At 33.8% G+C, this 144,179-nt stretch overlaps 10 protein-coding genes, 1 non-coding gene and 1 pseudogene across 19 annotated transcripts; 5 read left to right on the top strand and 7 right to left on the bottom strand.

Annotated features, from left to right (window-relative positions):
* The first annotated feature begins 34,192 nt into the window (after nt 1-34,192).
* Nucleotides 34,193-37,929, top strand: GLK2 (GOLDEN2-like 2). Of its 2 annotated transcripts, none has more exons than XM_088803822.1 (6): nt 34,193-35,022; nt 35,326-35,502; nt 36,140-36,487; nt 36,658-36,714; nt 36,856-36,975; nt 37,464-37,929. In XM_088803822.1, the coding sequence occupies exons 1-6, from the start codon at nt 34,558-34,560 to the stop codon at nt 37,611-37,613; spliced, it is 1,317 nt and encodes a 438-aa protein (XP_088659948.1). In that variant the 5' UTR covers nt 34,193-34,557; the 3' UTR covers nt 37,614-37,929. The 2 variants fall into 2 exon arrangements, with proteins under 2 accessions (XP_088659948.1, XP_007043688.3); XM_007043626.3 differs by having other exon boundaries at nt 34,198-35,022; nt 35,362-35,502.
* Nucleotides 37,930-43,153: 5,224 nt separating this feature from the next.
* On the top strand, nt 43,154-44,145 carry LOC18608768 (uncharacterized). The gene has a single exon (XM_007043625.3). It carries the CDS (start codon nt 43,176-43,178, stop codon nt 43,905-43,907), a length of 732 nt encoding a protein of 243 aa, XP_007043687.3. The 5' UTR covers nt 43,154-43,175; the 3' UTR covers nt 43,908-44,145.
* A 17,794-nt stretch (nt 44,146-61,939) lies between these two features.
* LOC18608766 (26S proteasome non-ATPase regulatory subunit 2 homolog A) lies at nt 61,940-72,773 on the top strand. 2 transcript variants are annotated; one of them, XM_088803642.1, is made up of 26 exons: nt 61,940-62,152; nt 62,277-62,377; nt 62,643-62,763; nt 63,208-63,267; nt 63,415-63,482; nt 63,786-63,828; nt 63,973-64,038; nt 64,151-64,189; nt 64,285-64,367; nt 64,634-64,748; nt 64,879-64,953; nt 65,228-65,386; nt 65,630-65,737; nt 65,816-65,920; nt 66,055-66,195; nt 66,278-66,382; nt 66,614-66,835; nt 67,007-67,120; nt 67,197-67,412; nt 67,728-67,787; nt 67,871-67,984; nt 68,069-68,154; nt 68,875-68,983; nt 69,084-69,262; nt 69,350-69,460; nt 72,365-72,773. In XM_088803642.1, the coding sequence occupies exons 1-25, from the start codon at nt 62,060-62,062 to the stop codon at nt 69,423-69,425; spliced, it is 2,658 nt and encodes an 885-aa protein (XP_088659768.1). In that variant the 5' UTR covers nt 61,940-62,059; the 3' UTR covers nt 69,426-69,460; nt 72,365-72,773. The 2 variants fall into 2 exon arrangements, with proteins under 2 accessions (XP_088659768.1, XP_017971421.1); XM_018115932.2 differs by lacking the exon at nt 72,365-72,773 and having other exon boundaries at nt 69,350-69,828.
* A 3,324-nt stretch (nt 72,774-76,097) lies between these two features.
* On the bottom strand, nt 76,098-79,258 carry LOC18608763 (cytochrome P450 CYP72A219-like). Its single transcript, XM_007043614.3, has 5 exons — nt 78,840-79,258; nt 77,984-78,204; nt 77,630-77,874; nt 76,737-77,118; nt 76,098-76,657 (listed from the first exon to the last, which is right to left on the bottom strand). Exons 1-5 carry the CDS (start codon nt 79,099-79,101, stop codon nt 76,235-76,237), a joined length of 1,533 nt encoding a protein of 510 aa, XP_007043676.3. The 5' UTR covers nt 79,102-79,258; the 3' UTR covers nt 76,098-76,234.
* An 8,917-nt stretch (nt 79,259-88,175) lies between these two features.
* Nucleotides 88,176-88,268, bottom strand: LOC148764040 (small nucleolar RNA snoR8a). Its single transcript, XR_016024952.1, has one exon. It is a non-coding gene; the product is annotated as a small nucleolar RNA snoR8a (small nucleolar RNA).
* Nucleotides 88,269-90,907: 2,639 nt separating this feature from the next.
* LOC18608762 (WD repeat and SOF domain-containing protein 1) lies at nt 90,908-96,711 on the top strand. The gene is made up of 16 exons (XM_007043613.3): nt 90,908-91,256; nt 91,344-91,455; nt 91,566-91,593; nt 92,425-92,523; nt 92,664-92,733; nt 92,902-92,936; nt 93,047-93,121; nt 93,216-93,311; nt 94,250-94,313; nt 94,621-94,674; nt 94,885-94,970; nt 95,057-95,117; nt 95,206-95,270; nt 95,370-95,475; nt 95,823-95,911; nt 96,225-96,711. Exons 1-16 carry the CDS (start codon nt 91,101-91,103, stop codon nt 96,385-96,387), a joined length of 1,359 nt encoding a protein of 452 aa, XP_007043675.3. The 5' UTR covers nt 90,908-91,100; the 3' UTR covers nt 96,388-96,711.
* A 690-nt stretch (nt 96,712-97,401) lies between these two features.
* CBP20 (CAP-binding protein 20) lies at nt 97,402-100,296 on the bottom strand. Its single transcript, XM_007043612.3, has 8 exons — nt 100,264-100,296; nt 99,944-100,167; nt 99,718-99,856; nt 99,492-99,525; nt 99,133-99,243; nt 98,290-98,343; nt 98,095-98,201; nt 97,402-97,796 (listed from the first exon to the last, which is right to left on the bottom strand). Exons 1-8 carry the CDS (start codon nt 100,279-100,281, stop codon nt 97,722-97,724), a joined length of 762 nt encoding a protein of 253 aa, XP_007043674.3. The 5' UTR covers nt 100,282-100,296; the 3' UTR covers nt 97,402-97,721.
* A 211-nt stretch (nt 100,297-100,507) lies between these two features.
* Nucleotides 100,508-103,788, top strand: LOC18608760 (protein NUCLEAR FUSION DEFECTIVE 6, mitochondrial-like). Of its 5 annotated transcripts, none has more exons than XM_018115927.2 (4): nt 100,509-100,798; nt 100,903-101,024; nt 101,414-101,462; nt 102,498-102,899. In XM_018115927.2, exons 1-3 carry the CDS (start codon nt 100,647-100,649, stop codon nt 101,419-101,421), a joined length of 282 nt encoding a protein of 93 aa, XP_017971416.1. In that variant the 5' UTR covers nt 100,509-100,646; the 3' UTR covers nt 101,422-101,462; nt 102,498-102,899. The 5 variants fall into 5 exon arrangements, with proteins under 5 accessions (XP_017971417.1, XP_017971415.1, XP_017971416.1 ...); XM_007043609.3 differs by lacking the exon at nt 102,498-102,899 and adding an exon at nt 101,674-101,895 and having other exon boundaries at nt 100,510-100,798; XM_018115928.2 differs by lacking the exons at nt 101,414-101,462; nt 102,498-102,899 and adding an exon at nt 103,563-103,788 and having other exon boundaries at nt 100,508-100,798.
* A 293-nt stretch (nt 103,789-104,081) lies between these two features.
* LOC18608759 (Nucleic acid-binding, OB-fold-like protein) lies at nt 104,082-105,403 on the bottom strand. Its single transcript, XM_007043608.3, has 2 exons — nt 104,901-105,403; nt 104,082-104,508 (listed from the first exon to the last, which is right to left on the bottom strand). The coding sequence occupies exons 1-2, from the start codon at nt 105,160-105,162 to the stop codon at nt 104,306-104,308; spliced, it is 465 nt and encodes a 154-aa protein (XP_007043670.1). The 5' UTR covers nt 105,163-105,403; the 3' UTR covers nt 104,082-104,305.
* Nucleotides 105,404-106,461: 1,058 nt separating this feature from the next.
* LOC18608758 (Reticulon family protein) lies at nt 106,462-108,747 on the bottom strand. The gene is made up of 7 exons (XM_007043605.3): nt 107,983-108,747; nt 107,737-107,890; nt 107,431-107,641; nt 107,214-107,283; nt 107,062-107,127; nt 106,860-106,982; nt 106,462-106,754 (listed from the first exon to the last, which is right to left on the bottom strand). Exons 1-7 carry the CDS (start codon nt 108,545-108,547, stop codon nt 106,615-106,617), a joined length of 1,329 nt encoding a protein of 442 aa, XP_007043667.3. The 5' UTR covers nt 108,548-108,747; the 3' UTR covers nt 106,462-106,614.
* Nucleotides 108,748-109,937: 1,190 nt separating this feature from the next.
* LOC18608757 (putative aminotransferase TAT2) lies at nt 109,938-117,916 on the bottom strand (annotated as a pseudogene).
* A 12,432-nt stretch (nt 117,917-130,348) lies between these two features.
* LOC18608756 (tyrosine aminotransferase-like) lies at nt 130,349-134,736 on the bottom strand. Of its 3 annotated transcripts, XM_018114497.2 has the most exons (7): nt 134,319-134,734; nt 132,692-133,031; nt 132,227-132,445; nt 131,512-131,571; nt 131,045-131,200; nt 130,861-130,954; nt 130,349-130,726 (listed from the first exon to the last, which is right to left on the bottom strand). In XM_018114497.2, exons 1-7 carry the CDS (start codon nt 134,585-134,587, stop codon nt 130,608-130,610), a joined length of 1,257 nt encoding a protein of 418 aa, XP_017969986.2. In that variant the 5' UTR covers nt 134,588-134,734; the 3' UTR covers nt 130,349-130,607. The 3 variants fall into 3 exon arrangements, with proteins under 3 accessions (XP_017969986.2, XP_017969988.2, XP_017969987.2); XM_018114499.2 differs by lacking the exon at nt 131,045-131,200 and having other exon boundaries at nt 134,319-134,736; XM_018114498.2 differs by lacking the exon at nt 131,512-131,571 and having other exon boundaries at nt 134,319-134,735.
* Nucleotides 134,737-144,179: the final 9,443 nt, after the last annotated feature.

Raw genomic sequence — 144,179 nt, 5'->3', positions numbered from 1 at the left:
ACAATGTTGTAAAATAAATTAGAATCATTACCTTAACCCAACCAATCCAAACATCATCATCACAAGTAACACATTTCTTGACATCATCCTAACCGAATCCAGAAGCGGAATACGATATCATCTCAGCAATTTCTCTATATTGTGTCTTCAACAACCTCATTCTAGAGTTAATATGGGGGATAGCCTTTATGTTGCAATTTGGGATCCTTTCTTTCATCCATTGCTCAAGTTGTTGCAAGCAACCAGGCTTGAATGTTCCATTATCTCTACCCCAACTTCATTTATTCACAAGATCAATGCAGTAGTCAATTAAGACTCCATCTTCAGTAGGTGTCCACTGATGGGTGGATCTTTTGCTTGTCCTTCCTAATCCTTGAGATGATGCAACTTCCATCTACAAGTATAAAACATAATATAGAAATGGCATAATAACAAATATATAGTATACAATAGTTAATTAAAAATTAAAGAAGAAACATAACTTATCTAATTAAGAACAAATACAAATATGTCTCAATCAACACATATTTGAGTTATTATAAATAAAGCATACAACATTTGTTGAACCAAATAAAAAATTAAGTTTCATTTCTAGAAGCTATCCAATCATTCCACATTTCTTGTGCCAAGTTATTTCTCCAAGTAGTCCATGCATTTGATGTCTCAATGTATTGGATCGTATCTGCATTTTCCATCGCTTCTGATTCCACATACTCTTCATCTATTTCATCGTCAAGTGGATCATGTGTCAATTCTCTCCTAATGTGATTGTGTAACAATGCACAAGCAGAGATAATTCTACATTTTGTTTTCACTGGGTACCAAGACTTCTCTCTAAGTATTGCCCATCTCATCTTAAGGAATCCAAAACATCTCTCAATAACATTCTTAGCACTAGAGTGTTTGTAATTAAACAGTTCTTTTTTTGAACGAGGAGTGCGATTTTGTCTCCATTCATTCAAATGATAACGTTGACCTCTATATGGAGTTAAAAACCCCTCTCCATTTGTATACCCAGCATCACATAAGTAGAAAAAACCTATGATAAAAAATTTATTTTTTGTCCATCACTCTAAAATAGTTAATAATTAAATGTATATTTTCCTCATACCTTTTGGGACTTTCAATCCATTTCTTCTAGATATTGCATCTTGAAGAACCCTAGAGTCTGAAGCAGAACCCTCCCATCCAAGTAAGATATATATGAATTGCATATCTTGTGAACATACCCCTAACACATTTGTAGCAATTTCATTCTTTCTTGTTCTATATCTAGGCTTATCAATTTCCAAGGCATTGACTTTAATGTAAGTTTCATCTAAAGCACCTAAACAATTCTATTGTTTCCAATAGAATAATGACAAAAATTATCCTTTAGTTGCATTTTTAATAGATTCTTATACTCAAGCTATAAATGTTTAAGAAATTTTAGTTTACCTTAAACCATTTCCATCTGAAGTCAGTTGAATTCTTGGGGTATAGGCTCTGGCTTCTTTAGCAGTATTGATTGCAATCTTAAAACAAAATTCAAAACTAAACCAAAATGCCTACTCACTGTCTCACCACTTCTAACAAATTCTCTCTTTATGATCCTATTATTTGCATGATGAGAAATGATGTACAAAAAGATAGCCACCATTTCCTCAACATTCATGTTTTTTGTTGGTGTAAACCTACCAATGCATTGAAGCATATTACATAGTTTATAAAATGCAGCTCTATCCATTCTAATATTTTCAATGCATGTTAAATCAGAATCAAACATCATTCTCCTAAAATTCAATTGCCTAATAATATATCTCCTATAAGTATTAGTTTTGGATCTTTTACGCTTTCTAGTATACATTAAAATATGATAACATCCTTGAACTAAAGTATTAGCTAAAAGTATCATGCTGAACAGCTCAATGGCTAATATAATAGCAGACACGATCGTTGCAATTTGCTCTTGAGAAAACTCTTCCATTGTGTGAACTAACAATATAAAAAAATAATTAAAATAATGAAATATAAACATTATATAAAAACAGCATATAGTAAGCACAAAGTTAACTTTTCATGTCCACCTTACAAATATTCAATTTATTCAATTTATATAAAACATTATATAAATACATTTTCATTATTTTTAAGTTAACTTTTGGCACTCTTTTCTTGCACCCTAAAAGCTAAAAAAAAAATTGCAATGGTTTTCTACTGTCAAGACCAATTTTACCCTAAAAAAAATCAAAAAAATGGGAGGTCAAATCTTAAAAAAAAGGCAAAAAAAGAGTAAAAATTCAAATTCATGGTTAAAATGAGGTTTTTTGGGGTCAAAACAGCAGCAAATCGCCTTTTTGAAGTTGAGTAGGGGAAGAGATTCCTATATAAACCAACGAGGCATTCTTAAAGATAAGATGTTTTCACTATGTACAGAAACATGTGACACATCATGAAAAGGAACATGTGACACGTCATGTACAGAAACATATGACACGCTATGTACAAAAACATGTGACACATCATGTACAAAAACATATGACACGTCATGTGTAAAAACATGTGACACGTCATGTTGAAAAAAAATATCGTTGTTACACGCCATGTATAAAAACATGTTACACGTCATAGTTAAAAAATGTTGTTACACGCAATGTTGAAAAAAAAATATTGTTGTTACACACCATGTTGAAAAAATATTATTGTTACACGACATATTCAAAAACATTTTGTTACAATGTTAATACTAAGTACGAGTTCTGCTCAAAGCCAGGATCCATGGATTTGGCAATGTTAGGTACGAGTTCTGCTGCTTTCAGCATTTCTAATTGGATAGAACTTGAAAACTATTTGATTACCCATATTTTGTTAAGGGAATAAAAACCAAAAATTGCAACACCAAAAATTGCAACCAAACACGCAGCATTTTATTTCATCACAATTACCTGTGCCTTTTGTTGAAAATTAGCCCAGAAATCCAACCTCTCTTGTCGATCAAGTGCCAAATTGTTTCAACGATAAACACTAAAATACAAATAAGAAGAAAACCCAAATTAACACAAAAAAGTTAGATTAAAGAATACAAGAAGATAAAAAAAGGAGAAAGAAAAAAAAAGAATGGGAGATTTTAACCCACAATTTCAGATGATAAAGAAGCAGAGCTAGAAGAAGGATGAGCGACTTTAGCAAAATGGAGAAGAAGCAGCAGAAACCCCAAAAACGACGATTTTGCTTCAGCTTTTTGAGTAATTTTTTTAAAAGATGATGGATAAAAATGTCCTTAAAGACATTGCAGAGTGCAATATAAGGTGATTGCATTGGTTTTGGATTGCAATCACATTACATCCATTAGCTACAATGTGATTGCATTACAATCTTACATTGCAGTGGTCTGTTACAAAACAAATACTGTAATGTAATTTAATTAAACACATTGCAGAGAATGTGACTTTACATCCCTTATACCAAATGCAACCTTAGTGTTTTTGAGTCTCCTCCTTCTAGTATTATTTCTCTTTTATTAGCTGATGTTTTAAGAGTTGCTTGGCTTAAAATGATATAATAAGTTATTCTTTTTCCACTATACATAAAAAAAAGGCAATAAATATAATTAATTATTTAGAATTTTTTTAATTTTAAATCAAATCAAATCAAATTCATTAACAGAAGACACATGACATTTACTTGAGGAAATAACGTAACGAACCTCACATAAAAATAAAAAAATATATTTTAAAAAAAAGGAAATAAAGTGCTTGCAACTATCAATAAAAAAAAGAAAAAGGCAATCCTAATCTATGCTGCCTCGAGGTGGAGTTCTTCACATCCGTTATTCCTGGAATGTGACTCCCTTAATGTGGTGAATTGGATCCTCAATCCGACCGACGTACCTCGGAGAAAAGGACCCCACGTTAGGTATGTCTCCAAGCTTCTTTCTAAGGTCCAAGACTGGCACATCAAGCGCATACCCAAGTTTGCCAATGATGCTGCGACACGCTGGCTAAGGATGGGGTTCAAACGGAGCAAAGCCTTATGTGGATGCAGCCGGAGGTGATTCTGTCAAACTCCAACTCTGACACTCTTGTTTACGCACAGGTTGATAACAATCGGAATGCTGGTACTTCAAAGTATTTATGAGTTGATTAACGTACGGGATTATGTGCTTATTGTGATGAGTTGCTTTGTTGTATATATCATTGCGCTTTTGATCTGAAGGATTTTTGATAGGATTGCTGATGAGTACACAGGTCCGGCATTTTTGATATTGTAGGTACAGAGGTGTTTTTTGGTTTGATAAGGTACCCTGCTCTATGTGTTTTGTAACAGGGTAATCTATCATGCTTATAGGCAAGGTTTTTATTTTTCTAGCCTGAACTGTACAGATCTATAATTTCATCAATATAGTTACATGCCTTTAAAAAAAAATTAGGACAGGGATATAGAGGAAAATGCCAAGAATTTTTATTTTTTATTTTTTACCCTGGATGTTAAAGTTATTTTAACAGTTAGTAAAGAATTTTCGCTGCGGCCTCCAACATAAGGAGAGCACCTACTCTAGTCTAGGTGGGTACCCATCTCTTTCCACGAATTCACAGAGACAAAATCTTGGAAAAGGAAAGCAAAACAAATTAATGAAGACGGCGAACGTAGACCGACCGCAACTTGCAAATATCTTGCAGTTGTGGCTGTCCATTTTCTCTATATTCAAATGCAAGGTACGCCAGTTCAATACAGCACCTAATTAAGCATTATTAGTCCTTTTGGTCGGATACCTTGTAGTTTTTAAGGCTGTCATATACGTATCCAGTTATGCTTTTGGGATCATATCTGCATTAGGGGCTCTAGAAAACTTGATGCCTTTTAACTTAGCCATTAGTAATACCGAGCCAAGTTAACTCTAGTTATGCTTTCGGGATCATTTCTTTGTTTTATTTTTAGTGTTGCGTCTTGTTAACTTAGTGATTACTATGAACTTTGTAACCTTTTGATTTCTTATTAATAAAAATTCTTTTCGATCTAGCAATATATATATATATATATATAACAGATATGATTATGAGAAATTGAGTTAATTAGTAAATTATGGAAGAACAGAAATGAAAAGTAGTTAATAGAATAACAAAATTCTCTTTGCTTTTGTCTAACAAAAGATAAGTAATATTTTTGTTTAAAAATTTAAACAAATCTAATTAATCATGAGTTATTCAGACTCGATTTGATAAATATTTACATTCAAATTTTTTATTGTGAAGCTGAAATCGGGATTGACTTGGAGCTAATAGAGTAACAAGTCACACCAAATTCAAAACTTATAATACTCAACTCTAGTGGTTTACACTCTTTTAACTTTTTTAAATATTTTTAATATTGGTATTCATATAAATATATTTTAAAATTTATTTAAATTTTTATTTTCAAATCTAGCTCGGATGAAATTTCAAACCTCTTACATAAATTAATAAGAATAGAACTTGATTATTTTTGGAACCAAACTCGAACACAAAAGATGTAAAACTCAACTGAATTCGAGTCTCAAGTGTTTTTTATGGAAGTGAGCTCGAGCCGGACGCCATTTGAGCTCGATTCCATTGCACTCCACGCTTACTTGTCTTAATTTACATAGAAAGAGACAAACCTGGAAGGCTGCAATTCCGACAAGAGATTAGCATTACTTTCTCGGGGAAAACAATATATAAAAAAAAAATGGAAGCATCAATATTGTTTCCGACATTTTGGCACGGCGGTGACTCAACTGACTCTGAGTCAGTCATTATCGTAATTGTAAAAAACGAAATTCACCGGAGGCTAAAGGGAGTGTCCAAATGAAGCCTCAGAGTCCCAAATTGTCATTTTCAATCCTCGTTTCCCATTTTTGTCTGCTTTTTGTTATTCTTTATGATATTATTCATATTTTGAAGAGAGTAAAATTTGAATATCTGTCATAGATATCTAAAGTACAAATCAAATCTCATTCCACTTTTACTTCTGTTTTCCCCGTATGGTATGAAAATGAAACTAAAAGAAATATCTAAAAACTTGAATACCAAATTAATTCTTTCAACCATACATAGATGACTATGTATAAATGGATATATATTATCTTAATTTGAATATCTGTTGACCTGATCACCGGACTGTCCCTGTGAAGGTCCTGCTCTTGTACCATTGCTTGAGACTAATTAGTAATAAACCATTTGATTGAAAAAAAAAAAAAAAGGCTTTTACGTTTCATAACCACATTTCTTATCTAATTTATAATTCAATATTGAATTAAAATATTTTTATTCCTTCCACTTTTTTTACATTTCATGTATCTAAACTAGGTCTGGCAAGATGTGGAGGTATTTTCAGAATTTCTGATGCTACTTTTGTTGTTATGTTTTTTGACCTTATTGGTGTGTTGGAATTTAATTATTTTGAAGTCTATCTTTAAAGTGGTTTTGGAATTACTTTGTTATTCTGTGTGGTTTGAAAGAAATCTTTAATTATTGAATTTAATGATTGGTATTTTTTTTGGGTGCTAAATAGTTGTAAAAAATTTTGGAAGTTATGGGAATTATTTGAACAAATTGATATGTTGCGTTTTTAGAATATTTTTAGAGAAGCGAAAAACTCTGTTGGCTCTTTATACCAATGTGGTTTACTCTATATGTGGTTGTTTTAATATATACTGCTTATAACATGACTAATATTACATTCAATTTTTTGTATCATTTGTTATATTTATATATATATATATATATATATATATATATTCGGTTTAAAAAAAAATTATATTAACCAAACTTATCTTAAACTTAGAATGTTTATCTAAACACCGTCACATCGCACATGCTAACAATTTACAAGTTAAAACTCTAAAATATATTAATTAATTATACAGTAATGGGATCAACCAACACTTAAGGTACAGTACTATATGTTAAAGTAAAGTACAGCGTCACTGTTCTTGTAACAGTGCATCTGGGAGACAAATTAACTATTTATTCCTCATTCAAGATATAATTTTTGTATATAATATATAATCTACCACAAATTTTGTAATGTAATTTTTTATTCTTCCATAAATGAAATTATTAAGTAAAGGTTATTAATTGCAATTATGTATGTCACTTTATATACTTATTATAGTTTCTTTTCTTTAATTTAAGTTATACTTTGTGTAATGTAAATTAATATTATTTTGAATTCTAACAGAATAATTTATAAATTAATATTATAAAATTTCAATTTTATATATATATATATATATAATTGAGAAATTAATTGTCTTAATTTTGCATATAATTGTCTTTCAATTATAATAGTCTTTTATTAGAATAAAATTATTATAATTGTCTTTTATTTGAAGAAAATTAACTTTATCCTTCATTACATTTATATTTTATAATATAATTATTAATCAAAATAAATAACAAATAAAAACTCATATACAATGCAGGTAATAATCAATCTTAGTAATAATGCTATTAGGTAATTTTTAAATTGCACTCTATAAAAACTAAAATTTAATTTTATGTAATAAATTTTACTTAAATGTTAATAAAATATTTATTACTTATACATATTTACTTAATTTTTAATAAAATATTAAAAATATTAAAACTACTATGTATTTTACCGTGACAAATTAGAATTAATTCAGGCGTTTCCTGAACTTAAATTTTTCCTGACCTAACATTTTGGCTTGGGATGAGCATTGACACTGTTGGCTTTTAAGTGAAGCAATCTTTATCAATCATAGAACATGATACGTGTACATATGCAGGAACAAAAAAATTAATTGCTGGCTTATCTATAGTACGTGGTGGGCTTGACCTAAATGGAATGACACGTTCGAATTCGTACGTTTGCTCAACTCTTTGAAATTTTTACTTGGAACTTTAAATTATACTCATAAATCATGTGCTTATAATTGTGTATTGAGGCTTATATCAAATCATCAATAAGACTTTATTTGGTTAATATTTTTATTTTTTACTTATTCTTATTTGTCTTTTAATTTTTGATTTTTTTCCTTTTTTGTTAAAAATATAAAAAGTAAAAAGTAAAAATATCGATCAAATGAAATCTAAGTATTAATTTAAGAGATTTTAAATACAAATATATGAAGATCACTTCACTTAATAAATTAATTTTTTGAGTTGAGATTCAGACAAATATATATCATAAATGATATTAGACTCAAAATATGTAGCATTTTGTTTAAGGGATTGATTAATACTTTATAATATCAGGTAAACCTTAATTTGCTACGTCCCATTAAATATTTAGCAATTTTAAGTGATGTATCCATTCTTTATTTAATTTCTTTTTTTTTTTTGAATATTCCTCTCATTGCTCTACTTCAGCCGCCCATGCCATCTTAGAACTCTAGTTTTACGAGTACAAGTTGTGTATCATGCTCCTAGAGGGAATTGTGAATGTCATATAGGTTGTATATTGGAGTGAAATTAGATATTTAAGTGTTTACGTCAATATCAACTTGTGAAATACTCTTTGTAGGATAAAATCGTGAACCTTAATGAGCCAAAGCGGGTAATACCTTGTAAATTGGTGTGGACTCTAATAGTTAGTGTTGTGACATGCGGGTCCGAGAATCTGACCGCCAGACACGAGTGAAAACTCTAAAACTAGGAGTCACCCACCAATCTTTTTACTAGGTGCAATTGGCCACTTATTGACTCGATTCTAATCAACGAAGCTTTAAATTAATTTTAATTCCATCGAAGAGAACCTTAAACTGGTCTATCATTTTTTAGATCTAGGCTCGAGAGTACGGTTATACCCGGAGAAAGATTAGCATCTCCGGGACGTCCGTTCCATGAACGGTACCATTTTTTAGATTATCCGATTAGGCTTTAATTTTTTTAAGTTCACTATATTTCCTTAGCTATTATTCACTTATTTTATCCCCAATCTTATTAAATTATTTTATTTGATTCTAAAATGAAATGCAAATGTGAGGTAAGATGAAATGCATGGCGTGAGAAAAACAATATCGAACAAATAACCTTTTATAGAGGATATCCTCCGAGATCCGCCCATCATGTTGGTGAGATTCGGGTTATTCTCTCACCTAGGAAATTATCTTAGAAATTTGCCTTCGCAAATTCAACGAATAATTTCCATCATCGGGATCATCATACGTTTTTCTTTTAAAAGTAATGTTTTCATGCATGATGAACCTAATACGAGCGAAAGCTTTTTATTAAAGATGTTTCTCAAGCCCTCCCATCATACTGGTGGGACTCGGGGACATCTTTTCATCTAAGAAACTTTTCGAGAAATATTCGTCTTTGCAAGATCCTCGGAAGATCCCATCATCGGGGCTTAACTCGTAAATAAAAATATTTATATGCAATGATATGCACGATGCAATATATATGCTATGCTAATGCAATTAACTATTCTTATCATTATTATTATTTAATCATTATTTTATTTTTTATTATCATATCTTTTATTTATTTTCCTTTTATATTTTATATTTTTTATTCTAAGTTTTTTTCTTTGATATTTCCTATCTTATTTCTTTTATATAATGTTTATTAATCAATACCTTGTACCACTAGATACTTAATGCATAATTATTTATTGTCTTGGATTTTCTTTATTAATAGTTTTTATTATTTGTCTATTTTATGTCATGGATATTACCTTTTCACAAATTTATTATATACATATTTGAATTATCATTATTATTATTATTTTTTCTTCTTCTTTTTTTTATTTATTATTTATTTATTATTTTTTTTGAATGATTTTGTGTTGTTAAATTTTTACTTATAAAAATTTCGAGATCTCGAAATCGAAGCCCTCCCATCATGCTGGTGGAGCCTTAATTCGGATTCCGAACCTAAGAAAAATTGACCCGGAATTACGACTTCTAGCGTCCCGACCAATCATCCCATCATCAATATTAAATTAAACAACTTTGTTGATAATTCTTTATCTTATCCTAATTTCATTCTCTCTTCATCTATATCCCTCTCCATTTTATATAAAGCCCCCTTTTTTTAATATTTTCATATTTTTGTTTCATTACATTTTAATTCTAATTCTTCCTAATTTATTCTCATTCCTATGGTTTCTATATACATTGACATAACTATGTATCTTATGAATATATTCCACATTTCATCCTTTCCCACACTTATATTTTTTCTAAACAATATTCTAAATCCAAATATGTGCATATATTATTAATCTAAATATATCCATTTCTACCATTCAATGTTTACTTTTCCTATACTTACTACTTAAATAAATCTATTAATCTTTTTAATAATTAAATGTTTATTTATTTCTCTATATATTTTATGCTTGGACCTATTTTTATAGTTAAATAACTATTTCACCAGATTTTATTATTATTTATTATATAATCAAATATATATACTCTTATATTTTTTTATCTACTCTCATTTTTTATCATCATTCATTCATTCATTCATCATTCATTTTTTTTTGTATCATTAAACATCCTATTTTATCCTCATCTATTTTTTTTTTAATTTTTATTTTCTAATAATTTTTTTTTTAATTTCCATTGCCAAGCACAACCACAAAATCAAAATAAAAAATAGGTGTATACCTTCAGCGGGTTAACAGTAGCCCAACAAGATCGGCTTAGCCCAACTAGTTTGCCTCTCAAAGCCCACCGTCTGCTCCCTGGTCAGCAGCCCCCAAATGCCCAAAACGGCATCATTTCACTCTAACCCTAACTATAAAATCCTTCTTTTCTTTCATCTCTCCCCATTTTCCCTTTTTTGTTTCTCTCTCTACCCGTCAGATTCTTTCTTCTTTCTCTAAAAATCTCACCTTTCTCTATGCCCATCGGCGGTAGGATCCAAAGTTCTTCCTAACCAGCGGCAATCCAAGCTTTACTATTCCTAACCCCGCGACGCCGATCTCTCTCTCTCAAAGACCCTTCACCGGCAGCCACCACCCAAACAACCAAATCTCCTTTTCATCGACGTCTCCCAAACCGAATCTCCCTCCTTTCGCTGGCTATCCAGACCCCTCACCAGCAACCACCACCCAGACAACCAGATCTCCTTTTCGCCGGCGTCGCCCAGATCTGGCTTTGCTCCCTTCGTCGGCAACATTAAAAAAAACTCCCTAAACTGCCCTTTTCTAACCGGTGACAAGCGACCCGTAACTCTCCTCTTTCTCAGCCCCTTCCTTCCGCCAGCGGCTAACCCAAAGCTTTTACTCCTCAATGGGTTGCACTACCCAAACCAAAAAAATCCTCCCCAAAAATCAAAATCCACCCCTAAAAGAACCAAAAAAAAACCTCACTGTTTCTCCTTCTCCATTATATATCTTTTTGTTGATTTGTACTATTTTTTTGTATTTTTTTTTACTGTGGATTTGTGGTTGATTCTGGTTGTTAGAAAGGTAGAGAAAATTTGGTTGTGGTATTCGGCTGCTAGAAGTTAGGATTTTTTATTTTTTTTTATTATGGTTTTTTTGGCTGTTAAGGATTCCTAGGGTTTTTGCTGTGAGGGATTTTTTTGGATTTGTTTTTTGGTTGCCGCTCCCCCTTCCCGGGTTGCTACAGTGCCCCCTTTATACTAAGTTGAAGGGGGCACGCTCCACTACTCTGCCAGACATGAATTTTTCGCATCTGGCAGGGTGAGGGTGGTGCTTGGCAAGAAAGATGGTGCTTGGTAGGGTGCGTCCGCACCCTGCCAGACGTACTACTTTTTTTTTAATTTTATATTATAATTATTTTATGATTCCTAATTAATTAAAATTTTATTATTTATTATATTTTTTTTAGTGTCTACAGTTGCCCCTCTTTACGCATTTCGAAAATCCGAAATAGTGCAAAAACGTAGACACTGTTTTTAACTAAATTCTTTAATTCTCTTACCAAGGTTCTTCTTTTTTTTTTGTTTGTTTTTTTTTTAAATGAGATTCCTTAAAGCTGAGGCAATAAAATTTTAAAAATGAACTCCTCAAAATTGTGGCTATGAAACTTTAAAAATGAAACTCCTCAAAAATGAGGCAACGAAACTTTAAAAATGAAACTCCCCAAAGCTGAGGCAACATAACTTTAAAAATGAAACTCCTCAAAACTAAGGCAACGAAACTTTAAAAATGAAACTCCCCAAAGCTGAGGCAACATAACTTTAAAAATATGACTCCTCAAAGCTGAGGCAACGAGACGTTTAAAAATGAACTTTTCAAAGCTGAGGCAACGAAATTTCTAAAAATGAACTCCTCAAAGTTGAGGCAACGGGACTTTTAAAATGTGACTCCTTAAAGCTAAGGCAACAAAACTTTTAAAAATGAACTCCTCAAAGCGGAGGCAATGAAACTTTTTAAAAATGAACTCCTCAAAGCTGAGGCACTGGAACTTTTAAAATTAACTCCTCAAAGCTGAGACAACGAAACTTTTAAAAATGAATTCCTCAAAACTGAGATAACAAAACCTTTTTTCTTTTTTGAAATGGTGAAAAATAATCAATTCCTCATCTGAGGTTCTACGACTTTAAAGATGAATTTTCCTCTTTTTCAGTTGTTTTAAAACTTTGAACATGGCAATTTAAATATCCTAATCATCTTCATCAGTTTTTTATTTTTAGTGTTTTAGAGCCTTCTCTTTGATCAATGGGGGATGAATCGATCACGCTTCCGATCTCTCGTCTTCCCCAATTCATTGCTCACAACTGTTTTCTTCCTTTATCATATACATGGTCCAATCATTCTTCACATTTTTACTATTCTCCATTATGTTGCTATTTCAATTTCTTTCTCTCTTTTCTTAGTCTTTTCTCTTTGTTTTTTATATTACCAGACTCCATTTCCTTCCCCGTCAATTATGATCCTTTTTCAAAATATTGCAAACATTTCTTTACTTTATCATGCTCTTTATTAAATATCATTCCAATTTTATGACAAATGCAATGCAATGTACCCATATCTCCTCTCTTGGCAGAATGGAAATGATGACAATGTTGGGAGCAGAAAGGCTATTTTTCATTAGAAAAAAAAAATTTCTACAATCAGGCATAATAACAAGGAATAAGGGAAAACCAATAAATACAAAAGGGATACAGTTCTTTCTTAATGACTGTTCCAATAGATATTGATATTAGTCTCGAAATTTTATCCCGAAACAGGCACAATTGTCAGGTCCCTTGTCTTTTGTCTGAACATCTCAGATCATGATTTTCACCCCTTCTGTGTTAAGCCCTTATAGTACTTGGACCTCCTTCTTGTCTAAACCGCCCTTTTAGGTTTTCGCCATAAACACATCTCCCAGATTCAAGCCGCCTTTTCAGGTTTTCAACTTGAATTTTTTTTTTAATTTTGTTTTTTTTAATTTATTTTTTTCTCTTTTTTTTTCTTCTTTTTTTTTATGCAAAATATTTCTTGACAACATCAGCATTCACTGGGTTGGAAAACTCACTTCCGTCCATCTCTGCCAAAATTAATGCTCCTTCTGAAAAAGCTTTCCTCACCACAAATGGTCCTTCCCAATTCGACGTCTATTTCCAGTGAGGATCCTGCTGGTTCGGGAGAATTATTTTCAATACTAACCCTCCCTCTTGGAACTGACGAAGATGTACCTTCTTGCCATATGCCCTCATCATTCTCTTTTGATATAACTGCCCATGGCAAAGTGCCGTCAACCTTTTTTCTTCTATGAGATTCAATTGCTCATAACGAGCGTTAACCCATTCGGCTTCTTCCAACTGTACTTCTTTAAGGACCCTTAGGGAAAGGATTTCTACTTCAATTGGTAAAACTGCTTCCATCCCATATACCAAAGAGAACGACGTAGCTCCCGTGGAAGTTTCGACGGTTGTGCCATAAGCATGCAAAGCAAAGGGTAACTTCTCATGCCAATCTTTGTATACATCTGTCATCTTCTCAATTATCCTTTTGATGTTCTTGTTGGCTGCTTCTACCGCTCCATTCATTTTCTAGCGATAAGGCACTAAATTGTGATGCTTGATCTTGAACTTGGCACAAACCTCTTTCATCATTGAACCATTGCGGTTACTAGCGTTATCTGTGATGATCCTTTCCGGGAGACCATAGCGACATATTATTTCTTTTTGGATGAACTTACATACCACTTTATGGGTCACATTGGCATAAGATGCTGCTTTTACCCACTTAGTGAAGTAGTCAATCGCCACCAGAATAAACCGATGCCCATTTGATGCCTTCGGGGTTATTAACCCAATCACATCCATGCCCCACATTGAGAATGGCCATGGTGATGTCAGTACATTCAGTGAATTTGCAATAGTGTGGATTCTGTCTACGTATATCTGACATTTGTGACACTTTCGAGCGAAATCTATACAATCCGTTTCCAATGTGAGCCAATAATACCCTGCTCTCATGACTTGTCTTGCCAACATATGCCCACTTGCATGTGCCCCACAAATTCCTTTGTGAACTTCCTCAACTATTCTCCGAGGTTCGGCTAAATCCACACATCTCAAAAGCACTTGATCCCTACTTCTCTTGTATAAGATGTCCCCATCCAAGAAGAAATTCATTGCCAATCTTCTAATGCTTTTCTTATCATTTTCTGAGCTTTGTTCCGGATACTACTGAAACTTGAGATAATGCACAATATCATGGTACCACGGTTTCCCATCAACTTCTTCCTCTACACTGGAGCAATGTGCAGGACACTCTCGAAGATTAATCATGATGGGTTGAATCTTGACATCGGTACCAACGTTGAACATTGCTACCAGTATGGCTAATGCATTAGTCATTTGATTCTCCTCTCGGGGTAAATGGGTGAAGCAAATCTTATCAAAATTTTCAATTAACTTTGAAACATATTTTTGATACCAGATTAACTTTGAGTCACGTGTCTCTCATTCTCCTCGTAACTGATAAATGACCAAAGCAGAATCCCCATACACTTCCAAAACGTGAATTTTCCTCTCGATTGCTGCCTGAAGACCCATGACATAAGCTTCATATTCAGCCACATTATTGGTGCAATAGAAGTTGAGTTTGGCTATGACGGGATAATGATCTCCTTCTGGTGACACTAACACGACTCATGTGCCATGCCCTAAGGCGTTCGAAGCTCTATCGCAAAACATCTTCCAATTCTCTTTCTCCTCTGATGCCTCCTCATTTGTTTGACAAACCGACATCAGGTCCTCATTTGAGAACTCAAACTCCATTAGTTCATAACCCTCCTCCACCCTTTTTGCCAGAAAATATGCGATTACACTTCCTTTGATAGCTTTTTGGGACACATATATAATATCATATTCAGACAACAACACTTGCCATCTTGCCACTCTACCTGATAATGATGGTTTCTCAAAGATGTATTTAATAGGATCCAACTTCGCAATGATCCAAGTGGTATGATATAGCATGTACTGCCTGAGTCGATGCGCCATCCATGCTAAAGCACAACACATCTTTTTAAACGAGAAATACTTGGACTCGTACTCAGTGAACTTTTTACTCAAGTAGTAAACTGCCCTTTCTTTCTTACTAGTTTCATCATGCTATCCCAACACGCATCTCATGGATCCTTCATTTACTGTCAGGTACAAAAGGAGGGGTTTCCCGGCCACAGGTGGTACTAACACTGGCGGACTCAACAGATATTCTTTAACCTTGTCAAAAGCAACTTGGCACTCCTCGTTCCATGCTCCAGGATTATGTTTGCGAAGGAGCTTGAAGATTGGGTCACATTTGAGTGTGAGTTGTGATATGAACCGGGCTATATAATTCAACCTTCTCAAGAATCCTCTAACTTCTTTTTACGTTTTGAGAGGTCAATCACGGATTGCTTGAACCTTATCCAGGTCAACTTCTATTCCTCTTTCACTGATGACGAAACCAACTTTCCTGAAGTGACTCCAAAAGTGCATTTTACTAGATATAATCTGAGCTGAAACTTCCGTAACCTCTTAAATAACCTTTCAAGATTGGTCGCATGGCCCTCTGTTTTGCGAGTTTTTACAATCATATCATCCATATACACCTCAACCTCTCTGTGCATCATATCATGGAAAAGAGTCACCATGGCTCGTTGATAAGTTGACTTAGCATTCTTCAAACCAAATGGCATTACCTTATAACAAAAGGTCCCCCACATAGTTATGAAGGTAGTTTTTTCTCTGTCCTCTAGTGCCATCTTAATTTGGTTATACCCTGAAAAATCATCCATAAAGGAAAACATGGAATGGTAGACAGTATTGTCAACGAGGGTGTCGAAGTGGGGCAAAAGAAAATTATCTTTTGGGCTAGCTCTATTCAAATCTCGATAGTCCACACACATTCTTACTTTCCCATCTTTCTTAGGCACTGGGACAATATTTACAACCCATTCGGGGTACTTAGCTACTTCCAAGAATCCTGCATCGAACTGCTTTTTCACCTCTTCCTTAATTTTCAATAGCATTTCAGGCTTCATCCTTCTCAACTTTTGCTTAATTGGTTTACATTCAGGTTTCAAAGGCAGTTTATGGGCTACAATATCTGTATTGAGTCCTAGCATATCTTGATAGGACCATGCAAACACATCTTCATATTCCTTAAGTAACTTTATTAGTTTTTCTTTTTCCATTGGCACCAACGTCGTACCAATTCTAACTTCTTTCTTATTATCTTCATTTCCCAAATTAATCGTTTCAAGTGTCTCTTGATGTGGGACAATTTGTCTCCCCTCCTGTTCTACTAGTCTTAACAAGTTCGGAGATAAATCATAATCCTCCACGTTTTTTGTATCGTCAAGTTCACTAACACTTGTACCTTTTTCAAAATTAACCTCAAAACCACTGTCACTATCATCTTCGCATTCATTATTTGGAATCTTGGAAGGTAAAGGGAATTGAAAGATGTAGAGCTATTATATAGATAAATAATTAAAATAAAGGGATGAGATGACAAGAACGGAAATGGTGAATCATGAGGGGAGATATGAGAAATGCACTACGCATGTCAATTTATTAGAATGATAAATGATAAAAAGCTCGATACATAAAATTTCCAATGCTCTTGGGCATAAGCACGGATGTTTAGTTTGCATTACTTTGAAATTGAATCACAAGTGACTGGTAAACTCATGGTGGTCCAACTGTTCAACTTCAGCTCAGGTGGTCCGAGGTATGTAGTAGGGATCCCCTTCATATTTCTTAGCTGTTTTTCGCCTTCCTCCATTACACATATTGATAAATCAGAAAAGGCTTCCTCTAATACTGACACTAATTCTCGGCTCTCAACGGTGAGTGATTCAGGAAAGATGCAACCTCTGGATCGAAATGTCTCGAAGAGATGAGGATATATCATTTTATGGTTTTCTAACTAGTGCCCCTTAAAACGAGCCAACCTTTCCCTTCTTCTTTCGGCTATTATTTCTTCTCTTTCCTTCTTAGTCAGCTTATATCCCAAGCCAAACCTTTCTTCATTTTTGGTAGCACGTATTGGCCTTTTAATGCCTTGTAGCTCTTTTCCCAATCCTACCCCCGCTCGGTATCCTTTCCCTACTATTTGACTGACAGCCATCTTGATGGTTTTGGAAAGCCTCGAAATGGGTGGTGTGGTTCTTTCTCCAACATATGTGGTATTAACAAACTCAAAGGATCGAAAGGAACATTCAGGCACTTCTTCCGTCGCTTTCACGTAAAGAGTATCCGCTGGCTTGCTTATGAGTAAGTCTTATTCCCCGTTAACACATACAATCTTCCCATCCATAATGAACTTGACCTTTTGGTGAAGCGATGAAGGTATGGCCCCAACCAAATGGATCCAAGGTCTTCCCAACAAATAATTGTATGAAGGAGCGATATCCATAATTTGAAATTCAGTGGTAAAGGTACACGAGTCGATTTCTATCGGTATCTCAATGTCCCCTACTACTTCTCTCCTCGTCCCATCAAAGGCTTTCACAATCATCTAACTCTTTCTCATGTAAGACATGTCGATGGGTAAGCGGGCCAAGGTCCTCATGGGCATCACATTCAAGGACGATCCGTTATCAAACAGCACTTTTACGACGGTATAACCTTTACACTTGGTAGTGATATGCAAGACTTTGTAGTTTTTCCTACCTCCAGAAGGGATTTCTTCATCGTTAAAGGATATTATGTTACCCACTGAAATGTTCCCAATGATGTAGTCTAAATTTTCAACTGAAATATCGTGATCCACATATGTTTGGTTCAAAATCCTCATCATAGAGTTCTTATGTGGTTCTGAGCTGATAAGCAACCTGTTCAATTGCTTGATCACATTGTACTCACTGTGTTTGATGAACTTGAGGAGCTCTGCAGCTTCTTTTTTCGTCACTGATCCCTTTGAGCCATCTGTCGATTCTTGATATTGCACTTTTTCTTCTCTCGAATTTTGCTATTTTTCTTTTCCCTTTTCTTTCCTGAGATTCTTCAATGCCTCCGGTTTATAGCAACGTCCGCTACGGGTAATCCCCCCAACACCAGTTATATTTGCAGCATTATCTTGAAATTCGACCATCCATTTCCCCGCATTTGAAACTTGTACATTGCAATTGTAGTTCCACGGAACAGCTTTGTCATCTTTGTAGGAGAAAGGTTTAAGGACTTCAATGGTCATTTTGGCATGGGTTCTGTCTTCCACAAACTCTCCTCAGGGTTCATAAAAAATGGTTAAAGGTTTTATCTTCATTGGGTGAGTGGAATCTTTGGCCATCATGTTTACTACTGGCCCTAAGGCTTCCATGTAGAATTCAATCCTTGATTCGTCCATCATCCCTTGCACTTCCTTTCAGAAAGAACTACAATCTTGAATTAAATGCCCCACACATCTTTTGTGATTTAAGCAGTATAATCCTTAGATATTTCTCGAGTCATTCACATCAGGACATTTCGGCCAAACCTCGAGCATATCGGCCTTTACCAAGGCTTCAAACACTTTCTTCATAGGAGTTTCCACTTCCCGAATGTTGCTTTTAACATACACCTCCCCTTCGATTGCATTTACCCCTGCCCTAGCATGATTTGGCAGTGGGTTGTTGTTAACATTATATTTCGACTTCTTTCCAAAATTCAGGATTCCTGCCTTGATCAACCCTTGCACCTTATGTTTGAATGTTGTACAATTCTTGATCGAGTGACCTTCGATTCCATAATGATAATCACAATGGGCGGAAGCGTCATACCATCTCGAGAATGGAGGTTTTAATGGCTCTATGTATAAAGGTGCCACTAGATGGTTTGCAATTAACTGAGTGAAGAGTTCAGCATATGGGATTGGGATTGGGTCAAATTGCACTTTTTCTTGCTTGTTTCGCCAACCTCTTGATTCACCGATAGTATGGTTGTTTGAAGGTGTTATCTGTTGTGTGGTTGAAGCTGTAACGGGTGTGAAAGTAGGTGGGTGGATATTTGTGGGGTAAGGTGTCCATTGGATAGGAGCATATGGGTACAGGTTAGAAAAGGCATTTGGCATTGGTGGATATAGGTATGGGCTTTGTGAACCATTATTCACAACTGGGTAATAGGGGTATAGTGGATATGGCTAGTAAGGATTGTAGCTTCCTCCTTGGGGTTGTCCCGAAGTGATGGCTTGGGCTTATCCTTCCTTCTTCTTAAAAGTTTCCTCTTTTTTCATGTGTGTCGTATCACCTCATTCTATCTTCCCTTGCATAATGGTAGTCTCTATCATCTCTCCTGAAATCACCATATCAGCGAAGTTCTTTGTGGCACTACCGACCAATCGTTCATAGTAAGGGGCTCGTAAGGTGTTAACGAACATCACGGTAGTCTCTTTCTCAATCAATGGTGGTTGAACTTGAGAAGCCATATTCCTCCATCTTTGAGCATATTCTTTGAAGCTTTCAGTAGGTTTCTTCTCCATATTTTGTAAAGAAAGGCGATCCAGAGCCATATTTGTAACATGCTTATATTGAGCTACAAACACCCGAGCAAGGTCTTTCCATGTGTGGATTCGATTACGGTCCAATTTGATGTACCACTTTGCTACAACACCAATGAGGCTATCTTGGAAGCAATGTATCAAGAGCTTGTCATCATGGGCATATGCAGCCATCCTTCTGCAATACATGGTGATGTGTGTGACCGGGCACTTGGTTCCATCATACTTTTCAAAGTCTGAAACTTTGAATTTTTGGGGTATAACCACATCTGGAACAAGACAGAGTTCGATTACATCCATAGAATAATACATTCCCATTCCTTCTATCACGATTAGTCTCTCCTCCAAAATGTCAAATTTCTGGTGGGTATTAGGATTGTCTTTCGATTCAACGGATCCACACTTGAGCTTCCCTTGTTCCTTTGGATCGTCCAGATCAGGTACAAAGATGGGATCTGAAGGACTTGTCCCTCCAATTGGCCTTTGTTGGGCATAAGTCGGTGGTGGCCCTGTAGGCATTGGCATCCCAAATAACGGATATTGTCCTATCGATGGCATGGGGATAGACGCATTCTTTATTGATGGTGGTGTAAATCCTGGTGGATATACAGGGTTTGTATTGGCTTCTGTCTATTGAACATCTTCTGGTGCACCAGAACTCCCCGCCACTCTCTTCCCTTTATCTGTCGACATCAACTCCAAAATCTTTGACAACTGACCCAAAATCTCTTCTTGCTTCCTCTCGATCTTGTCCAGTCTCTCCGAGTGTTCGTCCCCCATGATCTTAGAGCGAGCTTTTGTGTTGTATCTGTGTAGGGTTCGTTTCTTTGGAATTTTGTTCTTCTATGGGCCAAATGGATAAGTTAGAATTTTATGTTAATGAGTGCATTGGCATTTGTTATTATTTATATGAATCATGTAACTATGATGCAAGTGAAATGTATTTGAAGAGAAGAAGAAAAATAGGAAAAATATTGGCCATCCAACATTTACCATAAGAAATTCCACATCCATAGAACTGAAATATCCGATTACATCATTGTCTAAAACCATTACATAACTACTAAAAGGAAAAACCAACTTTGTCATATTGGTCTTTAACCATCCTGAGGTGATCGATCAACCGCTCACTCAATTCATCCCTCGAAAGAATCTCTTGCCTGAGTTCTTTGGTCTTGTCTGTCATTACTCGCGCTCTAAATGCCACTTCTCTCATCTGTCTCAGTATCCATCGCATTTCAGCTTCTTTCCTTTGAAGGCTTTATGTGCACGAATCATTTCTTTCCCTCATTTGAAAATACTCTTGCCTTACTGCTTCATACTGTGCCTTGTAGCCCTCCATGGCAGTTTCCATCAAGCCGCAGTCATTTCTCAACTCTTGGATAGTTTGTTCTTGTCTTCGTACCTCGTGCTGCAAAGCATTGTTGACACTTTAGAGTTCTTGCATTTTGGCTATCAGAGAAGAATTTGCCATGTTCACTTCCTCAAACTTGTTTTGCCACTCATCCCGCTTTTCCAAAGCCATCCGTACTTTTCTTGTCATCTCTTTCTTCACTTTCTAGCTCATCCTCATGTCTCCGCTTCATATTTATCATCTCCTTTTCAAGTCTCTTTCTTGTTAACTTGCTCTCTAGCAGGACATCTTGAGGTTCTGGGTTTATGGGATGTTTTGATGGATTTCTCGAGGGGCATATGACATTTTTCACCCTTTGGTCGTGCCAAGTATCATATCCTATGGTGACTTCATCGGTAAACCTCCCTTAATCCACTCGGCATGTTTTCTTCCAGTCTTGTGCAATTTTCTCAAATTTTTCTTAGCATTTTCGACTCTCCGTATATAAACTCTAACTGGTTGAGCTGGTGAGTCATGGGCACGAATTACTCAGATCTGAACTGTCTCTGTACCATTATCGGTGCATAGCTAATGGCTCCCCATGGTCCCATCAACGGCACCCACGGCATGTCCCTGCATTTATACATCACTTGCATTTGCGACATCCATGGAGCTCTCCAAGTCACTTCAACGCTCATTAACCTCCGGAGCCTCGTGACCCACTCTTTTTTCCTCTTGCAGTCGAGCCATTCACTTTCGTAGAACTCAAGGATAGGGCAACTCGTAGACAGATAAAGCTTTCGAAATTTGTTTTCTTTACATTCAAAATGGCTTTTGATCCATATGGTTAAGAGTTTGGCATATCTTATGAATCGTCCCTCGCCTTTGTGCCGACAGAAATTCAAGGATCTGAAGATTTCAGCTAAGATGGATGGGGCCGGGTTAATGTTCCTTGTCACCTGATCGAAGAAGTTTATGACTGATACCTCCACATGACCTAGAACCTCCGGGAAGACCACTAAGCCATAGATTGCCATTGCGAAAGCTAGGAGACCTTGTTCATCCTCCATGTGTTTTTTTAATATATCCGTTCAAAAAACTCCACGGAAGGCATTATGTGTCTCCTTTCTTCTTCAGGTGCTGATCCACTTCTACCGTAGTCATTCCTAGCAACTTGGCCAACTTCTGTCAGTGTCTCGTCTTCTGAGCCCTCCAATAGATCTTGTCAGGCTGCATGTGATCTATTCGGAGTAGAAAGGAGTACTCTTCTATGGTAGGGGTCATGTCCACCTTGTTAAAGACAAAGCAACGGTATGAAGGATCCCAAAATTGGACGAAGGCTCGGAGCATCTGGTCGTCGACAGGTACATATAGGAGCCATGCAATGTGTCCATACTTGCTCTGAAAATTGTCTCAGTGAGCACGCCCCTATTGTTCCCAAATTCTTATCATCTTTGTGAAGTCATTCTGTTGAAGGTCCAGGTGAACTCTCTCGGGTAAAGTTGGGATATGTCCTTGGGTCAAACAATCTCCTTTTTTTTGTTGAATTTGCCCCATCTGTAACTCTATCTCATAGTCATTTCTGTATATGTTGAGTGGACTTGCTGATGACGATGCCATGGATGTAACCGGAATCTCTTAGGTTGGATGTTGTGTAGCCAATATTTCTCCTATATGCAATTACGATGCATGCAAATGAACATGTAACATGCACATGACAAGCAAAATAAATTTAAGTTAGTATGGTAAAAAGAAAGAATGGAGTGTTAAAAATAATGAGAGAATAATAAGCAATATCATGGGTATTACTGTCTACTCCACGATACTTTATTATCTCGTGGAAAAATTTAAAATAAAGGGAGTGGAAGAAATTCCTTCATGTGTACCTATTTATAGGGTATACTCTCACGGGTATGGCCCTACCTAGGGTTAAGCTGCTCTTGGTATTCTATATGCTGAGTGGGGTTTATAAACAGAGCTAAGGTTCCCAAATCGTTCCTCACTGTCATCCACACGGACTAGTAAGGCACCTCGGTCCTCACCCATTACAAGCTTCAAACGGACTAGGTTCGATTTGAGTGGGAGTCTTCACTAGCCCGTGCGGAGGTTATCACCTCACGAGAGTGCAGCTACTAAACTCCCTCCTAAAAAGGACATAACTCGAGTAGAGGGTTTATGCATGAATGCAAAATGTGCTGTGTGTGTGAAGGAAAACATCTAGTTTGGAGTAACATTCTCACACCCCTCTATCCTAAATCCCCACAATTATTAAAAGCAATTAAGTAACAAATGCGAAATAAACAAATGCACTAATCAAAATATGCAGAACAAATCATCAACACTAAGGAAACATCGAATTATTTAAAGCATTGGATAACCTATTATTATTTAATGGTTCGACTCTCGGTAGTCCCCAGTGGAGTCGCCAGTTGTCGTAACGTGCAGGTCCCAGAACCCGATCGCTAGACGCGAGTGAAAACTCTAAAACTAGGAGTCGCCACCAATCTTTTTACTAGGTGCGATTGGCCACCTATTGACTCGATTCTAATCGACGAAACTTTAAATTAATTTGAAGTCCACCGAAGAGAACCTTAAACTGGTCTACGATTTTCTAGATCTAGGCTCGGGAGTACGATTACGCCCGGGGAAGGATTAGCATCCCCGAGACGCCCGTTTCATGAACGGTACCATTTTTTAGATTATCCGATTAGGCTTTAATTTTTTTAAGTTCACTATATTTCTTTAGCTATTATTCACTTATTTTATCCCCAATCTTATTAAATTATTTTATTTGATTCTAAAATGAAATGCAAATGTGAAGTAAGATGAAATGCATGGCGTGAGATAAAAAAAATGTCGAACAAATGACCTTTTATAGAGGATATCCTCCGGGATTCGCCCATCATGCTGGTGGGATTCGAGGTATTCTCTCACCTAGGAAATTATCCGAGAAATTCGCCTTCGTAAATTCAACGAATAATTCCCATCATCTGGATCATCATACGTTTTGCTTTTAAAAGTAATGTTTTCATGCATGATGAACCTAATACGAGTGAAAACTTTTTATTAAATATGTTTCTCGAGCCCTCCCATCATACTGGTGGGACTCGGGGATATCTTTTCATCTAGGGAACTTTTCGAGAAATAATCGCCTTTGCAAGATCCTCGGAAGATCCCATCATCGAGGCTTAACTCGTAAACAAAAATATTTATATGCAATGATATGCACGATGCAATATATATGTTATGCTAATGCAATTAACTATTCTTATCATTATTATTATTTAATCATTATTTTATTTTTTATTATCATATCTTTTATTTATTTTCCTTTTATATTTTACATTTTTTATTCTAAGTTTTTTTCTTTGATATTTCCTATCTTATTTCTTTTATATAATGTTTATTAATCAATACCTTGTACCACTAGATACTTAATGCATAATTATTTATTGTCTTGGATTTTCTTTATTAATAGTTTTTATTATTTGTCTATTTTATGTCATGGATATTACCTTTTCATAAATTTGTTATATACATATTTGAATTATCATTATTATTATTTTTTCTTCTTTTTTTTATTTATTATTTTTTTTGAATGATTTTGTGTTGTTAAATTTTTACTTATAAAAATTTTGAGATCTCGAAATCGAAGCCCTCCTATCATGCTGATAAAGCCTTAATTCGGATTTCGAACCTAGGAAAAATTGGCCCGGGATTACGACTTCTAGCGTCCCGACCAATCATCCCATCATCAATATTAAATTAAACAACTTTGTTGATAATTCTTTATCTTATCCTAATTTCATTCTCTCTTCATCTATATCCCTCTCCATTTTATATAAAGCCCCATTTTTTTAATATTTTCATATTTTTGTTTCATTACATTTTAATTCTAATTCTTTCTAATTTATTCTCATTCCTATGGTTTCTATATACATTGACATAACTATGTATCTTATGAATATATTCCACATTTCATCCTTCCCCACACTTATATTTTTTCTAAACAATATTCTAAATCCAAATATGTGCATATATTATTAATCTAAATAAATCTATTTCTACCATTCAATGTTTACTTTTCCTATACTTACTACTTAAATAAATCTATTAATCTTTTTAATAATTAAATGTTTATTTATTTCTCTATATATTTTATGCTTGGACCTATTTTTATAGTTAAATAACTATTTCACCAGATTTTATTATTATTTATTATATTATCAAATATATATACTCTTATATTTTTTTTATCTACTCTCATTTTTTATCATCATTCATTCATTCATTCATCATTCATTTTTTTTGTATCATTAAACATCTTATTTTATCCTCATCTATTTTTTTTAATTTTTATTTTCTAATAATTTTTTTTTTTAATTTCCATTGCCAAGCACAACCACAAAATCAAAACAAAAAATAGGTGTATACCTTCAGTGGGTTAACAGTAGCCCAACATGATCGGCCTGGCCCAACTGGTCTGCCTCTCAAAATCCACCGTTTGGTCCCTGGTCCAGCAGCCCTCAAATGCCCAAAACGGCGTGGTTTCACTCTAACCCTAACTATAAAATCCTTCTTTTCTTTCATCTCTCCCCATTTTCCCTTTTTTGTTTCTCTCTCTACTCGTCAGATTCTTTCCTCTCTCTTTAAAAATCTCACCTTTCTCTATGCCCATCGGCGGTAGGACCCAAAGTTCCTCCTAACCAGTGGCAATCCAAGCTTCACTATTCCTAACCCTACGACGTCGATCTTTCTCTCTCAAAGACCCCTCACCGGCAACCACCACCCAAACAACTAGATCTTTTTTTTGCCGATGTCGCCCAGACCGGATCTCCCTCCTTTCGTCGACTATCCAGACCCCTCACCCGGCAGCCACCACCCAGACAACCAGATCTCCTTTTCGCCGACGTCACCCAGATCTGGCTTTGCTCCCTTCGTCGGCGGCACTAAAAAAAACTCACTAAACGGCCCTCTTCTAACCAGCGACAAGCAACCAGTAACTCTCCTCTCTCTCAGCCCCTTCCTTCCGCCAGTGGCTAACCCAAAGCTTTTACTCCTCAACCGGCTGCCCTACCCAAACCAAAAAAATCCTCCCCAAAAATCAAAATCCACCCCTAAAAGAACAAAAAAACCTCATTGTTTCTCCATCTCCATTATATATATTTTTGTTGATTTTTACTATTTTTTGTATTTCTTTTTACTGTGGATTTGTGGTTAATTCTGGCTGTTAGAAGGGTAGAGAAAATTTGATTGTGGTATTCGGCTGCTAGAAGTTAGGATTTTTTATTTTTTTCGATTGTGGTTTTTTTGGCTGCTAAGGATTCCTAGGGGTTTTGCTGTGAGGGATTTTTCTGGATTTGTTTTTGGGTTGCCACTCCCCCCTCTCGAGTTGCTACAGTGCCCCCTTTATACTGGGTTGAAGGGGGCACGCTCCACTACTCTGCCAGACGTGAATTTTTCGCGTCTGGCAAGGTGAGGGTGGCGCCTGGCAAGAAAGATGGTGCCTGGCAGGGTGCGTTCACACCCTACCAAATGTACTACTTTTTTTTTTAATTTTATATTATAATTATTTTATGATTCTTAATTAATTCAAATTTTATTATTTATTATATTTTTTTTAGTGTCTACAGTTAGTAACCAAGCCGACTTTGAGATAGTAGCAATATGCCACTAATGACAGCGAACCTTGGGGAGAATGTCACGAGATACTAACAATGTGTCACTGAGGATAGTGAACTTTGAGAAAAATATCATGGTCTCAAAAAAGAATCGTGAATCTCACATTGGTTGTGTAGTCGAATGAGACTACGTATTTAAATATTCACATCAATTTTAACTTGTGAATTTCCTTTTGTGAGATAAAACCATAAAACACAATGAGTCAAAGTGGATAATATTTTACAAATTTATGTAGACCGAAACACAGTGTTTGTGTAGCCACAAAGGTGGGGTCTATGTTAGCATAAATTGACATTGCTCCGAAAATTAACAACTGATTGGAAGACTCTACCAATTGAATCATGCCATCCATGCCATTCCATGTAAGGGTAAGAACAGTGTTGTCTTGTATGTCCTAGAATTCACTAAATCTTTGCAAAAGAAGAGAAAGTAAAATCAATGGTTCAATTCATTCCCGAAAAGTAGAAGAAGAGTCCCCAAAAAAAGGAGATGCCAAAAGCAACTTGTTCAATGATTTGTGTTAAGAATGAAAATATGTAGGGTATGTGTTAATTTGAGGTAGTCATATTTCTGAATTTGATTATAAAATTTAATATTTATAATGTTAATTAGCAATGTTATAATAAAATTCAAACTCATTTATTTAATTAAAAATGACATGAACACTCCCTGCAAAAAAAACCCGACCTAAATTTAATAATTTTTTATGTAAATTAAATTAATAAATTTAAAATAAAATTAATATTTAGACAAGTTATAATTAACATAAGTAATTTATCAAATACAACTATTATACATATTAAAAATAATATAAATAAATAATAAATTATTATTATTTATAATTAAACTCGAATAACGGATATCTTGAAATTATTACTCACTAGGATGGTACCCATAGCTATGCTACGAAAAAGATCATAGAAAATATTAATTATGTTAGAATTGATTTTAATTTGGTACTTTTAAAAAAGTTTGTAGAGAAAGCAATATTATATTAGTCAACTATATGAATGTCTGGTTTTTACTGATAGAGAAAAAAATAAACTAGTATTAATTGAAAATAATTATTTGCTCTAGTTTCAATTATCGAAAACTTGCATCTACATATATAATTATAAAACAGTAGAATATTAAGAAATGATAGATTATATAATATGTACTATTGGTAGATTAAGATAAACAGTTATACAATATAAAGCAACAGTATAATATAAAGATCCTATCAATATAAAATAGTTACTAATTTATAATAATATATCTTTTATATATAAAATGAATGGCTAAAAATTATCAAATTTAGTTTATTTATTTGTTCAATGATGACTATGTGCTATGTATATTAAGAAATGAATAAACCTTATTGACTTTTTTATTTTGTTCAATGAATTGGATGAATATTTATTGAAATTTAAACATTCATGTATAAAAGAGATGTCTAAATATTATGGATTCAGGTTCATGCAAAATAAGAGGATATAAACAAAAAATAATATTAAATTGCAATTGATAAATATTAAATGAATCTATATTCTAAATATTAAAAATAAAAAATTATTGTTTTCAAGTATTTTTTTACTGAAATAAATAAAAATAAAAAAACCCTTCAAATGTAAAAAAACAACACAACTTTGACATAAGGTGTAAAAAAAATTAATTCAATTGAGAATGATAACCAATTGACCCAATTAGTTATTTTATTTAAAATAAAATTTATCCAAAAAAGACGATAATCCTATCAAAGATTATTAAATGTAAAATAAACTATTAAGAAATGATAAAGTATATAACCTATACTATTAATAGATTAAAATAAATAGTTGTAGAATATAAGGCAACAGTATAATGTAAAGATCCTATCAATATAAAATAGTTAGTAATTTCTAGTGTTATATATTTTTTATATATAATAAAAGTTATCAAATTCAATTGATTTATTTATTCAATGATGACTGTGTGTCATGTATATTGAAAAATGAGTAGACCTTTTTGACTTTTTTATTTTATTCAATGAATTGGATGGATGTTTATTAGAATTTAAACATTCATGTACAAAAAAAATGTCTATATACTATAGATTCACGTTGATGCAGAATAAGAGAAAATAGAAGAAAAATAATATTAAATTGTAATTGATAAATACTAAATGAATATATCTTATAAGCATTAAAAGTTAAAAATTATTGAAAAAAGAAAAAAAAAACCCTTCAAATGTCAAAAGCAACGTAGTTTTGACATAAGGTGTAAAAAAAATAATTTAATTCAGAATGACAAATGTCAATTAATTGACTCAATAAATTATCCTACTTTTATATAATGAATTGGATGGATATTTATTGAAATTTAAACATTTAAGTATAGAAAAGATATCTATATATTATAGATTTAGGTTCATACAGAATAAAAAAATATAGACAAAAAATAATATTAAATTGTAATTGATAAATATTAAATGAATCTATCTTCTAAGCATTAAAAGTTAAAAATTATTGTTTTTAAGTATTTTTTATTAAAATAAATAAAAGTAAAAAAATAAAAAAAACCCTTCAAATGTCAAAAACAACTTATTTTTGACATAAGGTGTAAAAAAAATTAACTCAATAGAAAACGAAAGGTCAAAAAAATAAAAATAAGTTCTAATTGAATGATACTTGTCATTCAATTGAAGATTCAATTGAAAAAAATTAAAAGAAATTGAAACATCTTACTTTTATATATATTATAGATATCTTACCGGAATACCTTTATGAAGTACTTTAATCTGATCAAATAATATTAAATACTTACTTACATGCTAAGTGTTGCGGTCCCTAATCTGTCCACTTCCTTTTTACCGATTCAAAAATTTTGGATGCAATATATATGTTGAAGGCAAGAAAAAAGGCGGTGGGGATAGAGATGGAACTACCATTATAGGAAAGGACAAGGGGGACCAGGCCAGGCAGATAGGGACCTCAAAATGATTCCCTTAATCAAGACCGTCCAATTGGTGGGTTCCTTCGACAGTTTCAACCTTTCTCCTGTGGAGTGGAACTTGTATTTTCACATTAATTTGCCTTAAATTTGCAAAACTATATCTATCGTGTGTCACTGTTATTTTGTACTGGATTGCTCTTTTCCCCATTGTAAGTACAAAGTCGTTTATATGAGTGAAAAATGTTGCTGGCCGCCGGACAGTCAAAAGTCTAATTAAGGTGACTGCCTCAATCCTCATATAATGGTTTTCATTCATCCACGTTACTCTGGGTATATTATTCAACTTGAAGCTGACAAAATCCCATTCTAGCTCACTGTTTCTTCTGATTCTTCACCTTTCCCCGAAATCTGACTCTGAGTTGTTTCCTATTGATGGGTCGGCTTTGTAATTTGGTAGGGTACATGACCATTGGAACCGGTTCTCGACGTCGGACTGCTCAATTGCAATCCATAGTTGACTAGTAGGTCAAGTCGAACATCCATAGGGCCAGTAATTCAAACTCGTTAAATTTCTATCCCTCCATAAATTGATTTTGGCTGAATACAAACAAGTGAATGAAATTCAGCTGGATGTTTTGCACCCTCCTGATGATTATGAAGACCTCTAAGTGATTAAAGTGTATTGAAATTTTCAATCAAAAACGGATGTAGTACCGAAACCAATACAAAAGTAAATCAGAAATAAGAGATACTATATATTTAACGTGGTTTAGTTCTCTTATTTGTATCTAGAAACGAAAGAGAAAACTATAATGTTAAAGATTTGAAATAATACAGAACAAAAATTAAATCCAAGTTTTGAAACAAACTCAGTTTTCAGACTCCTTAATGTTTAAACTTATGAAATATCATCTATCTCATGTAACCGATGCTTTCTCATTCTTCATATCCTTACATTCTGTGAAACCTCATAGAAAATTCATCTCTCACGTCAAGATTATATCTTTCTCATAATTCTAAAAGTTAAAACTCACTCCATATTTAGGGAGTCCTATTACCTTTTTTTGGATCGATTTTATTGATGATAGTCAATTTCAAACTAAGAGTCCAACACCCATAAAGCCAGGCCTGGATCATGAGTACGAATAAAATATGATAAGAAAAGTGTCAATACCTCTAGAGGAATGAGAAATTCTCTAAAGCATTCAGTATGTTTCTTTTCATTAATCGAAAATTTGCAACTACTGCCTTCAAATCTTCCAACAACACCAATTCTCACTTAGATCTAGCAATTCGTTGGAGTACCATTGAATTAATCAACAATTGCTCTACTAGCTACTAACACCTTATTTGTAGCAAATCTCCAATGTTATGTCTTCAATCTCATCATGAATAGAATCCGTAACAACAAATTCTCTAAACCACAATTTTGGAATCACTACTCATGATTCATGATAGCATCATGATAATTCTCTAATGGGTTCTTTTTTTAAATGGGCCTTATGCATAACGTGTTTTTCACAATAGATCTCCTCATAATTTTAACTGTTTTTAGCCAAGAGAATTAAAATTTGAATTAAATTACCCTTAATGAAATCAACACATTTATTTGGCTCTGCATTTCAACCCGAAATCTATTAACGGGTCAAGTATGTTTAGATTTGCGCCTCAAACTGACTCATATTTTTTGAGCTTACCTCACCAGACTATTCATCTCTGGAGTATTCTTTACCAGAAAGAAAAACGTTTAAGCATTTTGAGTATTTTGAAGTAGTTTTTGATACACGAAAAAAATATGTGAGCGTTTTGAGCATTTTTAAGCATTTTAGAGTGATTTTTGATATATGAAGAAAAATTTTTGAATATTTTGAGCATTCATGTTCATTAATTATGTTGTTAAATGAAATATGGTGTATCGTTTGAAGTTGTTGATCTTGTTAAATGAAATTCAGTAGTTTTGGTGATTTTTGAAAATTACGTGACTAGTTTTTAGGTATTGTGTGACTGATTTTGGATATTGCATGACTGACTTTGGGCATTACGTGACTAATTTTTGATAAGGCATTGCGTGACTAGTTTCTAATAAGACATTGCGTGACTAGTTTATAGGCATTGCGTGATTGACTTTGGACATTGCGTGACTAGTTTTTGATAAGGCATTGCATGACTAGTTTCTAATAAGACATTACGTGACTAGTTGATAGGCATTGCGTGACTAGTTTTTGATAAGGTATTGCGTAACTAGTTTCTGATAAGGCATTGCGTAACTAGTTGATAGGCATTGCGTGACTTGTTAGTGAGGCATTGCGTGACTTGTTAGTGAAGCATTGCGTGACTTGTTAGTGAAGCATTACGTGACTTATTAGTAAGGCATTGCGTGACTTGTTAGTAAGGCATTACGTGACTAGTTAGTAAGGCATTGTGTGACTTAGGCATTGCTTAAAAATCAGTCACGCAATGTCTAAAAACTAGTCACGTAATGCCTAAAACCAATCACGTAATGCCTAAAAATTAATCACACAGTGATTAAGTCGTGCAATACCTAAAAACCAGTAAACTCAATTTTAGAGTTTTATGAATAAACCGATAAACTCAAGGACCTAAAACATATACTTTTTTTTTTTTGCTAAGCCATGAAATTGTGCATTTCATAAAAGATAGGTTACAAAACTTTATAACCCTCCAAAGTAAGAGAAAATATATCCTTATCGGGAGGCCTTACTCACTCCTCTTATACAAAAACAAAATATACCCTCTTTACAAAATATTTTTTGAACAATTTCAACTCAAAAGCTCATAAAAAAAATCAAAATCCTTAGCAAACATACTTAACAATCATCTCAATCCCAAACATAACAAAACCGTGAACCACCATAAAACCCATCAAACATACTTTAGCTGTTCTTTCTCCCTGAGCAAAATCGCTGCCTGCAAAAAGCAAAATCGCTATTCATCGCCCTTAAGAACCCCAAGATCCACCATCCAAAAAAATAAAACAAAATAAGAAAGAGCTTGATGTCATCTCTGCGAATTGGATGGTGAAATAAACATATTTGAGCAAAGAAAGAAATCAAGATTTAATTTTGAAAGTTTTATCTTGATGGCGAGAGAGACAAAACTAAAACCATTTTAATTTGTCTGAAATTATTTCAAGAGTATTATTGTCAAGTCATGTCAAAAATTGACCAAAAATAGTTAAAATTATAAAAAATGATATTTTTAAATTGGGCTTATGAGCAAGGTTATTTCTCACAATTTTTTCTTCTCCAATCATAGCTCTAATAATAATTTATTAACATTTTCAAGTAGAAATGTATTCAACATCAAAACCAATACAAAAATAAATCACACAAAAGAGATAATACTGAACATGATTCGGCTTGTATTGCCTACATCCGCGAACGAGAGAGAAAAATACTCTATAAACACGAAGCTTTCAAAGTGTAAAAACATCCAAAAATAAACACTAGATCCAAGTCCGAAACAAATCAAATTCCATACTCTCTAGTGTTTAAACTTATGAAATATCCTTTATCCCATATATATAACATTGTGTGGTGTTTCCTCACTCTTCCTCACAACCCTACAACTCCGTGAAACCCTCACAAAAAATTTATCTCTCACATGAAAATCACATAGAAATTACATCTTTCATAATTTTGAAAGTATCAACTATCAAATCTAATTTTTTAAATAAATTATTAATAAAATAAAAATGGAAGAGAATCAAACTTACTTTGTGGTTTGAATTGCATAACAGGTTACCTTGATCAAATTTATCTTGGGAATCATATATCTAACTTTGTGGTTTGAATTGCATGACTTTTTTCACAGGTTACCTTGATCAAAATTGGCCCCGGTAATTATGTATCTAATATGTGTGAGACATAAGGAAGGCAAATGCTAGAAAGAGATGTGAAAAATTCTTCTATTCAATCTATTTGAGTGAAAAATAAAGAACACAAAAAGAAGAAAATGGCCTCTACTTCACAACAAGTACCTATACTTCTCAGCAACATAACTGCTTGATTGATGACAATTAAAACTTTATATATATACTAAATCTGCCTTTTGAACAAATGAGAAAGTCATCAATTGGTTCCCCCACATGAGTGATGAACCCCATCGGCCATCACTTTCTTTTTCAAATTTTCACTGTGCAACAGATATACATGGGCTGATATATCTCAATCCAATTCCACTGTTACATCAATTTCTCTCTTTACTCTCTCTTTCTCTCTTCTCTTATAAATGAATTTAAATAACAGCTTACGAGCACGCGTTTCAAAATTTTGCAAAAACCTTTCACAAAGAAAAAGGCCATCCACAAATTTAAAGAAACACAGCAAAAATAAAAGAAAAGAAATTTGTCTACCAAGTCCATACAAAACAGTAACATAAAAACAAACAAATCCCAGAGATCTCAACCCAAGTTGTGGTCTAGATCCAACCTTTCCACACTCCACTTTCACTCTAAACAAATAGCGACGACAAACCCCCACCAGCTCATTATACATCGAGTGTCCCCTTCTCTCCATCTCTGTTTAAGTCACCGGAAAAAAAAATCCACACTAACACAAAAAATCCCATTTTCTACCAACACTTTTTGAGCAAAACTCAGCCTGTATCAATTTTCATGCTATAGTATATATCTGCATAGAGGATATATATATATATATATATATATATAGAGAGAGAGAGAGAGAGAGCGTACGTACTTTTTTTAATTTGGTTTTAATTCTTTGCAGTTTCGTTAATTTTTGAGGGGAAAAAAAGTGACTGAATTGATGCTAGCTGTGTCACCTTTGAGGAACACAACTAACGATGAGAACAAAGGAGAGATGGAGAGTTTCACTATTAGCTCGGAAGAGTTCCCTGACTTCGCTGATGGGAATTTACTTGAGAGTATTGATTTTGACGATCTTTTTGTTAGCATCAACGAGGGTGATATGTTGCCCGACTTGGAGATGGACCCAGAAATTATCGCTGAACTACCCACCAATGGAAGTGAGGAATCAGAGATGAACACCTCAATAGATAAAACTGATGAGGATAATAATCAAAGGAAAGAGGAGGAAGATAAGGTTTCGGGTTCAGGTTCAGGGTTAGGCTCGAGCTCAAGCAAAGGCGAGGAGATTGTTAGCAAAAGAGAGGAACCTACAGCAGTTAAAACACCTACCAAAGATGCTGATAAGGGAAGAAAATCATCACTACAAGCAAAGAATAACAATCAAGGGAAGCGAAAAGTGAAGGTAATTACAAAATTTAAACTAGATACTAATTAGGTTTTCGTTGTTACTAAGGTTTTTCTTTTTTTTTTAATACCAATTGCACGAGTCTCTCTCTCTCTCTCTCATCAATTATGGACCATTCACAGACTTCCAGTAGCACAAAGATATCACGGGAATAATGGGAGTATGTGAATTATCCATGAGAGAGAGGCCCTTTGAAAAGCTAATTGGTTTTTTTTTCTCCTTTTTTTCCATGAGATCTAGATAGGATAAGTCTTTGGGTTATTTTGTCTCGTTGATTTATTCGAACTTGGAATATAATAGGGTATTGAAGTAGTGGGTTTCTTGAATTGTGTGAAGGTGGATTGGACGCCAGAGCTGCACAGGAGGTTCGTGCAAGCAGTGGAGCAGCTCGGGGTGGATAAGGCGGTGCCTTCTAGAATATTAGAGCTTATGGGAATCGATTGTCTCACTCGCCATAACATTGCCAGCCACCTTCAAGTACATAACCATTTGACTTCTAATATGCCTCATTTCCCTTACTTCTTCTTCCTTTTCTTATTATCTACGCTTACGGTTACAGACTGTTGAAGCTGCCACATCTATTTCTCTCCGTTTTTCTTTTAATTAACTTTGTTGGAAAAGAGTTTTCTTGATAAGAGAGAAAAGTCGTCGGACCGATGCTTCTAAAGTAATTTCATCAAGAAAAAAAAAACAACTTTGATTTTTTTCCGATCTGCTCACAGAAGGATATAAATAATTTTTTTTTTTGTTTAATTTTCTGCATAATCTGTTTCGATATCCATTTCATTGATTATAAATTTAAGAAAAATATATTATGTAATACTATTGGAAGGATTATTAATGTAAAACTTTCAAAGAGCAAAACATGTTTGTAGGCATGCATATGTTGAGAAGAACAAAATTTTAACTCTATGAGCAGATATTGTAGGTAAATAAGAATTTATTTATTATACAAAATCTAGAATCTCAAATTTGTATAACTTGGACAAGAACTTAGAAATTAAATTGAAACTTCAAATGCATTCTGTTTTACCATATATTTTCTTGATAAATAAATTTATGACAAACGGAGGGAGAGTGGTCTGAAGATGAATGACTATGGTTTGTTGTGCAGAAATATAGATCTCATCGGAAGCATTTGCTAGCTCGTGAGGCGGAAGCGGCAAGCTGGACTCACAGGAGGCAAATGTACGGGGCTGCCACCCCGGCTGGAGGAGGCAAGAGAGACATGAATCCTTGGCTTGCACCTACAATGGGTTTTCCGCCTATGTCACCCATGCACCACCACCACCACTTTAGACCTTTGCATGTATGGGGTCATCCCACTGTGGATCAATCCCTAATGCACTTATGGCCTAAACATCTAGCTCATACACCATCCCCGTCCCCGCCGCCACCGCCTACTTGGGGCCCTCATCCTCCACCAGCAGACCCCTCGTATTGGCACCATCACGACCAACGTGTAAGCCCGGGTCACCCTATTCCCGCTTGCACCTCAAAATGAAGATCTTACTAAAATATACTTTAATAAGAGTATACATGCTATATAAAAGTTTAATGAGGTCCTTAATTAATTTCTTTTTACCTATCCTGATTCCTGCTGAAAGTGGCATTTTCCTTCTCCTATTGCAGGTACCAAATGGACTAACCCCAGGAACACCTTGCTTTCCACAGCCGCTGGCACCAACGGTAACTAATCACTTTCTACTCTTTTGGAGGTTTATTACCTGTTTGTATCTCGACTGTATTTAGATTCATGTAAATGTTATGTTGGCATCATGAAATTATATGAAGCTTTTTGAGCTTAGTGATATGATTTCGTCCATGCAGAGATTCGCCGCACCACCGGTCCCTGGCATTCCTCCCCATCACCCCATGTACAAAGCAGACCCCGGCATTGGCGTCCCGGCCGGACAATCAGGTCCCCACCCGCTCATTGACTTCCACCCGGTTAGTAGGTTCCACTTTACTTTCAAGTACACCTCTGCTTTAATGAAGAAAATAGGTACTAGTACGAACAAATTAAATATTTTACAACAATTTCTTTTTTATTTTTTTTTTTGAAAAGCAATTTCTTTTTTATTATTAATGATTGGTTCCAGTCACGTTACTAAAATTTTAGTTATTAGTTGAATAAAAATAACGCAAATCATGATTTTTCTTAATTCATATAAGTTCAAATATTCTTTTAATTATTTTATGAAAGTAACCTACAGAAATAGCTAGCAGAAGCTGAGCAAAAAAAGAAAGCTAGCAGAAATTGTTTATGCATAATAATTAGCTGTAAATTGAGTGGTAACTTTCTTATCTATACAAACATGCATGTCATCTTATTTCGTTTTGGTTAGATTTGTTTATAATAATATGAGTAGTGGTAAAACCTTTGATAAAATTAACTTAATGGTGATAATAATGTTATATAATGTGGTGTGAAACAGTCGAAAGAGAGCATAGATGCAGCTATAGAAGACGTTTTATCAAAACCATGGCTGCCACTTCCTCTTGGACTGAAGCCGCCATCTACCGATAGTGTTTTGGGAGAGTTGCAACGCCAAGGAGTCCCCAAAGTACCACCCTCTTGTGCTTGATCTCCGATCCTTACTAGAAACATCCCTCCGAAGGCGCGGCTGTCTCTAATGGTGATTTCAAGACTGTGGAAATCCCTTAATTCGACGATATTACCCACGTTAGGAATCTAATGGTTCATGTAGAAATCTAATCTTCTGAGATTTTTTCTCTCTCTTTTTTTTTAATTTTATTATCAATCTTTAGTAGAACTTGGTTGTTCTTGTTCCCTTGCAAGGACAGCCCTATTTATTACTCTTGCCGATCCATGTCTGATAATAAAGCCAATTTTGTAATGGTTTTATGAATGAGATTATAATAAGCAACTTATTATCAAGAGACCTCAATAGTACGAAGCTTAATTAGAACATAGCTATTGTGTTACAGTCTATACCAATCTCTATGAGGTATGGTCTGTTTTGACTCACTAGTCTCACAGTTTTGTCCTACAAAAAAAATTTTATAATTTAAAGTATTGTAAACCCTTGTATGCCTAATATCACTTTAGTATATAGTTAATATGATATTCATAGTTCCCTTTTCTAGGATTATGACATTCACTCTTACTCTTCGTTGGGAGTTTTGTTTTTTTTTTTTTTTTGCTAATGTGAAATTCATGGCTAACATCCACCTTTACTCTTAGCTAAAAGTTTCTCTACGATGTGGGATTTTATGACTCTACCTGCTAAAAGCATTATCTTGACTATATGATATTCACGTCCACGCAAGGACCATGACACATTACATGGCTTTTCATAAAGCATAGAAAACCTAGTAATAGGCATTGCATGGTTTCCTTCTAGTCACTGATTTGCGATTGAAGTGGAAAGAAACACTTGCAAATTAAATTTGTATAGGAAGATATCGTCACCAAGATTGTTGGGAGCATTCTAAATTAATTTCTAACCACTAATGTAACATCAACTTAATTAGCTTTACTGCATAAGCACATGCCTTTATCTAAATTAGTCGTACTAGTCGTCTTTTTTGAAAGGACACTTGATTAGTAGACATCCCTCCAACTCTCTTGAATGTGAAGCTATTTTTATTATAAAATTTTTAAAGTTTATTTTTAGGTTAAATTTTACTGTTAATTTTACTTCATAAAATTATAAAAATATTTTTAAGGTGAACAAATGAATTAACTTTGAATTACAAATATTTTGATAATTTTATTAGTTAAAACTAACAGTTCAACCTTTTGTAGGAACAGAAATGATCCACAATGTGTTAATTGGAAAAACCATTTTCATAAGATTCTAATTAATTAAGGAAAAAAATTACAAAGTGTCATAAGAAAAGTTAAAATCACAAGAATTATAGGTGAAGTTTATCCTATGAAAATGAGATTTTAAATTAGTTGGCATGAACTTTTTAAGAGACTTGATAAACATTCAACATTTCAAGATTAGACATTAAAGCTTATAATCATGCTGACTTTGTATCTACCAAATTTTGCTAATGAGTAAGGATACTTAATCAAAGCGTAATTTATTGTATTTTCTTTTACATATCCGTTTTCCAATATACATCACATCACATTTCTTTTCTCTTTCTCTCTCTTTATTTATCTATCATTTCTATGTATGTAATATGTAAGATGTGTGGATGTTCCTTACATATGTAGCTATATGCACTGATTCGATGCATTAATGATAAAACAAGACAAAATTGATGTATCAATTTGATGCATTTAGTGAGGTTTTTACCTTTTCTATATAGTATGATTTTATATATATGGTCTATTATTCATCAATTTAGACTAAACATTAGTGGACAACGCATAACTTAATAATGACAATTCATTAATTTGAAATGAATCTTTTATTTAATTATCAATGGTCCGTTCAAACACATTATTTAATTTATTTAAGATGAAAGTCCTTGTATTTAGGATTAAGAAGCACCCTTGCAAATTGTGGTTCTCATCAAAGTACGGGCAGATGATTCTAACGAGAAAGAAAAACTACAGACAAAAGTCAGTGAGTGCAGAGACTTAATAGGACCACATTGTCAATCAGGGGGCTCTGATTGGCTACGGGTGGGCCTACTTTTATGATCGTAGTTGTTGTGGCACGAATTTCTAGGAGTTGTCATTAAGAAAAAACTGAACAAAATTGGAATATTTTTTATTAAGAAAGGAACGCTACCTTTTCTGTATTATTTAATTCCTTTTTCTTCCGGCAAAGCTGAAAATGTGATTGTCAAGTGAGAATCATTTATAGCCACAAGATTAAGTGAGAAAAGGTTAGGGGCCCACCTATGCAAGGAAGTACTGTAAAATCCAACGTTTGAAGCCATCAAGATGACGACGTGGCAGACCCTTCCTCTAACATTATTTATTTATTTATTCATCGTTTTGAAGTAACAGGAGAAAATCAACATCGAAGAATAAGAAAAATGGATCATTGTTTCTGGAAATAGAAACGCTCGTTTATTTTAAGTAGGAAAATACAATTACCACTTTACCCTTAGTATTAGATTTTCTTCTTTCCCGCTGCCCATGACCACTGCCGATCGATAGCCCCTGTTGCCAAAATCCAACCGCTCGATGATTATTGATCAACTGAGCTATTATAGACGGCTCCTCTCTACTCTCTCTCTCTCTCTCTCTCCTAAAGCCTACAAATTTTAAACAGAATCTAATTTAGAAATATAAAGATAAAATAGGAATTATGATTTCCTTCTTCATAAATAAAAAAGTTTCTATTTCCTTGTTAATTAGTAAATATTTCTTACCATGGTAGAAAACAACAAAAATTTCGTCCATTACCCTTACTTGTAGTTTTCCCCCAAAGAGAAGGAAAAAAAAAAACAAAAAACTCTAAAAAGTAGTTTCTCAAAGTATAATAGATGGCAAATAATTAAATCCTGTTAATGCAATAATCAATTATTTCGAGCTTGCTATCTTGTTTTCTATTCTCCATTCTCTCATTATGAATTGGTAATCATGGATGGATCTACCTTTAGACAAGTAGTATCCACATGACACCATTTATTTATATTAATTATGTTAGACTTTTATGTAGTTAATGATGTTCATGAACCCATTAATTTTTTTACAATTTTGTAGAGGGTGAGGTTAAAGATTTCAAATTAAAGTTAATTTATCAAAAAGTAATTTATATACTAATATTTAAATATTATATGGAAAGACAAAAAAAATTTCTTTTTATAATGTAAGATTTTACTGAAAAAAAGATAAACTTAAATTACCCTCTCTCTTCAAAAATTTAAGTCCTACTTTGAATATGAAACCACTCAAAAAAATTCCTAACTTCGTCTTGTCAGTAATGCATGGATAATTGGATATGGTTTATCTTTTCTCTCTTAACTATTTTCAAAAGTTTTATTTTATTATGTATTCAAATTTGTTTCTAACTTTTAATTCATTTATTGACACAAAAATAAGAGACAATCATCTCTTGTCCAAAAGTTTATGCCTAAAAATATTCAAACCTTTTAACTTTTTCTTTCAGAAAGTAGATTATTAGGAATTTAACCTTTTCTTTTTCAATGCTCCTTGTGCATTTTTTTTTTTAACAAAAATCCAACTATGGTTTTCTTTAATCCTTTAGTGGGTTAATATTTCTGTTACATTTAATACATTGAAGAACACTATGGTTAATGTAATTAAAAAATGTGCGATGTTTTTATTAGTAAGATTTAATTGAGATTTTATTTATTGTTTTGATAAAATCCATCCTAAACTTCTAGTGTTGAAATGTTGATCACCCAACCCACCCTTTGCGAGGAGCTTGAGATCATAAAATGCCCCGTTGTCGTACTTGGGTCCTCGAGGATCCATTCAGACATTGGGCTGGGCTTGGCAAGCAGTTAGCAATTGAATGTTTCCTACTTATTAGGCCCAACATCTTTAAAAAAGTGAGCTTAGGGACTTTCAAACAAGCCTGTAATTTCCCCTAATAAGCCCACTTGCAAAACTGGATGCCTCATTATTGTGCCCGAAAGCCAATTTGTTTACTCATTTATACTTTTAGTTTGAGGGTACAAATTACACAGCTAACTTGCTAAACTCAATCATCATCTTGTAACCAAAATTTAACATCTAAGTAAAAAGGGTGGACCTTTTTTCAGTCTACCTCATTCTGGATGTAGAAGATTGTTCATTAATGTCGAACTACTTTACTATTTATAACTGCAAAATATATCCTGATTTTTTATATTAAATTTGGTAGTCCATCTCTTGAAATATAGATGTAAGAAATAATTTAAAATTCTAAAAAATTAATGTAAATTACTTGGGAAATAATAAAAATTAACAATGAATTTTAGTAGTTGGGTACTTGAGTTCAATTATGAAGAGTATGGTAAGTTTTAATTGAAACTCCAAACAAAGTTGATTAGTATTATATTATTAAATGAGCCTACTAAATTGGAATATACATGAGCCCTCAGTGTCATATTTTTTCTTTTAATTCTTTTTTAAAAGAAAGTCAAAATGTTCACACACCAGAAAAAGAGGTCAAAAGTAGGAAATATTAGCGAGTTATAGGACTTCAATTTCAAGCCTCCCCGCGCATCACGCCAGCAAAACATCTATATTCCTTCAAGATTACTTAAAGAAAGTAATGACTAGAGTGTACCAAGCATGCATATAATATATATATATATATACGTATGTGTCTTTTTCTTCATAAAATCTTACTTAACCTGGTCAATGCCGAGAGTAAATTTAGCTTGATCTTGAAGCTAAACGCTTTTGGTTTGCAGTGCAAATATGTGATTGATGGACTTAAAGGGAACTGCGAGAAAATGGAGAAACATTCAGGCATGAAAAAGGAAGATTAGTCTGTCTGCCATTGGTGGTCCAGGAGCTAATTAACCAAGAGCATGTGCAATCCAAAATGACATATATAGATGTCGGCTAAGTTAGGCATTCACTGGAATTCAAGCAACATGCGTCTCCGTTGCTCTTCAATGCGTTAGCCGATTCAAAGAAATGTCAATGTCCATCTCAACAACAACGTTTGAGGTAATCAAACGCAATGATTTCCCTTGATCAACTACAATAGAAAAACATCCTACGCCATTGCTCAGTATATATATATTCCACGAGAGCAAAATGAAAGTTTAGCATATATATGGATGGCATCATTCCTTGGATTAATTATCACAAGCTAAGCCAAAAGAGCATGCCGATGTCAAAGCAATGATTCTCGCCTTAACTGATCATAAAAAGAAGAGAGGAGATTTCAGTTTTCAACTTCTTTTCTTGTAGATCGATATAGTGTACACCTAACTAACTTAACTGACATACATATAGGACCCATTTTCATTCCCCACCGTTTAAGGAAAGCAAAAGAGAGGAGCCTGATCATTCAGCTGGTAGAAAAAGGAAATTAAAATAACCTCCTTTTTGACTGAGATCAATGAAGATTTTAGGTGTCTCGCATGTTAGACATATTCATGGAATGCACATGCTGCATGCCCTACATGTCATCATTTTCTTCCCTTTCCTCAATCGGCGCATAATTGCCCGGTCATCAAGAGAGCAACAAAGCCCTATAAAAAGAACTTTATAACTAGTGGAGCTTGCCATCAACTTACACTACTATTTTCCCATGGCTTCCTTTGCAAAGCGCTTTACTTTTTTCTTCCTTCTAATGCTATCCTCCTATGTCCAGATTCAAGCTAGGGAGAGCAAGTTCTTTAGCAAGATCTTCCATCTTGGGGCCAGAATTTCTCCTGATGAGGTACCTACACCGACGCCAGCACCAGCACCAGCACCAGAACCGGCTAACTCTGAGAGTCAAGATCCTTATTATGGCCTTTATGGTCAGGGCTCTGGTATGTTCCCTCCTGCAAAAGATCCTGTCAGCACTACCCACACTCCCACCACTGCTACCACTTTCGAAAATGATCTTCTCGCTGAAGAACTTGAAGATGAAAAATTTGAGACGGGCTATGAGAAAAACAGCTACAACAACAATGGCTACACCACCAGAAACTACAACTACAACAACGGCTACACCACCAGCAATCACAACAACAATGGCTACACCACCAGCAACTACAACAACAATGGCTACTCAAGTAGCTATAAGACTAATGGCTACGCCAGCAACTACAACAACAATGGGTATGAGACTGAGAGACAAGGAATGAGCGACACCAGATCTGTGGAAGGTGGCAAGTACTATTATGACGTGGAAAATGTGAATTATTATCCTGAAGGATATGAGTCAGGTAAAGAAACTTCTAAAAATGAAGGTTACTATGGAAATACAGAGAACTCCAATGAGTTCAACTCCATGGGAGAGTTCCAGGAGAGCCAAGAAGAGTATGTGCCCTGATGTTGTTCAGGAATGAAATACACACTACAGTGGATACATTTAAAGACCCGGAAGACTAAGTTATGGGAATCTTTCATGTTTTATTTTCTAATCTCACTTGTTTTTGCACAATTTTTAAGCTTTGCAAATCAAAAAGGATTGAAGACTATACCGTTTCACATTGGACTTGATTGTATACATTTAAGGGTAGCTATTGTTCTCTTGATTCAAATCAGCAAAATCAATTGGGTTTGCACAATTATTAATCATGCGCTGAATTTAATATTCTGCAAAACCCTTATATACAATTGATCAAAAGATAGTAAACAAGAGAAAACTATACCAGTGCTATTAAAGCAGCAACTCATCTTTTTTCATGTGAAGTAACATGTATACAAGCAGTAATTACACAATCACTGGATAGATCCAATATAAAGCTACACCAAACCTATACATGATGGTATTTGAACTTGGCAACACTAAGACAAGACCTCATCAGAGGTAGATTTTAGTCGGTCACAAATTCATGATATATATGATCTATTCAATTCCTATTGAACGTCATTAACCCTAAGCAATATGTTAAAGCTTGCTTTGATTTCAGGTGTACAAACGGCGGCTGGGAAGGTACATGCTCAAAAACCGAATTAAATAAGTCCAAAAATGACTCAGAAATTTTAAAAGAATAAAAGTCCAATAAACTTCCGCGTGCCATCCATCTAATTATCAATGATTTACATTTTGTCAGTAAAGTTTTCATGATGATTTAACTACAGCTCTTTTTCTGTTAAAGCGTGAGTTACAATTTATATTCTTTTTTTTCTGCTTTGATTAATTTGGTAATTCCTAGGTGTAATAACTAATTGGAAAAATACCCATTCTACGCGACGGGTTTGTAAATTTTATGAACAATTGATGTTAAAAGTTTAGTATAAAAAATTTAAATTAGTAGAATCAAGAATTGTTTATTAATGTTAATAATTTTTAGTATTATAATTGTTATAAATTGTTTAAAGAAAAAGAAATAAAATGATGTATTTGTTATGATGCAAATGTAAAAAGATAGATTATGCTACGGTAAAAATGATATACAGTAATGGATAAATAGTTCAACAGGCTTTGTTATGATAAAAATAATACCCAGTAATGTATAAATAATTAAATAAATTGTGTTAATTATATATAGTTTAAAAGGCAAGAATAAAAAAGATGAATGTTTATTGCAAAATTGGTGGAAATTTTGTTATCAACTTTAAAAAAAGAAAAAAGTATTCTAAAAAAAGATAGTTTTCTAAGCAAAAAAGTTTTTGAACTTTCATTTATTTTCCTGTTTTAGTCTTTGGAAGTTGGATGTGATTAATTGGATAACATATCAAAACATACAATCTAAATAATTAAATCTTTAAAACCAAATAAAAATAATAAACAGTCATAAGTTGAAAAAAAGAAACATCCCTTTCCTCATTTATGGTAAAAAAACAAAAACCTGTAATATTGTTACATAATGAGTTTACAACATTTTCAACTTTGACATAAACCTAACTTTTTCCGCATATACCTTAAAATAATGCCAATCCTTCCAAACACAAACTGTCTTTTTCTTGTTTTTGATGAACTTACAAAACTCAGGGATTGTTTCAATAGAATTTTGCTGCTTTTTCTTAGTTACAAACCTCTAAGACCAAATATTGATATAAATTAAAGCTTACTGGTGAATAGTCTTGCTCCTTTAGGGACAAAATGAGATTCAAATGGCTTCAAGAAATTTCGTTAAAAAAAAAATTAACAATTCCAATATGAAGCACATTCCACAAGGCCAATTGTGCCCAAAAACTTAATTCTCATCGTTGGAGCAAAACCCTCAATGTGATCTTTCTCTTTTTGCAAAACACTTGGAGATACAAAGAAAGGGAAATAGTAGTTCTTGACTTTCGTTTTCTTGATTTCCACGTCAAAGAATGTGTGCAATTTAACATCACAAATGAGTTAAAAGAAAGGTAAAGAAAAAAAAACCAAGGAATGGCATCCGTGGCCATTTTTTCCCTTGTAATTAATTAACACTTGCTATTTACTAATTAAACTGCAATGAGTATAAATATTATGACTTAATCTCCCAATTGAAATTGCCCTTGACCTCAGAATATAATAGCTAGAAATGTCATTGCACTCAATCATTTCACTGTTGACAGCAACCTACAAAGCCAAAATGTATGATATAATCATAAGATACTCAGATCCCAATAAAGTAGTATAACAATCACAAAGGAATTGTATCATTGCAACAAAATATATCTCAGAGTACCATTCCCTGAAATTCTCATCCTTAGTAAAGGAGAGACCCAAACTAGTCTCCTCCATTTCCTTCTTTTTTCCTCCTAGAATATGAACAACACATCATTTGCAAGATTAGAAATGAACATACTTTTATGCATGCATTAACAATGGATTTTAACAAACTTGAGCAAAAAAAAAAAAATTACCACCGGTAGACTTTTTCTGCTCTCATCCAGCCATAAACTTCAAGTATAGATAAAATAAAACATAATTTAGAACAATTAGAAACACATTCTAGGCTTTGCGGTTCTTGAGAACTATCTTCCAATTTGCCAAGGTGTTTAGCCCATAGAGACATCCGATAACCATAAACCTATGTCCAACAATACTGGTGTAACTAATAAATCTAAATAGGAATTTAGGCAAACATTAAATATATTTTATACCCTAGAGATACTATTCTCCATGCTCTATAAACCAAAAAAGTATAAACCAAAAAAATAGAAGTAGTATACATAAATGACTGTCTGGCACTTTTTTGAGCATTTAAAAGTGAGTACAGACAGAATCTCAAACCTAGCGATTCGGGAGGGTTTTCTTTCCATTCGTGGTTTACTCTAAACTCTTTTCATCAAGTTGTTTTTAGGATTTGAGATCTACTAAGTGGTGATCAAACAATTAGAAACATTAAATACAAAATTGGAATAAACAACTCATATTCCAGTGATCATAAGCTAAAGAGAGAAAAAAAAAATTCAAACTACATGTTGAGTTCAATTGCAATCCTAAATAAATAAATTTAGTTCGTAACTACAACTAAAAACACAATCCAAAAAAAATTAACCATCAATATAAGTCAAAGAAAGTGAAAGAAGAACAAAAGTAGAGAGAGAAACTAAGCATTATCAGATTTTGAATCCTTAATCTTCCTTGTTTTTCCTTACTTTCTTATTTGCTTGATGGCTACTTTTTTCTCCAAAAAACCTTCTTTAAATGTCCTCTTATATTGCTCTCAAAAGTCCCTTTTAAATATCCCTCAAAAACCTAATTTTATAAAAAAAAATAAAAAAACTAAATGCTAGGTTTGTCGGGTTAACACCACGACCACTGTCCTTGGGCACTGCAATGCCTTAGCCTTGGGTGGAAGTATGGTGTATTGATTCTTCACAGCACCGTGGCTCTCCTCTATTAAAGCCATGATGTTGTCCTCTCTGGTCAATGTATAGTGCTTTTCACATCATGGAGCCGCGACCCTAACCTCTTTAAGGCCGTGACGTTGGCTCCTTTGAGCAGATTCTATTGTAGTTCATCCTATTGTGATGCAATTTTCTCCTTGCTCTGATATGAACTAGGTGAAGTGGTAAACATGAAAGTTGTAGCTCTATCTCTTAACTTTCCAATGGTTTAAGAACCATGTTAATTGGACTTCTGTAATGAGAGTTATGCTCAAAATATTGTAGTATGTACAAAAAAACACTAGCCATGCTTGTACGGTTCATTACCAATTGAGGTCTTTTCATTTAAGAACCTTTAAGAGCAATGGACTAAATCAGTAATAACTAAACTAAAAGCAATTTATCATAAAATTAAACTAAAACAGCTCAAATTAAAATAACTCAACATGATCTCAGCTAATTAAGAAAAATAACCAAAAACACCTAATTTTAAACATTAATCTCAAGAACTTAGATAATTTAATACTCAAAATGTGACAAAATAACTCTATGTAATAGAGTTATCACACAACAACTTTCCTACTTTCATGCGAACAAATAATAGCAAGAATAATTTGTAGATACTAAATCACAAAAACATACAAATAGATGTATTAATACAACAAACAATCGACTAAAACTCTATCAAAAAAATTTGTATATAACGAACAAAATAATAACACAATAGAAAATAGAACTATAATTACCCAAACAAAGCAAGAGATATAAATACTTTAAACTCACACGTCAACCGATATATCCAACTACAGATGCTTGAAGAATTAAGGAAGATAGCTTAAGAATTGTTAATAATAATCTTAACCAACTGCAAGGATAAAACAAAACATAAGGATCGAATAACACATATTTCAACATGTTTACAACAAATGCAACAATAAAACAATCCATTGAAATATAAAAAAACTAACTTACAGTTAAGTTTCAAATGTAAACATTTCATATGAAACATTTTAGTCACGAAAACTCATATAATAAAAGACGATACAATTATTTGAATAATTATCCAAAAGTTCATCGTTGCTATAAGTAAATTCATCATAAAACTATATCAGAAACTTGGCAAAAGAACAGTAAACGTATCAAGTAGCCTATAATGAGAAAACAATCAAAATAAGAACTAGTAATATTTAATACAATAAACTAATGCAAACTTGCAAATAGTACATTCATAAAAAAAGAACTTACCTGCACGTAACATCTGCATAAATAATATTAACTTTTCAAATCAAAAAGCTAAAATATTATATTAGCTATCCACTACAACAAAACATCCAGAAGTCAAACAACATATGTAGAATAAACCCACCTGTAACATTCAAACTAAAAAATCAAATTAAAAAAACAAACTATCATATTAACTATTCATTACATCAAAACATGTAGAAGTTAAATAATACAAACAGAACAAACCCACATGCACCATTCAAACTAAAAAAAATCAAGATATTATATTAACTTTTCAATAACTATAACAATGAGACAAAACAATAAATTTAAAAAAAATAGTGGAATTGTTGAAAAAAAGCAAAACAACATGAACACACATCTACCATTTAAACTAAAAAACCAAAAGAAAAAAATTTGTACCCCTAAAAACGAAATCAACAAAACCTAAAAAAAATACAACAAGAACAATCCAACAAACTAACTACAAAATTAACAAAATAAAGAACAATGAGTAACAATGATAAGAACAAAAAAACAACCTAGCAAACCAATCAATAAACAAAATCAACAACACAAAATAAAAAAAAAATGACTAAAGAGTATTGGAGAAGCTTAAAGAACTAGCACTTTATACTACCACCATAAGAACAATTGAAATAACAGAATATTGGCCCACAAAAGAAAAGAATTGGGTAATACGGTTAGTCACACCACTATACCCATCAGAAATAAAGGAACAAGCTCGTGAATGTAAACAAACTTAAACAATCAATTCTTATTTTTCAAAACAATGTAGTTTTGAGGCACAAAACTAAACCCTAAAACCATCGATTCTACAACCCTTTTTTATCACAAACCTTAGCAATCGACCCATTCTCGACAAAGATCCATCCTTCACCTGTTCATCTCCTTCCTTTCCCCCTTCTCCGTTTCATTTCCCTCCATAAAAAAAAAAATTGATCATCTTTAAACCCATCCAAAAACCAAAACTTCTCATACCAACATTTCTACAAAAACCAAGCAGTAATCTCTCGTTCCCAGGACTTTAAAAACAATGTAAAAATGCACCAACAAAAGCCATCTGTTTAGTCCCAAAGCTCCAAAAATAAAATAAGAATCCATCAATGAAAAACAAAAAACCAAAAGAAAATCTAAACCATAATAAATCATAGAAAACAAAAAGATAAAACACCAAAAGAAAACCTAAATGGCAACAAACCCCAGACCTCTAGGAAAAAAACGACAAACCAAAGAAAACCAAATGACATAGCAAGAACGACCCTGTTTCGACCACCACACACATAGACACCATTAAAACGATACCATTCCACGAACAAAAACAAAACTTTGAACGTCATCTTTTTCATGCAATGAAGGGGAAAAAAACAACTATGTCAAAACGACATCATTCCACCACTTGACACAAAAAAAAAAACCCCACAATGCCCCAAAAATGACTTTGTTTAAACATACAGAGAGGAAAGAAATAAAGAAGGGAAAAACCACATCCCCCAATTGAACGACACTTGGCGTTCAATTGCAGTCTTAATCACCTGATTGAAACAATACATCTAGGATATGCAACATGACTAACTTTAAGAACTAATTGATGTTAATAGGTTACATTCATATAAGCTATTGTTTATAAGTGAAACAAGTCACGATAGAGATTTTTTGAATCTTCTTAATTTTGTTTTGCTAAGTTACCATGATTAGGTAGCTTTTTATAGTCTTTTATTAGTAATGAATCCATTACAAAGCTTTTCAAGAAAAAAATTTGTTCTATTAAGCTTAGGAAAGAGAACTTCAAATCTAATTATATTTTCTTCGTGTATAAAATATTTAATTGATTTGTTGAACAATAATGAGAAAGTGAGAGAAAAGTCATAAAAAAACCCAAAAAGCTTATATCTTTTTTTCTTTAATTAAACAAACAAAAAATAAAATGATTATAAAAAAAGTTCTTATTATTTTTACAAAAATCTAACTATACATTTAACATCGTTACCCCTTTTAAGAATAAAAGTAAAACACAAAGTTTTATATAAGAAAAAAAATAATCTTAGGGTGTTATGTGAGAATATGCCATGCCATAAGGGGTCTATGTGAAATTTACCCTCTAAAAAATAATTGATGTTTTAATTATATGTAATTAAAAATTTCATAATATTAACATGTAAACTATTCAATACCATTAAAATTACAAAAAAATATTTTTAAATTGAAGTTACTCAATGCACTTAGAATTTTTATCTACAAATTAAATAAATTGAACTTACATATCCGTTTAGCACTTGACATCTGTCTTTGGTATCTTAACATTTTTGGAGGGTATTTTCAATTTTCACTTATTTTTTTTCCTTTTCTTCCTCACCTCGTTCTTTTCGCCCATGCTTGCCTTCTCCTGCTTCAACAAGTGGAAGCTAAATCCTAAGTGAAAATTTTTTTCCCATCCAGAACTTTGTCTTCTTCCTTTCTCTTTGTCTCTTCTTTCACACTTAAAGACCCTCCACTTAGACACTTTCTTCCTTTTTAGAAAACCCAAAACCCCCTTTCTCATTCACACTAGTTTTCTTTCTTTTTTGTTTTTATTTTTTTTTAATTGACCATTACTAATTTTTGAATTTTTTTTTGCAAGTTTGGCTGGTGTTCGTTATCTTCCAACATTAGAAGACCATGGGAAAGTGCACTAGGTGAGTGAACAAATGGGTGACATCGTTTTACTTTTTCTCATTATTATTATTGTCTATTCGTGCTCTTGATATGAGATTAACATGTAGATATGGAGTGTTAGGAAATTTTTACATTGAATTATTTTTCCTCATTTGAGTTTTTTCTCTATGCTTTTGCATTCTTTTTTATTTGTTTCGATTAAATTTGTGCTTTTGTTTATTTTAAAATTAGATTTAACATATTGATAATTTATTTAGTGATTATTATCATTATTTAAAGATTTATTTTATATATGTGTATATTTAAGTAGATTTTCTTTTATCTTGACTTTACATGTATTAGTTATAGAAAATGGAACTATGAAGACAGAAATGAAATAGAAATGTTGTTTATAAAGTAAATTTTGAAGATTTGATTCTTTTATAATTTCATTTAGTTTGCGTTCTTATCTTTCCCAAAATATCAAATTGCTTTTGGTGTATGATGATCCTTGAGAAAAGTGATGATAGAGTACATGTAATTTTGTTGAACTTTTTTCCGAAATCAGCTACTCTTGCTCTTTGGGTTTTCTCCTTTCAAAATAAATTAGCATGATATATGAATCTATGTACTACTTTGCTTTTTGGTATTTATTGTTGACTGTTATATTACGATCAAAAGTTTTCTTGCTAGCAGATCTATGGGCAAAGTTCAAGTATGCTTGCAACTTTATGAAAAAAAAGCTATTGAAGGAGAATTTGTATCTCCATATATACAAGTTTGTTACTTGCTCAGTTAGCACATTACATTGTTGCATGAAATTTTAAATGTTTTATGTAAACTCAAACTAAATAATGGCATTTATTTTGCTATTTGATATAGGTTGCAGGGGATTGTTTCATTAATGCTGAGCAGTTAACCATTGTTGCAGTAAGTTTTTGTTGTTTCATATGCTTTTAAAATAATATATGTATTGATTGGTAAATCATAAGAATTGTCCAATTTTAATTCAAAGACACATATTTGATACAAAGGAAAACTCACTAGCAAAAATAGATGATTGTGATATCTTTTTTAAGCTTATATATCTTACTTAAATGACTTATAGGCACTTTGTAAATGGTAAGATATTATTGCTTGTGCAAAAGATGAAAGTACTGCTTACGTATTGCCAAACAAAACATGTCAAACCCTATTCTATAAAATAATTACGACGTCATTTACATGCTCAATAGAATATTTGCATGTTTAGGAAGTTCGAGGAATCGTTAAAAGATGATATTATCCCTAATGGTACCATTAAGTCGATTAAGCCTCGAACCAGTTCAAATAGGAATTTTGAGGTGAAATTAAGAGTTTCACAGTTCAGGGATGACTCAAAATGGTAATTCGGAGTTCGATGATCAATTTGGAGTCAAACCGAAATTTTCACTATCTAGGGGCAAAATGGTCATTTGTCACCTGGGGACAAACTAAGAATTTTTAAAAAAGATTTTTTTTGGAGTATAATTTGAGGGTTTGGCAGTGAAAAAGTTTAATTCCGGTGATTTTTGGAGTGTAGGGGCAAAATCGTAATTTTTCCACTCGCGAACAAAATTTGAGATTTTGAGAGAATTTAGATCACATTTGACAAATTGGAGAATGGTATGAGTATAAGGGATGAAAAATATGTCTATAGGTAATTTTTCAGTTTTTGGGGCAAAAATATAATTTTGCCACCTCGGAGGCAAAACGGTAATTTTGCACCCCCAGAGCATTTTTCCAGCACAAGGTCTTCATCCATCATCATTTTTGACCCTTGAATAATGTGTAATGGAGAGAGAAAGCTTAATAGTTAGGAAATGACACATGGACCAATAATAAGGTGACATGTGTCAAATTTATATTCATTAATTATTTAACTTTAAAATAAATATAAAAATCAGCCAATTTTCTTTCACATGGCCAGCCAAACAAAGAAAAAGGAAGAACAAAAGGAGGAAAGGAAAAAACAAAAACTTAGATGGGAAAATTGAAGAAAAAGTGTGGGATTTCAAGAAATCAAGCAATCAAAGGTAAAATTTCTTGATTTTGACTTGTGATCTACCTTTCCCATGCTTTTCTCCTTATTTTTCATGGTTAGATTTCATGTTTTCATGATGAATTCATGGCTGCCCAAATAGGTATGGAGAGAGAATGAAGTTAGATTAATTTGATTTTAAGTTATGCTAGTGTTTTTAGTTAGTTTAGCATATTTAGAAACAAAATAACAAGAAAAGAATTCATTTTCCTCCATTACCATTATTGGCCGAATTTTCTAGGGGAATATTGGCTGCTGATCTTGATGTTTATTTGAGAAATTATGATGAATAATGATGAATTATGAGCCTAGAAAAATAATGAGAATTTTCGGAGCAAAAATATAAATTTTTACCCACTAGGGGTATTTTCGTAATTTGCTACCAGGACTGATAATTTGCATCACACTGAGGAACATTAAGTCAAATTGGGTGCATTTGAGGTATAGAAACTGAAAAAAAAATTAATTTGGAGTTTAAACGGACGCGTATATCGATTTATCGTGTAAAAGATCGAAATAGGCTAACATCTTGTTTAGGCAAAATTTAGACATTTTGCACTTTATATCATGCATTAGTAGTATAAATTAGTTTATTTTGGTTTAATACCAAAGTAGTAAACCTCTTAATTTTGCAATTTGTCAAGGTGGCGAATCCTCTAGCAAGGGCAAAAAAATCGCACCCGAGGAGTAATAGTTGGAGTGCCCGAATTTAATTTTCGAAAACTATGAGTAACTTATTATCGTCTTAATTATCTAGAGTAGTTTTATACAATTGTGTGATTTTATGAAAAATGGGTTTAAATGGTAAATTGCTATGTTTTAAGAGAAATTGTGATTTTATAAAATGATTTTATAAATTTTCTGAAAAATCGAATACTGGTTTTGAAAATAGAGTATTTGGAGACTGTCTGCTTGTGTTGTAAGTTTATGGTTTTAAATTGAATGGCTTATGACAATAAATGAGCATGAATGGCTAAACTGATTTTGGTGTTAGAATTATTTGTACTGTGTATTTAGCCTTGAGAGGCTAGGTTGCGATAAATTGCCATGTCATGCAGAAAAAGATTTTATAAATCAGGTGGTAGATAAAAGATTAGCTACTGTAGTGGTGGGGGGTTCTGTGGGCCAACCTATTAGAAGGGCACGGTAAACTCCTTTATATTCTCACCTCGGTCGTAAAGGCGTGTAGGATATCTCCTGAGGTGGGCTTTTTGAGTGTATTTCACGTGGACCACCGCATGAGAGTGAGACTCAGCCAACGCCAAGGAATGACTATGTTTCAAAATAAAAACATGATTTATGCGAAATATGAATTTTTAACAACCTTGGCGGACTCGGTTGGATACCCCTGGTCCAGGTGTCCTCGAGTACAGGATTTGGCATGAGCCAAGTTTTGAGTAATTCACGAGCTATATTGATTATTTGGTTAAAATGAATATTCGTGATGTGAAAAATTTGTTGAAGTTAATTATTTTTAATTGTCTCAATTTACTCGCATTTAGATAGTTTAGATGGTGTCTGTTTACTCACTGAGATTTTATAATCTCACCACCCTCAATTCCTCACATTTCAGGTTCGGGATAGCCGGTAGATAGCCGATTGCATCAAGGACTTCAGTTTACCTTGCATTGACAAAATTATAGGTTACAGACTCGCATCTTATTGGTTAGTTGGAGGCCCACGTGTCATTGTAAAAGTAATTTTATACTTTAGTTATTTGATTTAAAATATGTATGAACATATTTAGCTTTTACACCATGTTTTTGGTGGGTTTCTGTATTTTCGAAGAAAAATGACGAAAATGCCCCTGTGAGCCATAAAATAATATTTTATTATTTTGATTTGGAAACGACTTATGATTTCTTGAAATGCAAGATTTAATAATTGTCGCTCATCGGGGAGATGCGGAAGTTGATGCTAAGGCTGCGAGGTTCTGATTGGCATTTGGGATAATGAGTGCCTATCGGGACGTCGCGGTGGTTGTCACGAGCCCGATGGGAGTTTCGGGTCGTGACAAAACACTTCTTGAAATTAGTAAGAACTTTCAAGTTTTCATCAATTTTCAATGTTTATCTTGCTTTTAGTAGTAGTTATTGTTTTTTTTATTGGTAAAAGGCAAGCTGATGCCTATAACTGCTAGCAAGTTATGTTCATTAATCTAAACACCCATATTTGTTCTCCATTTGCTAAGCACTCTAATAAAGAGGTTTGATATATTCTCTCTCTTCCCATTTGCAAAAAGTTGGGGGATTTTCAAATTAGTTGTATTGTCTTGGACACATGTTCATGTGTAAGAAATGTTACCACCAAAAAAATAGGACATGGGGGATTTGTATATTTTTCGATTTTAGGAATATGTTTGTAGAAATCTATATTTCTTCAACTGTTAAGTTCATAAAATGGAAGAATGAAAATGAGAAAAAGGAATATTACTTTAGACTTTATAGGCATCAGTATTCTTTTTATTTGTTAATTAGCCTAAAACTTTAAGACTTTGCTTTGTATGAGTAATTACAGAGAGAAAGACAAAGATTTAGGAAGGATAGAAAACTGAAAGGAAAGAGAAACAGTGTCTCTTTCCTATTCCATGCTTGGTAGGAAATATGGGTAAGTGGTGACAAAATAAAATTGTTTTAATCCATTGCTTAGTACCATTGAAAAATGGTTTTTCTTTTTAAAAAATAAGTGGACAATACTATAAATCTATAATACTTAATTTACATAATGCTTAATTTTTTCTCAAGTCTTCTTACTTGGGAAGATTATTTTTGTTAATATGGACAAAAAAGGCAATCACTCCTATCCAATTTGAGCACAATTCATTTCTTTCCGCTTTCCAATTTCCCCCCACCTTCCTCCATCTTGCACTTCTCTTATATAAAAAAAACCCTAAATAATAAAACAGTACTAACTACTAGGTATTTATTTGGTTTGTTTGGTTTGATATGAGGTATAATAAGAGGAGATTAGAGAATGAATTTAAAGTGGAATTTTAATGTGAGGGAAAATAACCTAAAATGTAAGGAACTTTGTTTTAGTTAGGTTATTTTTCTCTAGCTCACTTCACTTTTGAAGATACTTAATTGGGTTTGCAGCAATATTGGAAGTGATAAATCTTTACTTTGCGTCTGCTCTCGTACTTCTATTGTTTAAGTTCAAGCTTAACAATGGACTTCATGTCGATTTATTGTTAGAATATGTCATATATGATATCACACTAGTCATTTGACTATTATAGAATTTTTTGGCATCTAGAATGGTGATTTGGATTTGATTGTTGGTTAGCAAAAACATTAAGAAGTGCTTCAGTTATGTGCTATTAATTTGAGTTTTATTTTACCAGTAGAACATGTTTTGTAAGCTTAAATCTTGTCAAGTATTATAGGTTTAGATAAGGCAAGTTCAAGCCATTAAAACACCTTGGAACTCTCTAAGCAAGGTGTAGGCCTTTGGCATCTGCTCGCACTTTTTGAAAAGGTGAAAGCACATAAGGTTGATTTATATATAACTAGCACTATGAACAAAATGTTTTAAGAAGTGTTATAAATGGGTTATTATTGTGCAAAAAGATGAAAAACTTTGTAAGTATATTTTATGATAAAGCAATCACAAATGTGAGCATATGAATGTAAGAAAAGCTTAAAGTCAATACATAGTAGGTTTGATCATGTATATTTAAATAATCAATTTAGATATGAATGTTAGTGTTGTAATAGTAATTATCGTAAAGTAATAATTCTTTCTTCTATTCTCTATATAGGCTGTTAAGATTTGTGTAGTAATTTTGAAAATCTCTAAACCTCATATTGAATAAGACACTTAAGGGAACTATGTGTTAAGTTTGGCTATGGACGACATGCTCGAAATTACGCAACGGAAAGAAAATTAAAACTTTTAAAAAACATATCTCCACTCACAGATCATCATGGTGATATTTTAACACATAGAATGGCATATAAAATCATAAAATTAGAAGCTAACCTTGCCAACGTTCTTTTAATTGGAATAGTAATCTCCTCAATGCAACTTGCTAATACCACGAAAAGCAAGAACCTTAGCCAATCAAGCTTTTAGCCTCCAATGGTAGTACGCACGATTTCACTTGAACTTTTCAACAAAAGAAGGAGATTTTAACTATGTTTATGTGCTAGCAAAAGGAGAGAATGTTTTTCCCTTTCCACTTCTCACAAGGATGGCTAAATCACACACTTGAAAAAATTGCTTCAAAAATAATTTTTCTTCTTCTCAAAGTAGGTGATGGCACATAAGGAGAAAACCCCTTTTTTCTTTTCTGACAACTCTTTTTTTTTTCATGTGTGAAAAAATAGTTAAATTTGATTTATATAGCTAGGTTAATATTAACTTTAATTTTGCAATAAGACCCTCCACATTATAACATAGGCTTATGACTTAATTAAACCATTTTAATTAAGCCCAATGGAAATTAAATTGACATAATTTCCTTTATATTATTACAATTTCGGTATTATAATTATAACTATTTATATATTATGTCAAAAAGTTAATTAAACTCTTATTTAATTAAGTTTATAGAAGTTAATTACCTAGTATATGATTTAGTCAAACTTAAATCATCACTCCCCTAATTTAATTCAAATGCAATCATTATGTTGGACCCATTAGGTTCTTAACATGTTGGCAATGGAATTGATTAATATAAATTTCAATCAATTAATTTATAATCAATTTCATAGACCAAGATTGACATATAATAATATATCATGGCCACCCAATTGTTAGGAAAGTCAAAGGGTTATTTGATAATTTTTCAATGTACAATCTATCAGTGTAATTCATTTTATCATCATATATCTCAAAAATTATAAAAGCTTGGTATAGTATCTACTTTTATTGACTTCCATATTCGTTCTTGCAGTTATAGCATTAACTTTATGAAAACTTATGAAACCTTTTATAATCTCTAAGTCACTTTGTTCAAGGACATTAATAAGTTAATGTTAATTAAGAACTGATAGAATATGTCATCTAAAACACTTAAAGTGATGATTTCTATCTTGACCACTCATTTGTCTTCACATACTTCATACTATACCAAAAAGCATCTTATTTAGGCATCCTTGGTTAGGCATTGGTAGGGATGAAATTAGAACACAACATTTCACATATAAGACAACTTGGTGTCTTAAGTCTATGGAGTATTTACATGACTAACACATGAGAAGTGTTACATAGACACTAGAGTGTATTACCAAATGCACTTTTTATGGCAGATCATGTTCAGTGAACTTGCTCTCTTAGGCAAGCACATATATTCTAGTTCTAAGTATATTTATATTTCAATCTATAAGATCAATTGCTTATTTTCAAGGTAATAAACATAAAATGTACCAGTCTTTGAGGATCATTGATGTCCAGTCTAAATGATACATTCACTAGGAATACTTTGAGATAATACTTTGATGTATAGGGATCTCATAATTGAAACCCATTACAATTTCTTCGCAAGGAATATTAATTTCATAGACTTTATCTAATTAGACTTATAACTCATTATAATTAATATCTTATTAATGAAGAAAAACCTTTAATCATTCAATATAAATGATATCGTTGCATGATTGGAACTAAACTTTAACCAATCTCAATTGACTGTAGGGCTCATCCCAACACCATGTACCTTTTGAGCTCGCATGCCTTGAACAATATATTTATCCTGTTTTTCAAATAGTTTGTTCATTGATATATACAATTTTTTTTTCCATTTTGTAACAATTTTGTACATTTTGTAACAAATGTTATTTGTAGATATGTCGAATATTAATTGACAAGATTATTGTCTTTTTATTTTTTTTGAACAACATCCAGTTCATTGATGAATGTGGAACAATTTTTGTACATATTATGATGGTTTTTGTACATTTATTGACAAATTGTACATATGTCAAATATTATTTAGTAGGATTATATCAATAATAACATTTACGATTCTCATAATGAATTCATAATTTTTAAAATCTAAGTGTTTATAAAATTTTGCAAATTCGCTGTATAGGGTTGTCAACGGGTAGAGTACTCGTTAATTTCGAGGTACCTTAACCTTAACCTTATAAAAAATCAAACACACGAACCCTATTAACTACTTGAATGATTTTAAAAATTACTACTCTAACCTTAATCCTAATACATTCTCACTACCCTATAATTACCCTAACCTATTTAAAAACTTGATTAGATAAAAAAAATTATTAAAATGTTCTTTATGGTACCCAATTACTTGAACCGGAACTCGTTTCCATATACAGTAATATTTCTCCTATATATTTCATATAATTAACTACTAATTAAATTAATAAAAACACAAATAATAAAATTTAAATTTAAATAATCAAAACCTATAAAGTGTGTTTATAAATGAACATAATATATAATATAAATCAATAATATTTTATTGTTTAGTAATTAACTTATATAATAGTAATCATATTCTTTATAAATGTACATAATATATAATAAAAAGTATATGTATTAAAAGACATTACAAGTTATATACTATTAAGTGCGTATATATATATTATAATTAATATTTTATAAGTTATAATTTTTGCAATGATAATACAAAATAAAAAGTAAATATATTTATATTTAAAGTGTATATATTAAAATTATTTTAGTGTATATATATAATAGTAATTATATTCCTTATAAATGAACCAAATATATATAAAGTATAAATATTAAAAGACATTATAAGTTAATTAATAATCATAATCTCATTAACTAATTTAATTAATTATATGAGTTTGTCCTTAATAGCATGGAATTAAAAAAAATAGCTAAGTTTCAAAATTATTCTAATCTCACAACTTTTTTTTAGATAATTAAGTTTATATATTAAAATTTATATGAAAAGCACTCGGGTGTTTGACTCATTGGTTGGTACATTATCCTTTTACCTAAAGAGAAGGTTTGAATCCTCTCTCCCCCAATTATAAAAAAAAAAGTTTATATAAACAAAAGTATATATATTATAATTAATAATTTTATAAGTTATAATTTTTGTAATATTAACACAAAATATAAAGTAAATATGTTTATATTTAAACTGTATATATATATATAAACACACAAACTAAAAGTATTTTACTATATGTATAATAGTAATTATATTCTTTATAAATAAACTCAATATATATAAAGTAAATATATTAAAAGATATTACAAGGTAATTAATAATCATAGTTTTATGAATTAATTTAATTAATTATATGAGTTTGTCCTTAATTATATGAAATTAAAAAAATAACTAAGTCTCCAAACTATTCTAATTTCACAACTTCTCTTAAGGTTTGTATATTATAAGTTTATATAAACAAGTATATGGTATAATTAATAATTTTACAAGTTATAATTTTTGTAATGTTAATATAAAATAGAAAGTAAATATATTTATATTTAAAGTATATATATACTAAAAATATTAGTATATATATAATATAGTAACTACATTTCTTATAAATGAACCCAATATATGTATAATGTATATATTAAAAAAATTTCAAGTTAATTAATAATAATAGTTTAATGAATTAATTTAATTAACTATATAAGTTTGTCTTTAATTACATGAAATTAAAAAAAATAATTAGATTCCAAAACTATTTTAATCTCAAAGACTCTCTTTAAGTATATATATTTTAAGTTATAATTTTTGTAATGTTAACTTAAAACAAAAAGTAAATATATTTATATTTAAAGTATATATAATAGTAATTATATTCTTTTGTAATATGATGTGATATTCATATTATTTAAACATAATTAATAATCTAATAATTATTTAATTTAAATATATTAATATTATCACATTAATAATTTGAGTAATCATACTTTTTAATATATTTGTCAGTTTTTAATAAATATATTACTGTTGATTATTTTTAATTTAATCATTTAAATAATAATAAAATATATATAAATGGGTATTGGGATTGGGTTCGGGGTTGGTACCTGCGTAACTCAAATATTAACATAATTGGGTTTGGGTAACGGGTAGTGAAATTACTAACCGAACTCGTCTCAAATTCGATTATAGGGTATCTTACCTTAGCATAATTGGATCCGATACCCTATAATAGAATACCCATTGCCATCCTTATCGTTATGTAGCACGGGTACGCCTCTAGTTAATAATTATAATAATACATTTTAAAGAAAGCTATATGATGAAATTATAATTGTATATGTTTATAAATTAGATAAAATTTTTAATATTAATAATAAAAATAAAAATATGTAATAAAAAAATGACTATTTTAGTCAATCAAAACAATTTTTAACATCATGTATTTTTATATATTATTATTATTATTAATGATAAAAATAAAAAATTATTACAAAAGTATGTAAATTAAAATATAAATATAATTTACATTTATGTAAAAAAATAAAATTAAGTGCTTTGAAACGGACTGTGTTAAAAAAAAAAGAGACCAGTTAAGAGTCAAGCCCAATAATTTTATTGAGCCTAGCCAATATTAAAAAATCCATCCAAAAATTGCACATGGGCCTTTTGGCTTCCAAAGAGATAAACCGTTTTAAAAAAGAATAGTTCTGTACGGCCCGGTCCAAGTACCGACTCGTCTTTTAGTCTGGGGAACGAAGGACTCATTTAAAAGTGACTCCCAGGATTGCTTGGGGAGAAATTCAATCACCAAGTCTTACAACATTCCCTTCTCTTTTCATTTTCCAAGCCCTTCACTCTGAAAGTGCCCCAAGTAAAGAGAGAACCGAGAGCCCTAATCGCGATGTCGGATCCGAAGAGCGGCGCCGGAACCTCTCAGACGAAGGCTCCACCCAAGGACCACAAGAAGAAAGATGAGAAGAAGGACGAGGATCTGGTGAGTAGGCTTTTCAGGATTTGGGCTTTAGCTAACTGAATCGATTTTTATGAATTGCTTTTTCTTATAGTTTCTAGGCTTCTTTTTAACTTGCTTGGGTTATTTATTTGTTTGGTATACGCAGTCAGAAGAGGATTTGGCTTTGAAGCAACAGTTGGAGTTGTATGTGGAAAGAGTTCAGGATCCTGATCCTGGGCTCCAGAAAGTAGCACTTGAGAGCATGAGGTAATTAATTATTTGGGAATTTGAGTAAAAATAAAGGGAAATGAAGCCTATTTGCAGTTAAAAAAAGTGTTAATTTTGTATTCTTATGTTCTATTAACATTCTAAGAAGTTGGTGGGCCACGTCAAATGTGAAATTGTTGCTGTGAATGTATCAAATTGTTGTGTTTTTGTTGGTTTCACTGTTAGTTGGAGTATATATGTATGGGTTTAGTTGGAATGCTGAATAAAGCATCATTTTTTATTGTTTGATTTGACATTCCTGTAGGCAAGAAATCCGTACCTCAACAAGCTCCATGACTTCAGTTCCAAAGCCATTGAAGTTTCTCCGTCCTCATTATGGAACCCTAAAGGCTTTTTACGAGACAATGCCAGAATCCGATTTGAAGGTATTTGTTGTATTTCTTTAATTATCTCCCATTACATTTTTCATAAAGGTAATCTATATGGGTTAGGAAATGTGAGGAAGGATGATTTAGATAGAGGCCTTGTTTTATATATTGGGAACTTGCTCTTAATTTATATTTTCACAGGTGTAATTGTTATCTACATCTATTTTGGGGTGTTTAGGTTATTTGATTTTACTAAGTTTGCTTGTTTATCAACTAGGTTTGGGAATTAGCCTATAGATGCGTACGCTGTTTCATGTCGCAATTAGCCTATAGATGCATACGCTGTTTCATGTTGCAATTAGCCATATTCTCACAAATTGGAAATTGAGTGTTTTTGTTTCCTTTGGTTGGAAGAATTTTTCTTGCAGCCTTTTGCTTTCCTGGTTATTTCCTTTTTCTCTGTGTGTCCTGAATCACTAAGTTACTTTCACTTGTTTGCAGAAATACCTAGCTGATATCCTGTCTGTGTTGGCGTTGACCATGTCTGCAGAGGGCGAGCGGGTAGCTTTCTGATTTTTTATTTTTTATCTTTTCCAGAATACCATACTTGGAGAATTACATAAGTTTTGCAATATCTTTCTCATTCCCCACTTTTTTTGGTCTCTAATTTTGTTAATTAATCATTTGTTCCATTTGACAATCCTACAGGAGAGTTTAAAGTACAGATTGTTGGGTTCAGAAGGTGACATTGGTTTGTGGGGCCATGAGTATGTGAGGTGAGCATTGTCTGACTTTATATCATACTATCTTACCCTTTCTTTTCCTGGAAATTTTGTATTACCAGTTTTTTATTAGTGATATGACTATATGTGGTTGAACTTGTGTGCAATCTTAGATTATGATCATGATTTAAGTTTTACCTGTTGGTATCAACTTTGATATGTAAGCTCTTCTTTGGATTCTTGATGTAAGGATTCCCTATGTGAACTCTTTCCCTCTATTATTCATCTTTTCATGTTGCTGTTGAAATCTGATAGAAAGTTTTTGTTGTCACTTGTTTTTAATTTATTTGCTGGCAGGAACTTAGCGGGAGAAATCGCACAAGAGTATATGAAGCGACAGGTTAGTAATCTAAGGGATCTTTAGACATCTCGTATTTTTTATGAGTTATACACTTTAGAAACAATTTTCTCTATAGAATTTTCCTTAATGTTGAGAAATTAATTTTGATTTTAGTTTTATTTACTTGCTTTGCTGCCAATACAGAGTGAAGAGGCCCCAATTGAAGATCTAATGGAGCTTGTGCAACAGATTGTTGCTTTCCACATGAAGGTAAGCTCTCTCCTTGTCACATGTAAGAATAATTGTTTTATTGCAGAAGAACAATTCTTGTCCGAACTTTACACAGTTTCCTGTTTCTAACTTTTTTGCACTTACCATACAGCACAATGCTGAACCTGAAGCTGTTGATCTCCTGATGGAGGTACCACACAACATTATTTCTTTCTTCAGGTTTCTTATTTGAGTTCCCTTCTCTTTTTATTGAGCTTGAAACATGTGATTTACAACCAACTGCAGGTTGAAGATCTTGATCTTTTAGTTGAGCATGTTGATAGTACAAATTTCAGGAGAACTTGTCTATACCTCACCAGTGCTGCAAGGTAATTGGAAATTCAAAGCTTCTAAACTGCTTGTTTATAGTAGACAATTTACAGAAAGTGTTTCTTTTATTTGTTCTCCTGATGTTAGGTCTTCCTGGTGGTTTCTGACTCAGTATTCTCCAATCAATCATATGTGAAATTTATTAAGTCTTAAATGCTGAACTAATATTTTTAACTAGATCTCTGATGTATTATTATCCATGATGAATGATGTTGCTCTCTTTCACTCTCCCCTTGCTAACATTTCATACTGCAATAATTTGCAGATACCTGCCTGGACCAGATGACATGCTAGTTTTGGATATCGCCTACACAATATATCTTAAGTTTGAGGAATACGCAAATGCACTTCAGATTGCACTTTTCCTTGACAACTTGCAGGTTTGTTTTCTATTTTGCGCCTCTCCTTTCATGCAATGTGTCATTGTGGAGAAACTTTATTTTTTTCAGGATGTCTGTGTGAAATCCATATGTGGATTGTTTTCTAACAATTTAAACTGTGCTCTTGCAGCATGTGAGACAGGTGTTTGAATCTTGTGATGATCTGCTGAGGAAGAAGCAATTTTGCTACATTCTTGCTCGACATGTAAGTACTAGGTTTGCTCTGGCTTGATTTATGTGCTGGAAAGCATTTTGAACTCTTGTTTGCTAAATACATTATTTGGTTTATATTTTCACCTAATTATGGATGGTTGAATTTTCAATTTCTAATGGTAAAAATTGGGTATTGATGGCTTTAAATTTCTGTGGACTTGTTAGCCTGTGTGTGTATGCATGAGTTTGAATGTGCGCTTGTTTGACATGCATATGGCATTTTCTGCTTTATTTGTATGTTTATGTTTGTATTTATTTTTGTGCAGGGGATTGCTTTTGAGCTTGATGATGAGATGTGTGCTGAAGATAGTGACAGAGAATTCTTACAGGATATTATCAACAATGCTAAATTAAGTGAAGGTTATCTCACCCTTGCTCGTGATATCGAGGTTATGGAGCCTAAATCTCCAGAAGATATCTATAAGGTTTGGACTTCAGTACTTCCTAACATTTTGAGATAGTAGATAAGATTTGATACTGTATCAGTAGTGGGGTCGCCGGTAGTCCCCCCTTCTCGCTTATTTTTCGGTTCCTTACTGGAGGGTGTGAAGTAATTACATTCATGGTCAGTTATTACAGTGAGTGCCACTTTTATTTTACACTGGCACTGCCATTGTTGGCTAATTTGCTTCATTAAATTGATGACTTATATGCTTGGATTTTGTTAGGCTCACTTGCTTGATGGCCGTGCTAGTGCTGGTGCAAGTGTTGATTCAGCTAGACAAAACTTGGCTGCGACATTTGTAAATGCATTTGTTAATGCAGGCTTTGGCCAGGTAGAATGGGCAAACTTAAAATAATTAGAGCATGGGGAGCTTTGCTTCTCTTATAGCAGTTAATATTTTCCCTTGCAGGATAAGTTAATGACAGTCCCACCAGACTCTTCAAGTGGTGGTTCATCTGGAAATTGGCTTTTCAAGAACAAAGAACATGGGAAGACCAGTGCTGCAGCAAGTCTAGTACGTTTTGCTTTATTCAGTTCACCCTATTATTACTTTTGCTTCCATATGGGCATGCGTGCATAAACTGTTACATAATTTACTGTTAGGAATTTTGTTTAAATATAAGATTCTCATCACTTTCCTCATAACAGGGAATGATTCTATTGTGGGATGTCGACTCTGGGCTTGCTCAAATTGACAAGTATTTCCATAGCAATGATAACCATGTGATTGCTGGAGCATTATTAGGAGTTGGGATCGTCAACTGTGGTGTTAACAATGATTGTGATCCTGTCAGTTTTTTTTCTCTCCTCATCTCTTGGTTTGTGCAGAGTATATTGTTTGCTATAAGTTTGTCCTATTTTCTCTTCTCAGGCACTGGCACTTCTGAGTGAATACATAGGTAAAGAAGATTCTTCAATCCGAATTGGTGCAATTATGGGCCTGGGAATTGCATATGCAGGTGCACAAAATGAGCAGGTATACATCTCTCTCTCTCTCTGCTGTTAACAAATCTGGTAGGCCATGGTGTTGGCAATTATGTCCTTTGTGATGAATGCAGGTCACCTCTGCTATATTTTGATTGGATGCACTAAATGTTTTGGTCATTTAAATATCTACCAATACTGTTGAGTTTTCTTTGGGAATTTGGCTGAAATTGTGGAAGGGAGATATTAGCTCTAATGGAACCTTACCAAATGTTATTGACAGATTCGTAGTAGCTTGACTCCCATACTTAATGATGCTAAAGCCCCCCTTGATGTGATTGCATTTACTGCAATTTCATTGGGTTTGATATATGTGGGTTCCTGCAATGAGGAGGTTGCACAGGCTATAATAATTGCTTTAATGGACCGAAGTGATTCAGAATTTGGGGAGCCCCTCACTCGGCTTTTGCCTCTTGGTCTTGGTCTTTTATACCTTGGGAAGCAGGTAAATAACAAGTTGTGGCATATATTTGTTTTTCTTAAGTTGATTACATATTTTTTTGCTCCTAGCTTCCATAGGTTTTTATTTTCAGTTTGAGCAAAAGTATAGTCTGCTATATGTAATTTCACAACATTTTCATCCTGACTTGTTTTGCTAACACCTCTACTCTAACAGGAAAGCGTGGAGGCCACTGCAGAGGTCTCAAAAACTTTTAATGAAAAGATTAGAAAATATTGTGATATGACGCTGCTTTCTTGTGCCTACGCTGGAACTGGGAATGTTCTGAAGGTAATCTGTGAAATCCATTAAATACTGTTGAAAATTGGGATCAAGGTGCGTGTTAGCCAAACTCTTTTATTTTCAGGTCCAAAACCTTCTTGGTCATTGTGCTCAACATCTTGAAAAGGGTGAAACCCACCAGGGACCTGCTGTGCTTGGAATTGCCATGGTAGCAATGGGTGAAGAATTGGGTCTTGAGATGTCAATTCGTTCACTGGAGCATCTTTTGCAGTATGGTGAGCAGAATATCCGGCGAGCAGTTCCTTTGGCTCTTGGTCTTCTTTGTATATCAAACCCAAAGGTATAAATTAATCTTATTACATCTGATCTAGCTGAACAACCCAGGGAATTTTTTCATTGAGGATTTAGAGGCACCACTTTTTCATTGTAGCAAATGAGCTATGTTATTGAATTTGATCAAGATGATTTAGTGAAAGTCAAGCTGAGATGCAGTGAACAATTGAATTGACTTGTTTCTTCACAATTTGCATGACCCTGCTCTTAAACCTAAGATTTAAGGTCAAGATCCATCGGTTTCGAAAGTTGCATAGAGAGTTTTGCAATCTTTTTAATGCCTCGTTCTTACCTAGTCATTGGTTGCGCATATGTTCTACAGGTTAATGTTATGGACACTTTAAGCAGGCTTAGTCATGATACAGATTCAGAAGTTGCAATGGTAAGATGATTACAATAAAGTTTAATCTATATTTTTGTTGTTATTAGATCTGCTTTCAGTAAGTGTTTGTGTGGATGCTACAGGCTGCAGTTATCTCCTTGGGTTTGATAGGTTCTGGAACCAATAATGCTCGCATAGCTGGCATGCTTCGCAATCTTTCAAGCTATTACTATAAAGATGCCAGCCTTTTGTTCTGTGTATGTTTTTTTGTACCATGTTTATAATTTCTTTCATAAAACCATGTGCTTTGTTAGGGAACTAAGCCTCGATTGGTTGTGCAGGTGCGAATTGCTCAAGGTTTAGTACATTTGGGGAAGGGTCTTTTGACTCTTAATCCATATCATTCTGATCGCTTTTTACTATCACCGTAAGTGGTTCTTCCCATTAGCATTCACCAAAATAAAAAGGGTAAAATACCTTGACTTTTTTAAGTTTTAATCGAAATTATACAAAGATCCATTAGTTTTCAAAATGAATATTCTGCTCCAAAAAAATATTTTCCGTTAGACACTTAGGTTCAGCCGATAGTCAACTGTTAGTATTTTCGTCAATTTATTGACGTGGCAAAGGTAGAAAGACAATTTTACTCTTGATTAATTTTTATAATTATAATTATATAATTTTATTTTTTTTATTAATTTTTTAGAAAAAGAGCTCCCCATTGAGGAGCACCCGAGCTCTCTTGGGGAGCCCGATCAAGGCTCCCAAGGGAGCACTGGCCGGTTCTCTCCTTCCTTGGGAAGCTTGGGAGTATTGATCGGTGCTCTCTATTTTTCTTATTTTTTTAAAAAATATAATAATATTTTAAATTAATGAAAAAAGAAAGGATATTTTAATCTTTTCATTATTTCTATTAACGGTGTTTGTAATTTTAGGATGGAGTGTCTATTTCGAAAACTAATGGATTTTTGTGTAATTTCGATCAAAACTGAGAGAGGGTCAGGGTATTTTACGCAAATAAAAAATAAAACTTCACCAAATGATTATTCAATTTCAAGTTGGGGGAGTTGCTCTCTGTATCTAAATTGCTAGTAGATGTTTCATTTTGGTTCATGTTATAAAGATTTCTTTGTTTTGTCACCTCCAGGATTGCACTTGCTGGTTTGGTTATCATGCTGCATGCATGTCTTGATATGAAAGCTATAATACTGGGGAAATATCATTATGTTCTCTACTTCCTTGTTTTGGCAATGCAGGTTGGTTTCGGACATACTAATCCCTTGCCGTGTGTGTTGCGTTTGTTATTGCAGTTTTTGTGACAGTCATACTAATATTGTTTTTTTTTTAATGTGACAGCCGAGGATGTTGATGACTGTTGATGAAAACCTCAAACCTCTTTCAGTCCCAGTTCGGGTGGGCCAGGCTGTTGATGTTGTTGGCCAGGCAGGTCGACCCAAGACTATAACTGGTTTCCAAACCCATTCGACCCCAGTTCTTCTTGCTGCCGGGGATAGAGCAGAACTGGCTACTGAAAAGTAAGTGACCCCCCGGCATGACTCAAGTGAAAAAATGTTGCAAGATTTAACTGAATGTCTGATTTTCTAATGATTCAATTTGTACAGGTATATTCCCCTGTCACCCATCCTAGAGGGCCATGTTATTTTGAAAGAAAATCCGGATTACAGAGAGGATAGTTAAGTTGAAAAGGCACGAATTTGGAGGCTATTTCAATGGTTGTTTTTTGTTACTTAATTTTTATTCATCATAAAATTTCCATTCATCTTCTGCGAACGTCCACGTCCCTTTGGTCCTTTATAATCACAAATTGCAATAGTTTTCTATAAGTGTTTCTGAGCTTGAGACTCATTTAGCCATCTAAGTTATAAGTTTGAGATGGTAGGTTTTGCTGCCGATGGTCTGACCATTGATGGCTGTTTTGTTTAATTAGGCCATGTTAGCTTCCTGCCTATTGAAGATATATAAATCAAGAAGGCTGCAATCTTGGGTAAACAAGAATTAAATCCCCCGAGGGTGACAAGATGGGCATATCATTATGTAAAACACTCCTGGAACGAAACAGATGTTGGTCTCTCTTGCACAATGACGTAGGCTTGGAAGAATATAGATTTTGTTTTACCAGTGGAATTCATTGTACGCACGAAAACGCCAAGCAAAACTGGAAACTAACTAAAGCCCTGCGTAATAGGTGAGCAACTGGTTGGTCTGTATAATTAAGAATTAAATGAATCAAATATTTTAAAAAAATTGATTAAAAATGATCAAATTTTAAAGAAATTGAATAGCTCAAACATTAAATTGATTCATTCGGTTCAATTTTAGATTAAAAAAATCAAAATTATCACTTTTATATTTTGTAAATGATAACATTGATAATTATAAATTTCATTTGTAATTATAAAATATATAAATAATTTAAATATAAAAAATATATATAATATTTGTTTGTTTATGACATAATTATATCTTTTTACATAAATCATCAAATTAACATTTAAGAATTTTAACCTTTAAGTTCTAACATTCAAGATTCAACATAATAAAGATAATAAAATTAATATTCACAAAATATGATCATTTAACGCAAGTAGGATTGAAGCAGATATCTAGTTGAAGTTAGGATTGAAAAAGAGGCATGGTTGAATGATGAAGAATGTTCATGTGCTTTTCACATGTTTCACTTTTAAAGTAGTAAATAGACTAGCACGTGTATAATTTATTTTAGTTAGTTACTTCACTGCTTTTACTTTTTACTAGGTGTAAATGTCTTTTGGTTTAGTTAGTTATTAACTACTTTTTCCTTTTTGTTTAGTTAGTTAGAAAAACCAAAGTATGAATACACCTGCTGTATTCATTTTCCTCTTAATGAAGATATTAGAGAATTTTCAAAATGGCTCATCTTCTCTCAAATCTTCCCCAATATCTCATAATGTGTCAGAGCAGAAACTAGGATTCTTGGTATGATCTTTCCTTAGTTTTCTCTTTGATTTCTGTTGAAGATTCTTAACTGTATAGTATTTCTTGGTTACACAGATCTGATTTCTTGTTTGGCATTTTTTTTTCTTGTTGATTTTATCGAATCTTGCATCAATTGATTGTTTGTTTCTTGAGTTTTGTGGTTGATAATGGAAAGTTCATCAGTTCAGAAAACTTCTATATCACCAAATGAGGATTTACGGTCTCCCTATTTTCTATATCACACTAATCATCATGGATTAGTTGTGATTAATCCTAAACTCACCTCTAGCAATTATGTTACCTGGAGTAGGTCTTTTATGCTAGCTTTATCAATAAAATATAAGGTCAGTTTCATCGATGGAACCATACATAAACCAAAAAGTACAAATGCTTTATTTGGACCATAGATTCAATGCAATAACTTGATCTTGGCATGGCTTTTAAAGTTTATTACACCTTCTATTGGATCCACTGTGTTTTACATGGATTTTGCAACTAATATTTGGAATACTTTGAAGCAAAATTTTGCTCAACTAGATGACACTAAAGTATGCAATCTTTAGTATAATCTTGGTAATGTTTCCAAGGGAAATATGTCTGTAGATTTATTTTTCATTGAACTTAAAGGAAAATGGGAGGAGCTTAGGAACTGTAGATCTTGACCTTTACCACAATGTGAATGTGGCAAATGTAATCCATCCTGTTTCCAGAAATATTTTGATCAATACAAGAAAGATATGGTTTTTAGGTTTATCATTGGACTAAATGAGACTTTCTCAGCTTTAAGGTCTCAAGTTACTATCATGGAACCATTTCTTACTTTAGACAAAGTATATAACTTAGACTTGCAAGAGGATTATCAAACAAGCTTGTTGATTCAGTGTAATCCAGTAATAGAATCATCTCCTATGGCAGTGTCTACTATTAACAAGAAGGGAAATCAAATCTGATTTGTACTCATTGTGGTAAAAAAGGCCATATGAAGGAGAAGTGTTTCAAACTTATGGGTTCCCTGAAGACTTTAAGTTTACAAAAGGCAAGGAAAATTTCAAGAAACACACTTTGCTGTTAATAATGTGTCTACTGCTGGTTCATGTTCATCTGTAAATAAACTTACTCAGTAAAGTCAAGGAGAGGATCTCATTGGCACTAGTTCTATGTCTCGGATGTCTTACATCAAGCATCAAATTCACAAGTTAATGACACTCATTAATGATGGTAGTTCTGACAGAGACCATGGTCTTGACATTTTGTTAAACACTTAGCAAACAAAACCTTCACTAGTCAATTCTACAGTTGCAGGTATTCTTTCTGATTATTTCTATTCTAGTATAGTTTGAAACTCTTCCATTAAACATAAACATATTCATAACATCATGATAAAACCAAATTCCTAGATAATGGATACTAGGGCAAGTGATCATATTTCTTATTCTTTAGCAAATTTTAGTATTGCTTATCTTGTTCATACCTGCTTTGTTCAATTACCTAATAATGTTCAGGCCATTGTTTCACACATAAGGACAATTAAGTTGAATCATTGTTGGTCTTACAAAATGTTATTTGTGTACCATCTTTTCAATTTAATATTGTTTCAGTAAGCAAACTAACTAGTTCCAATAAGAATTGTGTCATTTTACTGATACATGTTGTATTTTTAGGACCTCACCTTTTGGAGAGTGCTGGGGTTGCTAAGGTATCTTCTGGGCTATATTTCATGCAAGATAAACAAGATTATCAGTATCTGTCCAAATTTAGCATTAACAAAATTATAAATTTTCTTTTTACAGTTTTTGCTAATGGTTGTAAAATAGTTCAAAATCAGTTTGAGTTGTGGCATTTTAAGCTTAGACAGGTACCTTTAAGTAGAATAAGTGTATTACATCAACAATATCCTGAAATTCATTGTTCAAATGATTTGATATGTGATGTATGTTTTTTGACAAAACAGAAAAAATTACCTTTTCTTGTTCATGTCAAAACACAAGTTCTACTTTTGACATTTTACATTCTGATATCTAAGGGCCATATAGAATTCCAACTTTTGATGGTCATCATTATTTTCTTACTTTAGTTGATGATTTTATACGTTTTGCTTGGATTTTTTATGAGAAATAAATATGAAGTTTCTGTCATTATTCCATATTTCCATAACTCTGTTAAAAATCAATTTTCAATCACTATTAAATGTATAAGATCGGATAAGGGCAAGGAGCTTAAACTCATTGATTTTTTTTTTTAACTTAACAAGTATTGTTCATCATTTGTCTTGCAATGAAACACCACAATAGAATGGTGTTGTTGAATACGAACATCAACATCTTCTTGTTGTGGCTAGGGCCTTGTTGCACCAGTCTAGTTTAACTATTCAATTCTGAAGAGATGCAGTCCTTACTGTTATTCACATTATTAATAGAACACCCTCTAAAATTCTTCACAACAAGTCTCCTTTTGAATATCTTTTTCATAAATCACCTAGTTATGATTACTTTAGAGTTTTTTGTAGTTTATGCTATATTTCTACTTTAACACAGCACATAACCAAATTTGATAAAAAAGCTAGTAAATGTGTGTTTCTTGGCTATCCTAATGGTACCAAAGGTTATAAAGTGTATGACATTGATGCACATAAAGTTCTTATTTTCGGGAATGTGGTTTTTCATGAGCATATCTTTCATTTTCAGCATTTGCAACATACCACAGATCATTATTCATTTCCTCAAACAATTGGTATGCATGATCCTATCATCGACTTTTTTTACTTCAATTCCATCAATTCCACTTCTCAAGCTCCATTATTTGCTGAGTTACATTCTTCTCAATCTTCTTCATTTATAGATATTGTTTCCACATCAAGACCTACTCATTCTTTGCATAATTCACCTTATCATCACTCTGTTGTAGAATCTGTTCCTTCTAATTCACTCACTCCTACTGATTATACTTCTAGTCTTAGAAGGAGTACTAGAATTAAACATGTTCCAAAATACTTAGATCCCTATCAAGTAGATCTACTTGCTCATGTGAATCATGTCATTGCATATCTTATGACAAATTATCTGTCTAGCCATTAGTTATCTCTGCACATAAGGCATTCACAGCAGCTTTATCTCAAACTTCTAAGCCAACTTCTTACCATCAAGCTATTAACTATTCTCATTGGAGAGATGCCATGACTGTTGAATTAAGAGCTTTAGAAGATAATGGTACTTGGAGCATAGTACCTTTGCCTCCTAATTCTCATGCCATTGGTTCTAAATGGGTCTATAAAGTCAAAATGAATGCTAATGGTAGTGTGGAAAGGTATAAGGCTCGTTTGGTTGCTAAAGGTTGTAATCAGAGAGAAGGTTTTAATTACTAGGAGACATTTAGTTCTGTTGCGAAACAAACTACGTTGAGGGTTTCTATGGCTCTAGCAGTAGCACAAGGTTGGCATTGATCTCAATTGGATGTTAATAATACATTTCTAAATGGAGACTTGGAAGAGACTGTACACATGCAGCTACCTCAAGGTTTTTCTGTCAAGGGGGAGTATCCTATTGATACTCAATTGGTCTGCAAGTTACATAAGTCCTTGTATGGTCTCAAGCAAGCTTCGAGGCAGTGGAATTCAAAATTTACTACCTCACTTCTGCAATATGGCTTCAAGCAGTCATTGTTAGATTATTCCTTGTTTACTTTGAACACAAGCAGTGCTGAGTTTGTTGCTTTATAAGTTTATGTTGATGATATTTTGATAGGTAGTACTTCAGTTCAAGCAACATTTGATGTTAAGGCATACTCGAGCTCTCAATATAAACTAAAGGATCTTGGAGCTGTAAAATATTTTTGGGGCTTGAGATTGCTAGGTCACATGAAGACATTTTATTATGTCAAAGAAAATATGTCTTAGATTTTAGAAGAGTTTGGTTTACTTGGCATAAAGCTAGTAATAACTCTAATCGACTACAATCATAATCTAAAGAAGAAGAGTGATGCAGACAAAGAAGTTGATTCTACAAAGTATAGGTAGTTGAAAAGGAAGCTTCTGTACTTAACTTTTACAAGGCTAGATATTTCATATGTTGTTTAAGTATTGTCCCAATTTATGGACAAGCCTACAGAAGAACATCAAGTAGTAGCACACAGAGTGCTAAAGTATGTAAAGGCTTCTTCAAGGCAAGGGATTTTGATGAAATTAGATTCAGACTAAAATTTTTGCTTATTACGACAATGACTGGGCTAGCTGCCTTGACACACGTAAGTTAATGATAGGTTATAGCAATTTTCTTGGTAATTCCTTGGTTAGTTGGAAATCTAAGAAGCAATCAGTAGTTGCTCGTAGTTCTACCGAGACTAAATAGATCAATGGCCTTTTACATGCTGTGAAGTAATCTGGTTAAAGAGTCTTTTAATAGATTTTAGGGTGAAACAAGACACAACAGTGAGACTTTATTGTGATAATCAATCAACAACTTATATTTGCAAAAAATCCAATTTTCCATGAACGTACAAAGCATATCGAAATAAACTGTGGCTTTATAGGAGAGAAAGTGCTTGCTAAAGTCATTGAACTTGTTTATATTTCTATAAAAGAACAGGTTGCAAACTTGCTTCCTACTAAAGCAATTTTATAAGTTACTGGGGCAAGATGCACGTTCATAATATGCACGTGCATCTTGAGGAAGAGTATCAGTCAGGATAATTGAATAAAGATTAAAGCAAAAATCTGGTTGAAGTCAGGATTGAAAAAGAGGCATAGTAGAATGATGAAGAGAGACCTTGTCCTTCTCACATGTTTCACTTTTAAAGTAGTAAATAGACTAACACATGTATAATTTATTTTAGTTAGTTACTTTACTGCTTTTACTTTTTAACAGGTGTAAATGTATGTTAGTTTAGTTAGTTCTTAACTACTTTTCTCACTTTGTTCAGTTAGTTAGAAATAGCTAGACAAACAGGGTATAAATACTCTTGCTGTATTCATTTTCCTCTTAATGAAGTATTCGAAATTTTCCACAATGGCTCATCTTCTCTTGAATCTTCCCCAATATCTCACAACAAGACAATAAACTTTCACATATCATCAACTTAGAAAAAGGAAAATACATTTTTTATATAATTTAAAAATACATATATATATTATATATAATATTAATTTGGTGTTTTGATCGATTCAGTTCAAAAATATTAAGAACAACAACCAACTAAATAAACTAATTGAATCAAATTTTTTAAACTAATAGATTTAATGGACCACTTGGACCGAATCATTTTACTCAAATTATATTTGATTCGGACAAATCATTGTTTTGGTCCAATTTTGCTCATCCCTACAGTTACTGTTTCATTTATGATGTGGTTAATTAGCCTAGCAGTGTATGAAGTAGTTAAAAATTTAAAACCAAGGACGCAGAAAGAAAAGGTATCAACTATACTGCCATATCACTTAAAGCTACTTCACATGATAAGGCTGCGGTTTTGGATGTACAAGCACAACGCGAAACAAGATAGAGATTGGAGAAGCAGTTGCGGTTGCCTGCCTCTCATTCTCATAATTTGTGTAAGATGATTTGAGCACCATATTGAGGTTGAAGTGTTACAGCAGCATATGGGGCGTGGGTATAGCTTGGTGAAAGCTCAAATGAGAAATTCTGCAAGATTTTGGCCAAGGCTAATTTAGATTCAAGCATCGCAAAGTTCTGACCAACGCATATTCTTGGGCCCCAGCCAAAAGGGAAGTAGGATATTCTATCCTTGGTTGCCTTCAAAATCCCTTCTGAAAATCTTTCTGGCTTGAACTCCGTTGCATCTTCTCCCCATTGTTCTGTATCCCTATGAACGAGGTGCAATGGTATAAACAGCTGCACCCCTGCTGGAAGACACAAATTTCCCAGCTTGGTCTCTCTGTATGTCCGTCGAATGAGGGATGTTGAGGGGTATAGTCTCAGAACTTCAAGTAGGATCATGTTTACCTTGTAAAAAAGTTTTAATTAAAAAAAATTAGAAATCAATCTCAATCAAACAACACAAGAAAAGCGACACTGCACTTACTATCTTCAAGCGATTCAAGTCATCGTATGCTGGTTTATTCCTCCCAAAAACTTGCAATACTTCTTCCCTGGCTCGCTCCTGCCAATCAGTATGCATGCTCAACACAATCATGGTCCACGTCAGCAAATTGGCTGTGGTTTCCTGACCAGCAAAGTAAAACAACTTGCACTCTTCTATCACATCCTCGGTGGTCATCCTGGAATTCGAATGCTTCTTCTCTTGTAGCTCATCGAGATTAGACTTCAATAGCAAGCCCAACAAATCGTCTTTGTGATCTCCTGATCCTATGACCTTCTCTCTTTTTTCTATTATACCTGTCAATAAGGATCCAACTTCTTTGTGGATGTGCCTCATCCTTTTGTTTACTTTGGTTGGCAGAAACCTAATTCAGAATGAATTTTTGAAATGGAATGAGCCATGTAATTGATACTATTAACGATGAGGAGATTGTATTTTTAGGTTGTTTAAAATTTTGGGTGACAATTAATATTAACCCTCTTTATAAAAATTTTAAAAAATGTTGTATATAATGTGAAATATCAGGTTAGTTAAGTTGAAGGTATCTTAGACACATAAACATAATATCACAACATTAATTTTATTTATTATAAATTGATTTTAAATTGAACATCATTAGTCTTGAAATTTAACATACTATTCGAGTAGATATCGTTTTGTTTATTAGTTTTTTGTTGATAGACTTGTTGTTTTTAGGTATAAAATTTATGTAAACATCCGTTGTGTTCAAAGTCATTGTCATTAAATTTTAGAATTATTATATCTTAAATACACAAAACAGCTAGAGTTGCCAAGCAAATGCTTAATTAATCGTGAAGATAGCGAGTGAAACAGAAGGTGATAATGAATGAGGAAATGGCATTGGATAAATGTACCTTAGCCATGGGAAATTGATGCTCATCTGAGATTGTAAAAAGAGGCGCCCCTGCTCCTTTTGGAGTAGGAATATCAACCTCCCTTCTTCGAAATTGCTTCCGAAAGCTGCTCTGGATATGACATCCCCAGTTAAGTTTTGAAATTCGACAGACATATCCACTTCACAAGATCCCATGAAGTTTACCAATTTGCTCCACTTTTCAATCAATTCTTCGGTACAAACCACAAATGCAGGCAACATATGCTAACAAAATCACCCAAAGGATAAAATAAGTTGCCAACAATAATGGAAAAGATGCTACACAAGAAGCTAAAGAAGAAGAAATAACAAAGCAATGACTGAAAAAGATAACCTTCAACTTCTCTATGTGGAAGGCCGGATTAACGATTTTCCTGTGTTTGGCCCATTTATCTCCGTTATAGCTCGCAAGGCCAGTCACGAACAGCTGAGTGAATGAATTTATATCTGGCTTAGGGAAGTCACCAGAATTGTTGTTCAGAATCTCTTTTATTAAGTTTGGCTCCATGATTGCCACACGGGGAGTTGTTCCATACCAAATAACAAACGATTTTTCTGCATGGTTTTCACATATACATTGAGGCTTGTCAGTTGCATATCCTTTGAGACAATTGACAGTCTCAAACGGGAAGATGACAGGGTATATTGTTTCAATCTCATCAAAGTACAGGGCAGACCTCCCTCTTTTGACAATTGATAGTCTACATGCTTTCTTTTTCTTCTTTATTTTCTTGGTGAAATATGCTAAGCAAAAGGTTAGATGGCTGGCTAAACATCACCCCTGAAACAGTAATGTAATGAACTTGTAGTATAAGAAAAGTTCATTTCTACGCTGAATCAATTTAAAATATATCATACTGCTAATATATAGCAGCAGTTTTATATATATTTTGATGCGTGCTGGTTTGAAATTCTAGCTTGGACACTAATCCCACCTCACATGTCCCAAAGTCAAATAACCATCCTGATTTTCGAGGCTGTGCCGGTTTCGATTGCAATGATCCATACGATTATTATTATTATTATTATTATTATTATTATTATTATTATTATTATTATTATTATTATATGAAACCATAACAACTGAAAAGGCAGACCCCGGAATGCAAAAGTTGAAAACATAAGGAAAAACAAGACCGCAAGTTATTGAAATCAGCAAACATTAGCGTGGGGAAACAAGTATAACATACTGTAAGTCGTGACCAGATCATGAAGCAAAGGATTGAGACGAGGCAAGATGTCGTGCGGCTGCTCGAGAGGTTTCGACCCTTTTTCCTTTGCTAACTTGATCATCTCCTTGGTGTTCCCGTGAATCAACTTGTACGGATGTCCATGGATGCCCTGTTTCCATAGCTGCTTCTCTATCGTTTTCGGTCTCCACCATATCACATAGAGCAGTTTCAGACCCCAGGCTATGGCCACAACAGAGAGAAGTGTAATCAACACTGCCATGATCACAACTTTTTGTCTTTGTTTTTCTTTTGTTGGGGATGGGAGTATGGGAATTGGGAAAGTAGGAAGGGTAGTTAAGTCCTTATATGGCTTTTGCTGAAGCAGTTTGAGGGTAATTACCAGAAGAAATATATCCCACAAAAACCGTGAAAGCTAGGTCGATCATCGTACAATAGCAAGGAGTTCACTTGTCCCATCGATCAATAAAAAAATTGGAGTAAAACTTCCAAATTTGAAGTAAAAGCAATGAATGTTATTGTCATCTTATCGTAGCTTTGACAGACCTAAATGATTCCATACACTACATTTTAATTAAAAATTTTAACGTATTTTGGAGTTTCACTCCTTGATTCAATGGCACAATTTTAGATTTTACAGAAATTTGCATAGAGACAATGGCAGCTTGGTTGACCTCTCTGTCTTTCTCTACATTTTATCGAAAAGGATAAGTTTATCTTCTAGAAATCATTTCAATCTCCACTTAACAAATAGAGATAAAATACTATATAAGCCGGCCAGTTTAGTTGAAAACAATGGTGCGACGGTAACATGCCCCAGCTCCCCATTATTATTATTATTATTATTATAAGGAAAGTTGGAAATTTAAAAAGACAGTTCACACGTGTGAATTAACATATGATTAATGTACAAAATTAAGATTTTCATTATAAATATTGGGTGCATGATTTTGGTAAAGCCGAATGCTCATTCAGAAATATAAACATAGTGCATAAACCCTAAAAAAAAATATGAGGCCATAGAATTTGTCTTTGAGACCTTAGAAAGAGAGATCAGTGATCAATACCCTAGTTCATGGGGCATCAAAATTGACCCAGCTTTACAGTCGGGAAAGCGAGCTAGGTTGTAACAAACCAAGGAAAAGAAGTTTGAATTGAACATCTCTGATGTTTTTTCTACCAATAAGTGTCCTCTCTTAAGTCATCAAACATATCATTCTCGGTTCCTCTTTATTAGGAATCAAGCATGTGCATTCCACATGGCATTGGTTGACAACAGCAGGACTGCTTTGTAAATGTGCTATTTAGTGAAGGTTTACAGGTTGCATATATTGCATATACAGAGTTTTACGATACGTTTGGTTAGAGTTTTAAAGTACGTTTGGTTTGGTTAGCGGAATAGAATAAAATGAAATAAAATTAATATTTTTAAAAAATATAATAAAAAAAGAATAAAATAATAATATTATTATGTAGTTTAGTTGATAAAAGAGAATAAGATAGGAATTATAATTATAACTTATTACAATGTTTGATTTGGTAAAAATAATTTTAGAATAACAAAAGAATAAAGAATAAAATAACAAAAATACTTTTTATTATAATATATAATTATTTATTTTTATTTTATTTTATTTCATCAATATTAATAATTTATAATTTATTTAAAATATTAATAATTTAAATATTAATATTTTATATATAATTTAAATGTCATTATAATGAAAATATTAATAATTTTAAATTTTTAAATATTATTTTTATAATATATAATAAAAAACTTAAACTTTTTATTTTCCTTTTTTCTCTTTCGGTCGGCCACTGGAAATGTGGTCGGTGTAAGGATGTGCCGATCTAGTGCTCCTTGTGGCTGGATCTGGCTACTAAGGCACTAGATCAGCATTCCCCGTGGTTAGATCTAGTGGTGGAGTGCCAAATCTGAGCACGAGGATCTGGGCGGGAAGTGTTGGACTAGATTTGGGTGGAAGATTAGAGAGAAAAGGAGAAAAGGAAGAAAATGGAATAGAGGAAGAGAGAGAAAAAAAGAATGTTTTTATATAAGTGAAGTTGTAAATTTTCAAACTTATGAGGGGTAATTTAATCTTCACGATTTTGGAAACTATTCTATTAAATATGGAATAGCTAATACGAAGGAGAATTTAATTAAAGATGATTTTTTATTGATTTTGAAAAATAAGTAAAATTTAAGAATTACTATTCCTTACCAAATTGCCAACCAAACAAGGGAGAAAATGTCACAGCTCAATTTTCGAGCCATGACCGGCACATGGGCCCAATAGGCATAGCCCACTAAGCTCAAGCAAGCCTTTTTACGCAATCCCGATTATCATTCCTGTGAGACCTTGACCTCTATAGGCTCGTAACTAGGCATAGACTCAATAATACGAGCTGGGATAGTTTCGTCATATCCTTAGTAAGCCCCTAAAAGTAAGTTTTTAAACAATATTAAAGCCTAAGTAGGCATAAGGCATAAATGAATGATGAAATACGGGTAAAATGACAAAAGAAATAAAAATAATGATGATTCCCGAGGTAGGAGCAAAATGGTCATTTTTCATCTCGGGTCAAGATTTTTAAGTTTTCGTGAAACCGAGTATTTCTAGATTATTAGGGACCTTGTCCTAGTGTTAAAAGAGCAAAAAGATTGCATCAAGGATTGAAGGTGAGCAAGCTAACTTGTTAATGGCATTTTCGTAATTTAAGTGGAGTTGGATAAGAATGAGCTATAAATATCATCTTCCAGCAGCTTCTTCTTCTTCTTCCTTCTTCCCTCTCACGTTTCTTCATCCTCCATAGGAGTTCTCTTCAAGCTTTCATAACTCTCTCAAGCTAGCTCCACCTTTCATGGTTTTGTGTACCATTTCATAGAACCTTTGTGCTCTTTCACTCTCTCACTTTTAAAACCCTTGAAAAATCTTACTCCCATACTTTCTCTCACTAGCTATGTGGCATCCCCCTTGGGGCCCACTCCAAGGTATTGTATGGTCTGGGTCTATTCTGTGTGCCCTGCTGCAGTAGTTCTGACACATGAACCTTTTCGATCTCACGGATCGAACCCAAGACCCTTTGCTCCCCTCGAAGGGAACGCCTTTAACCATTTCAGCTGCCCCGAAGGGGATGCCACAAAAAAACTGAAATGGTTAAAGGCGTTCCCTTCTGGGGGGGAGCAAAGGGTCTTGGGTTCGATCCGTGGGATCGGAAAGGTTCATGTGCCAGAACTGTTGCAGCGGGGCACACAGAATAGACCCATACCATACAATACCTTGGAGTGGGCCTCGAGAGGGATGCCACAAGCTAGGTGTTTAGAGAGAGAAAAAGGGAGCTTTATAATAGTTTGGAGAATTATTGGAAAGAATTTCAAATTTACAAAGCTACCAAGGTGGGTAGTAAATCAGAGTTGATTTTTAGTGTTGAGAATGGCAATTTGGATGCTAGTTAGGAGACAGCCTTTAGAATTTATAGTTGCATGAATTGAGTTAATTGTGATGCCAATGTGATGATAGGTTTTAATAAAGCCCCACCGCCCCATTTAGACTAATAGAGGAAGTTGGAGTTGAGTAAGAATTTAACGAATACCGGTGAGTGAACTTGCATTTCAAAATTTGTTTTGAGAATATGAATGTGTTTGCACAAAACATTTGAATGATTTTATCTAATTTTTTTTAAAAAATCTACCTAGGGAACAAGCATTTAGTAAATGTTTTTATCTTGTGAAAATGTGCCATATAAATGGTTCATGTGTTATAGCAATATGTTGATATGTATAATATGCATTGGATGTTCCTTTTGTGTGATGATGATGACCCAACCATGTGCGTGCAGAAGTACACATGAGCTGATGATGATCTAGCCATGTGCGTGTAGGGGTGCATATGAGCTTATGCTGACCCAGCTATGTGCAAATGGGGAGTGCACATGAGTTGATGATGGTGGGATGGTATGTATGATTATGTATATTTTATACATAAAAATGTGTGTTATAGAAAGTGCATGAGTATAATATATGGTTGTAATGCATATGAATCTTGTATGTTAAACCTTGGAAATTTCTAAGCATGTTCAAGTTGATTTTGTCCTTGTAACTAAATGGCCTTTTCTTGAGAGAATGAAAAATTGATGTTGGTGTTCTGTTTCTCGCTGCAACGAAAAACTCTCGGGTTTGAAGGGTTGTATTGGTTGGATTCTCGCTGCAGCGAGAAAGTTACTGACGCTTCTCACTGTAGCGAGAATGAATCTTGTTGCAACGAGAAACTTTCTATCTTGCTTATTATCTTGTTCGGTTTCTGCCCTATTTCCCACTTCTTTGGTACCATAGTTGAGCATGGACTTTCAACATTAAGGAATTAAATAATTAAGTTTTAAATAAGGAGGTTTGGTGAGAAACCTTCGGTCAATTGATAATTTGAGCCAAAATTTGCTGCAGCAAGAATGCCTTTCCGCTGTAGCGAGGACCAGTCATTTACTTGACTTGATTTGCTTGAATGTCTTTAAAGTTTTCACTCTTCAAATCTTTTGTTGAGCATGAATTTTTTATCATCAAGTGATTTACTCATTAGGGGTTTAAATGAGGGGTTTTAATAAGAACCAAACTAAATTGCATTATTTTAAAGATAAATGCATCATGATTTCGTTAAATCTTCCTTATTGTATGTCTGTTCCCTTCCTTGTTCACTCACTGGGTTTATACTCACTATTTTCAACTTCATGTTTTCAGATTAAGAGGCAACCGGTAACTAGGTCGAGGTGTCTTTGTAGATTCGTATCCTTGGTAAGTATTTTGGCATTTTCATACCCGCACATTCACCTTGGTCACTCCGCTGGAAGCCTAGAGTTATTTTTGTTGTAAATACGTATATGGGATGAAAAGTACTAAGATATATGTTTTAGACAATTTATGTATATTTGATTGGTAATGCCACTATGAAATGACAATGGTTAGCATTATTTTGAGTTGTAATTATGAAATAGAACCTTAGCAAAATTTGAAGGAATTATGAATGGATCATATAGACAGGTTTGCTTGGGCTTAGTGGGCTATGTCCATTGGGTCCATGCGCCGGTCATGGCTCGGAATTTGGGTCGTGACAATTCCCAGCCATCATTTCTAAAACCACATATTGTAATTCTCAACTATAAATATTTCAGTAACATTTTATAGCAACTCAATATTCACATTTGTATTATGTTAAAATAATGTCACCCGTTTACCAACTTATAATGGCATTAGTAATCAAATATACATATTTGATTTTTAATATGAATCTTATTGGTCTACATTACTTATACGTATACACAATCATAAGACTCTTGACAGTCAGCGGAGTGATCTTAGGTGAAAGTACAGCTACTGAGATGCCATAGTACCTACCAAGAAGGCGAGCATACGTGAACAGCTCAATCTAGGTCCCAATTACCTCCGAATCTGAAAACATGAAGTTTAAAAGAGTGAGTATAAAACTCAGTGAGTGAACATAAGAATGAAACAAGCAACCGATACAGAAAGATTTTGAAAACATGATGCACTTTTGTTAAAAACAATGCAATTTAGTTTAATTTCTTGTAAAACCCCATAATTCAACCTTTGATTATTAAATCCCTTAGTGTTGAAAGATCCATGATAAACCCTGAAGTTGAAAAGAATGAAAGTTTCAGCAAATGTCCAAGCAAGAAAAGCAAAACAAAGGGTTTCTCGCTATAGTGAAAAGGTATTTTTGGTTTACATATGTTTTGGTTTTTTAAACATATCTTATACTACAGAAGTCTAATTAACATGATTTTTAGGTCATTAGAAAGCTAAGAGGCTGGGCTACAACTTTGATGTTTACCATTTTGCCCAGTTTTAATTGGAAAGTGGTCAAAATCATTAAAAAAAATGAAAGCACTGCACCACAATTTTGAAACCACCCCAGAGTTTCTCGCTCCAGCGAGAATCCATTCTCGCTGCAGTGAAATTCAGAGCATGGATTAAGGCTGCCTACTTGAGAGTTTCTCGCTGTAGCGAAAATAAATCTCGCTACAGCGAGAAATAGAGCAATTTAGTTGAAGGGGTCTTGTTACATCAAAAAGCCATTTTCTTGCTAAAATGAAAAACAATTTGGGGGCAATTAACAATGCCAACATACATCACATTCACAGATATTTTCATAAACTTTCTATAACATATATATATACATACATCATCATGCATACCATTCTGCCACACTCAGCTCATGTGCACTCCCTATTCGCACATAGTCGGGTCATCATTAGCTTATGTGCACTCCCACATCGCACATAGTTGGGTCATCATCAGCTCATGTGCACTCCCACATCACACATAGTTAGGTCATCATCAGCTCATGTGCACTCCCACACCTCATATAGCTGGGTCATTATTATCACACAAAAAGAACATCCAAAGCATAATATACATATCAATATAATGTGATAACGCATGAACTATTCATATTGCACATTTCACAAGATAAAAACATTTTATCAAGGGCTTGTTCCCCAAGTATATTTTTTTAAAGCAAAAACAAATGAAACTTTCAAATGATTTATTTAAACATGTAGGCACTTCCCAAAACATTTTGAAATGCAAGTTCACTTACCTTACGATAGTAGGATATTACATTGTTATTTGTTCGGAAGCATATCTAGCTATTCCTACTTGCCGGTCGCTCGTTATTTCCCTCGACACACCACCATAGTACGCTACCTTTACTGTTACACTTCCTAGCAACAATCCCAATTCAATATCTTCAGCGTATATCATTTATACTTTCCTTTTTCATTCAATCACGAATCCTTATTCAACTTAACTTATCTTGACACAATTTTTACCAAAGTTGCTTTTATCCCTTGCTTGCGTAATTCTTTAAATTATGATTACCGGTAAATTGTTTATGACTCTAACACATATATTAATCTTTTCTCAGGATATTTATCAAGTTCAATTATCCTTTCCACAACAACCACAATTTCTCACAATATGCCACTTAAAATGTCAACTACACATCAATTCACATTTTCTCAAGATTCCTCAACTACACTTAAAACATCATTTGTCTTTACCTTTATGATTGCTTGACCCGTACTTGCACTCTAATATTCCTTCAAAACATTAATCATCAAGCTACCAAAATGATTCACACATTATTTCTCCAAAGATTTAACCAACCATGAGCTTAAAACACAAAAATCCTTACCTTAGCTTGCTTGAATTACAAAACCAAGCTTTTCTTCCTTTCTTTCTTTTTCTTTCTTCTTCTTCTAGGGTTTAGATGTGCTGAAAATTGGGGTTAGAAGCTGCAGGTTTAGTGCCCAAGAAGTTTGGAGAAGAAAGAAGTAAGAAAAGAAAGGAAATGAAAAGAAACAAGGGAAATCACATGACAAAATTTGATTTTCATGAACTTGAAATGAAAATGGCATTAGAAGCTTCAAGAAGAAGAAGAAAATATCTTGCTGGAGGAGATAAGGACACTCATGGCTGATAAAGATGAGAGTCAATCCCCTACTTAAATTAACCGTATACTCATTTTTCATGAAAAATTTTGACACTGAATAAAATATTAATATTTTAATATTATTTTATTTCAAAAATTTTCACTTGTCTCCTTGGTACCCAAAATACCTTATTATGCCTCAATTCACTTCCAAATCACTTTTTATCTAGCAAATTCTTTCTCGATAAAAATATTATTATTTTATTATTATTCCCTTGCGTGCGAAATATTTTATCTTAAAAAACTCTTTTCATCTTTCCTCACCTTTAAACATTATAATTAACCTCATTTGACATCTGATAAACTTCATTAGCCACCATGTCAAAGTACGGGGTATTACAAAAAAAATAGTATTTGGGAATAAATGAGGAATAGCTTAGTTATTCCCTATACCAAATGTGCTGTTAAGGTATCTCAAATTAAATAGTGCAAGGGAAAAGGATATAAACGTCATTAAAATCTGCCTTGTAGTTGCAGTTAAAAGCACACATAGATAGTAATTAGGCACCATGTCAAGACACAAGGAGATTAATAACTTGTCTTGGCATTTTGCTTGGTATCTCTCTTATTAGTTGAAAATCAAAGAAGCAATTGTGGTGGTCGGGAGCTCAATGTAGATTGAATATAAGGCAATGGTAGTTGCATGTTGTGAAATTGTATGGATTTTATATCGATCAAAATACCTATCAAGTTCTTGTATTCATACATTTTGCTCAATTTAATCCCTATACTTAAAATTGAAGCAATTTAGTCCATTGATTTTGAGAATTACTTTAATTTAATTCCTTATTTTAATGACATCCAATTTTCCAGTTAAAGAGAGTGACGTTAACGTTGACGTGACATTGACGTGACACTGACGTGATATATTTTGATGACGTGACATTAAGATGATGACATGGCATGTCATGTGACATCGATGTGATGACATGACAATGTCACGTGGTATTAATATGATGATGTGACATTGACATGGTGACATGTCAAGGCCACGAGACAAATAAAAAAATTTAAAAAAATATTTGTATCATGTTATAGGGATTGAATTGAACAAAAATATATAATACAAGAACTAAAGTGAACAAAATTAAGATGTTAAGGGAATAAATTGAAAAAAAAATTGAAAACACAAATATTTAAATAGATGATAGATATACTTGTTAATAAGTTAAATATTTAACTGTAAAAGATTTATGGTGTTAAAAAATATATAAATATTTTTCTTACTTAATTATTTGATTCTAAAATATGTACATTAATTTATTTTCTTTTCAAAAATTAAGTTTGAATTTTGCTTCTATAAAAAAATTTTGAAAAGAATTTCATACCTAAAGCCAAATTTAGATGAATAACTTACATTATGTTAGAATAAAATAATATAAAAATACTAAATAATTTTTTATTTATAATAGTATAAAAGTTTAAAATTTATTTGACTTAGTTTTTAACTCGAGTTGAACTCAAATTTGCAAAATAGATTGATTTAGTTATAACTTTCACAATTTACAAATACCCATTCTTTTATAAGTATTCAACTCTTATCCAATTTACCTTTTATTTAAATTTACTTAAAATTTCATATAAAAGAATTTTATTTAAGTTCAAATACCACAATCAAATTCTGCTAAATTTAAATTTAAATTATTAATTTGCATCTATAAAAAATTTGTAAATACAAAATAAAATGGTATAAATATTTACAATTATATTTAACTTTATTAGCCAAAAATGCAGTTTTTAATCTAGAAAACTTCAACCTAAAAACTATTACATGAAATATTAAACAAAATAAAAACATAAAAAATAAACAAAAAATTGAAGGAGTGGAGTAGCTCAGATTCAATGGGTGTAATAAGAAGTTTGTCATGTCCATATTAAGTAAGTCAGAACGAGAAATTATTTTTATAATTATCGCTAACTCCATATCTCCATTCTTTATTTTTTTTAAAAAAAACTAAATCAAGTTATTTTACTAATTTGAGTTCAGCTTAAATTAAAAACTAAGTCAAATAAATTTCACATTATTATACTTTTATAAATAAAAGAAAAAAAGTATTTATTTAATCTTTTTATATTATTTTATTTTAACGTAAGGTAAGTTACTCATCTAAATTTGTCTTTAGGTATGAATTTTTTTTCTAAATTTTTTTTATAGAAGGAGAATTCAAACTTAATTTTTTGCAAAAAAAATAAATTAATATATATATATATATATATATATATATTAACGTCCTAAATCTTTTACACTTAAATGTTTGACTTATTAATAAGTATATCTATCATCTACTTAAATATTTATATTTTTTAAATATTTTTTTCAATTTAGTCTCTCAATATTTCAATGTTGTTCAATTTAGTCATTGTATTATATATTTTTGTTCAATTTAATCTCTAAGACGTGGCATAATTTTTTTGAAAATTTTTTTAATTTGCCATGTGGTACCGGCACGTCAGCATTGCCATGTTATCATATTAATGTCACGTGACATTATCAAGTCATTACGTTGGTGTCACGTGGCATGCCATGTCATCATGTTGGCGTCACCTTATCAGAGTATGCCACATCAGCTTTGACGTCATCTCTTTTAATGACAAAAGTAGATGTCATTAGGAAAAGAGATTAAATTGAAATAATTTCTAAAATGAAGTGATTAAATTGTTTTAATTTTGAGTATATAGATTAAATTGAATAAAATATATGAGTATAGGTATTTGGTGAGTATTTTGATAGTTTTATATTTATTAAAAGATCTTGGACTAGATCATACTAAGGCATTTGAACTCTATTGTGACAATCAATCCGCTTTGCATATTTGCAAGAACCTCATTTTTTTATGAAAGAACAATATATATATATATATATATATATAAATTGATTGTCATTTTATTAGAGACAAAATGCTAGCCGGTGTTGCAAGTCTTACTTATGTTCCTACCAATTTGCACTTGGCAAATATGTTTACCAAGGCCCTACAACCAACACATTTTTACTCACTCATCAGCAAGATAAGCATTCTTGACATACACGCTCAGGAGTGTTAGAAGCTGAAGGCTGCTGGTCATATGCACCTCAGGTGCTACCTTCTCTGATTTAGCTTAATTATTCATAATTAGTGTATTAGTTAGTTAATTGTTAATATTAGAAGAGTTAGTTAATTAGTTAGTGGCAATTTTATAATAAAGTCTTTAGTTGTTTTCCTTTTCTAGCAGTGTATATAAACCCTACCGTAACTAATGAATCAGTCAAGCAATTCATTTGTGCAATTTACTAGATTTCTTCCTTTCACAATCAATTGTATTCTCCCTTACAAATGGATAGTGTTTTCTTAAATGTAATTTATTATATTTCTCCTTTTTCTTTGACGTGGCATAAATCTTGACCCAAAAAATTAATTGGATTCATCTTTTTGCCACATAGACATCTAAAAGTCGGGACACACATATTTTTACTGCACGTGACATTGAGATGGCAGGTTTCATAAGAATTGTAATGACTTATTAAAAATATAAATTTATTTGAAACATTTTTAAAAGGTTATACATAGATAAGAGTTTCAAGACTTATGAATGAAAATGAAATATTACACAAAGATCATGGATGTATGGTGCATTCTACTTGTAAAAATTTATATTGAACACTTCCATTCACTAGCATAATTAAATAGTTTTTACTATATGAGATTTAGATTTAAAAAGGTTTTCTTTCGTCAATTAATTAAATATCACAAAATAGAATGTTGTATCAGTTCTAGAGTGATGATTTCATGGTAATTACTATGAAATCTTGACATGAAATCTCAACAATCACATAATTTTCACTCATAATAAATAACAAAAAATTACTTTAAATACTTAAATTAGTTAAATTTGATTTTCTACCTAATAAAACTATAACCATTAAAAAATTTCAAAATAATAAACCCTAGATATTTCATATCACTAAAAATTCTTTTCTTCTTTTTTTTTTTTTACAATTTACAAAGTGGATAAGATTAGAAGATTGGTAGTAAAACAATTGAAATAGGATAAGCAATCCCATGAAAGGAACTAATGATTCTTTTGTTCTTATTTTTTACTTGAAAAAAGAAAAGAAAAAATGAAAAAGAGCAAAAAACTAAGTGCTTGTTTGCTCTGGTTTTTTTTTTAACTTATTTACTTTTTAAAAGTAAAAGGTAGGTTAAATATAAAATTTTAAAAAACTCTTAAAAAAAACTTATTTTTAAAAAATAAAATTAAAAAAAAATTCAAGAAAAACTCTTGTAAGGAGTTTTTTCTTTTTTTCTTTTAAAAATATAAAATTTTTTTATTTTTATATAAAAATATCTTCATCTGTTAAAAATAATTATAACATTACCTTTTAAAAAAAAATACCCTTAATGATAATTTTAACTAAAATTATAACTTATATAAAAAAATTTATCAAATAATTTTAATTTAATTTTAAAAATTATTATTTTTTATAAAAACTTTATAATAATTTTTACGTTGGAAAAAAAATCCAACAAAACAAGTTTTAAACGTGGACGAGGTCTTCAGAGAAACCCAATCCAATAGAAAGCATCCGGGCTTTGGACAATTTTTAGTGTTTGGCCTCTTGTCTTCTAGGGTTTAAGGTTTAACTCTCTTAGGGGTTTTGCTTTCCGATTCTCTGAGAAACTGTGCGATTCTAAGTCTCTGCTTCTCCGACCATACATGTTACTGAATTATCATTATTCCTTCTGTTATAAACTCTAAATCCAAAGAGAGAGAGAAAATGAAGGTGAAAGTAATATCACGTTCCACAGATGAATTCACTCGAGAACGAAGCCAAGACCTCCAAAGGGTATTTCGTAATTTTGACCCAACCCTTCGAACCCAGGAGAAAGCCGTCGAGTATGTCCGTGCGCTTAACGCCGCCAAATTGGATAAGGTAACATCAAGTTGGGACTGAACTGGTTTTATTTTATTTGGCAATTTCATTCACTATTTGATCACTTTTGTCCTTGTCCTTGTTTAGATATTTGCCAGGCCGTTTATTGGAGCTATGGATGGGCATAGAGATTCCATTAAGTGTATGGCAAAGAACCCAAGTTACTTGAAAGGAATTTTTTCTGGTTCCGACGATGGAGGTATTCTTTTTTATCCTAATATTTGTATTTTCATCCTTATATAGTAGTACCAATGCCGTCATAAGAGAAGTATAAAAGCTTCTAATTTCTTATCACTCATTTTTTTGTAGATATTCGTCTTTGGGATATAGCTTCCAGGTATTCCTATTCCTCTTTACTTTTTTTTTTTTGAAAGGTAGAATTTTACTTCAAGAAAGCCATGTACACTATTGCTAGGGTGGTCAAGAGAGCCCTCCCCTGTATACAAAAACTCAGCAGGGGGGCAAAAAACATGCTATCAAAAATAATCCAGACCTGCTTCTAGGTAGCAAAAGACCTGCCCTCAGTAGACAAGTCCCAGTTGCCGGACACACTGTACAAACCCAAAAAAAACTTACAGTCCCTAACACCATTAAACCAAAGGGAGAAATAAACCCCTAAACAACTCAAGTCAGCATAATCATCTTAAACAAGCCAGATCAGATCACTCCGTCTACCAATTCCCGATTTAGCAAGGCTGTTGGCAACCTTATTAGCTGATTGAGGAAGATCAGAAAAGGAGGCTGAGGGAGGAAATCAACACCTTATTACTGCTTTTACTTGTCAAGCAGTTTTGGATGTAATTGTACAGAACTCTCCTTCTCCAAAGCTGTCCTTATGCTATGAGGAGTCTTCTTCCAGATCAGTTTAAGACTTGTTATCCTATTCCTCTTTACTTGCAACTAAGATTAATTTGAATCTTTATTTTGGGACCCCCTCCATCTGTTATGAACTGAGTAATAAATTAGAGCTTTGAAACCAAGCTATTAAAAATTACCTTTTTCTTTTCAAACTTATTATAGTATAATGATTGGTACCAATAGTGGTTTCATCAGGCTAGTAGCTCGTTTAATTTTTCTTCATTCATAGATATTTGGCGGTTTTATATTGTCACATTGTTATTTGAAATGCATTGTGATTTACATTTATGTTTGAAATTTTTGATTAAAGGCGAACAGTTTGTCAGTTTCCTGGACACCAAGGTGCTGTACAAGGTTTGACAGTATCAACAGATGGAAGCATTCTGGTATCCTGTGGAAGTGATTGCACGTAAGACACAACTTCAATAGTTAAATTTGATTTTCAACATGGAGTGAAAGAGTATTAAGCTGAAACTTACACACATTTATTATCCTGAAGATTCACCTAATTTTCTCAATGTTGTAAACTCTACAAATCTTTCTTTTCAGTGTTAGGCTCTGGAATGTTCCTGGTGCTACTCTTGCAGATTCAGATAACCTTTCCGATAATTCAGCCAAGGTATGCTATACTCTCTTGTTATATTCATGTATTTCTGCAAAGAATTGTTTTCAGTTACACTTCTTTCTCTTTCCATTCCCAACCCTAAGCCCCAACCTCTCCTTTTTACTTTCTTTATTTCTTGACCAAGAATTCCATTGCTATCTAACTGCAACTTGTATTTTCCAGGCACTGGCAGTTTATGTTTGGAAGAATGCGTTCCGGTAACGATCTTGACTTTTCAGAAAATATTTTTGTTCTTTTAGCCTTATCATTTTATGGAACAATGCTTAAAGGGTTCGTTTCTTTTTTCTTGGGTTTGTATTGTAATCAGGGCTGTTGATCACCAGTGGGATGGTGATCTCTTTGCCACAGCTGGTGCTCAAGTAGATATATGGAATCACAATAGGTTTTGATCTCAACTAGTCTTGTACTTTTTCCTTTTGTTTTTTCTTTTCTGTGGTATGCAGATTAATTTTGAGAATGTGGCTTTCTGTAATTAGGTCTCAGCCAGTGAACACTTTTGATTGGGGAACAGACACCACTATATCTGTTCGATTTAATCCTGGAGAGCCAAATATTTTGGCAACATCAGCTAAGTAAGTATAGGTGCTTCCTCCTAGATCAAGTGTTATGTGGTTGACAAAATGGATTCATGATATATAAAGTTAAGTTTAAACCTTTCAACTTTTTAAATCGTAGTATATTTTATCCTAAGAAGATTAAAATAGAAGACTGAACCAGAGTGATAATGGTCATATGACAAATCAAGTAAGACTTTATCAAATTTAGTTCTTGTGTCCAGTCCCCATCTCGGCCTTCCTCTCTTTAAGTATAAATTAAAGATGAAATTAAAGGGGGCTAGAGCGGAGTGAGATCTGTAATGTCAACTATCTTGGTTGGCTATGAACCCAAAAAACAATTTAGTCTTCCTATAGTATATTTGGCTACCATAGATTTCCAATGACCCTTTCTGTGGTGTTTGAGATCTTGTTTCCAAGGGATAGCAGTTAGGAATACTGTCATATGCTGTTAATCTATGCTTTCCAGTCACAATACTAAGTTAGGTAGTTAATAAAATATACTGTTTTGTTTATAGGTCAATTCTGCAGTGGAGGAAACTGATTCTTTTCTAAGTGATCATTGATATGATTATGCTCTTCTGATAATCTAAAGGGATTTGTGGGTGATACTATGTCATTAATTCTTGAAATAGGCTTTTAGCAAGCAGTTTTCGGTTGAATGGTACTTTTAGTGCATTTTTTGTGTGAGGTTAAACTTTTGAACTTCTAGGTTTCAACCTCTGCAGTAAATGTAATATGTAAATTGAAAGAAAATTATTCAATGTAAAGCAAATTAGTTTTTCAGATTGATGTGCATTGTATGTGGTAGGTTTTTGGCAAACTGTTTTGTCTTCCATAGGTCTATTTTGTATGTGGAACTTTTTGTCCTCCTGAAAATGCCTATACTTCATTACAATGTTTTCGTACATCATATAGTATATGATTGTTTGGATACATTTGTTTTTGGTTTATAGTGACCGGAGCATAACATTATATGATCTGCGGATGTCATCCCCAGCAAGGAAAGTTATCATGAGGGTAATTCTGGACTCTTTTTGAGTTTGAAGACATGGAATTCATACTTCTTGCTTGTAAAAATTCAGATTATGTTTATTGTAAATCTAATTTTTGCTGGTTCTTTTTATCTATTATAAATGGTGATGGTTTTCCTTAAAAGAGCGTTGGAACTTGTTAAATTTAGATTTAATATTTTTGAGCTCAAAAGAGCTCAGCAGAATATCTTCCTTTTAGTTTTTGAAATTTTGTGTTAAGCGGTAGCTATTCAACAATATTGCAAAATCAGTACTTGTTCGCAGGCAATCTAACTTGTATCTTCTTGTTACAGACGAAAGCCAATTCTATTGCTTGGAATCCAATGGAGCCATTGAATTTCACCGTGGTAAGGGCAAACAAGTTGAAGCATTTTTCTATTAAACATAAGTTTCCAACATTTTCTTGTAGAAGGTTCTTTGATGTTTAAGATTGCTGCCAATTCTTGTATGGTAGTTGATTTTTGTGGCAGCATTGCTCCACCAGAGAATAAGGAAATAAAAAGGGAACAAAACATTTGATAAAGGAATCTTTTTGCTGAAGAACCCTTTGAATGCAGGCAAATGAGGATTGCAACTGCTACAGCTATGATGCTAGAAAACTGGATGAAGCCAAGTGTGTGCACAAAGACCATGTTTCTGCAGTGTAGGATGACCTGGTTTTAGTCTTAGTGCTTGATGGTCAAGCAATCTATCTTCATGAAATATTAACCTCTCACCTATTTTTTCCAGAATGGATATTGATTTCTCACCAACTGGTCGGGAATTTGTAACTGGATCTTATGATAGAACAGTGAGCTGTCTTTCTTTAGTTTCAATTCTGTTGTACATTGTTTTTGTTTACCAAGGACGTTGGTGTTTAACAGGACTTCTGTCTACAGGTTAGAATTTTCCAGTATAATGGTGGTCACAGTCGAGAAATCTACCATACAAAGAGGATGCAAAGGTTTAGTTTCCAATCATTTAGATAATACTATATAAGGATGTTTCAATTTATTGAATCCGTTTTTTTTTTTTTCCTGATCGCTTTTCCTCTCGTTTTTAGGGTATTTTGTGTGAAGTATAGCAGTGATGCCAGTTATGTCATTTCAGGAAGTGATGACACCAACCTTAGGCTCTGGAAAGCTAAAGCATCAGAACAATTGGGAGTGGTAAGAATCTCATCATTTGACATGATTCATTGGGATCTCTACATTTAAACCATATTCCCTACTGTCAAAGCTAACTGAGAAATTTGTTGCAACTGTCTTATCAATTGAGAATCACCTTTTGTAACAGAGAGCTATGGCCTGTTTAGGCTCTAAAATCAGACTATAGTATTTATTTATTTCATATATCTTTTCTATGGATTCTAATGGTTGCATTTCAAACTTCAGATGATAGCTTTAAGGTCTTTAGACATTCATATTTGCATTTGGTCCGAGCTAAGTAACTGAAGCAATTTCTCTTGTTGCATCCCACCTAAAAATCTCATCCATTCTTCTTATCCCTTATGCAGGTACTTCCAAGGGAAAGAAAGAAGCATGAATATCTTGAAGCTGTTAAGAATCGCTACAAGCACCTTCCTGAAGTCAAGCGTATTGTGAGGTAAAATTGAAACTGAACATGTTGCCACTCTCGCTGCAAGCACCTTCCAATTTCAAAACCGGTGACAATATGAAAAGAATACCTATATTACCTCCCTTTTTTGTGGAATTTCCCTGTACACTAGGAAATTGATTTATTTAATCTTTCTGGTCTCTTGATATCTGTTAGATTTTTATTTTCACCGGAAGAGGTTTTCTTCTGCTTTGGTAAATGAACTTGAGAGCAGGAGAGTTTTTCAAGTTACATTTGATGAGAACAAATGATCTTCATATTAAGTCCTTAATGCTCCTGTATTGGTTGTATGATTATGCAGGCACAGGCACTTACCAAAACCAATTTACAAGGCAGCCAACCTCAGACGCACAATGATTGAAGCAGAGAGAAGGAAAGAACAGAGAAGGAAAGCTCACAGTGCCCCTGGAAGTGTAGTGACTGAATCCATACGTAAAAGAAGAATCATTAAAGAGGTTGAGTGAGTTGCAAATGGACGTGTTCCCAGGAACTATGCCTTGCACATGCATCAGCACTGCACATCTGTAGTTCTCTGCAGTGCAATGCTTGTGGCATGCAATTCCCTAAGTTCTATGACGTTTGTGCAATCCTCAACTGAATGTAAGCTGTAGTGAGATGAGGCAGGATCTCTTTGCTTTTTTTGTCCCCTTAATTTAACAGTTTTGTCACATAGAAAATTTATCATCGATATCTTTGTAATTTTAATGTTGTCATAATCTGGTTTATTAACGAATGAAAAATGGAAACTTGGTTTCCTTCTTATGCAGTTGGCTTGTGCTTTTTGATCATCTCCTCTTTGGGCATTCGTTGACCAATCATGTTCTTCAACTTCATATAGAACTTTTTTTTTACTATATATATGTGTAGAACTCCTTTTGTAAGTAGTATATCCTAAAGGTAGGATCAATTTTCTGCACAGGCCAAATTTAGTTACACGGATGACAAGGATAACATTACTTTTATTAGACTTGACAATTTTGTATGTGACACGAATAGATATAGAATTAGACGAGTTTAGATTTAGAATAATCATGTTTCATGTTTTAATTGTGTCAACACAATTAAGGCACAAAAATTTGTGTCTTAAAACATGTTTTTCCATTTAAAGTACATTTAATTAATTGTGTATATGTATAAGTTATGTTTCGTTGAATTTAATTAATCATGTAAATGTATCTACTTATTATGTTTATAATCCAATTATGATCTATTTAAGCTTTATATAAATATTTATTTTATTATGATTAATGGTTATGGAATTTATTATACTTATGAATATAATTATTGTATTATATTTCTTTTGTAATTATATACATTTTGATTTAATTGTATTAATTATTTAAATGAATTATAACTAATTTCGTATTAAAAATTTAATAAACATATTCATATTCATATTTAAAATCTTGACATTCTTGTCAGATGTCATTCTATTTTTCTTGGTTTTTTCATCTTACAGTGGAGATGGAGACCTGCTGTATCAAAAGGTACAACTAAAATTCATCCAGAGTGATGCTTGATAGAATCAAAGCCAATATGACAATATGAGCACATTAGTTGGCAAAAAATAAAAGAAAATAAATCATCAACAGTTCACCTTTAATCATACAACAAAAGCCTAAAACCAAGTTCTAGGACAGCAGCAGCATAATGCCCTAAATCAGTAAGAGAGCGCATAAGCAGCATTTGGCGCCCAACAATTGTAGCAAAAAACACTCGACATTGTCCTACATGTGTAGCACCTCTTAAAATTGCCAAAAGTTACTCCGGATACCACCCCACACAACTGAAGAATCCATTAAGGCCGCTGTTTCCGATCATCTTCTTCATCATCATCAGAATCACCACTCTCACGAAAACGTGGATTCTTCTCCTGTTGGATTAAAATTGTGGTTAAAGTATGCAACAGACACCACAGATAGTACAAATTACCACACAGCTAAATGGCCAAGGGAATTTGGAATTGCAGTTCCCATCCGGCCATTTTTTAATCCTTTTTTTAATTTCTTCCTTTTCCTAAATGGCATTTTACCTAAAGACCCATCTATTTTGACCCGAAGTATCCCTAGACGACACAAACAAACAAAAGCACAGGAGCAAGTATGGGGATATTAATAATTCATGCTTTCTTAATTAAACAATAAACTCTTTGCAGTACTGTTAGGCATTACCGGTCTGGAGTCATTGTCAGAGTTTCTCCTAAATTCATGATCTGAGGTTCTCTTTGAGGAACCATGTGCGTAGCGGTCATCATCTCGGTGTCGCTTCCGATTGTAATCTGCTTTATCAACAGTGGATCAAATAAAGGAATGACTCAGACATATATAAGACACAAATCATTAGACATGCTATTCTATGATAAATACCTCTCCCCTGACGATAAGAACTCCTATGACCATGGCCCCCACCATGCCTACCATCTGCAATAAAAGGATGTCAGAATGTTTTATCTCTATTTCGAACATATTGATGCCCAAAACAAAATGAGATGCAGACATAAATGAAGAGAGAAGCCTATAAGCACATGAGAAGTTAAATGGTATCCAGAAGATTGGCTTCAGTACACAGGATCAGTCATGCAGGGATCAAGTGATAGGTACTACTGAAATTTTAAGGAAAACTATAAAGCAAAGGAAATGAATAAATACCCAAATGCCACAAGCACACAACCTATCATTTATCAAGAGTATAATATTAAGTCTACAAAACTTATAAAGCATGGTATCAACTTTTCAGGTTCCTAATTTACAAGACAGCTGAAAGAACTTAAAAAGCACAGTATCAACCTTTCTTCCTGTTGATTGTCATCTTCCAGTTTCCAGTTAAAGTCATTTGCTTAACTTTTGCTTGGGTCTTTAACATATAGTGTGTAGTCTTTCTGTGGATGTACTATTCAACCAATAGAGGTAAGAGGAGCAGGTTTGACAAGTCATATTAGATTGTACCATCCAAACTTCTTTCCAAACATCGTTAACAAAGTAAACAAGTTTGCTGCATTTCAACAAAGTGGCCAGAGAAAGCCTATTTCTCTACCTCAAACATTTAAAACCAGCAGTATGATCTCCCTGCTTAAAACGTAAGGTTTGAATCCACCTTCCTCCAAGTCCAAAAAGAAAAGGCAACCTTGTGGTTTTAGGACCCCAAAAAAAAAAGGAATAATTCTAACAGACAGGCTAGAGATCTATATCTAACAGTCAATAGAAACTCACAATGAGGGGGCATAACTGGTGGGAATGAGCCCAGTGATCCAGCACCATAATCTACAAGCTGCCTTTGTGCTTCCAACTCTCTCTGAACTAATTTTCCATAGCCACCTCTGCGTATAGCATGTTAAGGTAGGAAACCATATATACAATCACAAGCAGAAGGGAAACCAACTCTTTAGATTGGGAATCGACAAACCCTAAATCTCAATGTATAAGTGATTTATGAGATTTGAAACTAGTGTATCCGAAATTCTAAATCAATATTAGACTTCACAAATTTATACATATACATCTTCTGTGTGTGTCTGTGTACAAGATAAGAAATTATCAGCATCAAATTAAAATAGAAGCTAAAAGGATATCAGGATCATAATCAGTTCGATACTCATCTCGCACCTGCATAAATATAAAAAATACTAAATTAAATTCGTACATGAGAAATAGAACTTTGGCAACAGCATCCCAATCATCCTTCACAAGCCCAAAACAAGAAGTCCCAATTCCAAAAGCCAAAACAATGCGAGTTTTCCTTAAAATGTGCATTTGGTCAGACACTAGTAAAATTGCAGGCACAACAAAAGAACTCACTTGGCCACCACTTCGACCACGACCCCATTGCCTTCCTTCAACAAATCCCCAATCAAAATCTACACGAATCGGACGGTCGTCGAGAATTGTCCCGCTAATGTATTTTACAGCATCCTCTGTATCTTCCCTAGAATAATACCTGATGAAGGGGATGAAAATTCACCCAATAATCAATTAAGAGCTTTAAAATAAAGAATTAATAGAAGAAGGAGAAAAGGGGAGTTACAAGACGAAGCAAAAGCCACAAGGTGTTTTAGAGTTCTTGTCAAGGCCCATGATTATTTTCTTAATTTCACCGGCTCGCGAGAAAAGCTCGTAAACTTGTTCTTCAGTTGTGTAAAACGACATGTTTCCGATGTAGACGGTTGTCGAATTCAGGAGTGCTTGCTCGAATTCCTCTTGCGTACCACTGAATTTTCTGTCCCGGTAAGCTGAAAGTTTAGCTTGTTCCTAAGATTTACCCCCAACCACAACATCAAAAATAGACAAATAATAGGAAAAATTATAGTTGATTTGCATTTGAATGAAGCTGGGAAGTACAAATACCTTGAACAGTAAAGCCATTGCCTTTGCCTTGTTCAAATCTTCCAAAATAAAACTGTATTTTCTGCACATATAGAATTATTTAGGTTGGGTGCTGGAGGCCGCGCCATTGATAAAATTACTATATTGTACCCTTTTCCACGGGAATAAAGTTTTTATTGGGCCGTTCCGAATCCCAGAAAAAGGTTTTTATTGGGCCTCGGGCTCATTTTCATTCACCCACTTCTGATTATTCGGTTCAATCCGACTCGACCCGCTTCTCAACTTCGCAAGCTCCCAAGGGTTTTAGTCCAAAATGAAAAACCCCGAAGCAGAAACAAAAGAGGTGAATCTTTGATTTTGGTATTTCAAATATCTCGACATTTTCTCTTCTGGCAAAGATCCCAATGGCATCCTTTGGCGCCGCCGCAAGATCAATTGTCCGATCAAGCTCTGCTCGCAACGCTGCGGCTCGGCTCGCCCCCCAAGCCAAAGCCAATGCCTCTCCTTCGCCGTTTCGTGTCTCCTCCAGAATTCCTCTCTCCAACCGCATTTTCAGGTATCCAACGAATCTCGCTCAACAGAAACACCATTTCTTCATACGAATAGTGAAAAATCTTCGCTTTTTTTTTTTATTCAAGAATTTTTTTTTTGGTGTTGAAGGTGTCCAGTTGAAGCGAGTTTTTGCGTGGAATCGATGCTACCGTATCACACGGCAACTGCTTCTGCTTTGATGACTTCGATGCTCTCCATTTCTCGCCGCAGCTATGGTTGGCTTCCTGAAGGTATTAGGATATTAACCTTTTAGATTATTAGCTTTCTTGTTTGATTATTATTGAGCTTAAGTAAGCATCAATTTTGTTATAAACTCAGTAAAGTTTCCTTATTGCCTTGGCTAGATGGGGTTTGGCTTTTCCTTTTGAGTTCTTTGTTTGCTTCTTTGATCTTGTTTCCAATGGATTCCTGAATGATTTTTACATTATGGTTGCACGATGTGTAGTTTAAGAATTTGGGTGTATAGTATTGAAATTTGAAATAATTCGAAGGATTGATTTGAAAAACTGGGTATGAAATATATTTCTTGTCTGTTTTGTTGTGTTTCATAGAGAAGTTGTCCTTTTGTCACTTTGTCTTGTAGGTTGTCTAACCATTGGATGTTTCATTCTTGAATTAGGTATCTAGGATAGGACTGCCTTGATGTTCTATTCTTCCTTTAATTTCTGGTAAGTTAGCATCTCCAGGGTATTTTGTTAATGGTGCCCTAGAAAAAGTAAAAAGAAATTGTTTTGTAACCCTGGTCCTAGGGAATGCTGAGTTTAGTTTTCATGTGGTTCACTCCTGCAATCTGTCTCGCAAAGATTGAGAGAATATTCTATTAACTGCTCGACTCTTTTGAATAAAAAAAGGTCCATGCTTCTGTTTTTCATGTTGTAGGCCAAGACAAGACTAGATGAAGATCAAGAAGCAAGATGGAATGAGTTGGACTTATTTATGTTTTCAAGCTTTTGAGCTAGACATTGCATTATCTTTAGACTTGATATTGTGCTTATTATTTCTAAGTAGTGATCAAGCACAACATAAATTGAGGGTTATTGTTTAAGTTGTGGTTTATCTCAAGTGTTTTAAGGCTTTTTCAATTGAATGCTTTCCTATAAAGATGATGTATGTTTTCAACCTGATTTATCAGTTTTGATAAGAAGCTTATCACTTCCTTACATTGATCTTTTATTTTCTGATGAGATGATAATGATATAACTGTATGCAGTTTCTTATATCATTGTATGTGTAGCCCCATATTTACAAATGCTATTCAGTAGTCTTCACATGCCTATACGCTACTGCCTTAGAAAAACTTCCTTACTTTGCCTAAGTATTCCCTGGGATAAACAGCCAATAAACAGTATTCCTTTATCTAAATATAGTGGTAATTTCCCTTCATCAATTTTCTATTTTATGCTATTGTTGAAAATTGCTGAGACAGTTGCTTGAAGTGAGCAACTAACCTCAGAGGTGTTGATAAATGATAAGCACTACTATGTTTTTAATCCATTTACTATCAACAATATAACGTGCGAAACTCATGCGTTAGCTCAGATTGCATCTTTTTGCGTTATAAAGTTTCACATCTGTTGTTTCATGATGTGAACCTTGATGCACTTGTTAGTGTAAATGTTTGATTTTCAGTACATTGAAATCGATATAAGAATAGATTCAATGCAATCAATAAGGAGCTTACTTGATAATTTCTATTCAATCAGCTTGCAATGATGATGTGTGACTAATGTTCAGAGGGTTGGACAATTCTCCCTTCTAAGAGAGTGACTGCAGATAACATAGAAGTTTTAAGTGAGCTGATGAGGAGCCAAGTTGAATTCCTAAACTTTCAGACCTAGATGGACCAGTAGATGACTTTACTCTATAGCTCCAAAACAGATGCGAATATTCAGTCAATTCTTTTTATTGCCTTTTGTAGCTCATAGACATTGGGTGCAAAAATGTATTCCAAACTATTGATTAATGTTAGCTTTCTTAGTTTTAACTTTGTTTCATTTGTTGAAGCTAATATGATTTTAAAGCATTGTAATGATATCCTGTATGTCAAGTGGTTGCAAAAATGTATTGCAGATATTTGAATAAAAATGAAAATGATGCTTGATGAATGTCAAATGGTGTTGAGAGAAGCTTGTTCAAAAGTTCTTGTCTTTTAAAGAGAATGATGCCTGAAAAGGTTCAACGTTTGAATGAGATATTAACCAGGCAATTCCATTCTGAAAGTTTCTTTTCTGATCTCATTTTCTCTAACTTTAGCTGACAAATTGTATTTTTTTGCTTTTTTTTTTTACTTCATTCAATTGAAATTATGTATCATATTGCTACCTCAGCTATTTTTCTGTTTCAAAAGCAGTGAATCAAGTCAAGCAGTATTTGACTATAGGCTTTGTATTTCATATTTCTAATTTTGGGTTCTTAATGTGTCTGGCATTGCACTAATTGGTGTAGTATAGATGCGTCTGTAGATTGATTCTTCTTGGAGTGAAAAGTGTCTGTAGTTTTACTTGATAGCTCTCCAAATTAAGTTCGATTTATAGGGGATTCAGTCTTCATCAGGTTGGAGGGGTAATTTCACCTAGGCCAGCAACGTTCGTCACCAGCAGTAGGGGTTTTTACCATTGCCACCGTGTAGTCCTAATTAGCCGTTGATTCAGCCCTTGCATGTACATGGATTCATGTCAAAGCTGATGCTTTTACATAACTTTCCTTTTTCACTTAGGTAATTATCCTTTTTATATTTCTGACACCGAGCTTTGTGTTTTTTACCTTAGGCCTGTAGCCTCTTAATGTTCGCCAATCCAAGCCGGGAGAAGACCAAATTGACCTTAATTTCCTTTCTTTTCACCTCTCGTTTTGTCTTAATTTCTTAACTTGTAGAATCTACTATTCTGGACTTCATTTTTAACTGTTTTAAGGTTTCTCTTTCAGTTTTGCAAAAAAGCTTTGTTGTCGAACATGAATCAATAATAATATAAGAGATGATCTGAGTTTGTGACTTTCTATTGTTTCTCGACCAACAGTGCATCTAGTATTCATTAGTTCTTGTCGATGGCTGACGTGGAATGTGCACCATGTCATGAAAGTTTGATTGCCCTGGAGACCTGCACCTGCATTGATGATTAGTAAAACATGACTAAACTAGGGGTCAGGCCCAAATCAATGTGATTCCAGTGATTGCTTTTTTTCAGAAAGGATAAATTGACATTTAATTTCCTCAATCTAAGATCAATATATCACATGAGCGGAGTTTAGTGCGTAGCACATACCATCACCAATGGGAAAGCCTAAGCAAATAATAATAGTAGTATTTGTTACTACCCACTTCACCAAATTTAAGCTGATCATCACAGTTTGTAAAGGGCCAAAGAAAAAAGAAAAACACCTGACAATGAAATATGTCCCATACTAATGAAGACTGCATCTCAATTACAAAATCAAGAATCAAGCCCTACGGTTACTCTTAAATATTCACTTGCTTCAAAATATATATATATATATCCATTCACTCAAAGCCCTAATTCAGACCCTGATCAGGAACTGTAACAAGCTCATATTCAACTAAAGAAAGATTGTTATCTTCTTTAACCTCAAACTTAGCAGGTTCAGTGACCTCGATACGCCCCCACTTGTCGACTGCTAGCCTCATTGTCGTTCGCTTGAACATAACAATCTTGGCATTACGCAAAATCACAGTTGCACCATGCTTCATAAGGTCAACTGCATCAGATTAAGCATCATTTATTAAGACCAAAATCATAATATGCAAATAACAATTGCAGCTCTTCTTAAAACTGCAGAACCTAAACTCAAAATCAATTAAGCCTTGTCATCAAACTCTTTACATCAGGTGCTTCCCTGTTTTAGACCAAACCCACAAACAATTCCAAGTACAAAATAATTCTACAAATGAAGGCACAGCAAAATATAAAGTTGGTTTTCCAAGCATCATATTACGCTAATAATTTCTATACAACCAAATTTGCTTCGCAATGAAACAGAGCAGTAATTCAATAAAACCCAACAAATAAAATTATTAAAATTTAAAGGCTATAAATATCTATGCCAGACAAAAAAAAAAAAAAAACAAGATTTAAAGGGAAAATAGATACCTTGTTCGTTGCGAGCAGTGAAGATGATGGTGCCAGTCTCGTCCCCGACAAGGCACTCAGCGATACGAGCCGGAGGGGCGGGCCGGGATAGGAGAGAACGGGCCCTGTTGGGCCTCTGGGAAGGCTTCACTGGGGTCGTCTCTACCACTTTGACGATCAAAGTGTGCCCGCCTGTACCCGGCTTCAACTCCTCCACTTTCACGAAAACCGGCTTTCTCTTCGCCGTCACCTGTCCCGTCGAAGGCGCCGTCGCTGTGGCCATTTCTCAATTTTTTTTTTCAAAGAAAAAAAAGGTTAGTTTCTCCAAAACCCTAACAATTAGGAAAGTTTATATAGGGTTTTTGGGTGATTTGGGAACTTGGATGGGCTGTTGATCTTTCAGTCAAGTGGGGATGGGGGTTAATATAGCGGGGATGGAGGGTTATTGGGCTTTCACACGTGTTTGAATCTTATTGGATGGGAAGCTCAATGGTTTTAGGAGGACCAGCCCTCTCCCCTGCTCAGCGCTGTTGTACTACTAACTACTTACTTAATAAGCTTCTTGTGCAAATTATTTGTCGTGCAGAAGTCAAATTTGTAATTAAATAATAAAAGGAAAGAATCACTACCCAGTTTCAAGCAATAGTTGCATCCAACAATCACCTCATTGGTCGATATACGATTTCGTGCTTAAAAAATAAAATTCAAATCTCCTTTCCATATTAAAAAAAAAAGCTCTTTAAGCTATAGTCTTTTCATTTCCAGATACACGTTGATCTAAAATATTCTAGAAAAATAGTCTTTTCATTTCACACACAAATGTTGAACATCAAGGATCACTTTTTACCTTTAAGTCCTCAATACTTCAGCGGACTCTTCTTGACAATTTGAAAAAACAGAATGAAAATCCTACTTCTGTGATGCAATTCCTGCCATTGCCAATGGTCCAAGGCCTTCCGCTGGCCTCCTCTTCTTCTTGATTTGTCAGCAGTAGTGGATTATTATCAAAGAAATCTCCTTGTTATGAGGATTAACCCCCCAATATGAGTAACAATATTACAGTTGAACCAATGTGTTAGGCTTTAGATTGATGATATTAGTAAAATTTATCACTTATTGTCCTGGCACAAAGGCCTTAGCGTGCTCAAGCTGTAATTTTTTTTACGTTTTTGGGTGCCTAAGACTATCCTTTCATTAAGAAGGCTACTTTTTGGACTAGATAGATACATACTGTGTCTACTTCAATCTACTTTCCTGAAATGGACCACCCTCGGTTGAGGTTATATAAATCTGCTGTTGAAAATTAAGCCATCCTAAGCATAGGGGCATCTCACTGAGAAACAGAAAGATTGGTGATTGCTACGGCTGAATCCACTGCTCCAATGGCAGAAATATCGATCAGAAAAAAGATCAAACAAATGAGAAGTTCCTGGTGTGATTGAGCAAAGTAATTTTCATTCTTTTGTTTATGCTTTTTTTCCCCTTGGTTAGATTCTTTTGTTGCAAACATTCACCCAGAATATAGTTTCTGATAACAGAATTGTCACCTTTATTTTGCATCAGCCGACAAGATGATCAAAGATGAACAAGAAACACAAACGCCTTTTTATTATACATGTCAAACATTAATGCTTCATTGTTAGGTTTCGATATAGACCAATATACTTTACTCATCAGTCTATTGAAAAAACAACATTTTATTGTGTTAGAATTTCAATACGAGTACAGAACCAAATTAGTTCTTCTGTGATTTCTCTCCTGCCACCACCAAAGCCTGCTCTGGCCGCTCTACTTCCAGCTCTTCTGCCTCCTCTTCATCTGACTTTTGCACTTGATGTTGACGGTAATACCTGATTATTACCAGGGATATGAATGCTGCAAGAAAGTAATCAAAGTTAACCTAAGGAGAGGAGTAAGATCTCACAATTTGTTTGTTGACAGTTAAAATCATAGCCAAGGTTACTGTCATATTCAACTTACCAGTGAAAACACGAGTTTTTACGCTAGAGAGATTCCAAAAGGCTGTGGCTGCTGAAGCTGCCACAACCTTTTTATGAGAGCAAGCTCCCCAAGCTTCAATGACCCATTGTTTCATGTACCCAGCTGCATGCCCAAATCTACTCCCATCAATAAATTGCAAGATCAAAAACAATCCACAAGCATACGGGCGGTTATTACATACCTTTCTGACTTATCGGACTGGAGTAGCATGAATAAAGTTTTGGCAAGGAGAAGCTTAAGAAAAACCCTGCTCAAAGGTAAACAGCAATTCCACATCAAAATTTTCAGATAGTCGCAAATTTAATAGATAAGAGCATTATAACGATTATATACCAAATGCACAGAGCCTCCGCAGGGTTATAATGTGGCCATACTCAGCTCCAAGGAGGAGCAATGGAGCTACCTGCAATCAAAAAAACAAGCCTGATACATTAATGATTTAGGTAAAATAGCTCTAACTCTAATTCTATTCATTTAGGAAATCTTAATTTTGATTCTTAAAAGTATTAAGAACAATTCTTGGACTGAACTTTGAACTTTGGGTGATCACCTTGAGGGTCATGGATGGTTCCCCAGAGAAGAGCTCTCTCGTCTTTGAAATTGCAAGATTCGTAGCTGGAAGTATCAGTCTAGCTAGTTTCAAAAAATCTTCTTCGCTCAGCTTGAATTCATTCCTCTTCTCAACATTATGACATATTGAGTTCGAGAAGAAGGAAACGCCCAAAAACAGAAGACCGATTTGAGATATCAAGGAGAAAATGCTAAAGACATGAGAATAAGCAGAGTTAGATGAGTCGGCCAAAACCCGAAAATGAAGAAAATCAACTTAGGAAAATAAAAAGCAAGCGAACATTACCTAAAAGTAACTCCTTTGGTAAAAAAAGAAGAGAAGAAACATAAACATCCAAATCCAAACCACAGGCTTGACTTTGCAACATCTCTCCACATAACCAAATCACCAATCATTTCCCCCATTCGGTCAAGATTACCTTTTTCGGAATCTTCAGCTTCTAAACGATTAAAACAACAATTAAAGATCAATTTAAAAAATCCAAAAAAAAGATACATTAAAAGGGAGGAAAGAAACAGAGCTGGCTCTTACTTGGAGACGAACATGAAGAAGGAAGACAAGGCACCAAACTGAGCTTCTCCTTCTTCGATTTCCCACTATGCCGCCTTTTTCTTGGTTTCCCCATCTCATCACCCAAAACCAAATCCCTATCTTCTCTTAACTCCATCTCCATTCTCCTCCTTGACCTTCTATTATTCCTAGGCGACCCACATCCCAAAAGACCCATCTGGGCAGCTCTGCTTTTGCACCTCCTCCGAGAACTACCTTGCTCTGAGGCACCTTCCTCTGCCATTTCAATCCTATCAGCGAGTCGGGATCTTGATCTTCGCAGAGGAGAAGCGGGGGAGAGAAGCAGAAGTTCTTGGAGAGGAAGAGAGTTGGTGGATGATCTGAGAGAAACAGCGGATGGTGAAGTAGGAGTCGTCGTCTTCTTGGGAGACGGAGAAATGTGGTCCAAAGAGAGATGTGGGATTGTGGGTCTTTTTTGCTCTTCCGATTCAATAACAGAGCAGCCGATTCTTGCTAAACGAGAAGCCGATTTGGTCTGAGAGTTTGGGTTCGAGCGATGGGAAGGCGGGGTTGAAATTGAATCCATTTTTATTTCGAGCTGATTTTCTTTGAATTAATTGCGAGCAAGATTTGCGGGTTTTGTGATAGCAAATGAGAAGAAGAGCGAAAGAAAATGATGTTAGAATTCAATGCGACGAGATCTCCGAGTTTTGTTTGGAAGAGGATTTTGATTGAGACAGAGGAAAAACTAAAAGGGGAGATGGGGTTCCTGAGGGATTGGAATTGGAGGGTTTGCTTAAGAACGGAAGGAGCCGTTGGAGGGGATTTTTGAAAAGTCAAAGGCGGGGGTGGTGGGGCCTTGACTCCGGTGCTACAACGGTAAGAAAAATGGAACGGTTTTCTTTCTCGGTGCTTAGTGAGGGGTCCATAACCATACAAGTCCATTTGTTCGATTTGGACCAAGCGTTTTGGGCTTGCTGGTGGATTTCATTTCTTTTGGATGGTTTGTGCTGTGTGGCATGCACAAATTCGAAGCAGCTTCACTCTCTATATTTTTAATCTATCTAATCTTTTCTTCTGGCACATTCATGTCCAGTTAAAGAGTTGCTTTGATAACTTTACCTTATAAGTGCTTTGATTTCTAATGAGATATTTACTCATTCAAGACACCAATTTCACTTCTCCTTAAAAAGTCTGGTGAACCACTGTTTAAATGACTGAAATATGATTGTGTTTTAGTCCTCCTCCACTGAAATATGATTGTGTTTAGCACCACATGAATATTACTGAAGCATGCGTTTTTGTCTTATCATACACTTGAATGTACTCTTTGCTCCTTTTTTTAATGATGCATGACCAAATTTACTGACGCAGAGGAACATAAAGACAAGGCTGCTAATGCTACTGAATTAAGCAATTAATCAAGGAAAACAGCATCCGAGAACTATCTGGAACACTTAAGAAATTCTTCTACTAGACACGAGCTCAAACTTGAAGTGGTTTCAGGTCAATAATCGTTTTCAATGACATGCAAAAGTTGTTTTCTAGCAAAGTGCCTATGTAGTTTTCATATACATTACAATTTTATATAAGTAGATTCCAAGAAAACACTAAAATTCATTCCAATATTGAAGCTGGCAATCATAAAAATTGAGGAAGAAACAATTTGTCCTATCAAGACGCACAAAAGGATAAAATGATGAAGAGATTGGTTTGGTTTTAACATCTTGAGGATATTTTCTTCTAATGTTATATCAGGTTCTAGCTATTTGTAATGCAAATTAGTGAATGATTAGTTCAAGCAGCTGTAAAAAAAAAAAAAAAAAAAAAGTCTATTCTACCTCCCTAACATTATGAACTTAAAAGAATTTTTTATTTGTTTGGATAGTTAATAATATATATCATGCTATAGGTTCTGCACTATTCTTGAAGAATAGTTATAAATTCTTTCCTCAGTCCGCTACAGCTATTTTCTGTCAAGTACATAATAAAGGACTACATTTCTCACCAGGCAGAATACTGACAGATTCCCCCATAGCCAGCTTAACACAAAAGTCCATATCATCATCAATTCCTTCTAGTAGTGACAAGTCCAGTTTAACCTGCAATGAACATGCTAAGTTTATGTTTGACTTGTTTTACTTTGAAAGATAAAACTGCATCAGCTTTATGATCTTTCTCACCATTATAAACACTGATCCTTTGGGTTTTTGAGGACAAGTTATGCACGGAATCTCCTTAATTCTATCACAAAGAATGTCTGAAGTTTGTTTTAGTATGTTGATGTATTTCGAGAAGAAATCTTTATTAGTTTTCTCAAGGTTTTGAGGAAGAGCCCCCTGTTAGAAAGACCACTTGCATCATTATAATTTTGACGTCAGTTGAAGAAAAAATATGAGCGACAAACTCGAAGAATTATCAGCACACTAAGATATGCAGGCAAACAAAGAGGAACGGTAAAACCTGAATGAAGGTTACAGGATCCGAGCCTATATTGAGACACGCTTTTATCTGCTCAGCAATCTGATGATATAAAAGCAAAATAGTTGAATGTACCTGTTCTAAGAAATTTGACAGCAATTTTCTGAAAAATCATCCTTATTCATGTATATAAATTCCAAGCTGAAGAACTTTAGCAAGGCTGTCAGCCAGTTGGTTACTTACTCTAAAAATGTGTTTAATCTCCCATCTCTTTATTTTCTTCTTCAGTCTTTCAGTGTGCAAAACACATTTCTTAAGTCTCCAAGGGGCTTCCAATGAATAATTAGTCCATTTAACTGTGTTTTGTGAGTTACTTTCAATTGCTTTGATTTCAGCCACACTTGAGTCTTCCACTCCTATGGATTTGGATAAAACAATTTTTACGCATCCATCTTTGTTCCTCATAACCCCCCATCCTTGCTTCACCACATTGAACTTCATAATGCCACATGGTAAAGTACGCCATTCCTCTACTTGTTTGCTTGTCTTGTTTTCCCTCAGACCCGCACCCATAGCTGGAAACCTATATGTGTCAGGAACCTAGCCATACTCTTGGGGCCATTTAGTCTTTGCCCATGTTACAACTCTTAATTTGACCAGCTCGAAAACTTGATCAGCTTTCCATTCCATGCCTCTAAACACTTTATCATTTCGATCAAGCCATTGACTATATTACATCATAGAAACCATTTTCCAAACAGATTTGTTCCCCTTTCCAATTTCCATTCCATTTCTTGAGTGAAAGGCACTAATCAAATCAGCAGGGACAACTCATTCAACCCCCCATTCCTTCCCCACCACTGCCACACATTCTATACTTCTTGTCAATGAATAAGAAGATGTTGCACGGTCTCTTGATCCCCGTTACATAGTACACATGTCATAGCCTCCCAACTTATCAAGCTTCTTCTAGCAAGCTCATACTTGACAACCACCTTTTTGTGGAGAGCCTGCCAACAAAACACTTCAATCTGGTGTGGCACAAGATTGGTCCATATGTTCCTCCAAACATTTACCTTAGAAGATTCTCTTTTAAGCACTTGCTTGCAAAAGGATTAATCTTGTAAGAAGTTGAAGTAGACATTTTTCATGCAACCGAATCTGGTAGCTCCTGACACAAGTGAAATTCACTAATCGAGTGATTAAGTTGTTGCCATTGGTCTTGCTCCCATCCAAATGATTGTCTTCTCAACTCAACGTTCCAAGTCCATACATTTTCGTTCCATATTCCTTGTTCATTAATGAACCTCTCTTCATTCTGTGTAAGGGCAAACATCTTTGGGAAAAGTTTCGATAGCGTAACTTCTCCAACCCACGGGTTTGACCAAAACCTAATGCTACTCCCATCACCCACCATGTGTGTTGTTAAGAAAGCATTTGGAATCATTTGCTATCTTTTAACGTTAAAAATGTTAAATGTTTCTAGAAATAACTTATATGTATAGAGAATCATTTACTTGCATTGCACTTATGTTCGTTTTGTATTTGAACTAACATATGAAACTTGGAAAGGTTATGAGGTCGATGATGATATCTGCCATTTGGATTGAATTATATAAATCATAAGAGTTGCATAAGCTTTTCTCCTTTTGATGGCGATATAGCATATGAAGAATCCATATTTTTAGCATTTCATCAATAGTCGTTCAATCTCCACAATTAGTCAACCAACTTTTTTAGTTTGGTATACAAAGCCAAGTAGCTTTATTGGAGGTCTTAACAAGAAGATATCTCTCTGTGTGTAAGAGAGAGAAGAAAGAAATCCCAAAATTTTTAAGGATGCCATCAGGATCACTCGTAACTAGCCAATCAAGTTGCCAACTAGGAACTGTTGAGCAGTAATACTTGCATGGTTGTAGTACGTAGCTATCTTCAAACTAACCTTGTTTTTTTAGTTTGTTCAGTTTGCTTCGTTGTACTAGTTTTAGAGTTAATGTAATCTTGAGTTGTCCTTTTGCGTGTTAGTTTGCATGTAAATTAACACTTACACTTGTTAAACATGTTTATGGGTGTTCCTTATGTACACAAGGTATATAAGCCTTGTTTTGTATTAATAAAAATAGTTTTGATCATTATTTCTTCTATGTACTTTGTTCTTTCTCTCATTCATAATATTAATATGGTATCAGAGCAATTGTAGAATCTTGTTGGACTTGAAAAAGTAAGAATCTTCCTTTCATCTGTGTAGTTTTCTCTTCCCATATTTTCAACATGTCTTCACTGTCAGCTTCTCATGTGTCTCCATTTATATTTGATGGCAAAAACTATCAAGTATGGGTTGTCAAGATGGAGGCTTTTCTAAGAGGTTATGATCTCTGGTCAGCCATCGAAACTGAAGAAGAACCTACTGTCTTGAAAGACAATGCAACCATAAATCAAATCCAACAATACTCTAAAGAAATAACAAAGCGATACAAAGCTTTGTCCTTCATTCACACTGTTGTGTTTGAAAAAATCTTCAGCAGAATTATGAGTTGTAAAACTGCAAAAAAAACATGAACCAAGCTTAAGGAAGATTATGCAGGCGTAACAAAGACCAAGTAAATACAAGCTCAGAACCTTTGAAGAGAGTTTGAATTGATTAGGATGAAGGAGTCACAATCTGTTGAGGATTATATTAGTCAAATCAGTCAATTGGTGAACCAAATGAGGCTGTTTGAGATGATTTGTCAGAAACTCGATTTGTTTAGAAAATTCTCATCAGCTTCTTGAGAAATTTGAAGCAACTATTACATCAATAAAACAAGCTAAGGACCTATCTCAACTCACAATGTCAGAATTGGTTAGTTCACTTCAAGCCACTGAACAAAAAAGGTCAGCTCGATTGGAAGCAGATGTTGAAAGTGTTTTAATTGCTTCGAGCAAAGGCAGAGTTAATGCAGATTCTCATAGCAAGAAGTTTACCAAAGATAAACAGAAGAACGCTTCACATGCAAGTCAATCTTCAACCAAGAAAGGTAAGTACAAGGTTTGCATTTATTATAAGAAAATAAATCATTTTGAAGATCAGTGCTAGTTCAGATCAGATGCTAAATGTTAAGCTTGTAATGAAATGGGACATGTTGAGAAAGTGTGCAAGAAGAAGTCCTCAACTACTAATAAAGATCTTCAGACAGTTGAAGTTACTGTCAATCTTGACAAAAATCTGTTCATGGCCTTGGAAAAGTTAGTAAATGAAGTTGATAATCAAGAATGGTTACTAGATAGTGGGAGTTCAAATCATGTTAGTCCAACTGAAGTTGCTTTTGTGAACTTAAATAAGAGTTACCATTTAAGGGTCAAAATAGGAAATGACATTAATCTTCAAGTTATTGGCAAAGGTATGGTTGAAGTGCATGCATCCACAAGTCTTAGGTATATCTCTGAAGTTTTGTTAGTGCCTTCTCTCACTTCTAATTTATTAAGTGTTGTACAATTAGTTGAAAATCACTATGCTTTACTGTTCAAGGATAATGCCTATGTTATATTTGATGCCTTTGGTTCTTATTTAATGACTATAACTATGCAAAAGAGATGCTTTATTGTGACTGTTGATCAGTTATGTTTACAAGAAATTAACTCAGATTCAAACTTGACTAATCTGTAGCACAAACGGTATAGTCATTTTAACTACAAGGGTCTCAAACAGGTTAGTACTTCTGGTTCCTTGAAAAACTTACCTAAGTTGACTAATGAAGGCTCAATTTGTAGTGCATGTTAGTATGGCAAGCTTTCAAGAAAGTCTTTTCCATCTGTAAGCAACAGTAGAGCCAACAGCAAGCTTCATTTGATCCATTTTGATATAACAAGACCAATAAAAGTAGAATCATTGAATGACAGCAGATATTACTTGATTTTTGTTGATGACAAAACTCGATGGTGCTGGATATACTTCATGAAAGCTAAATCTGAAGTATTTGAGTTATTTCATAAATTTAAAGCTTTGGTTGAAGTTGATACTGGCTCTGGAATTAAAGTTCTCAAAACTGACAATGGATGAGAATATATTTCTAAAGAATTTACTAATTTTATTACAGCTATAGTTATTTGTCATCAGTTCTGTGCAGCTTATCCTTAACAAAATGGTGTCAGTGAAAAGAAAAATAAGACTATTCTTGATATGGCAAAAACTCTGTTATTTGAGAAGAATCTTGCTACAAAGCTCTAGGCAGAAGCTTGCAATACTGCAGTATATCTATAGAATATACTTCCTCCTCGAGCACTAGGTGGGAAATCACCATATGAAGTCTGGTTTGATCAAAGACCTTCAATAGAGCATTTGAGAGACTTTGGTTGCATTTTTTATGTCCATGTACCAAAAGCCATGAGAGATAAGTTGCAATACAGAGTTCAAAAAGCCATCTTTATTGGCTATAGCTCTAAGTCTAAAGCTTACAAAGCCTACTTTCCTATTGCTGGTAGAGTGGTTATCAGCAGATATCTAGTTTTGATGAAGCTGCAAGTTGGAATTGGGATATGCAAGATGCTGTAGAGTCTCAAAGTCCAAGTATAATTCATTCTCTTCCAAAAACTAAGTTTGATGTTAATCAAAATGTTCATGATGAGCCTATGAGAGGAACTCGATCACTCAATGATATATATTATAAGAGTTTAGCTGCAATCGAAGAACCCACTTCTTATGCAGGTGCCACTAAACAACTAGAGTAGATAGCTGCTATGAATGAAGAGCTTTATATGATCAACAAAAGTGGCACTTGGTCGCTAGTTGATCGACCTCCAAATAAAAACATAATTGAGGTCAAATGGATCTACAAAATGAAGCTAAATCACGATGGCTCTCTCAATAGACATAAAGTTGGACTGGTGGTGAAAAGGTACAGTCAACAACCTGGTGTTGATTACTGGGAAACGTTTGCTCCAGTGGCAAGATTTGATACAATTCAACTATTGTTAGCCTTGTTTGTTGCCTTGGGATGGATATATATCATCTTGATGTGAAGTCTGCCTTCCTTAATAGAATTCTTGAAAAAGAAATCTATGTTAATTAGCCTGAAGGATTTGAAATAAAAGATGAACTAGACAAAGTTTAGAAACTTCATAAAGCTTTGTATGGTTTGAAACAAGCCCCATGATCCTAGTATAACAAAATTGATGCTTATTTGATTTCCAAAGGTTTACAAACAGTAGTAATGAAGCTACATTGTATATACTCATGTGTGAAAATCAATCTCCATTAGTTGTTTCACTATATGTAGATGACTTATTGATTATAGGAGGAGATGATGCCATTTTGCAACTGTTTAAGAAACAATTGCAAAATGAATTCGAGATGACTGACTTGGGATTAATGAGTTTATTCCTTGGCCTTGAGATTAAATAATATGTTGCAGAGGAATTTCTATCTCAACAAAATTATGTCAATGAGTATCTAAGAAGGTTTTATATGCTCTAGTGTAAACCTACAGCTACACCATTAACTGTAAATGAGAAATTTTCAATGAATAGTGGAAGCAAGTTAAAGGATCCATTTCAGTTCGAAAGCTTGATTGGCAGCCTCCTTTACATATGCTCTTTAAGACCAAACATCATGTATTTTGTTAGCTTGCTATCTAAATTCATGAAAGAATCTACTCATCTTCACTAAGTAGCTGGAAAATGTATACTTAAGTATTTAAAGGGCACTCTAAACTTTGGAATTTATTATACTAAAAATCCAAACTTCCTTCTTACTACATACTTTGACAGTGATTAGGCAAGTAATATAGATGATTCCAATAGATCTTCAAGCTATGTTTTTACTATTGGAAATGGAGCTTTTTATTGGAACTCACATAAACAGTCCATTATTGCTCAATCTACAGGTGAAGCAGAGTATATATCAACTGCTGTAATTTCCAACCAAGCTATTTGGTTGAGAAAAATGCTCATTGATTTACAGTTTCCTCAAAATTTCCTATTGCTTTATTGGTTGACAATATGTTAGCTATTGCTATCACAAGAACCCTATTTTTCATGTCAAGACCAAGCATATTCAAGTGAAATTTCATGCCATCAAAGATGCTAAGAAGTTAGGTGAAATTAATGTTCAGTATTGTTTTTTTGAACTACAGTTAGCTGATATCATGACCAAGACTTTGGGAAAGCCAAGATTTGAGTACTTGAGAAGCAAAATGAATGTACAAGCTGCAAGTATTATGGAGGAATGTTGAGCAGTAATACTTGCATGGCTGTAGCACATGGTTATCTTTAAACTAACTTTGTTTCTTTAGTTTGTTCAGTTTTCTTCATTGTACTGCTTTTAGAGTTAATGTAATCTTGAGCTATCTTTTTGACGTGTTAATTTGCATGTAAATTAACACTAACACTTGTTAAACATGTTTACATGTTTCCTTATGTATACAAGGTCTATAAGCCTTGTTTTGTATTAATAAAAGTAGTTCTGATCGTTATCTCTTCTATATACTCTGTTCTTTCTCTCATTCATAATATTAACAGGAATAACCCATTTCTTTGATATAGAACTAAAAGTAATAATAGGAGCAATTGATTCAAATACTATCGTAGGAACAAACAGATTGCTTTCAAAAGTGAGATGCTCATAAACTTTGTCGATAATGACCAAGATCTCTAGCTTTCTTGCCTTCTCCACTACTTAAAATCAACAATGTTAAATAAAGAACACTTTTAGCACTTCACATTCATAAAAATGATGTAATTTACTGGTCTTCCTATTGTTCATGTCATTATATTTGTAAAGGATGTGATTATGTTGTTAATTTATTACTGCCAACTAGGAAATAGAAATTTAATCATGAATAAGAGAAGGAGAAAGGGGTAAAAAGTGTTATATTTTTTCAAATGTTCATAGGAGAACACATTCCTACAAGTGTTTTTAGGGTTGATAATAACTATGCTAGCAGTATTCTCACCTGTAAGAGCTTTAACAATGTCAAGATCCACCTCCCAACCTTTCTCATGGAGAAGATTGCAATGACGACCTTCAATACCGCTAAATGCACAACAAGTTTCATAGTTTGGAAAACCTAGTCTAGGAAGCAGAATGTTGGCACCAGCATTTGCAAGGACTAACAATATGACTTCCATTGCTTAAGAGCAGCCTAGGGTGATGTAAACATCATTTCGAGATAAATGGTATGGGAGGTCTTATGAGAGATATTTGGAAACAGCCCGATAATTCATTAGTAAATATGTGAAAATTGCTCAATAGGATAAGAATTCATAGCATAAACATGCTAGAAAATACCTCATAATAGGAAGAATACTAACAAATGGAGAGTAACTATTGAATTTAGCAGACTGAAAAGCATCAGCCACAGCTTGTTCAGCTATAGGACAAGTACGGAAGTAAAGGAGAGCACTTGGATCACCGTGGCTCAACAGAATGGTAGGTCTTTGATCTTTTTTTATTGATGTTTTCATTTAACATAGTCAGAGTGCCTCTGACAGTCTCATCAGCAGATGTACTTAGTTGCTCATTCCTTCTAAATCTCCATTTCTTCCATACATTTTCCATATTCTTTCTACTTGTTCGTGCTCCTCTTAAAATCTTCCTACATTGTTTTTGTTACTAGAAGTGAAACAAGAAGCCGTGCACTTGGAATTTGTGAAGTAAATGATGATAAATAAACTTATGTGAACATAGTTCATGCCAAGGCCACATTAGTTTACTATGGAGAAAAGTTGAGTTTTTAATACATACCCTTTTCCAAGCCATTCTTTTTCTTTTGATTTTTTCCTTATTTCTGCAAATGCCTTTTCCTTTTTAAAAGGACTTTGTCTAAATACACCAAAAAAATCTGAATATCAACCCTCTATATGGTTGGTAGTTAAGATAAGTACCCTTCCTTCATATTTTTATAGGCTAGGGAGATGGCCCTATCATTTACCCCTCTACTATGTTTGTTGCTTCACCACATCTGCTAAAATGAAAAACATTTATTCCTCAAAGAAAAGAAGAAAAAATTTTACATGTAGTCAAAGGAATGAGAGAATTCAGCAAGTTTGACAAAACTGAAGAATCAAATTCTAATGCATTCAACAAATTTTTTAAAAATTGAAAGAATGGAGTGGATCAACCAAAAAAGTTCTTGACAATCTATACAATTTAGCTTAAATTGGGGTTAAACGTTTGATATTTTTTCAATTAAGGGTTAAACATTTCAATTGTAATAATTCAGAGCCAAATGTTTTCGATTCTTTATAATTAAAGGCTAAGTTGCCTTTCAAAATAATTAAAGGTTAAGTTGATAGGTGGATAGAACGTGTATCACATGCAATAGAAAATTGCGTGAGCTGATGACATGGCAGCTTGAAAAAATGTAGTATTATACGCCATGTTCTAACATTTAATTATTACACGCCATGTTGAAAATATAATTGTTACACGCCATATTGAAAATTTAGTTGTTATACGTCATATTGAAAAATGTAGTTATTATATGTGATGTTGAAAATTTAATTATTACACGTCATGTTGAAAATTTAATTATTACATGCCATGTTGAAAAACGTAGTTGTTACACGCCATGCTGGAGATTTAGTTTTCGTAACCTGCGAGTCCGAGAACCGGATCGTTAGACATGGGAAATTAAGGAGTGGGAGTCACCACCAATCTTTTTTTCTTGGTGCGATTGGCCACCTATTGACTCAGTTCTGATCGACGATGACCTAAATTAATTTTAAGTCTGTCGAAAGAATGATAAATTGATCTACAATTTTTTTTAAAGTTGGGTTCGAGAGTACGATTACACAGGAGGAAGGATTAGCACCTCGTGACACCCATTTCACGAACGTACAACTTAATTGTAGGTTATCCTATTAGAGCCTTAATTATTAAATTTATTTCATTATGTTTCCTTAATTATTATTTATTTATTTTATCCTCTATTTTATTGGCAAATTAAAATATTTTATTCAATTTTACGGATGTGACGTGCACATGATGCGTTTGTGAAATGCATGGTACAAAATCCAAATAATGTAGGATGAAAACCTCTTATTGAGGATATTTCTCGGATCCACCCATCATACTAGAGGGATTCGAGGATATTCTCTCACTTAGGGAATTATCCGAGAAACTCGCATTCGCAAATTTAATGAATAAATTCCGCCATTGGGGTAATCATTTGCGCTTTTAAAAATATATTTTTGTGAATACCAACCTATTACGAGTAGAAGCCTTTTACTAAAGATATTCTCCGAGCCTTCCCCTCTTACTGGTGAGACCTAGAGGTATCTTTTCACTTATGAAATTTTTTGAAAAAAACTCGCCTTCGCAAGATCTTTCGAAAAATCCCATCATCAGGGCTTATACTCGTGTACATAAAATATTTACATACCACGACATTTAACAATGCAATAGTAATGTGTGATGTGCTTATAAAATTTAATATTTGTTTCTAAACCTTCCTATATCTACTTTGTTATTTCTTTAAGATTTCTTTTTTATTATTTCTCTTTATAGGCATGTATATTATGAATTATATTTTTTTATGTTATTTAGGTGTCTATCTACTTTATCATATTGTTGCTCTTTTTACACAAATTCTATACCTTTAAGCAAAACATCTTGTTTCATAATTATTGTTATTTACATATATATTTTAATTCAACCCCTTCTTTTTTTGTTATCCATCCTATTCTCCTTTTTTAGAACCATTATAAATCTTTTTTTTAATAACTAAATATTTACCTTTTATATTTTACATGCATTCATTATTATGAATTTACTATCATTGAATATTTTTATTATTTTTTATTTATTATTTATTGTCATGAATATTATTATTTTTCACAATACTATATTTATCTTTTGTCACCTTAAGAAAATATATGTCATTTGTTCTCTTATATTTATTATTATATTTAGTTTTGTTTATATTTTGACTAATTAAGTATATATGACTTTTATTTACTTAGAATTAGAAACATCGAAATTCGAAATTAAGACCCCCCTATCGTACTAGTGGAGTCTTAATTGAAATCCTGAGTCTAGGAAAGTTCATTCGGAATTGTAACTTCTCGCGTTCCAAATGAACCTCCCATCATTGGTGCAACTTATATATTATTCCTGTGATTAATATTGAAATACTTTTGAGACCAGATTTATATCCTTTCCTAACTATTAATGTTGATCATAAATATAAATTTTATTATTGTAATTATTATTTTCCTTACCTTACTATTTTTTAATATTTGACAACAAATGTCTATTTTTTATCTACATCAAAACTTTTTATGACTAAATATTCCACCCTACTATTACATAAACGTATATTTTATTTTACTTTTTAAATATATTTTCTATTTAAGTCTCTTTTTATTTTGTCTTATCTTTATTTTTTTACTAATTGTTCATTTAATTCTATATTATTTTACCTTAGATAAATCTATCACCATAACTATATTTTATCTGGAGATTTTTTCTGTTTATATATACTTCACTTACCTAAATCCATATATTTTTATAAATACATATTCATCTAAGTTTAAATTCTTTTTATGGCTAAACATATTTAAAACATTTTTATTATTCTTGTTATTATTACTATTTTTTGCATTTTCTGTTTATTTTGATTTCTTAACCCTAAAATATCTCCTGAAATTTTTATAACATTTTTTTAAAAAATAATTTAAATTAATCCTACATAATTAGACAACAATAATAAGACCAAATGAAATAGGGTAGCCCCCTAAACAAAATAAACCACAACAGATCCACAAAAAGTTAAAGGGTTTACCTTACTAGGTTAAGTTGGCCCAAGCTACCAATTTGTTGATGGTGTCCCGCTTGACGGAACCCACCAAGCTCCTAAAATGCAATGTTTGGTGGGTAAAAAATAGCTTTTTCTCCTTTGTCAAGCTACACCGTTTTGGGTTAAGACTTCCTTCCTTAAATAGTGTCGTTTAGCTCACAAACCCTATGTATAAAAACTCTATTTTCTTCTTCTCTCCCATTTCTCTTCATTTGTTTCTCTCTCTAACAGGTGGCTACTCCTCATTCTCTCTAAAAATCCTTCAATTTTCTCTCAACTTGATCGGAAGCCCCCAAAAACTCTCCTACCATGGCTATCACCCCCGACTTGACCCCAAAAACTAACCTTTTCTTCTCTTTTCTTTCAATCGGGAAATGGAAAGGAAAAAAAATCACCCCAAGCCCAAAAAAAAAAAAAACCCTAAGTCATATGAAAAGCAAACTCTTCTCTACCCTACCCTCATTCCTATTTCATGTATTTTTTTTTATTTTTTTTGGTTGGAATTGTGGTATTGTATGCGGCTTGTAGAAGAACTAGGTTTGTTGGATTTTTTAGCAAGGTTTCTAGGGTTTTTGTCCCTTTTCCTTTTTTTTTATCTGAAATTTACCTTTTTTTTTTATTTAGGAGAAGGGGAGTTTCATAGCTATCCTTCGATGTTGGGGTTGCGGCCACTTCTGCCATCCCTAGTGTCACGACCCAAATTTCAGACCATGATAAGCGCATGGGCCCAATGGACATAGTCCACTAAGCCTAAGCAAGCCTACTATTTACCCTGCTCATTACTCCATCAAATATTGCTAAGTCACATTTTATAACTTTGGATCAAAATGGTGATGGACATTGCCAACTCGTACTGGCACTACTCATTTAAAATATACATACATTATCTACATCATGTATTCTAATAATTTTCATTGGGTTTATCTATACACAACAAAAAAAGAGAACTTGACTTCTAGCGGAGAGATTCGGACGAATATACAACTACTGAATGCTGAGACACCTACCAAGGGTCTAATGTATGAAGACACCTCGACCTATCTACTAGCTGTCTTGTGATATGAAAACATGAAGTTGAAAACGGTGAGTATAAACCTAGTGAGTGAACAAGGAAGGGAACAAGCAATTTATAAGGAAGAATTTGGAAATCATGATGCACTTGTTTTGAAAATAATGCAATTTGGTTTAATTTCTTTCTTAAACCCCCTTGTTTTGGACATTGATCAGTGGACTCTTAGTATTGCAAAGACCCATGCTCAATCATGAAGATAAGGGAGTGGAGGAAATTATATCAGAACCCGAGCAAGGTAGCAACGTGACAGCACGTTTCTCATTATCGAAAAAGGCATTCTTGGTTTGCATATGGTTCGGTTTTTCAAGCATATCTTCCACTAAATGGGTCCAATTGACATGCTTGTTGAGTCATTAGAAAGCTAAGAGGTAGGGCTACAACTTTACTGTTTACCACTTTGCCCAGTTCTAATCGAAAAGTGGTCAAAATCGCTGTCAAAGTGATAGTACTGTACCACCACTAAAAATTTCTGGAGGCAGCGAGAATCCATTTCGCTGCAGCCAAATTCCTTGTTGCAATGAACACCAATTTGAGAATACTTAGCAACTTTCAATGTTTAACATGCAAGATTCACATATGCAAAACCATATATCATACTCATGAACTTTGATTTCATAAACATATATATATATATATATATATAAATGCATAGATAAACACCAATATCAATATAATCACACTCGGCTCATGTACATCCTCCCACATCGTGCACATAGCTGGCGCCATCATGTGCATCCCCCCACATCGTGCACAATTAGTGCCATCGTGTACATCCCCTCACATCGTGCACACGGGCACTATCATTATCCATCTCCCACACCGCCATCATCACCGGCATGTGCATCCCCCCACATTGTGCACACACACGATTATAGTCATCATACACAATATCAACTATCATGCACAACATATATATATATATATATATATATCATCATAATGAAATGGTGCATGAATCAATAACAACCACATATCACAACTTAAAACCATTTAGCAAAAGCTTGTTCCCAAGGCACTTGTTTTAAGATAAAGTTGTATAAAATCATTCAAATGCTTTGTGCAATTTCATTCACATTCCCAAAAGAAGTTTTGAGATGCAGTTCACTCATCGGTAGTAGTTGAGCCTTTAGCCAACTCTAACCTCCCTAATGGTCCAATTGGGATAATGGGGCTTCGTTGAAAGCTACAATTAAATTAATATCACCATAATGTCAATTCATACTTATAAACTTTAAAAGCTACCCCTTAGCTAGCTTTCAATTGTCATTTTAAATGGCTATCTATTCCCACTATCCTAGTCACAATAGAGTCAATACACAATCTCAACAATAAATCCAGAATTCAATCACTAAACATTATCAACACTTAAAACCCAATGCTAATTTACTACTCACCTTGATAGTTTAATAACTTTGAATTTCTTTCCAACAATTCCCAAGCTATTATAGAGCTTTTTCTCTCTTTCTCTTTCTAAACACCTAGCTAGTGAGAGAAAGTATGGAAACAAGATTTTTCAAGAGTTTTAAAGAGAGAGAGTGGAAGAGCGTAAGAATTTATGAAAGGGTGCACCAAAAGTATGAAAATTTAAGCCAATTTGAAAGAGGTTATAAAGCTTGATATCAAGCTTCCATGGAGAATGGAAGCAATGTGAAAAGGAGAAGAAGGAGAAGAAGAAAGCTGCTGGAAAAGTATGTGAGAAGCTGCTGGAAGCAAGATGCTTATAGCCCAAGCTTATCCAATTCCCTTATAAATTACGAAAATGCCTTTTTTCAAGTTAACTTGTTTTTCTCCCATCCTTTGTGCAATCTTTTTATTCTTTTGACACTGGGACAAGGTCCACAATGATCTAAACTACTCGGGTTTACAAAAACTTAAAATTTTGACTCGAGATGCAAACTGACCATTTTACCCTTTTTGTTTCCTTCCATTTTAACTTAGTCCTCCCATCACTCATTTAACTCCAATTTCCTTCTATTACCTTCTTCTACACATGTACAAATAAGGTATGAAGTTTGTACTCCAATGCGGTGTCCCCATACTATTTAAAATATTTACTTGCCCGCGTTATCTTTACTTAATAAAGATACGCGACTCCATTAACGTCATTTTTCTCCAAAATTCTTTCATTCTTCTTCTCCCTTACTTAGATTGACCATATACTCCTTCTTCATGAAAAAATTTGACACTGAATAAAATATTAATATTTTAATATTATTTTATTAATAAAATATTATTTTATTTCAAAAATTTCCTCTTACCTTCTCTTGTTTCCTTGGCACCCAAAATATCTTATTATGCATATTTCAACCTTAAAATACAATAAAACCTTTTTTTGAGAGCTTCTTGGAGAAAATGATGAAACTACCCCTAGCCCGTGTTATTGTGTCTATGCGTAGTTATGAGCCTATAGGGGTTGAGGTCTCACACCCAGCATCACAAGGTTTTTACTAGACTCGAATTTCTCGCGTATGGCAAGGCAAAACCTTGCCTAGTAGGGTGAAAACGCACTTTATTGTATGGTCTATCTAGACCTCTTTATTTTATTTATTTATTTTTTGTTCTTTTGATTTTTATAATGTTCTTCATTTTAATTAGCTCTAATCCTGATTTACTAATTTAATTTCTGTTGTTTAGTTTGATCTGTTTCCAATCATCTTAGCCTTGTTTTCACTAACAGGCTTAGGCATATTGCAAGCCTAAGAAAGCCTAGAGTTGTTGAAGACCAAGCAAATCCAAATTTTCAATTTTGGGCTTGATATTGACCCATAACAAAAATAAATGCAAATAAACAAAAAATAAATGTAGAATAGAATGCAATCAAATCAAATTGAATTGAAGATAACCACAAGTGAAAAATTGAACTAAGGTAATAATAATAAAATAAAAAAAGATAATATTAAATAAAATAGAATAAAAAATAAAATAAATAGTGTCTACATTAGTTGTTACACGTCATATTGAAAATTTAGTTGTTACACGCCATGTTAAAAAATGTAGTTGTTATACATTATATTAAAAATTTAGTTGTTACATGTCATGTTGAAAAATATAGTCGTTATACGTCATGTTAAAGATTTAGTCGTTACACGTTATGTTGAAAAATTTAGTTATTATACATCATGATGAAAATGTTGTTATATGCCATGCCATAATTTGAACCGTTTTGACTTGACATAAATGAATTTTTGACAAAACTACCTTAACTATTTCTTGTTTAGCAAACGGCAGCGGGAACCCACAAACAAGTGATGCTTGATAAGCTGATAACGACTGATACCCAGTTAGATGGTGAGACGATGGAGAAGGAAAACGATTGAAGATGAAAGGTGGATTGGAGAGGAGATGAGGCAAAGTGTGGGCAATTTGGGTCAATGGTGGGAAAATTAAAATGATGGGAAAACGAACTGGTGGGAAATTTTAACCAATAGGAGTAATCAAATAGGAGAAAATAAAGTCATTTTTGCCTGGACAAAATGACATTCGTTTGCTAAAAATTCAATTCACTTATGTCACGGCCTAATTTCTGAGCCATGACTGACTCAAGGGCCAAATGGGCTCAACCCACTAAGCCCAAGCAAGCCTATTTATATAATCTTGTACATTAATCCATATGTCTTTAAAATCCAAAATTCGTAATGTTTAAATATAATTCCTTTGAAAACAATTCATAAGATCCACTAATGTATTCATAATGGCATCGCCAACCATAATGTACATATATAGCTTGACAAATGAATCTTAGCATTTCACATCAAGCATTCATATACACATAATTAGACCTTGACCGTCAGCGAAGTGACTGGGCACGGTGGCTAACATTTAGTGTCATGGTAAACTTACCGAGCACTGGATAGGGAGGAGCACCTCGTACTAGGACCAGTCACCTTTAACTCAGAAAACCTAAAACATGAAGTTTAAAAACATGAGTATAAACCTAGTGAGTGAACATAAGAAGGGAAAAAGCAACGTTAAGGAATGTTTAGATATCATGATGCACTTAAGTTCAAAAACAATGCAATTTAGTTTATTTCTTATTAAAAACCCCTTATTCAAACCCTTGGTTGTTTAATCGCTTGATGATGAAGGATCCATAAACAACAAAGAATTTGAAGAGTGAAAACTTTAAAAGAATTCAAGCAAGTCAAGCTTAATAGATTAATTCTCACCGCAGCGAAAAGGCATTTTCACTGCAATGAAATTATGGCTAGATAAAATCTAAGGGGTTTTCACTACCACAAGGAAAATCCACTCATGCCACATTATACATTAAATCAAGCACATTGACAATAATTAAGTTTTCTCAATATTCAATGCAGTCACATACATTTTCATAACCTTTTCTATAGCATATAAAAAAAACATATTTATACCATATATATATATATACAAGCATGTATACAACCACCACCTCACCTAGCTCATGTGCACTCCGCACCGCACATAGTCGGAGTCATTGTGTGCACCCCCACATTGCGCACAACTAATGCCATCATGTGCTCCACCTATATCGCGCACATGGCATATATCATCATCATCGTGTGCACCCCCACATCGTGCACAACTAATGCCATCATGTGCTCCCCCCACATCGTGCACATAAGCAATCTCATCATCCACACTCCCTCACCTCGTCATCACCGGCATGTGCAACTCCCACATTGCGCACATGCGCGGTTATAATTATCACACAATACTAACTATCAATACACAACATATATCTATCAACATAATATGGGAGCACAAGGATTCATCATATTACACATTCATAACATATAACGTTTCATCAAGGGCTTGTTCCAATGCAAATTTTAAGAAAAACTAGTAAAATAATTCAAGTGGTTCAATCAAGCATATAATCATTTATTCCAAAATATTTTAATGCAAGTTCACTAACCTTACGATAGCAGGATGTTACATTGCTATTAGTTCGGAGGCGTATCTAGCTATTGCTACTTGTTGGTCGCTCGTTATTTCCTTCGGCAAGCTACCACAATACACTACCTTTACTTTTGTATTTCCTAGCAACAATCCAAATTCAATATCTTTAGTGTACCTCATTTCTACTTCTCTTTTTCCTTCAATCATGAATCCTTATTCAATTAACTTATATCTTAACACATTCTTTACCAAAGTGGGCTTTATCCTTTACTTGCGTAATTCTTTAGATTATGGATACCGGCAACTTATTTATGACTCTAACACATATATAAATCTTGTCTAAGGATATTTATCAAGTTTATCCATTATTTCCACAATAATTACCTAGCAGGTGGCAGCAACTTTAAATTTACTTCCATCAAACATTTTCTAAGTCTACATGTACCACCATCCTCATTTACATGTTGCCACCAAGCATAACATTAATATTCATTCACACACACCAACATCCATAACCTTTTAAACCTTTCCTAACAACACATATCTACACACCAAACTTCCAATTAATATAATTGCCTTTCAACCATACCAATGACATCACAATAACACTACATATGTATACAATCATTCTCACAATATTAAACTAATCATAAGCTTCAAATTGTAGCATTAAGCTTACCACTTGGTTTTAGCTTGGATTTCACCTAAAAAAATTCATAATTTCCTCACACCCATGGTCACCATAGCTGCCACAAAATGATTCACACATCATTTTTTCAAAGATTTAACCAACCATGAGCTTAAAACACAAAAATCCTTGCCTTATATTTCTTGAATCTTGAGACCCACTTGATTTTTCTTTAATTACTCTTGAATCACTTACTACCCAAGCCTTCCACCTTTCTCTCCTTTCTTTCCTTAGCTGATTCTTTCTATTTTTCTCTTCAATTGCATGGGAGTCAAGTGAAAATGGGGTGGAAGTATGGAAATGGCGTGGGAGGAAGGAGATGGAGAAGAAAAATGCCATCTTGAAGAGATAAGGATCAACTAAGGATAAGGATGAAAAGTCAAAGCTTCCTTTAACCACTTTAATGGCAAAATTACTATTTTGCCCTCCAAAGTTTTGACCACTTTAATGGCAAAATTACTATTTTGCTCTCCAAAGTTTTCACCCTTTTTAATTGTATCTTCCCACAATCTTTCAATTTCAATTTCTTTTCATTATTTTCTTTTACACATGTACAAACGAAATATAAAGTTTGTACTCCAACACGGTGTCTCCATAATATTTAAAATATTTATTTACCCGCGTTATCTTTATTTAATAAAAGCACGCAGGTCCCATTAGCGTAATTTTTCTCAGAAATTTTCTCGTTTGTCTTCTCCTCCACTTAGATTGACCATATAGTCCATTTTCATGAAAAATTATGATATTGAATAAAATATTATTATTTTAATATTATTTTATTAACAAAATATTATTTTATTAATAAAAATATTATTTTATTTTAAAATTTTCTACCTATCTCCTTGGCACCCAAAACACCTTGTTATGCATCGATTCACTTCCGAATCACTTTTTATCTAGCTAATTCATCCTCAATAAAAATATTATTATTATTTCCTCGTATAAGAAATATTTTATCTTAAAATACTCTTTTCACCTTTAATCACTTTTAAACATTCTAATTAACCTCAATTAGCATTCGATAAACTTTATTAGTCACCATATCAAAGTACAAGATATTACAACTTACTACGTTAGAGGTGAAAATTTAAGTTAGTGTCCACATCATGCGTGTGTTTTACACCTCTCACCTTAGCCCTGAATTGTAAAAAACTGAAAACGTTTGGTTATTAATTGTTACAATTGAAACGTTTAACCCTAAATTGACGAAAACTTAAAAATTTTGATCCTAAAATGAGCATTTAATCGTGCAATTTAGTGTTGAATAGAAAATAGAAATATCATTTTAAAAAGTATTGCTTTATATGTGTGAACTATCTGCATTTATAGTCCCAGAATCCTTTCACAGTTCTTAACTTCTTTATGTTGACAAAATACTTGAAGAAAATCAACAGAAAATTTTTTTTTGAAAAACTTGATACTTTTCTTACTTCATTTGAAGATGAAATGTAAAATTAGATGGTGAATGATATAACTTATCCAAGATAAGAATGGAAATTTTTTTTCTCATTTTCCTCTGATTTTTATTCTTTCAACTAATCACCAAAAGACACATAGTCAACAAGAAACACTTTAAGAGATTGGAACTCAAAGTAGGATATGTTTATATGCCCGACTGATTATTGTTGTGCTTACAAGTGCTTTGATGATTTGACATCCTTGTTGGCCGAGAATTGTTAATGATTGTTTACACTATATTTTACTCTTTCTAAAAGTCCTGTTTGTACACAGAAACTTGAAGAGATAACTTATTTGGAGTTACTGACCATGTATCCTTGTGTTCAAATATTTTATTTCTCAAACTCTTGTACGTTATTTTATACGAGGGCTCAATGGCTCATAATGAGGTCTAGCCCCATGCCACTTGCTTATTGGTTATTAAGATTATTTGTTTCATAAGGTTTTTTTTTTTTCTTTTTTGAAAAAGAGGAAGAAGAAGAAGAAGAAAAACACACAAGTAACAACTAAAGAAAAAGAAATAAGTAGAGTTAATTATTAGATTTTTTTTATTGTAGCGTGCCAGAAGAATACCTGCTCTTAGAGCATAACCATTGAGCTTCTTTAATTTAATGGTATCAACAATGGCATCTTCAGCAATAGAAGTAGTCTGAAAGCATGGATATGAAGAGGTATCACCAGACCAGAGCCCAGAAAAATGATGGGGCGATAATCTCTTTCATCAAGATTTTGCCTTTAGCAAGTTCACAGCACTTCTGATGCTCAGTTGGTGATGACTCAGTCTTGAGCCCCATGGTCTTTTGGGAACCCCATTTTTTTAACTTGTTCTTCAGGTCTCACTTCTTTTTTAATCCTAGTAGAGTGGGCTGGTCGAAACTGGAATGGAGAGGAAACGAAAACAGCTAGATGTTTGCTGAGTTTATCTTCCAAATTTAACAGATAGCGGCAACACAGAGACGGGAGAGAGTGCTATACATGGCAGTAAAATATATATGTTCTTTGTTTTTTTTTTTCTTTTTGATTAGCTCTGTTCGCCACTTAGTAACTAAGTTTTTCACTAAAATAAAATTCTGGCATGTAAAACTAGAAATAAAGTGAGGGGTGAATAAGCATATGAATAATACTGTAGAAAAAGGAATCTGATAAGGAGGTATTGATCACCAAAGTCCAATCTTGTGTCTCTATGACTTAATGCTAGCAGAAATCAAGGCTTTTATTCCTGAACAATGAAAGCGAAGTTTTCCCCTAGGAAAACAAACACTTATTTTAGTGGCTATATAAAATGAAGTGTGAGATCCAACACGTAGTTGTTGATCATCATCAGTTATTATTATGGTGTGGATGATAAGCAAATTTATTGCTGTTTCATGTGCCTATTGTAGAAGGTTTTGATTCTTCCAAGACCTTCCTCAAGAGTGGATGGTTCAACAGCAAATGTTATGCGCAGCCAATTTTTGAGCCCAACTGCAACCCCTGCAAGGGTTATTGCCATCATGAATGAGAAGTTGAGAAAGCTACCACAGGTCAACCAGCAATCCAGTACATAATTGTGTTTTTTCTTTCACCAGTTCAGATTGATACATTATGAATTTATCATGGTCATTTACCTGGAAGAACAATCACAGATTCCTCTCTAGCCAACTTGAGACAGAAATCCATATCATCATCAATGTCTTCAAGTAGTGACACATTTAGTTTTACCTGTAATGAAAATTTATCACTAAGATTATCCATGTTGATTCTTAAAGAAAAATAAAAAGATTACAGATCTCATTAGTTCCATGTCCTTACCATTACAAACATTGATCCCTCTGGTTTGTGTGGACAAGTTATGCAGGGAATCTCCTTAAGTCTATCATAACATATGTCTGCAGCTTGGCTACAGATTTTAATGATTTTGGCAAAGAAATCATCCTTTGTTTTTTCAAGTATTTGAGGAATTGCCCCCTAAAACATCACCATATTATTGAACTATAAAATCATCGGGAAAGGAATTAAAACAGTGAACAACACTAGTGCGCAGATAAAGCCAAGAGAATATAAGCAAAATTTATGTTTTATAGAATGATGGATACGTTATTTCAATAGGAACGCTTTATACATATTAAACTTGCAGCCATTAAAGTACTGCTCAGCATACACTCAGACAGGCAAGCGCATTAAAAGGACACATATTTCTTGTGAAGCATAAAACCAAAGAGAGAAGAAAAGCTATTTTATTATTCTGATTTTTCATAAAATTTCTATTAGTGACGTACCTGGATGACTGTTGGTGGGTCAGCGGAGATGTTGAGATATCTCCTAATGCTTTCTGCAATCTAATATTAAAAGACAACAAGTGCGCAATTCATTTTTCAGAAGATGGCCGGTACAATATAAAAGTGGGCAAGTCACTGCGAAAGGACATGTTTTGCAAGAGTAAAATGTATTTATGAACAGGGAAAAAGTTGACTTAAAGAATCACAATCCACTCTAATGTTCTATTCTAGTTTTATTTGTCAATCAGTGAATTGGAACAATTAAAGACAGCAGCTATAAGTTCAGGGCCCAGCACCATTCCATAAAGATTTACTACAATAAATTTCAGCAAACTTATCCTGAAATCTAAGAAAATTTTTTAACATAAAGCAGATATAGGTCTTCCCGTTGCTAAGTAGGAAGGAAAGATCAGGATCCAGCAGCTGACAGGTAACTAAGTCTAGGATGCATCAAAAATCAAGTTGATTTTTTTCAGCATCTGAATGTTCATGTTCATGCATGTTAATAAGGCATGAACTCTTTCCTTATCTTTTTCTATTCTTTGGATGAATAATGTGGTATTCGAGAAATTTAGCATAAGCTGAGCTGTAATATAAATTAGTATTACCTTATACGCTTATCAAAAGAAAAAAAAAGTATTACCTTACAGAGGAAATAAGAATTTCATAATTTAGCAATATTAATTATACCAAAGCAGAGAGATTAAATGCATACCCGAGATTTCTTAAGACTGCCATTTGGATCACATGTCACTATCCAGCCAAGACGCCAACCAGGAACAATCCATCTCTTCGATATAGACCCGAGTGTAATAACAGGCACAATAGATCCAAACTTCCCCATAGGCACAAATGGGTTGCTCCCAAAAGTTAGATGGCCATAAACCTCATCAGCAATGACAAATATTCCAAGCTTTTTTGCTGTTTCAGCAACCTAAGCACCGCCAAGCAAATAAAGTATTAGCAATTCTAGATTCTAATATGTTGTTTGGTCCACCTTTATATTCTATGATGGCCAAAATTCTTATTATTCATTCTCAGATTATGGATTTTGATTATATCAGAACAGCTTGGAGACGTGTTAGTAAAACAGAACTGTAATTGGAAAAGCAATGCTGGCAAAGAAATGTTATATTGTGGCCTACTTAAGCTCAAAATTGTATTTTTTAAATTAGGCTACCTTTTTCAAGTGTTGACAGGTAAAGACACTTCCACAAGGATTGCCAGGGTTAACAATAACCATGGCTACTGTGTTCTCATCTGCAAGAGCTTCAACAGAATCAAGATCAACTTGCCACCCTTTCTCTGGTACAAGATCAAAATGCCGTACTTCAAGGTTGCTAAAAGCAGCACGAGATTCATACATTGGGTACCCTGGCCTGGGAAGAAGAATATTCGCACTAGGACTAGCAAGGACAGAAATTATGACCTCAATTGAGTTATTGCAACCAACTGTGAGATAAACATCATCCGGAGATAATTGGTATGAAATATCTTGAGACAGATATGCAGCTATAGCCCTGTCATGACAAAATGGAAGTACAGTTATCATTGAATTAATTAATAGTATGATATTTTGACAGGGTTGTCCTTTAATTTAAGGGGGGAAAGCAGAACATGTAAATTAGTTTCTTCTTGCTATCTTACTTTCCGTTTTCGATAAGAGGTAATGGACTAAATGTTATTCACTTTAAAAGTTTTTGCTGCACACTTTCTGTCACTGAACAACAGTTTAATGCCAACATAATTATATACAGTCATCTCAAACAATGACTGAATAAACTCTTGAAATATAGAGTGAAGATATAAAGGTTGAACAAAACAAGCAATGCCACCGCTGAATCGCATCCCTCCACGAAACAAAGGCCTTATGTAGAAAACAATTCCTAAACAGATGATGATTGAAACTCTTGAAAAGAAAATGCAGAGAGATATGAAAATGAAACAATCTGCAAAATAAACTAAACAATAGATGTGATGTGACCAATGCACAAGGTAGGCAGCCGCAGTTTCAAAAGTCCACCTTTAACTACTGAAAAATGAAACAAAAAACACAAAAAAGAGTTATATGCTGTTCAAAAACAATATGTTTTTTAATTAATTTGTTTGCTATTGGATCAGTACATTTCAAATAAAAAACTCAGGTCTTTATCTTTTTTTTTTCTTCTTCCTTTTAATAAAGTATCGTTTTCTTTTTCCCCAAGATTCCACCTTTCAAAGGTAAAGACAACTCAAATTGTTACTCTTCATAGTTAATTAATCATTAAAAAACGAAAGATGTTGATGCTTCTGATGATGCTGACTTTCTGATTGCCGTGTTGCAATTTTCTTGCCCTTTATCTACCTAATTTTCTTTGGGAAGGACCAAGGAAACAACCCTAAAACATTCTTGCAAGGATTTTAATTTCTTCTACAATGTTAAGAAAGGCTCAGTAAAAAAAATTTCTTATTCCCCCCAATAGCTTGCTGAGGCTGGAAAGCGACATGTATATTTTCCATAACGTTAACATAGTTTCTAGCAATGAAACCGCAGAAATATTGGCATCTATACCTTCCAAATATGAAAGAAACGTCATTCGCCATAGTCAGTAAAAACTTTATGCCTTTATGCAAGGAAAACTGACAGAAAAAGTACTAACTACTCCTCATCTCTTTGGAGAACCACTCATGTCGCTATGTCAGTATCAAATCCTATGCACAACGACTCCATCTCTCACAATGGACAAAATATGTAGTCATCGGGAAAAAAAAAAAATGGTATCTAAGAGATGGTGCAGTCAAAGTTTTTATAGTTAAGAGTGATATACCTCCTTGCTGGAAGAATACCGATGGTTGGAGAATAGCAGTTGAACTCAGCTGATCGGACAGCCTCAACAATGGCATCTTCGGCTATAGCAGTGGTTCGAAAACACGGAAACACGGAGGGATCACCGTGGCCGAGAGGGATGGCAGGCTTGTTATCATCTCCATTTAGATTATCATTTAACATGTTGAGAACCCCTCGAACGCAGATGGCATCCGCTGCTTCCAGTGCCTTGTTTCCTTTAAAAACCCATTTCTTTGAAGCATTCTCCATTTCTAAATAACCCAACTCCCAGTATGAAGCAAGTTCGGTCGCGGGTGGGATCTGTAAAGAGGCTTTTGAGAGTTGGAATGTGGAGAAGGAAGAGGTGGGGAGTGTGGACAATGAATATAAAGCAAAGTGCACGGTGAGTGCTTGCACAGTCTGAATAGATAAATAGCAAGTTATTTATTGGAAAAATTATGAAAAATGATCTTCATAGTAAGGTGACTTAAAAATGATCTTCTCTATAATTTTAATTATTTTTAGTATAACTTGACAAGAATACCCTTTAAATCAATTAATCCAAATGAAGACGCATTTGAGTTTCTTTCTTGCTTTCTACTCTCCCGCCATTTAGCTAAAAATTTTAAAATTGAATCTCGATTTAGATTTAGTTATCCCTCCGTCTAACTCTTTAACGCCATCAAGGTCTATATCGACAGTCAACTTTTTCATGATCCTAAAGTACAAAGATGATATTAAGGTATTTGTTATGGGTTCTTGAGTTTATTTAAGGTTATTTATAGAACGAAAAAATTGATAGGTAAATTATATGAGTTTGGAAACTTAAATCTGCTTGGGAGTAGTGAAATCAATCAGTTTATAGGTGATGCATAAATATTTCTTAGGCATTGACTCACTGGATATTAGGGTGTGTGATTGGATATTAGGAATCGTAACCTGTTTATTTGGCATTAGGTTCCTGAATATTACGTGACTGAATATTTGTTGAGCATTGCATGACTTGTTTATAGAAATTACGTGACTAAATATTTGTTGAGCGTTGCGTGACTTGTTTATAGGCATTACGTGACTGAATATTTGTTGAGCGTTGCATGACGTGTTTGTAGGCATTGCGTAACTTTATCTACCTAATGCTGAAGGTGATTATCTATTAATTCAGCCCCGTTAATAACAAATTGTGTAAAATTAAAAGAGAAATAGGCTAAAACTGTTTGGTAAATTATTTAACAAAATAAATTATATAAGTTGTAATTTTGGTTAAAATTACCATAAACGATATTGAGTGTCATCCTCGATAACCTAATAAGTTATAATGTAATTCTTGAAGTTTATATATAATTTCATATGTTAAAATCAAAGAAATCAAAAAAGAAACGGAACAATTTTCAGACTTGTATAGTAGCAATAGTATTAGATTTTGGTTGGTCTACCAAGCAATCGGACTATGATGCTTAAATTAAAAAAATGAAAAGAAAAGAGGAAACAATAATGAATTTCTTGGAATAGAGAAAAGAGGTAATATTAAAATCCTTTTGATTAGTGAAAAGAGAGAAAACCTTTAAATTGCTTTTCATTAAGAATTTCTTGGAAAATAACGTTTGACTTGACTTTTGCTTTTAAGAGGTAGATTAGATGAAACGCCAAGCCGAACAGGTACTTAATAACCAATTCAGCCCCCCTTCATTGCACTTATATGGGTGTAGAAAACGAAGAGTCAACATTCATGCCTATAAATAAAGGGAACCATTAACCATTTGAATCAAATTCAATTATCTAAATCAATCTCATATTATTGTAAAATGGCATCCAGAGATCCAAGAGTCAATAATGGGGAAGAGGCAGCCTCCGAAAAGGAGGAGAGGCCTTTGAGGGAGAAGCTGGAGATATTCCAGCAAGAGATGCACGCCCTCATCCACAAGCTGATGGCTAGGACTTTTGAACTGGAGGTTGACATCCTGATCAACAACAAGATTCTCACCGAGATATATGAAATAGTAGATGAACTTAGGAAGAAATGAACTACGGTTCATTTTTTTTGTATCATCTCATTTTATTTCAGAGAATCTAATAAATAAAATTTTAAGAAATTTCATTGAGCATATATTTTCTTATCTCTTTTCTTATTTTTATTTTCTTCGTTTAAGTTATATTATGCTGAATAACTTCGTGAGTGGATGTTAGGCATTGGGTGACCTATTATTAGGTATTGAGAGTGTGGGTTATATGCGGTGAGTGAATTGTGCAATGCATATCTTCTGTTGAGACATTGCGTGAGTGGTTTGTATGTATATGGAATAGAGTACCTATGGTGACATGTTGTTATGTATTGTGTGACGTTAGGCCAATACGTGACTGTTTAAGTTGGCATAACGTGAGTGGATATTAGGTATCGATTGACTTATTATTACGTATTGCGAGACTGGTGGTGTGTGACTTGTGCAATTCACCTCTTGTTTTGAGGCTTATTAGACTTGGCAATTTTAAACACAACACGTTAACACGACACGAGAAGACACGGGTTAAACAGGTTTTGGGTTTAGTCTTAACGTGTTTCGTGTCTAATCGCGTCTAACACGTTACGACACGAAAATTTTCGTGTCTTAACGTGTCAGACACGACAAACATGTTTAAACACGTTTACTTAATCGTGTTATCGTGTTTAATTTTGTTATCGTGTTCAATCGTGTTATCATGTTTAAACGTATATATGTGACACATTTATTAACTTGTTAAAAATTAATAGTTAAAAACTATTTTAACCTTATATAAATAATTTTAAATAATTATTTTAATAAGTTTTTTTAATTTTATAAAGGGTATAATGTAATTAACTAATTATACATGCTCAACCCTAATTTTTAACTTTTGGTGATTATTTGATGTTATTACTATTTTTGTTTTATTATATTTATTTTTATAATTATAGATTTTAAATTTAAATAATAAAATTATATTTAATTATAAATATTTTTATTTAATCGTGTTAAACGTATTAATCGTGTTAAACGTGTTAATCGTATTAAACGTGTTAATCGTGTTAAACGTGTTATTAATCGTGTCGTGTCATATATTGACACGTTTAATAAACCTGTTAATCGTGTCGTGTCGTGTTACACGTGTATTAACGTGTACGTGTACTTGTTTTAAATTTGAGATACGAATATTAAACATGTCGTGTTCATGTTTAGCCTTAACGTGTTTCGTGTCTAATCGTGTCTGACACGTTTATGACACGTTAACATGAATTGCCAAGTCTGAGGCTTATTATACATTGAATGACTTATTCTTAGGTGTTGCAAGCCTGACGGTGCGTGATTGACTTGTGCAATTCATGTGTTGTTTTGAGGCTTTTGTTCAGCAGTTTTTTAGGTAGTGCGTGACTAGTTTTTATATATTGCGTTACCTGTTGTAGCAAGAGTGGTGGCGCGTGACTTGTGCAATTCATGTGCTGTTTTGAGGCTTTTGTTTAGTAGTTTTTTAGGCTTGCATGACTGGTTTTTATATATTGCGTGACCTGTTTTTATGTATTGCGAGAGTGGTGGTGCATGACTTGTGCAATTCATGTGTTGTTTTGAGACTTTTGTTCAATAGTTTTTTAGGCTTGCGTGACTGGTTTTTATATATCGCATAACCTGTTGTTATGTATTGCGAGAGTGGTGGGGCATGACTTGTGCAATTTGCCTCTTATTTTAGGCATTTGTTCACTAGTTATTAGGCATTGCATTAAGAATGTGTATTAGAGATTGCGACACTGAATTTCAGTTAAATTTCTGTGACTGGCCAAATGTGACTTAGGCATTGCGTAAGTGATTTGTATGCATTGAGGGGCAATTTTTGATAAATTGACTGATTGTGACATTTATTTTTAGTTAAATTTCAGCAGCTTGCCAAATGTGAAGCTTATGATTACATACGGTGGTCATTGGGTCGATGACATTTACAAGGGTGGTGAGACATGAGTGAGGGGTGTTGAGTGATTTGTCATTTTCGGGACTAGTGAAGCTGGTTGAAGAGGTTGTTGGGGTCAACTCACATAATAATGAAATCGAGCTACATGTATCGCTCAGCCATGCCGCAGGGGTTTCGCGCGCAGTTATCAGGGATGATGAAGATGTAGCAAGTATTCTGCTAGATGAGAGGGCAATTGTTGTGTTTGTGACAATTAAGGTAGGAAATGCAAATGATATTCCACATGAGCACGGTGTCCAACATAGTAATCATAAAGAACAGAATGTTAATTATTCTAACATACGACACCATGCATTTCCTAACAAACAACCATGGCAATCACGTTTGACGTATCCTCATGAGTTTCAGCAGCCCGGCGCACACATGAGGTGTCTACAAATGATGTCTGCACAATTCCAATCAGAATGTGCATCGAATGAAATACTCGGTACTTTGAAACAAACACAACAGTCGGTCGAAAATGCATTGGGTCCATTGTCATCAGCAAACGACACTGTGATGGTTGTGAGTGATGACGATGCATCTGATAAGATTGAAGATGATGTTGAAGAGGATGACATGGTGGATTAGAACGATGAGTTGCATGATGACTGTGAAGATGATTACGTTGGCGAACATGAAGACCGTTCAAAGGACGATAGGGTTAAACAGACCGACATTCTTGATTGCAATCATACAGATGGTAGTACAGGTCATACCATAACTCTTGTGTTAGAAGAGGTTGAGTTGGACGACCATGACAGAATCGTTGAATTAGAAGATGTTGAGGGTGCGGACCCTATTTACAAGAACACTATTGCACTTGAGAACGACATTCGTTCTCCTGATGACAGTGATCAAGAGAAAGTAAATACAGGGGTATCTCGTCACTGGATTATTTCTAGGCTAAATATGATATCCTTCCAAATAGTTAGGAGTGAGGAATCCATATCAATGGACGACTACTTATATCGTGGAAAAGTGTTTCCATCGAAGGCTGAATTGAAACGAGTTTTGAGCATGTTGGCACTAAAAGAGCATTTTGAGGTTAGAGTTAAAAAGTCATGTCATGCTCGTTTTGAGGTTGGTTGTAAGGATAAGGCATGCAAGTTTGCTTTGCGTGCAACGAAGTTACCTGAAGGAGAATATTGGCAACTTCAGACGTTTTGGAAGGTACACACGTGTACTGTTGATGGTTTGCAATGTGGGTACTGAACTCCAAGCGCGAGGGTAATTGGCGAGCTTATCTCCACCAGGGTGCAAGGAAATTGTGTAACCCCATAGAAACTAAAGGAAATAATGGAAAAGATGAATCATAAGTGGGGATTGCAATGCCTATATGGTAAGGCTTGGCAAGCAAAGAAGTATACGGAGAGTCTTGTGTTCGGTTGGCCGGAAGAGTCATTCCAACTCCTCCCCTCGTATTTCCATATGTTGGAACGTGAAAATCTCAGTACTGTCACGTGTATCGCTACTGATGGGGAACAACGATTCAAATATTGTTTTTGGGCATTTGGGTCATGTATTTAGGGGTTCAGTGCTGTAATGCGACCTGTAGTCGCTATCGATGCGACACATCTAAAAGGCAGATTCAAGGGTATTATGTTTATGGCGGTATGAAAAGATGTGAATGAGCAAATATATCCACTTACATTTAGCATTGGCCACGTCGAAGACGAAGAGTCTTGGTCGTGGTTTCTTAACCAATTACGTTGTACGATTGGTTGTCTTGAAAATGCAATGTTCATTTCTGATCAGCATCTTGACATTAAGAATGCAGTTGAGAAAGTATACAAGAACGTTCATCACGGTCTATGCAATTACCATTTAGGGAAAAACGTTAAAAACAGGTTCAAGCGTGAAGATGTTACCACGATTTTCACCATGGCCGCCAACTGCTATAGGGCCGTCAATTTCAACAGACATATGAATCAGCTGAAACACCTTTGCAAACCTGCTTATGACAACCTTATGAGATTAGGCCTTGAAAGATGGGCACGTGCACGGTCACCAGTAAGGTGATAAAGCTAATGACATCCAACATTGCAGAGTGTATTAACTCCTGCCCGAGGCATGCAAGAAAAATGCCAATAACAGTGTTGATCGAGTGCATCAAAGGCATGTTTCAACGTTGGTTCCATGATCGGCACAATGAGGCATTGAATTTGACCACGCCCCTCAGCCCTTGGGCTACCGATTTGTTGAATAGACGGTTCAATGAAGCATGTCACTTTTCCATACAAGCAATCGATTGGGTGGAGTTTCAAGTTATAGGCGGGAGTAAGGACAGAGTGGTGAACCTCTCCACTAAGAAATGTTCTTACGATGAGTTCCAGACCTATCTACTCCCCTACACGCATGCCATGAAGGCAATAAGGTATGAACAATCATGGTTTGTTATAATGTGCATGATGAATTGAATTTTTACATTGTTCACAAACTGTGATTTCATTGCCTTGGTAATAAGTGCAAACATGCAGCCATTGAATTCTACTCGGACTATTACAAGACTTGGTCTTAGGCGGAGGGATATGCGGTTCCCATTCACCCAGTTGGGCATCCCAATGAGTGGGACATCCCCGATGACGTTCAACAAATTGTCGTTTTGCCACCAAGTTGGCGAGGTCAAGCTAGAAGACTTAGGAGGAAAAAGATTCCATCAGTTGGGGAAGGCAGCAGACGATGTAGATGTTCACAATGCAAGAGCTATGGTCATAATAGACAAAATTGTAGGACTCTATTTACAGCTCCTCCGAAAAATGGTGAAACATCATTTGCTCAGCTGACGACTCGACGACTATGACCCAAGGCATGTGCAATTTGCAGACAACCCCGGCATACACGAAATCGCTGTCCAATGCAGACTACAAACACTGATAATGTTATAAGTGTCGTACTTGAAGATAGTGGCCCTTCAGACGTTAGTTGTTAGGGATTGTTTCAAACTAGCCATTGATATTTGCATTGAATAATACTATTTCAACTTGAGTTTGATAGAATTTGGAGATGATATTTGCAACACATGATGTTGCAGCAGTTGTGACCAGAACAACGAAACAAAATGACTGCTATGATTGGGGGACAATCAAATCTAAAACACAAGATGTTGCAGCAGCTGTGACCAGTACAACGAAGCAAACTGAGTGGGGTGACTAGGGGAAAAACAAATCTAAAACACAAGATGTCTCTCTCAAAGTGGATGGAACTTGTATGAAAGAGCAAACTGAACTGTCTGGTTGGAGAATGAAAAGTAAGATACACAAGATGTCCATATGGAAGAAAAAACCTTCAAGTCCAATGGTGGGGACGTTGGAACTAGTTGGGGAACAATGGAGGAAGAATGTAAAAAACCTTATGCTAGTGATGCACTGCCACGGTCTGGTTGGGGAACAGAAGATGTCATTCCTATGAAAACCTTGGACAATTCTTCCAAATCTACTAGCTGGGAACAACAAAAGTCACCAGAATGTTATAAAGGTTGGGGCTCTCTTGATGAGTCAAATCAACCAGCAAGTTCAAATGGCTAGGATACACCAAATGGTTTAGGTAGCACTCAAAGTGAAAAACAGCATCAGTCACGTGACACTGTAGGGGCTCAAGTCATTGGGCTTCAGATGTTGGTAAGAAAAACCGTCCTTTAAAGTTAGTTGGACTCATGAATGATGATTCCAGTATGGCTGCAATGTACACTACTGCAACACAAAGATTAAACATGTTTACTTATAAGCAATAAGATATTCTCTCAAATTATAAGGCATTTTTGAAGACACCTTACTACGAAGGTCATTTTCCACAATTTCCACTTATAAATATATCGATAGCTGCCGTTTCATCTTTGAACCGTTCCAAACTTAGTTTAAAGTTGAAGAAAAGTTGAACCACTAAAGTTGAGGAAAGCTTGAGGGTGACTTATTTTCATTTTTTGACATTCAGCTAGTGAGAGAAAGTATTGAGGAAAGACTTTTGAGGATCTTTGAGGTGAAAAAGTGACAGAACACAAAGAATCCTATGAAAGTTATGGAGGTTTGAAAAAGTGTATCAAAGCATGAGAATTAAAGTTACTTTGAGAAAGTTATGGAGGTTTCAAGGGATGGCTTCCATGCAGTATGGACAACGTTTATTAAGGAAAAATGATGGGAAGAAGAAGAAGAAGCTGCTAGAAGTGAGGAGAAAGTGATGGAAAAAATTAGATATTTATTCTAGTTTATCTTATAGTTGTAATCAAAAAACATAAAGGGCATAAGATAGCTTCCAACCGTTTCTTTCATATTCTAGTCTTCCCAATATCTATATAGCTATTGTTTCATCTTCCAACTGTTCCAAACTTAGTTTATGGGTGAAGAGAAGTTGAATCACTAAAGTTGAACCGTCCTACACTATCTTAAGCAATGGCTTCATCTTCAAGCACACCCAATGTCTGTGACAATGGAGACCAAAGTATGGGTGATGATGAATACTCTAGCCTACAATCAAGGAAGAAATAGAAACTAGATCTTCAACTGCCTGCCGCACCAATTAGTTTTTCAATTGAACCAGGTAATGATCTGTGCTCTCCCTTACGGTTTAGGGATATATCACATGGTGGTAGGTATTGGGTAATGGAGAATGCCATGATATCGTGCGGGAAAGTGGTAGATTGGGAAAGCTTAAAGGAAAACATATACCTTGAGGGTGACTTATTTTCATTTTTCGACATGGGTAAACTTAAGGGTCTAAGCACCTTTCCATATTTTGATTATAGCCCGACTCTTGTTAGGGAATTTTACTCCAACATTCACCGGAGTGAAAAGGAATTTGAAAATCCTAGAGATTTTGACCCGTTTGTTTTGAATGTGTTTTTAAGAGGAATAGAGTTTACAGTGACTCCTTTTGATATTAGGAAGCTCTTGAAAATGGAGTACAGACACGGACAATACAAATCTCCCCCATCATATGACCCGTCCTACATGTGGGCCCAAGTGACAGGCAGAAGAGAACCATACACCATAGAGTCATGTTTTGCTCGTCATTTGAATTCTGCACTAGATAAGCTGGTTCATAATTTTCTGACATCCATATTACAGGGAAGGATCAGTCGTTTAAGACATGTTAGCGCTGAGGATCTATGGATGATGGAAACAATTGGAAGCTAGTTTGGCATGAATATTGCAGAATATATGATCATGAGAATGAGACAAGTTGCCATGTAGGAAGAGACGACCCTTCCATGCAGGAACATCATATCGGCTTTTGTTAAGAAGAAAGAGATATGGAGCAATAGGTATCTAGCTGATTGGACCAGTCGTAGGCCTCATAATCTTTCGTTTCGATGGCTCGTGAAAAGGGGATATGACTTGAGTCTTGATGAGCCATTGAACTCTATCGAAGGCAACCCAGTTCATCCTGCCCATGATACTCCATCTAGACAACCGTCTAGAGTTCCTATTTCCAATGATGTGATGTATAATATGCTTCTGAGGATTGATGAGAAACTTAGTAATCAAACTGCTAGAATGCAGGCATTGAAATTGAGGATACAAAATGTTGAGAATCTTCTAATGCAAAGAATAGATACAGTTGTTCTGGCAACAGAAGCACGACAGAATTGACTGTCCTCAGATGAGTTTCTTCGACATTAACCTCAGAGAAAAAGGAAGTCAGTTGTCATTAGTTCTGGCTGAGTCAACCATACCAGATGAACATTCATATTTGTCTTATGTTTGTATAACTGGATTATGGATACTGTAGTTTGTATTTCTCATAATTGACTTGTGGTATTTTGTTTTCTTTAAATTCCCTCAACATGTGCTTTAAATTTCATCTGGTTAAGGGTTTAGGGTGTTCAACTTGATATTTTGTTATGATGGTGCTTGGGGTTGAGTTATGGTTTGATATTGTCCATGATAATTGGCTTACCCTTATTCGAAGAACA

The sequence above is a fragment of the Theobroma cacao genome, chromosome 2 (genome assembly GCF_053813885.1).
Source record: "Theobroma cacao isolate CCN51 chromosome 2, ASM5381388v1, whole genome shotgun sequence".
Classification (NCBI taxonomy): Eukaryota; Viridiplantae; Streptophyta; class Magnoliopsida; order Malvales; family Malvaceae; genus Theobroma; species Theobroma cacao.
The sequence above is the reverse complement of the archived record's forward strand: the minus strand, read 5'-3'. Positions and strand labels throughout refer to the sequence as shown.

What these genes read in the sequence shown, in the direction of transcription:
- GLK2 (XM_088803822.1), top strand. Translation starts at nt 34,558, where the DNA reads ATGCTAGCTGTGTCACCTTTGAGGAACACAACTAACGATGAGAACAAA. An exon ending in GGCACCATCACGACCAACGT is followed by an intron (nt 36,488 to 36,657) that starts GTAAGCCCGGGT and finishes CTCCTATTGCAG; the next exon opens with GTACCAAATGGACTAACCCC. An exon ending in CGCTCATTGACTTCCACCCG is followed by an intron (nt 36,976 to 37,463) that starts GTTAGTAGGTTC and finishes GGTGTGAAACAG; the next exon opens with TCGAAAGAGAGCATAGATGC.
- LOC18608763 (XM_007043614.3), bottom strand. Translation starts at nt 79,101, where the DNA reads ATGGCAGTGTTGATTACACTTCTCTCTGTTGTGGCCATAGCCTGGGGT. An exon ending in ATCAATTTCCCATGGCTAAG is followed by an intron (nt 77,119 to 77,629) that starts GTACATTTATCC and finishes ATTCTGAATTAG; the next exon opens with GTTTCTGCCAACCAAAGTAA. An exon ending in ACTTGAATCGCTTGAAGATA is followed by an intron (nt 76,658 to 76,736) that starts GTAAGTGCAGTG and finishes CTTTTTTACAAG; the next exon opens with GTAAACATGATCCTACTTGA.
- LOC18608760 (XM_018115926.2), top strand. Translation starts at nt 100,647, where the DNA reads ATGGCATCCTTTGGCGCCGCCGCAAGATCAATTGTCCGATCAAGCTCT. An exon ending in CTCTCCAACCGCATTTTCAG is followed by an intron (nt 100,799 to 100,902) that starts GTATCCAACGAA and finishes TTGGTGTTGAAG; the next exon opens with GTGTCCAGTTGAAGCGAGTT. An exon ending in CTATGGTTGGCTTCCTGAAG is followed by an intron (nt 101,025 to 102,497) that starts GTATTAGGATAT and finishes CTATTCAATCAG; the next exon opens with CTTGCAATGATGATGTGTGA.
- LOC18608762 (XM_007043613.3), top strand. Translation starts at nt 91,101, where the DNA reads ATGAAGGTGAAAGTAATATCACGTTCCACAGATGAATTCACTCGAGAA. An exon ending in AAAGACCATGTTTCTGCAGT is followed by an intron (nt 94,971 to 95,056) that starts GTAGGATGACCT and finishes TATTTTTTCCAG; the next exon opens with AATGGATATTGATTTCTCAC. An exon ending in GAAGTCAAGCGTATTGTGAG is followed by an intron (nt 95,912 to 96,224) that starts GTAAAATTGAAA and finishes ATGATTATGCAG; the next exon opens with GCACAGGCACTTACCAAAAC.
- LOC18608766 (XM_088803642.1), top strand. Translation starts at nt 62,060, where the DNA reads ATGTCGGATCCGAAGAGCGGCGCCGGAACCTCTCAGACGAAGGCTCCA. An exon ending in TGTCTGCAGAGGGCGAGCGG is followed by an intron (nt 63,268 to 63,414) that starts GTAGCTTTCTGA and finishes ACAATCCTACAG; the next exon opens with GAGAGTTTAAAGTACAGATT. An exon ending in CAGATTCAGAAGTTGCAATG is followed by an intron (nt 67,788 to 67,870) that starts GTAAGATGATTA and finishes TGGATGCTACAG; the next exon opens with GCTGCAGTTATCTCCTTGGG.
- CBP20 (XM_007043612.3), bottom strand. An exon ending in TGTGGCTTTTGCTTCGTCTT is followed by an intron (nt 99,857 to 99,943) that starts GTAACTCCCCTT and finishes CCCCTTCATCAG; the next exon opens with GTATTATTCTAGGGAAGATA. An exon ending in ACCAGTTATGCCCCCTCATT is followed by an intron (nt 98,344 to 99,132) that starts GTGAGTTTCTAT and finishes CTTTTATTGCAG; the next exon opens with ATGGTAGGCATGGTGGGGGC.
- LOC18608756 (XM_018114497.2), bottom strand. Translation starts at nt 134,587, where the DNA reads ATGGAGAATGCTTCAAAGAAATGGGTTTTTAAAGGAAACAAGGCACTG. An exon ending in CCTGTCAACACTTGAAAAAG is followed by an intron (nt 132,446 to 132,691) that starts GTAGCCTAATTT and finishes GGCGGTGCTTAG; the next exon opens with GTTGCTGAAACAGCAAAAAA. An exon ending in AGGGATCAATGTTTGTAATG is followed by an intron (nt 130,955 to 131,044) that starts GTAAGGACATGG and finishes TTTTCATTACAG; the next exon opens with GTAAAACTAAATGTGTCACT.
- LOC18608758 (XM_007043605.3), bottom strand. Translation starts at nt 108,547, where the DNA reads ATGGATTCAATTTCAACCCCGCCTTCCCATCGCTCGAACCCAAACTCT. An exon ending in GCGGAGGCTCTGTGCATTTG is followed by an intron (nt 107,128 to 107,213) that starts GTATATAATCGT and finishes ACCTTTGAGCAG; the next exon opens with GGTTTTTCTTAAGCTTCTCC. An exon ending in AAAAACTCGTGTTTTCACTG is followed by an intron (nt 106,755 to 106,859) that starts GTAAGTTGAATA and finishes ACTTTCTTGCAG; the next exon opens with CATTCATATCCCTGGTAATA.
- LOC18608759 (XM_007043608.3), bottom strand. Translation starts at nt 105,162, where the DNA reads ATGGCCACAGCGACGGCGCCTTCGACGGGACAGGTGACGGCGAAGAGA. An exon ending in CACTGCTCGCAACGAACAAG is followed by an intron (nt 104,509 to 104,900) that starts GTATCTATTTTC and finishes AATCTGATGCAG; the next exon opens with TTGACCTTATGAAGCATGGT.
- LOC18608768 (XM_007043625.3), top strand. Translation starts at nt 43,176, where the DNA reads ATGGCTTCCTTTGCAAAGCGCTTTACTTTTTTCTTCCTTCTAATGCTA.